Source organism: Thunnus thynnus, chromosome 13, assembly GCF_963924715.1.
Source record: "Thunnus thynnus chromosome 13, fThuThy2.1, whole genome shotgun sequence".
NCBI classification, from domain to species: domain Eukaryota; kingdom Metazoa; phylum Chordata; class Actinopteri; order Scombriformes; family Scombridae; genus Thunnus; species Thunnus thynnus.
Window position 1 is genome coordinate 3,893,423 of NC_089529.1, and position 124,530 is coordinate 4,017,952.

General features: G+C 40.4%; 7 protein-coding genes across 11 annotated transcripts; 5 read left to right on the plus strand and 2 right to left on the minus strand.

The window, feature by feature from the left end:
- Positions 1-10,000: 10,000 nt before the first annotated feature.
- mark4a (MAP/microtubule affinity-regulating kinase 4a) lies at positions 10,001-39,328 on the plus strand. Of its 4 annotated transcripts, XM_067607336.1 has the most exons (18): positions 10,001-10,656; positions 13,329-13,526; positions 14,835-14,888; positions 19,237-19,285; positions 19,641-19,706; positions 23,778-23,848; positions 23,942-23,998; positions 24,563-24,799; positions 26,934-27,053; positions 27,148-27,247; positions 27,425-27,534; positions 27,740-27,926; positions 28,388-28,599; positions 29,754-29,857; positions 32,333-32,617; positions 33,900-33,982; positions 34,690-34,734; positions 34,856-35,056. In XM_067607336.1, the coding sequence occupies exons 1-18, from the start codon at positions 10,603-10,605 to the stop codon at positions 34,918-34,920; spliced, it is 2,097 nt and encodes a 698-aa protein (XP_067463437.1). In that variant the 5' UTR covers positions 10,001-10,602; the 3' UTR covers positions 34,921-35,056. The 4 variants fall into 4 exon arrangements, with proteins under 4 accessions (XP_067463437.1, XP_067463435.1, XP_067463436.1 ...); XM_067607334.1 differs by lacking the exon at positions 33,900-33,982 and having other exon boundaries at positions 34,856-39,328; XM_067607335.1 differs by having other exon boundaries at positions 23,778-23,998.
- On the minus strand, positions 39,051-42,892 carry ckma (creatine kinase, muscle a). Its single transcript, XM_067607337.1, has 8 exons — positions 42,734-42,892; positions 41,206-41,414; positions 40,903-41,057; positions 40,565-40,697; positions 40,169-40,340; positions 39,944-40,067; positions 39,659-39,848; positions 39,051-39,539 (listed from the first exon to the last, which is right to left on the minus strand). The coding sequence occupies exons 2-8, from the start codon at positions 41,396-41,398 to the stop codon at positions 39,361-39,363; spliced, it is 1,146 nt and encodes a 381-aa protein (XP_067463438.1). The 5' UTR covers positions 41,399-41,414; positions 42,734-42,892; the 3' UTR covers positions 39,051-39,360.
- A 12,234-nt stretch (positions 42,893-55,126) lies between these two features.
- Positions 55,127-60,381, plus strand: nccrp1 (P1, F-box associated domain containing). The gene is made up of 6 exons (XM_067607340.1): positions 55,127-55,373; positions 57,518-57,598; positions 57,702-57,798; positions 58,059-58,154; positions 59,303-59,441; positions 59,528-60,381. Exons 1-6 carry the CDS (start codon positions 55,232-55,234, stop codon positions 59,672-59,674), a joined length of 702 nt encoding a protein of 233 aa, XP_067463441.1. The 5' UTR covers positions 55,127-55,231; the 3' UTR covers positions 59,675-60,381.
- A 2,921-nt stretch (positions 60,382-63,302) lies between these two features.
- Positions 63,303-86,222, plus strand: slc8a2a (solute carrier family 8 member 2a). The gene is made up of 12 exons (XM_067607342.1): positions 63,303-63,461; positions 74,439-74,852; positions 75,588-75,725; positions 76,021-76,248; positions 76,336-76,614; positions 77,732-78,169; positions 78,380-78,741; positions 79,925-80,028; positions 81,356-81,468; positions 82,322-82,421; positions 83,234-83,506; positions 83,746-86,222. Exons 2-12 carry the CDS (start codon positions 74,505-74,507, stop codon positions 84,120-84,122), a joined length of 2,760 nt encoding a protein of 919 aa, XP_067463443.1. The 5' UTR covers positions 63,303-63,461; positions 74,439-74,504; the 3' UTR covers positions 84,123-86,222.
- Positions 86,223-87,378: 1,156 nt separating this feature from the next.
- hnrnpl (heterogeneous nuclear ribonucleoprotein L) lies at positions 87,379-97,851 on the plus strand. Of its 2 annotated transcripts, XM_067607344.1 has the most exons (14): positions 87,379-87,505; positions 88,004-88,122; positions 89,104-89,341; positions 89,723-89,808; positions 89,933-90,029; positions 90,126-90,198; positions 94,866-94,901; positions 95,206-95,274; positions 95,363-95,613; positions 95,801-95,922; positions 96,018-96,219; positions 96,312-96,369; positions 96,928-97,023; positions 97,171-97,851. In XM_067607344.1, the coding sequence occupies exons 1-14, from the start codon at positions 87,383-87,385 to the stop codon at positions 97,227-97,229; spliced, it is 1,629 nt and encodes a 542-aa protein (XP_067463445.1). In that variant the 5' UTR covers positions 87,379-87,382; the 3' UTR covers positions 97,230-97,851. The 2 variants fall into 2 exon arrangements, with proteins under 2 accessions (XP_067463445.1, XP_067463446.1); XM_067607345.1 differs by lacking the exon at positions 94,866-94,901.
- Positions 97,852-99,542: 1,691 nt separating this feature from the next.
- Positions 99,543-104,133, plus strand: LOC137195176 (interferon regulatory factor 2-binding protein 1-like). The gene is made up of 2 exons (XM_067607343.1): positions 99,543-101,602; positions 103,182-104,133. Exon 1 carries the CDS (start codon positions 99,802-99,804, stop codon positions 101,578-101,580), a length of 1,779 nt encoding a protein of 592 aa, XP_067463444.1. The 5' UTR covers positions 99,543-99,801; the 3' UTR covers positions 101,581-101,602; positions 103,182-104,133.
- Positions 104,134-104,214: 81 nt separating this feature from the next.
- micu2 (mitochondrial calcium uptake 2) lies at positions 104,215-111,441 on the minus strand. The gene is made up of 12 exons (XM_067607346.1): positions 111,198-111,441; positions 110,725-110,854; positions 109,617-109,648; positions 109,428-109,503; positions 107,801-107,848; positions 107,435-107,517; positions 106,725-106,778; positions 106,515-106,612; positions 105,317-105,488; positions 105,101-105,209; positions 104,853-105,010; positions 104,215-104,734 (listed from the first exon to the last, which is right to left on the minus strand). The coding sequence occupies exons 1-12, from the start codon at positions 111,393-111,395 to the stop codon at positions 104,633-104,635; spliced, it is 1,260 nt and encodes a 419-aa protein (XP_067463447.1). The 5' UTR covers positions 111,396-111,441; the 3' UTR covers positions 104,215-104,632.
- Positions 111,442-124,530: the final 13,089 nt, after the last annotated feature.

Sequence of the window (124,530 nt, forward strand, 5' to 3'; positions counted from 1 at the left end):
CAGGAGGTTGCAATCTACTGTAGATAAATGATTTCACAGTAAACTATTTGACTTATTTGATTTATTTTACTTACTTGCTGTTCCAGATACAGACTGCTTTGACAAATCTATGTGCTGGTGTATGCAGATACACTCTGATCAGATTCAGCCGCCACACAGCATCATTTTAATGGTTGATTAAAACAGTCGTTTGCTGTTTGTCGTCTGGGTTTAACTGTCCAATCAGCATATCACAAGAATGCAAAGTTTTTCAGGAGAAGACTCTCAACACTTGGATGTCAGAGCTCCCTTGAACGCCCCACCAGGTGAATTTTCAAAATGGTTCCTGCTCTCAACCTTCTTTGACTCGTGGCAACAAAGTAGGTCTAACTTTGACTGAAAAATCTAGCCAATTCACTGCACACTGTTTATGTCTCCCAGGCCAGTTTAGGTATCTGTAAGTTCCTGGCAAATGAATAAATGAACCGACTGCGTATCTGAAGGTAGGAGATTAATCTTGCTTTAGAGATTAAATTAATGAGTTTTAGAGATGCTGGTAGGTGGATTTTTTTTACATTTGGACAGACCCAACTAACTGTCTCCCCCTGTCTCCAGTCTTTATGTTAAGCTAAGACAAACTGCTGGCTCTACCTCCAAAGTTAGCGTACATACAGTATATTACAGTCTCTCAACTCTTTAGCAAGAAAGCGAATGTGTATCTCCCAAAATGTCAAGCTATTCTTTAAAGCCTAACTTTGTTTTACCACCACAGTCTATCACACAGGTCAGTGCTAACTCTCAGTTGTTTTATTGTAGAGATACTGACCTTTTACAGCTAATAGTACAGAGAACCATAGAGTACCAATAGACTCTTGAGGAATCAATCAAAAGTAGCCAACATCTTGATTGCCCGCTTTTTAATTAAACAAGTTACCAGGAAGACTTCAATGAAATTTGTAAACCTTCAATGGTTTGATGTTTGATTGTTTCAGGTCTTCCTTGTCAGAGTAAGTGTGATTTTGTTTTGGGAGCTTTTGTAGATGATTTCTAGGGTGTTGATACCATTCAATGGTATAGTGGAAAATGTATTTGAGGTTAAAAATGGCCAGATTTATGCATTAAGTGCCTGCTAACCTATCGAACAGAATCTCATTCTGATGGTTTTAAAAGTAGATTTTAGAGTCTGATAACAGGTTTTGGAATTTTCTTGGTTCATATTTAAAGAATTTAAAGGATGTTATTGAATCAAATCATCAAATTGAGTGTCAGTCAAAAGAATGTCGGTTTCGTCAAAGATCAAATATGACGTACTCGCTGAGTCTAGGTGGTTGTGGTTGAGGTGTGGCCCTGTCAGCCAAGACATTGCATAACTGCATATAAATGACCTGTTCTGACATGACCCATCAGGGCAAGATTCAATAGAGAGAACCTCCTGTCCTCTCCCAAGCCCAGTATACACTGTCTGTCAGGATGGCTGCCCACTTGAACCAAAACAATGGTGCACTTAGTCACTCCTGATGGGATATCCTGATTTATGTTATCTGAGTGTATCCATCAAGTGGATCTTTATTTAGCGATGAGTAGGTGCATGGCCCTCCTGCCAGTGCCCACTCATCTCGAGATCAGACCGAGCAGACACGCCAACCTGTTTGTTTCGTTATCAACAGTCACATTAAATCATCGTTCTCAGGCCTTGGCCACAGGAGGAGTGGAGGAAGTTCACCTTTGTTCAAAGCAGGGACTACAATCTAAAATAAACTCTGACATTATCATAATCACAAATCTTTCTAACAAACATGTGCATGCATCAGGTGTCACTCCTCTGAATTTTGATAGTTTGATTTGTGCTAAAAGTCATACTGGGTGGATGCGTGGATATAAATATTTTGCTCTGGTCTGTGCTGGCCTGATGCCACTTACACTGTAAACATCCCAACCTGTGGAGTTATTTGTTTTCCTTTGTTTAAACTATTTTGACGTCTATATAATAGTGAGAAAAAAACAGGGGGAGGCTTTGTTGGTCCTGAATGTCTGTATTTATGCGAGCACATCCCCTGGCCTCACAGACCTGGCCTTATTACAGCAGCCCACTCACAATCAACACCAATCCAGCAATGATACAGCAGTAACTAAATAACCTGCGACCTCCAGCTGGTGCTGATCATAAAAGAAGCAACTAAAGTGAATTATAATTTTAGAAAAATATCAATTTGCTTTTTTTACAGGATAGAGCCTAAAATTATTAGACTAACAGTTACAAAGATAAAGATTCATATGAGCCCGAAAAGGGTTGTTAAATTCATTAGCATGTTCATCTTCACCTGTATTTCCTTGGTATCCTTGGGTGACCTTGGCTGTGCTCCTCAGCTCAGATCCTCAAATTTGTACATCTCAGTGGTTCCACCTTACATGAAAATGAGCAGCACATTGCCAAAATACTGTAGCTGTTATACAGGCATTGCCAATACAAACCATGCAGAACAAAGTGGATTTATAACTGTACATGTTGTTACATTTTTGTTTTTGTCTCAGTTTGCTGACATTGCGTGAAGTGAAGAGAAAAACATGCGACAGTGTTAAAAAGGATTTTCCACATCGGAAAGAGGAATGAAAGACCTTGTTGCTTCTTCTTGTTGGTGACGGAGGGCTGCATTCTCTGCAGCTCTCACAATAACTTCACAAAAACAAGAGGTTAAAAATAGACGAGAGGCAAAAAGAGGGGAGAGTGGGGATGACAGTGAGTGACTGTGCTGTCAGATCTTTTCATGGAAAACAGGGTGGACAAGCGGACATCCTTAAAGGCTGTGTATTTGTGAGGGAAGTCCATGGCCTGTCCTAGAGGCCTCCAGCCTCACCTTTACTCTCTGGGAGGAATTTTTGTTGTTGTAACCTACGCAAGCATGGGCATTGCACATTCTCAAAAAAAAAAAAAGATGCAGGAGTTGATTTTTGATATGCTCAGCCCTGCTTTTATACTTGTGGTTGATGATTCTGTACAGAAGTGCAAACTAAGTTATTAAATATTATTTCAAATTTATTTTAAAACACTTTAAATCAGTATTTAGTCTGTCCTACAGCAATCACAAAAACACACCATTTGATAAGAATTAATGCATGAACCAGTCAATCAAAATATCAGTCAAGGATCTTTTATTGCTCACAAATGAAGATGTCCTGGAATATTTCCCCAATTATAACATATTTGTGTCTGCCAGTGTTTCTGCCAGTGAACAAAGGTGTTTGTCCCACTAATAGCAGCTCCGGTGTTCGTGAAGAAGCCTCCCCCACTTTGCTTTGTCACAAACTCCTCTACCTGCCAGTAAGTTGTCTGTTCCAGCTGTTAACAACAAATTTATTGGCGAGGCCATTTGCAAGAACGGAAACTACTTTGCATGGCAAGGATTAAGTCTGCAGCTAAACAATGGTTCCTCTCGTGAAATATGGCAACAGGGGCTCACCTTTGGCTCCTTGTGCCTTCTCCCCCGGCTTATTTACGTAAGCAGGTTGTGTTCTGTACCCCATCAGGAAGAGGTGTTGCAGGAAACCGAAATCTGAGGTAGGATTTAGAGTAAACTCACAGCATTAGACCCCAAAAGAGAGCTTATCTGATCTCTCAGGGAGGTGAATAAAAGGGTAAACACAAGCATGACCCGTACTCTAAAACCCACAGGGGGCCAAAGATTCACTCCAGGATTTGATTGCAGGCCGTGTTGTTCCCACATTACAGCGAGGTTGTGTTGACCTGTAGCGTAGTCTGTCTATTGTGTCCCATTCCAGCAATTCTAATTACCAAACAACACATAATTAAATAAATGCACAAGAAGAAATCACAGACACACTGTTGAACATTGTGCATATAGATAAGAGATTATTATAAGGCAACATATTACAGGTATCAGCCATGCTACAGAGGAATATAACATTGTTCTTCTAGATGTATAAACCCTTTACTTTTACTTCACTTTTACTATATATTTATCATATGTCGTTTGACTTAAAGTTGATCCTTGAGGGCTGCAGTACAAAAACAGAGGGAAGCACTCACCTTCTGAGACATATTTTGGAAAATATGTACAATATATTATTAGTCATGATGAATAATGCTTTATCTGGAGCAATATGAAATATAGAATGGGGTAGTTACTGTTTACAGCTGCTGCTTTCTTGGACGCTGATATCTCCAGATACACATTTGCTTGAGGATGATTTCTTTTTTTTTTTTTCAAATACCGTATATTAAGGGTTCAAACAAGTAGAAAGCTGGCACTGATTTTGTCGGTTACTTTTTCCATATATCTACATTGTCTGACACTAAATTCCTCTCATTTTATGTTTTTCATGTTTGTTGTCTATCAGCAGCAACTTTTCTCCTGCGCTCCAGTTTGGTTTCCTTTGGGTTTCTTTCTTTTTGACTACATTTTTGACATCAGTCAGTTTCCCAATATTTCATCCCTATAATCTATATTAATATATTACAAATATATATATATATATATATATATATATATATATATATATATATATATATATATATATATAATTTTTGTTAATTTCACATGATACTTGCTACTGGAGATATTAGAGATTAATAAATAATAAAACATTTAAAAATAATTTAGTCACATATGTTCTTGCAAAATAACACGTCACTGAGTAAAATGTAAAAAAGAATGAAGAATATGGCAGATGTAGGGTAAACCCTTGTTTCTGACTGGCTGTTCTTCTCTGAGCATACATGTGATTGATCATGTGATCAGTAGAAAGTTGATCTTAAAGGTTACTCCTACGTTTAAGTCACTTGATAAATGTGTTTAATCTTCACTTTCGGAGCTTTGCACTAAGTATATTTGCAAAGGAAACATGAGACCTGAATACTGACATTTGATGCAACCCTTTTTAAACAATTATTTTAGTGTAATAAATAATATTCATGACGATTTTCATGTTTCTTTGTAGTTAATCTTCATCTGGCTGCAAAGAGACAAAAGAGAATTATCACCAACCTATACAAACATCAACATTCTTCATGCAGTTCAGATTGGTTCAAATGATTTGAACCAACCAACCAAAAGAATTATGAATGCAGCATGAAACCTTTGCAGTCTCTGTCACCCCACCCTGAACCCCTGTCCATCTTTCATCAGCAGAGATTTAAAGTTTGAGCCTAATGACTCTACATCCTCTCTGCCCTCCTGCTGACGCTGCGCCACTGACTTGCCCCCTTAACAATTGGTCTGTTTGACCTTTCACACATGAACCTACTCATCTTTTTCACACTCATCAGTGCAATGTGTACAAACACCCCATGTTTTCTCCTGTCTGTGTTACACAACAAGTCATAGGTATTGACTGATGTGAATGACGACACCACCTGAAGGACACCTGCCTGGATGAGCCAAACTCAGGGGCTATTTAGTGTTACAAGGTTGCTCAGAGGTGTAACCTAGAGGGCAGCAGAGGTATAACACAACACTATACTGTCAGTATGTACAGTATGTATACAGTGCCCAAGCAGCGGTAGGAATCATTCCTTATAAGAATGCATATTTACCTTACTTTTACCTAGATGAAACCAGATAACCCCCACAAAGCAATCTATCCAGCTTGATGAATGCAAAAGTATGTATATGATGACATACTGTATTAAATATATGATATAATATATATATAGTATAGTATGTATTTATAAGTATATTGCTATTTTCTTAATACCGACACCAGTCAAGACAACAATGACAACAGCTACACCATGCCACCCTCTGGTGGCTTTTGTGAAGCATTACATGACTAAACTGCTGAGACCATCACCAAACTGAAATAAAAAGGGCAAAGCAAGGCAACTCTATTTGTTTAGAACCTTTCAAACACAGAGGTAATTCAAAGTGCTTTACGTAAGGCCAAGAAATGTATTAGAACAACATTTGAGAACACAATGAAAAACAAAATAAAATCAATTACAATAGACTACAATAGACAATAGACTGTTTACCTGTTCTGAATCACCTGTTCTAAGTGCAACACATGTCTGAAATACTTACTGTGGAGGTTGTTTGAATGAAATCAAAGTTTTTGACATTTCCTCTGTTTTTTAATGGCTTCAGTCTCTATTTTTGTTAGGCCTTGTTTTTGCAGCACACCGCTGTCTAGTTTGTCTCTTAGAATTTCGATGTATCACATTCTGATGCAAATGATAACCAAACAGGCCACAGTGTAAACAAGAAGGCCACAAAGTGCTCTCACAATCAGAGTTTCTTGTGTTTTAGTGGAAGTGGGGTTGAAAGATGCACCAGTAAACATTTCCTCCATTACTCTCTTAGTGGACAATTAATAAAATATTATTATCCTTGAGATAGATCTTGACAGCTCCTGACATGTTTGAATTTCTACTTCAGAGAGTGGACAACCATTTTCATGTGGGTGTCTGGCATGGAATGGGTAAGTGGAGAAACACTGTTGTTAGTAGAAATGAGTCCATCATTGTTTTTGTATCAATGTAGTGAAGAACCTTGATTTTGAGGGATGGCAGTATTGGTCTGTCAGTTGGTCAGTTCACCACTTTTTTCCAGACAAAAATACCTGAATAATTATTGGATGGATTGCCATGGACTTTAGTACAGACAGTCATGCTCAGGGGATGAAGCCTCATTACTCTGGTGATCCCCTGACTTTTCAGCACCACATTAAAGTTGATTTTTGTGATTTTAAGTTAAGGACGAATTGTAATAACTTTTCATCTAGTGCCATCACCATCATTTTATTTTGTCCAGTAAACCTGATGACATTCCCATCAGCCTCAGCTGTACTTTGTGTTTAGTTCTATTTAGCAATGGTTAGCATGCTAACATGCTAAACTAAGATGGTGAACATGCTATGCATTATACCTGTCAAACATCAACATGTTCGTGTTGTCATTGCAAATATTGTGGCATGATGGTGTAAGCATTTGGCTAAAGCACTGCTGTCCTGCAGCCTCACAGAGCTGCTAGCATGGCTGCAGACTCTTAGACCTGTTTTTCAGGTATTTATTTCATTGGAGTGGCCAAAAACAAACATTCCCATATCATCTTATTTTATGAAAGGTTTCAAAATTGTATTTCCAGAAAATGTACTATATCTTGATATATATTGATATTGTGATATAAAATAGCTTATACCATGATAGAAGATTATATCTATATCACCCACCCCTAATACAAAAGGCGAACAAGTGCTAAGACAACCCAATAAATAAAACCCAATAAATAGAATGAGACTGTGCATGACACAACTTTCTTAAGTAGTAACAAACAACAGTCAAGCTCAAAGGCACATTATCTAAATTCAGGTCCAAACACCTAGCCTGATGGCACCAATCAACAAATTTTGCTTTTCTCACTATGGGCCTTCAAGGTTTACTGATTGGATAAACACACCATCTCCTTGGTTGGAATTGGTCTTTGCTTCCAGTTTTCAAACTGGATAAACATGGCAGCTGTTGTGGAAACACTGCCAGATTTCCATCACTGAACAAACAATTCTTTGTGCCAATGCTCTGTGTACTTTGGATGAAGTTTTGGGACTCTGGTTCTATATGAACAACTGTGATGTGCCAAAACTGTTGGTGGTGAAGGATGAAACTCACGGCAGATGACACCTCCCCTTTCACCTCTTTTCTTACTTTTGTCAGGGTCGAGCAGTGACTGGAACCATTGACACAGAGACAAACTGACGGGGGAGCTTCAGAGGTTATCGTGGGCATACTCTTCTCAAGCAAGGCGCTTCATATTTGGGATTGGAGTTAGATCTTCAGGCCCAGGTTTAGGGGCTCAGTCTGACTGTTGAAGTGGTGGTGTTGGCTGGAGAACAGGCTAGCAGAGGGAGGTAGAAGAGAGCAAGAGGAAAAGTGAGATCCCCTGTTGGACCTGGAGTACACCATGAAACCAGAAAACATTCTGGATTACTGGCTCTGCTGCCTCCTAAACTAGAGGAGGTCCAGAGAAGGGGATGATGGGGGCTGATTTAACTAACCTACCATTATGAAGATCATAGTATAGCCATTAGAGAGTCCGTGGAAATGAGAGACCAGGGTTACTTGGGAGTGGGTGGGGAATGTAGGTGTTTGACTTATGAGACAACTGTATGAGATGACCTACTAAATGCTGGCCAGGCAGCAATTAACGTCTGAGTGTCACCTTCAACAGAAGGCCTCCGTACTCTGAAAACAAGGATGACCGGTCAAGTATGTGGAACCCAGTGGACTATTTAGCAGCAGACAGAAAGGTAGACAGAGAGGCAGTCGTGGGAGAATCACATCAGTCATTTAAACTTCGACAGTGAAGGGTAAAAAAAGGATCAGGGTCAGAGGAAGCAGAGGTCTAATGTTCTTGTGGTCCAGGAGAGCACTCTCTGCCCTCTCACAGGTCCAGGTGAAGCTGGAAACTGGGCTCTTGGTGAGGATGATGAATGTGGCCGTCACAAAGCAGAGCCTCTCATAAAGACATTAGAAGGCCTTGGAATGAGCTGTTGCCAACCCAGAACCACATGAATGTTCTTAAGATTGTAAAACTCAAGACGCAGACCACAGAAATGAAGAACATGGTTTAACACTGGGATGGTTGAGGAGTGTGTTAGTGTATAAAAACCATTTCAGAGAATGAAGGCTCGATGAAACCGAGCTCTGCTCTGAATTGCTAGTTTGATGAAGTTCTGATAATTTGTTATACACCTAATTTGATTTAGTTTCCAGAAGATCATGTTTTGTAAAGTGATACCTCTGTCTTTTTAAGTGATTTGCTTTATCTGACAGTTGAACCATTGGCACACAAGTGGAGATTCCTCCTCTCCCTGCGCAGGCCACTGACACACCAGCCTTCACGGACAGCAGATCATATAAAATTAGAAAAAAATGAGACTTGGATGATGTTGCTCAGTATTTCGGCCATCTTTGGAGAGTTTATGCTAATTTACGCACAAATCTACGCTGGTAAAACCGGCAGTGGGTTGTGTTGTGTTGGACCTGTCAGCATCTCTGATGTGGCGCATCTCAGCTCCGTCAAGCAAAACATGGTTAGACAGATCAGACAGGAAGTTAGGAGATTTGGTTTCCATATTAGAGGTATAATATTTGAAGAACTGGGGCACTGATCCACCCATCATCCCTCTGTACCCGCTTATCTCTGAGTGAATAACAGGCTGGCACATGGCTGCATGACTGTCTGCACCAGAGCTGTCATGGGACATTTTGTGTCGCTTTGGATGACATGTTTCATAATGCATTTTTAATGCAAGCAATGAAAGAACATCAGACTTTTCTTTCAAGAGTATACAGATATACAAACAAGTACACAAACACACTCTGGTAAATACAATAGTTACTAAAAAGTAGCCATTATTATTTTACCAAACTTTAAAAAGATATTTTAGTGTTGAATAATATTTAACATAGTGCTTGGGTGAATCCTACAGTATCATTCAACTAATGTGCTTTTCTCATGGTCAGTGCAGTATTTCTTTGTTTGTTAAAATGCAAAAGAAAAATTATATGTTTTATTTTCTTCTGAAGTAAGTGGGTCTTTACTTATCCTACAGCCATGTATAAACTTGCCTGCCTAAATTAGCTGTTTATCATTTTAAGTCACTAAATTCATTTTCATATAGCTTACTCACTATACTTGCTGGTGGTTTACTTCACCTTCGGTCATTTTAACTACTGTGGGCTTATGTTATTGCTGTTTGATTTTTACCCTGTTTTAAAGGAGCTTGTGTCTATGGGCCTATTTGAAAATATTTTCTATCAGGAGTAGCTTGTCAGTATAATATAAAGGTATAGTAGCATATAATATAGATATTCGTAATCTTGATTTAAATGTTTTTAATCATTTAGATTTCTCATGGTAAATGACGCTGTTCTGTACTGTAAGGAGTGTTATATAAATTATAACGAATTATTGTCGTTTCACATTAGGTCTCCATGCGGTCACCACTGAGGCTTTAACATTGGAACCAGCGACCGGACGTCGTGTCTCGGTGTATTCCTCCTAGCTTGACGGTGGTGCGCATCTCTCCGACCGGGAATACCGATTTCTGAACATTTCGGCCTTTTCCCCCGCTGCACCCTGAGCTGTGTTTTCCTGCGAGCGGCTGCACAGGGGAGCGGGTTGCACTGGCGTCGCGGGGTTAAAGTGAAAGCTTCTATCGGTCAGTATTATGACAAACGGAGATGACACACATCCAGAAGGAGCCGTGTTTGTTTTGTATGGCGAAATGAGGCAGGGGGTGGAGAGTCGCCACAGAGACGCTGGGCTCCGGCCAAACATCACCGCATTTTAGCACTTATTCGATGCTCGGGATTTGCATTTCATTGCATTTGCTGCATCGTTGATAGGCCGTATTAATTTATTTTTTTTGCAAAGTGCATGGTGGAAAATGCAGCTTGTTTGAGGACACCCCCCCTCCAGATATCCATTGCTGCCATGATAGGCAGAGGTCTCCTCTCGACCGCGGCTCGGCCGGTTGGAGAAGAGGCAGATTGATTTGGGACGCTGGGTCGCATCTGCGGATGTTATTCCGTCTGTGGAGCCTGTAAATATCATCCGCGCAAACACACAGTGATTCTTACTCAGGGAAAAGGAGAAAGAAAACAACATGTCCTCTCGATCTGCATTACCGTCTGGAAACGACAGGAGTACTGGAGACCATGTAAGTGCAATTACAGCCTATAGCCTGCATCTGTGTGCATGCAAAAGATGAATCGTGCATCCTTAAACAAAGATCTCCTCATATATGTGTGGCCCTTATTGCCATTCACAAGGTATGTTCACTGTGCAGATGGGAGGCGTAGATTGTGCTATTTTTCCTCATTAGGTTAAAGGACTCTGGGGGTGATATTGCATGGATATTTCAGCAGGACAGCCTCTTTCAAAATGGGCTAACCTTGAGTGTCTGCGCAGGGAAAGAGCTGATGGCAGGCAAACAGCCCGGAATGAGACCATCCGCATACGATAACACTCAGCGGATATGCGCAGAAAGCCTGAAAACCAGCCGTCACCTCTTATTATAAGGCTGTGGAGAGATAGTGATGTCACATTATACTCCTTGCTGCTACTGCTGCTGCTGCTTCTGTGTGTGTGTGTGTGTGTGTGTGTGTGTGTGTGTGTGTGTGTGTGTGTGTGTGTGTGTGTGTTTGTGTTCGCGCGCGTGCATGCGCGTGCATATTCTCCAGAAATTGGATGGGTGGGACAGGTGCACAGAGGGCCAAAATAAATGTATAGAGAATATCTGGGTTGTTCGTATGAAGCGAGGGGATTACTGCGTAAAATGATGTGCAGTCCATTGCTGCGCAGCCTACAAAGCGCCCAACCCCAGAGCCAGTGGGTGTCAGACAGCGCCATACATTCAGTACAGTGGAAAACAGTAGCGGCCTGCAGAAAGAAACAGGGAATTTATTCATGTGAGACAGACAGAATCACAGGGTCTGCATATCTGTCTATATATCTATATATCTATCTATCTATATATCTATATATCTATGTATCTATCTATTCACAGTCCTTATTAATGTATATCAAAATGGTGACATGACTGACTGACGTTGCATTATGTCATTTCTCTGCCCTAAACACTTCTGGCAAGACTCCCTCCCATCTGTTTGTTAGCAGAGCTTTCAGCACAGAGGGATGGTTAAGCCAGTAGATGTGTGTGTGTGTGTGTGTGTGTGTGTGTGTAAGTGTAACTGGATGTGCATAAGCGTGCGAGTTTACGAGGTGCATGATTGATTATAAATGCAGATCCGCTCCTTCCATTAGAATGGATCTCGATCTGCTGTCATCACTCCACAATTAAACGATGATGACAGATGAGTGAATTGACCGGGAGAAATGTTGTGCTGCCACAGTGGCACAGGTGAAGCTTGGCTTGATGTGCGCCGTACAGTCGGTGGATTAATGTACTCTGCTGCACGCTGTGAAAAAGCCCCTGGTGCTGTTGGTTGGGACTCTTACAGTAGGCGTCTATGATTGTAGGAAGAGGGTCCAAATTGGCTCGAGAACAGGGGCGTGAGAACAGGAATGGAAGCATGGAAGGGAGGGAGTGTCTGAAGGTGGGGCTTAAGGCTGCGTGGTTGTGTTTGTATGTGTGTGTGTGTGTGAAGCTGAGAGCAGGATGACATGCTGGGGGGATGGAAGTGTGATGCCTCAGGGCCTGAGACTGGCCAGGGACCACTGTGCCGGCATCTGCTCCCTTTTTTACTCTTTCCTTCTATATTCCTCTCTCCATTGGTTACCATTTCTCTGGTTGTCTCCCTCTTTACTGCCCTCTGCCTCACCTCCTTTTCCATCAGATATCCTGGTTTCTTTATCTCCTGGAATTGGCTTTTGCTCCCCAACCCCCACCATCTCGTCTCTCTCTATCCTCCCTTGTATCTTTTCAGTGTTGAGGCCTTAGTTTGTCACATGACAAGAAGCTGTTTCATACTGTAATACATCAAGCTTTGTTTGTGTAAATGCACATTGTTGTCCTCCCTTTCTCTTCTGCTCTGCTTCCTGGCTGAAAATTATCTGTGACTCAAGCTTCGGACTCTATCATCACTGCACAGTGCTCCCAAGCGTTTGGGTCCAGAATCGAGCAGCATCAGGTGGTAGCATGCAGCAGCAGCAGCAGCACAGCTAACTGTTTACAGGCCTGTGGAAGCTTCAGGGCTGCCTCGGATTTGCAGTAAAAGCATAACCTTCATACACTGTCATCTTGCATGAAGACATCTTCCAGCAGTCAGGTGGTAGACTTCTAAAGAAGATGATGATGCTGAACCCAAAATGGAAACAATATGCTCTAGTGTTCATGTGCTGGACAACAGCTGTTAAGCCAGAAATGAGGGGCATGTTTTCACATGAAGCCCAACATCACTCTTTTTTTTGTGTTTATGAAACAAACATCTGGTGGAATGATTCTGGTGATGTGGCACAAACATTTCACTTCCTCAGTATACTGATTATATATAAAGCTGGGCTGTTTATTGTAAGCATGTTTACCTGTGTAGTTTATGTCTGTGCTATGCACTCATCTGTGCAGATACTCAGTGTGAGTGATGACACAGCATGACAGCAAGTACCCTGAACATCTGCCTGAACATCAGTTTAGTTTCTGCCTAAACTCAGCATATTGTCACTATATTCTTTGGTGAACAAAGTTCATAACCAGCTTGCAGAGGCAGATCATTTTGCTTCTGGAGACCATCAATGCTCCCTGGGTACAGGCAGTCCCGGAGGTCCTTGGCCAGCCTGCTGCTGCTGCTGTGTGTGATATTGGTGTTGGCACAGTGATTGACCCCCCCCTTCACTCCTCTCTTTAACCCCCTCCCCATCATTTTCTTCCAGCATGTGTCGCTGGGGGCCAGCCGTTCAGACAAGGCCACCAGCCAGTCCAGCCGCTCACTGGGCGCTCGATGCAGGAACTCCATCGCCTCCTGCTCCGACGAGCAGCCGCACATCGGCAACTACCGTCTGCTCAAGACCATCGGCAAAGGAAACTTTGCCAAGGTCAAGCTGGCCCGCCACATCCTGACGGGCAAGGAGGTGAGACATGGGGCACCGGAGGTCCAGGGTGGGAAGAGGGAATAAGGAGATGGACGGGTTTCAGCTGATGGTTGCTGGTGTGCTTAAAAGAGTTCTCCACTGATTTAGCATTACATGACTACATTACCCACGATGCAACTTGATTCTCTTGATTTTTTTTATAACTCTACATCCCCAGATTTTTTTTTACTCTCAAACTTGTAGTCTTCAGCCCCAACTGACGCTGACTTAAGTGACATCACTTGAGGCAATTTATCAGATTTCACACAGCTGCCTCTGGAGACACAAAAGGCTTTATACGATTTTTTCACATATGCAGTAGCACTCCCCAACTAGGGCTGCAACTAACGATTATTTTCATTATCAATTAATCTGTCAACTTTTGTCTCGATGAATCAATTAGTTGTTTGGTCCATAAAATGTCAGAAAATGGTGAAAATTCTTGATCATGGTTTCCCAAAGACCAAGCTGACGTCCCCAAATGTTAGGCTTTATTCCTTTTCTTCTTAAAAAATTACTCAAAACATTTGATCGATTATCACAATTGTCAAATCATCAACTTATCAAAATCGATTAACTTGATAGCTGTTAACTGATCGATTAATCGACTTAATCGTTGCAGCTCTATCCCCAACACCTGGAAACACATGCTGATGTGAAAAATCGGTGGCGTTCCCCTTTAAGAATGGCAGCGTCATACTTCTCAACATATTTTTAAAGAAGTAAATCTTATCTCACCTCCTCATTTAATCTTCTCTAAGGGAATTAAAATGATTTCAGTGCATTGTCTTTATTTGTTCAGTTACTTTCTAGGATTTAAACACTGATACTAAATGACTGCAGAAATGTATATGTGTATCATACTGAACTGGGACTAGTGTAGTATAAAATTAGTTCTCGGATTTTAGGCCATGTCCTTATGACACCTAAATACTTTGAAACCAATGTCGTTTTTGTTGTTTCAGAAATTGGCAGTAAACCATCATTATAGCCTCTGTTAGCCCTGCCAGTGCAAGTCAGCGGGGATTAAAACCACTCGAATTGACTTTACCACAGCCTAAATGTTCACAGTGGCCTCAGTCCACATTCGCCTACTTTGGTAGACAGATATAGCCAATCCAATACTCTCCTTGGAATACTATTTTTTCTAAATTTTTGGATGTTGAAAGGAATCTTGGATATGGATCAATGACATCAGTAGAAAAGACTTCTGAGCATCATGTAAGGAGGCTGTTATAAGCAAGGGCATATTATAAGGATGATGTGTTAACTTTTCCTCATTAAAAAATTGCTTGATGTCTTTTCCAGGTTGCAATAAAAATCATTGACAAAACTCAGTTGAACCCAACCAGCCTACAAAAGGTAAGTTTTTCCTCTTTATACTGATGGATTGTTTATTGAGGAATATGTGCATCATGTTTTCAGTTACAAAAATGAAACAAACGTTACACTTGTCTAATACTATCTGCCTTAATAAACAGCAGCAAGGCTCAAAAATGGGGACGATTTGATCACATTGATGTAATTCAACAAAATACTGATATGCCGTTGGGGACTGAGAGGTTCAGGTTTATCCTCAGCTGTGTCCCCCTCAGAAGGGGCAGGAATGAGAGAGCAGCTGATAGAGAGAGGGCTCGTGGGATGTGATGCTGTTTGGCAGGTGCTAGGGACTGGATGGGAGCGAGAGGAGACCTCTGTTCCAGAGATCATCTCTCGTCTCTCTCTGGGCTAATCGCTGCCCTGAGAGAGAGGGGTGACTCATCTCAGAAACCGTGGTCACCCAACCCACCCCTTTTTTTTTTTCCTTTTTTTGTATTTGTGTTCTTAATCTGTCTTCCCTGAACACACGTCGCTGTGGATAACAAAGAAAACCGCAACGCATTTGTAGCTGATTTGTGGGCAATGATGTTAGGTTCGGTGGCCATTTCGTTGTGAAGGGTGTCTTTAGAAAAGCTTAGAGCCGGCTTCTGTTTTCCTGCTGGTCAGCATGTTGAATGTTGAGCCTGAATGGTGGACACTCGAGGTTTGTTGTGCATGAAGGTCAGAGGCAGAACAGTGGACACTTTGGATTTTGCCAGCTATCAAGGGCAACCTCAGCATGGCGCAGACACACACTTGACTCAGATTCAGGACCCGAAATTACAGTAAAGACATCTGGAGCACGAGACCAGGACTGGTATATATCCAGACACAATATGGCTGACATGAAGGCCGTTTGATCATGGGTTGATCACATGCTCTAACTTATCATCCAACCACATCAATCAAAAGCTTCTCTGCCTGGTCATGTGTGCCTAATGCAGCTGCATCACACACAGTCAGATAACCTTAAAGAACTATCATGTGGTAATGGAATACATGTGAATAAAAGCTTAGAGAGACAAAGAATGCAGCCAGACAACCATTCAGTCAAGTCATATTTACCCATAATGCCGCTTATATGCACATATGGGCCAAAGTGTCTCCCTCATTGAGCCATAAGTCTGTCCCCTCCCTCTCTCTTATCTCTTTCTACCTCCCCTCGGCCTGCATGAGCTGCTCTGCCTGTGGGCAAGAAGTGAACAGACCACAAGGATCAAATCAGGGATGAAATGATTGTTCTTTTATATGTGTGTAGTGTGCGTGTGATGTAGTTTGACTGGAAGATGTCTGTATGTCTTGCTACATACAGTAAAAAGACCAGTTCTTCTTCACATGAGGTGAAATGTAGGATTAAACTAGCAGGGGTATAGGTAGGATTTCTTGGCCCCCTGAAACAGTATTATGGTATTAAAGCCCCCCCCCCCCCCAAATTATGTCATACTGGAAATAGGAGGTATGGATGAATTGAAAATCTTCCCATAGAATTGTTACTATTTTTCACTTTACCAGTAACAACATCACAAAAATGTCAGAATAAATAGCGATGAAAGAAAATAACCCTTTTGGTTTATTGACATTTTTTTGTAAATAATCTTTTTTCTCAATCTCTGTATTTAGAGAGCAATGATAGCGATGACCTTGGGTTGTTATTATCCAGGCTTTAGTAAATAAATGCAATTTACTTTCCCCATAGTGAGCCGTTGCCGTTTTGATCGCTGGCTTCCTATAATCCGGATGCTTTGACTCATCATAATTCTAGTTGTTATATCATGACAGAAAATGTTTTTCTTTACCTTACCTGCTAGAATATTAGATGCTTTGCGGGAACTGTAATCCCACTTTGCATGTTATCCTGCCTTCTTGCCTGGTGCTTGTCTTGGACTGGACCGGCTGCTGTGAGAGACAATGGGTGCAACATTTAGGACAGGATTGACGAGAGAGGTGAAGGATCGGCCACTGATTGGAGAGAATACTCTACAATTGGCTGGCGATGATAGTGGGCTTCTTTACATACCCGTGGGCTAGAGAAAATCCTTAGTGCTGAAGACATGAAAGAGCCCATATTAGCATAATCTGGATGGTAATGTATGTAGAGGGGAGAAGGAAAGAGGGAGATGTATTGTACAGGGGTTGGTAAAAGGGGGGAGGAAGGAAAAGAGGGAAGTGAAATCACAGATGTGAAAATCAAATCCCAACATCCATGAAGAAGGATTTATCATAAGAGGAAATAACAGATTACAGGAGGAGGTTACAGATTTTTATATTGGCCTCTGTGATGTTGGAGGACACCTTAATACAAAATATGTGCCAGATGAAATTGGACTGAAGCTGAAACTTGCATTTAATTCAATTTGTTTCCATCTGCTAGATTTTAATTGCAGCCAGGAATTGCAATAGGAGCCACAGTGCATGTGTGTCCATCCCTGTCAGTGTCATCGTAGGTTTGCTATTTATTTGCGGTTGTTAGCGATGAGCGGGGTCGAACATGTTGCCGGGGGATTGTTTTTACTGTTTTGACGGATCTGACCGCTCAGCCTCGCCGTGACGAGCAGGGAATTAATGGGACGCCGGATGATGAGATGCTTCAGCACTACGTATCCCAAGATTCCCTCTAGCACAGCTGGAGAAGCTGGGAAAGAGCCCGGTCTTAATACCTGGGTCGCTATGGCAACAGTGACGTTGTGGCACTGCTAGAGGAGAAGACGGCTAGAGGAATTGAATGAAGGAGGAGGGAACGGAGGGAGACACATCGGGAAACAGGAGAGGGGGAGGATTGAGAAAAGAGGGAGAAAAGATTATCACACCATCGTTTTTTTTTTTTTGTTTGTTTGTTTTTTTGTTTTGTTTTGCAGAGTCTACGACGTGGAGAATATTGCTGGTTTCATAATGGTCTTTTGTTGAGGGACTGTACTGTTATATACGTGAAACCAGGGGAGCTGGCTCACATTTAATCCCTTGCTGTGCTCTGACAAAGTGTACAAATATATCCCAGAGTAGACATATCACATGCAGTGTGAAGTACGCAGACAGAGTAGAAGTTGGTCTGTTTTTGGCTGGAGATTCATCACATTTGTGTGTGGGCCATTTGTTTTTGTTGGGTTTTTTTTATGGTGCGTAGGATTTTTTGGTTGTTGTCACCCTCGCAAATTCTCATTTGGATGAATATCAGACACCGAAAGGCGTATTGTTATTTTTAGAACAAAAGTATAAATCTGTCTGCTTGTACCGGTCCACCCCCGATCTCTGAGGGGTTCTTATTCTGGTATCAGCAGCAGAATCGATTCCACATAACTGTGCTATAAAGACTATATGACATATAAACAACCAATCCATGTAATGTTGCCTCTATACTCCCTTCACCAATCTATGAAGTTGTATATTAATATGCTAATGAATATGATTATAGTAGGCAAATTTTCCGTGTTAATCTTACTATTGAGCTGCCAAAATTACTCGGGACAAGCATTACTGGTGAAGTCACCCAGTATAAGTTGAAGCCTGGTAATATGAGAGAGATTTAGGGGTATACAGGAGATAATCATTGAGTCCAATTTGTGTTTGACACCACAGTGAAAAGATGCAGGGATGTCAAATTCTGCACTGCAACCGAAATTCTTCTGCAATGGCTTAAATTGCTATATTTTACAACTTTAATGGGATTCACAAGGTATTAACAGACAAATATCAAGCAAATATAAAAGCTGGGTCATTGACAGTAAAGCAAATGACAAAGAGATTTAACAGGTTCTGTATCTCTGATTAGGAGGTTGTGTGTGTGTCTCAGCAGGACAAATCTCATAATTTTATTTCAGTTAAATTTAGTGGTTAGACTGGACTTTAGCCTCAAACATTTGATAAGTTTTGGTGATGATTCATATTTGGGATTTATATCATCAGAAGACTGAGTTAAAGCCATTTGTTTGCAAGAAGTCATTTTAACTTGACAAATAATTGAATTTGATAAATAGGAATTATTTTGAATGTTGTAACGGTTCATATTCCAGCTGTTGAAATTAACGCTCATCAGGTTAAAATGAGAAGCCGGAAAAGCGAAATAAAAGTATGTCACACAGATATTCACATGACAACCTGACAGCTCAACAAATGCTGGGGTTCATGTGAATTCTGGGACCTACAGACAGGGTCACAGTCCAGAAAATGTTGAGAAACCCCACTTCAACTCCATATTACATACATAAATATAATAATATAATACATAAATATATTTCTTGCCATGAACACAATGAATAAAAAATCTGTAAAAATGCCCTTGTCAATACATTTTAAAGCACAGATTTACTGCAGTGTGGAGAGAGTGTTAAAACAAAATTTTGTTTCTTCTTCCCAGCTCTTTCGGGAGGTACGAATAATGAAAGGCTTAAATCACCCTAACATAGGTAAGGCACATGCATACATCTCAACAGGCTTTATGTTTGTGTGTCTGAGTGTGTGTCCATGTGTGTGTGTGTTTTGCCTCCATATGTGTGACCAGACGGAGGTATAATGCTTTGAATGAGCTTTAGAGCATTCATTGACCGAACTGTAGCAAGCAGCGACTCAGACCTCATATAGAGGTCACGAGGTTGGATTTTCTAAAGCTGAAATGTCATATGGATCAAAAACCCCCACAGCATTAGCGGCGGGTGTCTCAGTATTAAGACAGATAGGCAGACGGCTGTGCTATTATTTATAACGTGAGCATGATCTGTTTTTATATATTTGATTTTAATCTGATTCTGTTTTGGGCTACAGTACAGCTGTTCGAGGTGATTGAGACGGATAAGACCCTTTACCTAATCATGGAGTACGCCAGTGGAGGTGGGTACCTTGACTGTCATGTCCAGGAAATGCTATGATATGTATTTTAGTATTTTATGCAGTTTAGTGGTTCTAATTGGATGTGTTGTGAAAAGATGGGTAATGCTGAAAGTGCAGGAACACTGGTTTGTTTCAAAGGTATTTTTTCCTCATCTTAAGAACAGCTTAAAGGAATAATTTGACAATTTGGGAAATAAGCATATTTGCTTTATTGCTGAAAGTTAGATGAGAATATTGATACCTTTCTCATGTTTGTACACTAATATGAAGCTACAGCCAGGAGACAGTTAGCTTAGCTTAGCATAAAGACTAGAAACGGGGAAAGCGTTTTTTATGTTTAACTTTATTGTCAGAACAATATGTACATACAACATATGCACAAACAAAACTGATTATACCATTGATAGAGCCAGCGTATATATACATTTCTTCATATAATTAATAAAGAAATACAAATATACCTTGTGATTGACAAGATGCTACCACAGTGAGGTGTGGAGCTCCTCCTCAGCTCCACACTCTCATCCAAATATGGTCACTTCTCATCACTTCTGGCTATAAAAAAAAAAATATGGCCATGGTCAAAACTCAAGGCTTCAGAATAGAGTCCACAAACCAATGGGTGACCAGTGGCTGCGTCCATTATTTTTATACAGTCTATGGTTTCTAGTCTTTGTGGTAAGCTAAGCTAACTGCCTGCTAGCTGTAGCTTCATGTTACAGCTTCATATGAGATTGGTATTAATAATCTCATGTAACTCTCGGCAAGAAAGCAAATAAGAGTACTTGCCAAAATGTCAAACTGTTCCTTTAGATCTACACCTGTTATTCCCTCCATAGTTCAGGAAAATAATGAAAATGACTGCTTGTACTGTCAATTAATGTTGCAAAATATAATTGACACCACAATGTGGGAACAATGTATCAATTTCATTTTGCATCTGAGCCCACTTTGACAATTGATTGAATCTATTATACTGTCTTTTAATAGTAACTAACTAATTAAATAATTGATCTAATATGAGGAAGTCACTTCTTTACAGTGTACGTCAATTAGTTTCAATAATGTTCTTGAGATTAAAAAAAAACATCTGGATATTGGGGAATACTTTTAATTGACTGCAGTTAATAGCAGCTGTTTTTTTTTTTTTGATCTGATATGAAAGACAGTACCTTATAAATGATGAGTGTGGACTCTCCTCTAATAGGTGTTGTACAGTTCTACATTCAAAGTTTATAGAGTATGGAGCCGCAACATAAATAACTGAGCAGCCTCTCTGCAGTAATGGTGCTGCAGTTTAAATTGACTGTAAACACAACACTGCTCTCCTTTTCTTTTGGCTTCCATTAGCCTTTTGCTATGTTTCTGTTTGTGTCAGTTTCTTGTCACCTATTCTGTTTTTTTTTGTGTTCTGACCCAAAACATATCGTTTGCTCAGTGTGACCTTGGAGAATGTCACAGACACAGTTTCAAATGTTGCTTTCTGTCAGGCTCATATTACTTTGAATCTAAGATTTTTAAAAAAGACCATAAGGAGTTGTAGGGATGCCTGAAGTCTTGTGAAAACCAAAATGAAACGAAACTTTCCACTTGTATCAAAATTTATATTTCATGAACATAATGATATTAAAACAAGATCTAAGGGACTGTACGGAAATGATCATGAGGTGGAATGAGAGTTTAGTCAAAAACATTTTGTGAGAGCAGAGGAAGTTCTTTTATCTTTTACTCATCCCAGATTTATATTTTATTATTATTTCCCTAGTGAGATTCTTTCAAGGGAAAAAAATCATATTTATTTCTATTATTTGGAATCCGGGGTGGGACAAAAATATCACAGAGCTCAAGACCAAAAGCAGCCACATAACTGGCACCTGTGACCAGTTTTGCTGACCAGTGTGTGGGTTTAACAAAAGTGGTGCACACAAATGCTCAGATATTTGTTTCCCCTGGGGTGTACTATGGTCTGGAGTTTTGATTTCAAATTAAGTGTCACTATTGTTAATAGTAAATTGGAATTACTGTAGTGCTATGTGAATTAGTACATGACATGTGACAGCATAAGATAAAACATGGAGTACATCCAGCCATCATGACTGTCTTGGATGATAATGGCTGCATTTTCTCCAAGTTTGATCTTATGCTGTCAATTGGTGCCTATTGATTTATGTATCTTTTGTTCTTTTGTTTGTTCGCTTAATTGCCAAGAATTTGCTGAGGAGATCTATACCAATTTTGCGGTTAGCTTAGTTTAAAGACATGGAAACACTTCTGCTTTTGTATAGATTAAAGTGGAACTATGTCATTTTTGGTGGGACCGGCAACAGACCAGCCATATAACCGCAGTTGTCCGCGAGTGCCTGAGTGAGTGATGAAGTTACACTATTGGTTGGCTGGCTGGGTGTTGGAGTTTCCTCATTGGCCATTACTCTTTCAAAATGAATCAGTGTGAGATGATGAAAGTGGAGGACAGCAGCATGACGCAGAGTGACTGTGTTTCCTGCCCTAAGCTCTGACACTCTCAGTTCCGGTGTTAAATGCAGTGAAGTCGGCTAAACTCCTGTTTGAACAGACATGTACCAGCGTCTGTGCGTCTCCCCCTCTAGCGCCCAGTGTGATCGATTCTCCGGCTGGCAGCGCTGTCAGCAGCCAACAGGAGAGACACTCTGTGGTGCGTTTGGATTTTATAACTGAACTAATACCAAGACGCACACTTTTTATTTCTCTGACGTTTTCACATCACAAACGATGACCAACATCATTAAAACACAAGTCTTGCAGGTAAAATGTGAGACTCATGTAGTTGTTATATCAGTTTAGTATGGGGCGGCTGCTCTGCAAAATGCTGTCAAAACTTTCATTTCCATCGCAGCCGCCATGATCATCGACTGGAAAAGAGTCAGAAAAAAGGCACATAGAGGCATGAGGGAGAGCACACAGTTAAAGCCCAAATAACAATCAGTCTTGACAAAATACTCAATGCAGAGTGAAAAACAAGATACATCCACAGAGTGAAACAGATGAAAGAGAAGGGGGAGTTAACAAATAGCTAATTAGAATAGTTATAATTAGAAATAAAAATAAGTTATCTTTCAAATCAAACATCCCAAGATATAAGTGGAAAGTATTGTTCTTGCAACTGCATTCATATTATGACTAAAATGTAGCTTAACTACGTCATGTGATGCTACTTCGGTACACTTTACCAGAAAATATTACTGGGACCACTACAGAAAATTGCAGATCCAGGAATTCACATTATAGACGCTACAGCTGACTATCCTGGTAACACGTTGGTCACAATTTCACTCACTGACCATACACAGTCTAGTCATATACTAGGTCTTGACCTAGTCTTGTTGACTTACTGTCACAGCAGCCACTTTGAGTGTGGCAGCTGTGGGATTATGGAAATGATTTAAACAGAGCAGCAGTGGCACAAGTAGAAAAGACTTATAATGTCAGCAAACAGAGTCAGTAATGTTACTAACGCAGCAATATCTACCTAAACTTTGCTAACGTAAGCTATTAAGACACTGAACGTACCAGCCCAGGTAACATGCTAGCAGCAAAACTGAACTGTATACTGAACTGAATAAAGGTGTGTTTCATTGCTTGTTAATCCAACTTTTCATTTTTAAGAAGAATTTGTTATTTCTTCCTTCAAAAGTTAAATAGTCTGACTTTAAACAAACTATAATGTGTTAATTAGTGCTGGTAGCCGGATTTTGTTCCTATGGACCAAGCCAGGCTAGCTTTTTTTTCCTGTTCCAGTGTTTATGCTAAGCTAAGCTAACTGGCTACTGGCTCTAGCTTCATATTGAATGGGCACATATGAGAGTGATATCAATCTTCTCCTCTAAATTAGTCCGTGTGTTTTATGTTTCACCTGGCTGCAAGAAAAATTTCTTTTGGGGACAATAAACTTGAAATTGACAACTTGACAGCACTTGTAATTTATAAATATAAAAAACTGAATTAATGTGATTAAAATGTATTGTGTATATCATCAGTATATCAAATAATTGTATGGCTATAATGCCTCTGGGTTTATTTATCACTCACTCACAGGTGAAGTGTTTGACTACCTCGTGTCTCATGGAAGAATGAAGGAGGTTGAAGCCAGAGCCAAATTTCGACAGGTAAGAACTCACTGCCTCTTGTTACCTACATTGCACCAATCCTCACATTTAATTGTCAGCGCTTCAGGTTTGTCTGTCTCCTCATGTCCACAGATTGTTTCTGCTGTCCACTACTGCCACACGAAGAACATTGTCCACAGAGATTTGAAGGTGAGGAAGCCCAGAAGATGTTTTGGGCTGCTTTCAGAAATGGGGGGATTAAGGCTAGTCCAAGACTAGGACATTTCTTTCACTGACAGATTACACTGAACTGAAAATTATAATCTGGGACTAGTCTTAATCTGTGTCTGTGAAAAGGGCCCTTTAGCATCTTAATCGCACAGTAAAGTACTGACGAGTGGAGAGGCTCTTTTTTACCAAGCTGGGAAGGGTAGAGGCAGTCAGAGCCTGGCTGCTGTTCTAATAGATTATTACATTCCTGAACACACACAGTGACATATATACAGTATGAGTCATGTCCAGTATCTATGTTGTTGTTGGACAACACTCAAGTACCACCCCCCTCCCCATCTGTCTCATTCGCTCTCGCTTTTTTTCTCCATCACAACTCCTGTTCCTCTGTTTTTCCACTTTACCTCATTCCTCTTTCTCCTCCCCCATCCAATTATTTTTTCTCCTGCTCCCCCAACGTGTTGTTCTCTTCTACCCTTCCTTCCTCCTGCTGTCAATCCCTGCCTCCTCCTCCTCCTCTGCATCAATGTATGTATGACTCAGGCGGAGAACCTTCTGCTGGATGCTGATGCCAACATCAAAATCGCCGACTTCGGCTTCAGCAACGAGTTCACGCTGGGCAACAAGCTGGACACGTTCTGTGGCTCGCCGCCCTACGCTGCCCCTGAGCTTTTCCAGGGTAAGAAGTATGATGGGCCCGAGGTGGACGTCTGGAGTCTCGGAGTCATCCTCTACACGCTGGTCAGCGGCTCGCTGCCATTTGATGGGCAGAACCTGAAGGCAAGTGGATGGGAGGAGGGACTGCCTGTCTGTCTGGGTGCACTCAGACAGGATGGTTCCTCAGGGAGTGATGGTAACAGTAATGGGTTCACATTTATTGAAATGAGTAGTTTCAAACAACCCTCTACATTTGGTAGAGTTAAAAATTGAGACTGCTGTATGATTTTTAAAAGCATGAAAAATCTATCCTCAGACTCTTAAAGGGTTTTGTGTTTTTACTGTCTTGAATGTCAGTACAGCCCAGAAGTAATTGGTGATGGTTGTAATTTGCCTTTTCAGTTTTTCCACTTTTCTTTAACTTGTCTACACCTGATTTAGTTTTCCTACATTTTCTATCTAAACTTCATATCAACTATAAAATCATAGGTGGAGAAACCAACAAGATAGGCCATGAAGTGTGTGTAACATTGTCTGTGCTCTTTTGAACAGTGTTGACATGTTTCTGTATATGTTGTATTTTCCAATCTGTTTTGCTGCTGTGCAATATTTTACATTGGCACAGGCACTGTAAGATCTCTGTTTACGATTAAACCCTTGAGTATAATGAATATATGTTATTTTATAGCTGATGAACCATTCTCTGGTGCCGTATGAAACCCATATGCTGTGTTAAGCATCATGTTGGCACTGAGTGGTTTTCTTTGCTTAAAGTGTTATCTTAGATTTAGGTGATGAGTTTACAGTGGATGATAGAATTTCTGCCTGGCCCAGCCAGTGCAAAGGGCAAATACGTGGGCCTTCGAATAAAGTCTGAATCTAATCCAGGGATGTAGTGGCATCCTGGTGACTCAGTCATGGCTCAGTGTGTGACGTGTGGATATGATGGCCTGGTTCTGAATGTGGTCCAGGACCTGTATCTCTCCTAGTTTCTCTTCTTGTTCCTCATTTCCAGTGGTTTCCTGGAAAAAATGTTTTTGTTTATATGAATTGTTTTATAATGTTCACTGACTAAAAGTTTATAGTTCAAATTTTTAGTTTTGCATGAAATTACTGCTGAATTGCGACCTTTTTTTTCTATAAAAAATATTGTAAAAAGTGGCGTACAGACACAGAGCACAGAGCAACATCAGCATTCAGTTGGAGTCGTGTTTCTGGCCACTGACGAATGTAAGTCCAATATTCTCTCTGTTTTGGTCTCCACCAACTCCTGCAGGAAATCTCCTTAGTTGCTAAATGCGCCATTATGTTCACCAGCTAGTCACTAATCTTGTCTGTCTGCTGTTTGGTGCTGTGAAGTCAGTGTACAATGGGATTATTAAAGCTTTTTTTCTGTGTGTATACTTGTAGAACAGTGTGCAGTTACAGTTAATATGTGCATGTACAGTTTGTTCTGTATGTGTCTTGATGAAACACACTTACATCAATGCGTATTGACTTAAAAGAAGAGACTGTTAATGTGGCTTCCCTTTTTATGCAGTTTAGCCTCAGTGTCAGTTAACAGACCAAGTTACATTTAGTGTTTTATAATCAGTTTTGCCAAAACAGGTTTTTATGCATTATATCTGCTCATTTGTACATGTATAGATATATAACAGATGAACATAATACCTAATATTGGCCTTTTAAAAAATAATTTACATTCTAAATGTTACCCCCACTGATGAATAGTAGTGAGAAAGGATTATCCTCTGTCTTCTCTTCGGTTGCATTCTGTACCTTGTAGTAGGACTTTCTATCCAAAATCCAGCAGATGGCAATGAGTGACCCCCTAGAGCTCTACCAGAGGGTGGAGACAAATGTGCATTTAACCCCTCTCATATCTGACCGCACCCCAGCATACTGCCTGCAGTGAGCGACCTGGGGATTTACATTTTTATGCAACAGACACTATTACATCAGTCTAACTAGTCTTATCAGAGAACTTCAGACTAGTGTGGAATTCTTGTATGTACTGTTGAATAAGTTGTATGTAAGAGTTCAACATAAATGAACAGAGTGACCTTTATGAGTGGGAAAAGTCGGAATTTCTACTACTGGCTTAGATGATTTGGAGATGTGTCGTGACTGTTGAGTTCCTCTTGTGGCATCTTTAAAAGGTGTGTTGGTACCTGGTTTGTCTTAAGCTACATCTTGTTCTTGCTCGTTGAATTCTAAATGTGCTGTCTATGTAACATGTGGTGGGTGTGGCCAACAGGAGCTGAGGGAGCGTGTGCTGAGGGGAAAGTACCGCGTGCCCTTCTATATGTCCACAGACTGTGAGGGGATCCTTCGCCGATTCCTGGTGCTCAATCCCTCCAAACGGTGCACTCTGGAGGTGAGGAGTTCCAAACATGCAGCACAGACGGCGTAATTGACCTCATGTGAAATTCAAACCCAGCTGAGGTTTGTCTGTGTTTCTGTTTCTACAGCAAGTCATGAAGGACAAGTGGATAAATTCAGGGTATGATGGGGACGATCTGAAGCCCCATATAGAACCTGTTGAAGACTACAGTGATCCAACTCGCATAGGTGAGTCAGCTGGGCCACTACTACTGCAGCTTACATCCTGGCGGTCAGCCTGCCCGCCATTCTGGTTCAAAGAGTGTCCTAAGAGGTCTTTTCCATGATAAATTTATCAAGTTACAACATGTTTTATATCACTGTCTCTGTCCTTACCTTTCATATTTGGTTGTTTTTGTGCCTCAGAGGTGATGGTCGGGATGGGCTTCACTCCAGAGGAAATCAAAGACTCTCTGCTCAATCAGAAATACAATGAGGTCACCGCCACCTACTTACTGCTGGGCCGTAAAGGCGATGTGAGTTGTATAGATCTACCTAATATTTATTTATGCTTATTGAGTATTTAGCTGACATACTAGCCAGAGTAACTTGTAATGAGTGAAATACCAGGCCGACCTGTTTCTTGTAAATGTACATTATTGTATTGTTTTTTGGGGAGAAATCTTCAGATACCATTTATCGGGTCACACCTTTCAATCCAGTATCACTATGACTTTATAGGACGGCAGTGAGACTCGCACAGCTAGTAGCCTGTCCCTGGCGAGGGTACGACCCAGCCCCATCACCAATGGGACCAACAAGCACTCCTCAGCCACTGGCTCCTCTTCCTCCTCCACCTCCTCCTCACATAGCAAGACCCAGCGCGGTGCCTCCACCTACCACAGGCAGCGACGACACAGCGACTTCTGTGAGTCTCTCCTCTTACCTCTTAATGCTTTAGGTGGTATGGCAGCTAGTGAGGCACGAAATAAAGCTCTACCTGAGACACTTTTCCATGAATCAACTGAAAAGGTAAAATTTCATATAAAAATGCATTTTGTAATCACACCTGAAGAGTTGATACAGTATAGGAAGACTTGCTTTCACAGTCTGTTAGGATAATGTTCAAACCAACAAGAAAACATAGTTACGTAAACTGTTAATCAATATAATAAACTATTCCAAGTGTCTTACCTGGATGCTCCTGAATGGAACAAGAGCTTATTTGGGTTATTGTTAATAAGATCAGGCTGCTTCATGTGCCAGATCATGCATAGGCTGTTTACTAGCTGTATGGATCATTTTTCACTTGCATATCCCACTGTATATGCAGAATATTCCTTATATGAGTCTCTGTATGTCTGCGCTCTGCTGTCCTCCACAACAAAGGCGGGCCCTCCATGCCCGTCATGCACCCCAAACGGAGCCCGACCAGCACAGGCGACCGGGAACTGCGGGAGGGACGAATGCCTTCACGTAAGGCCAGTTGCAGCGTGATGGGAAGCCATAGCCTCCCTCCCTCCAGCCCAATGGTCAGCAGTGCCAACAACCCCAACAAGTCTGAGATCCCAGATCGCCGCAAAGACATGACTGCCACCACGGTTAGCACTATATTTCCTTTTCAAGGAAGGAGACTTTGATGTTCCTGAAGCATCAGAAAAAGGGGTCCAGGCCAATCCTGCATTACTACAATAAGTGGAACTCACTCTTTACAATTGGCACCAATGTCTTGAGGGAAACCTCTATGAATGTTATAACTATCGGATTCAGAGTTTTTCTTCAGTATCAAAGCAATTCAGGTGATTTTTGACTGTACAGTGTGAACAGGAACTACAGCTTGACTCAGATTTGCCAAAATGTAAACAAAAAAACACAAATATATAGATGATATTGAGTTTGACATTCAGACATTCAGCGAGGATCAATTCTCCAATAACAATAAGTTTTCATCAGATTTGTTGTGCAGTTCAGGATGAAGCTTGACTGATGTTGCACATGTGGTATTTTTACCTCATGAAACCTGGCCCTTTTTCTTGACTTGACAGAAGACAAGAACTGAGAAACTGAAGTTAGGGACAATCTCAAAAGTTCTTGCAAAATTTTCAAATTTTTGTTATTCACATTTTCATTTTTTCTCAGTTACTTTATTTTCATCAGGACCTCCTCCCACTGCATGCACAACCACAAAAAATGCAACTACACCTAGTGAGCTGTTATGGCCTGTTTATTGTCAGTAGCTTTCTCACTGTTTGCACTCAAGACCAACTTAACATTAACCTGGGCCTGCAATTCTGACTTTTATTTTGCTACTGTTAAAACATCCCGTTGTATTTCCACCTTCACCCAGCCCATTAAATATTTCACAGCTTGTATTTCAAATCAGTTTAGGGTGGAGTTGAAATAAAAATCATGTCTTATCATTTGATTAATTTAGAGAAGATAAAAATATTTTGTATATTTTGTGAGGAGCTAAACATTTAAAGCACTTATAAATGATAAACTATAAATGACAGTAGAACAATTTAACATAAAAAACAGCTTTAACAGCATTTTTAACAGCTTTCAGTGTAAACCTGGTTACTCCTGATATCAGTCCAATTACAGATATTTTTGTGAAATAAACAGATGTGTCATGCTGCTAGTATAATGTTTTAAACATATATTGAGACATAGTCATGTAGTGGATTTCATTCCACTAAACAACAAAATGACTCTTAGCTAGTACCTGCCTCTTACCTTATATCTCTCTCTGTAGAATAACATCCCTGGAAGTGCCATGACACGCCGGAATACATATGTGTGCACAGACCGCTCGGGCGCTGACAGGCACTCTCTTCTGCAGAACGGCAAAGACAACAGGTACCACTTTGTGTTGGGGGTTTAAATATTCATATTTGTTTGTACAGATATTTCACAGATACAGTGGCATCTGATATTTCGATTCAGCAGGTACTAACTGCTTGATGGAGCAACATCTGCACAAATGGTCAAAACCTAGTATGTGGCTGGACTGTGTATGGTGGACATAACGTGTGTAATTGTGGCCAATTTGTTACAGGGATACTCAGTGGTAGTGTCTATGATGTAACAACCTGGATATTAGATGTTCCTCTGCAATTTTCTGTAGTGGTCCCAGTAATATTTAAAGTGAAGTTGCATATCAGATGACATGGCAACATTTGAGTCAAAAAAAAAGGGTATAAATGCAAGAACAATACTTTCCACTCATATCTTCAGATGTTTGATTTGAAATAGAACTTATTTTAATTTTAGTTATAACTATTGTAATTATCTGTTAACTACCCCTACTTTCATCTGTTTCTATCTGCAGGTGTCTATAAACATATGATCTCATCCATTCGTTTACATAGGATTAGCATGCTAGGCTAACAGTCCATCTGCTGTGATGTGCTGAGACTTTATATCTGCACCATGAAGTCTTTCAAAGCACACAAACACTATAAAGACACCTGTCACCTGCCAAGCACAGTGTTGTTAAACTGGAAACACTGCAGCAACACATTATTTTTATACAGTCTGGCTACACACAGCACGGCATGGCTATGCTAACGATGTTTGCTATGCTAACTAGCTGCTAGCCGTCATGCAGGCTGGTAAAGTGGATGCGTCGTGTCTCTTTGTATCTGCGGATTGGTACTTCTGTCAGTGTTGGAGCCTCTGAGAGACGCTTCAGTCGGTAAATGTGTGATTTTAAAACTTATTTTGGGACCACGTTCACTCTCAGTCCCACTGAGAGTGAGCTATGCTCCGGACTCCACTGTAAACACCCCCTGAGGATGTAATAGAAACTGTTCACACCAATTCATTTTGAAAGAGCAACGGCCAATGGGGAATCTCCAACACTGGGCCAGTCGCACCAATGGTGTAACTTCATCACTCAGTGGTCAGTCAATCAGTCAGTCAGTAATGAACATTCAGGGTTATAGGGCTGGTCCATCGCTGGTCCAGCTAACAATATAAACTCTCAAGGCTTAAACTGTACATAAAATTTGAAAAGGTGGTGCAAGATGGATGCTTCAATTATTTTGCCTGATAATATCCACTTTAAGAGGTAGCAGTTGTCACCTTCAGTTGTGCTGTTAGAAGTACGTGTGAAAATCTGAAATAGAATTTCCCTGTGCACTTTGTGTCTTGGAAGCTTGCCGTCTCTGTTTCTACAGCTCTACTAACATTATGCCTGCATCCTCAAAGTCAGACAACGGTGGAAACATTTCTTCCATCTTTATAGCTGTTAAGTATTAGAAGCTGGCATAGCTTAAAGATCCCCTGCAGACATTTTTATGATGTATAAAAATACTCTGTCTTGAATAATAACTTCTGTCTGAAAAGGATGTTTCTACAAAAAAGTTGAAAAATGTATCCACTTGAAAACTTACATTTACTCCTCTCTCTCATTGAAAAATCCAGAATCTATCAACATGCAAATATTTTATGTCTTAAAAGTTTTAACTGTTGGACACAAGATGTCTCCTACTTCACTGTAAAGTACATTCCCAGTGTATGCGCACTGGAGGCTTCAAGTTTCCACATCACACTTGTGTAAGTTGTAGTTGTGATATCACAAATCATGCTCATAGGTACACACCTTAAACTCAGATTTAATGTGAGCACAGAGAAACTTTCCTCCTTCAGCAGATGAATGTGAAAACAGCCTTCTGGTGTCAAACTCTGCACATACATCATTCTGCACAGTGAAGCTCAAACATCCAAGTGAAGAACAATAAAAAAAAACACATTTTTGAGTGGAGGGGGACTTTAAAGACAATGGTCTCTAGAGACGTACCAGATTCTGTTGCTGATGCCAGTTCCTGGAGAAAGTCAATGTGTGTGAAAACTTGAAACTAAAATAAACATATAGCCAGGGGGCCAGTTATTGTGCTGTATAGGGAGTGTAGCTGTTCAGTATGTTGGTGTGCAGGGATCAGATGTCAGATGAATTGTAAAAACAGGTATAAACAGCCAGCAGAAAAATTGCATTTTCTCTTCCAGTATGCAGTGCATTTGAAATGCTTTACTTCAGTTTAGGTAATATTGCAGATTGACGTCCACACCTGATGATGACATGCTCCTTTAAATAATTCTAATTTCTTTTCTAATTGAAGAAATTTGAGTGGGACTATTGTCAAAGAACACAATTTGATATGTTGAAAAATCCATGGATACTTATAGCAGTCTTGCTTTTTATTTCAAGGGTTTTTATCTATTGAAATGATAAATAGATCTCTTTAAGCATTTTAAGAAACTCAAAAAGGGTAAAAAGGACCTGATGACTGGGCTAAATTAATTTCTCCTTTTTCTGTTTCCTCTCTGCAGCTCTCTTGGCCACCGCTTGCCTGCAGCGTCTCCCTCCACGCTCAGCATTTCTGGGGCCGGAGCTGCCTCCTCCTCTTCCTCTTCAGACCGATGCCGCCTGACCCGAGGCTCCACAATCCGCAGCACCTTTCATGGGGGACAGCTGAGGGACCGTGGCCCCCCGGTTTACTCTGCTCCACCCACTTCACCCACCCTGTCTCATCATGACGCCAGCCCGCTGCCCCACGCCCGCACCAGGGCAACCTCCAACCTCTTCACCAAGCTGACCTCCAAACTCACTCGCAGGTAGATGCACGCTGCATGTCACACATGTTAAAGGAATACTTTGACATTTGGAAAATAAGCTTATTTGCTTTCTGGCCAAAAGTCTCATGTCTGTCCATTGAATATAAGGCTATGTCTAGCAGTTTGTTAGGTTAGCTTAGCATAAAGACTGCAAGAAGAAAGGAACAGCCAGCCAGGCTCTGTTCAAAGGTAAAAGAATCACCCTACCAGCACCTGTAAAGCTCACTAACCTTTTTACACTTTGGTTTTTGTGCGGATTGAAAAAATGAGAAACACAAAGATACAACTTATCGTTGGTAGGTGTATTTTTGAACTTTGACAGGGCCATGCTAGCTGTTTCTGCTGGTTTCCAGTCTGTCTGCTAAGCTAAGCTAACCGTCTCCTGACTTTAGCTTCACATTTAGTGTACTGACATGAGTGGTATCGTTCTTCTCATCTAACTCTCTGCCAGAAGGCAAATAAGCGTATTTCACAAAATGTCAAACTATTCCTTCTAGCTGTTGCTGTCATAACTTAGAGTAGTAGGCTAGTTAATATAATGACTTGTATGACTTGCATGACTTGTCAGATAATATTAACAAGTTGACTAATATGTTTATTTTTTTTACACTTCCAACTTATTTAAAGGGGACTTTTTCATTTTGATAAATTTATGCAGCTCTTATTACCTTATCAGTTGCTACAGTCCTTCATAACTCTTTACACTACTTTGTAGCTTTTATTCTATTTCTTGTCCCTATATGTTCTTGCATGGGCAACAAAGGCCTGATGTTTGCATTCCTTACTTTTTGGCACCTTCAGATTTTTGGATTTTTAGGATTTGAGGCTTGTTCTGCTGTTGCAGTGAGTGTAAGTTGCTCAACAGAATGTCAGCTCATATGTAAAATATGTCCACGGAAGACAAACCAAGGAAGTCAAATCTGATACAAAATCATGCTGCGATGTTGTGAAGTTTCTGCTTTTCAGCTTGAGCACAACCTGGGTATGGATCCATGCTTATCAGAACATTTTACTCATGTAGGCCTTTTGGCGAGCTCTTCTGTGGCCCTGGATTATCCTCTGCTCCCCTCTCCCTCCCAGTCGTCATAATCACACATGTCTAATCTTATCAAACCTCAGCTTTATCCTTGCCAATCAGCTCCTGCGCTGCGCTCTTTTCCACCACTTGCTCTCCTGTTATTCAATTATATTCTCTCTTACCCCCCACCCCCCACTCTTACCCTGTATTCCCTCTTTTTCTCCACCTTCATCTCGTTCTGCTTCCCCCCTGTCACGGTATCAGGGTCAACCTTGACCCATCCAAGCGCCAGGGCTCAAACAAATCAGTCTCGGGTTGTACTCTTCCACAAGGATCAAAAACAGTTAGTAAGTTCCCATGTCTCTCGCTTCTTTCTTGTCTGCCTGTGCTGCCCCATTTGTCTGCCTGGTCACACTGAAATTACTTAAGTCTATGAATGCCTGCCTGGCTTTTTCATTCCTCTATTTATGAATTATTGCTTGTCTGCATGACTTGTTAATCATCTTCACACTGTCAAGATCACACACTTGGTTTCGAGCATGGTTGCAATCAAGGAAAATTCATTTGATTTTAGTTTTTAACTTTGAGTTATTGTTTTTTGCAGGATGATTGTAATCATCAATAGAGAAATACCTCATTGAGTCTTTTACTTCTTTACCATGCAGTGCATAAATATACCCTTTGAAATGGCGTTTTCATTTTGTATTTGTAGTTCATGGGTTGGAAGTCATTAAATGTTTATTCCGTGTGTTTTTGTGAATAATGGATGGGGATGTGCACTGTAGTACCATGCACAGGAGCGATTATAAAGTCAAAGGACTGCATTTATACCTGCATGCTTTAAAATTAGTGAATGAGAAAACTTTTCCATCCTGTAAGGTGAGATCAGTCAGGACACACTGTTCCGCACATCGCGTGCTTGTTGTTGATGCTTGCTTGGTCTCACTGTGTAATATCCATTGCTGAATGCCATCTCATCTGAGATTCATGGGTTGGTCGTAAGGCTCATTGTATTCTAGTGGATTACCTCTTACGCTGTCTGTTTGTCCTACAGGGTCACAAATGAATCTGAGGGAATCAGGAGATTTGCGGTCACAAGGTCAGTAAGTGTGTTCCAGCTGCATAGACAGCACTTAGAAAATAGGTGATAGATCATTTCTGATTTCTAATGTTATTGCAAGGTCTGAGCATGTATCTGATTTTTTTTCACATCTCCCTAGTTGCCATCTACCTGGGTATCAAAAAGCGTCCGAGCCCCGGGCCGTCGGACGTGGCTGGGATCTGAGAGGCGGTGGGCGGCGGGACCCTGCGGAGGTGGTACTGGCTCTGCGGGAGGCGGCGCTTGGATGTGGCTGCCAGGTCCACCATGCCGGCCCCTTTCTGCTCTCCTGCACCCATGGCGTGGCAGGGGGCCGCGTGGCTTTTGAGGCCGAGGTGTGCCATCTATCCACGGGCGCCTCCGAGACTTCTAACGGGGTGCGCTACACGCGACTCTGGGGGGCACCACTAGCTTTTCGGGACATTGCCACCCAAATCTCCAAGGACCTCGAACTTTGAACGGAGGGTGTGCTTGTGTATGAGTGTGTGTTTTTGTGTGAGTGAGTGTGTATGTGTATGTGAGAAGAGGCGAGGGGCTGGACCCGAGAGAAAAGACTTCTCCTTCTGTCTCTTTCATGACTACCCTCCCCCCATACACACACACAGATACACACACACCTGACCCGTAAAGACACACAGACTGAGGCACCCCACCCCCCCTCCACCCAATCACCCCACCCAGCTCAGCCAACTTCTTCACTGTGCGACTGCACCCACTGGACCTGGATCAGACGGAATCTAGTTGAATATTTTTTATTGCTACTCTAGCCATAATGACTCTTTATTTTGTTATTTATTGCTCTGATCATTGTTTTTACCCACTGTCACTTTCACCACTACAGAGAAAATTCATCTCTTGTGTATTGGTCATCATTGACCAGCCAGTCCTTTTTTAAAAAAAATGTTCTTTGATATGTCACCTTTATGTACACCATTCATGTTTTTTCTTCCTTACCAATGACATGATTATCTGCTGACTTTTCATCACCTTGGGACAATAACATGCACAAACGTGGAGATGGTCCAACAAGCAGCCGCTGAGGGCTGCATTGCTTTGATTTGTGTACATACAGCAGTGACGACAGCACTGGATTAAGGTCAGTGGGAGCTGGGTTGACAGACATTTGAAACAGCCAATCAGAGGCTGACTCTGACACTAATGAGTTTCAGCTTCATGAACTGGTGACTCTCAATCACATTTTTTTCACATTTCTCTGCATGGGATGAGCAGAAATAAAAAAATGTAGATGTTTTTTTGAGAAACAAGCCCCTTAGTTAGCTCAATTTTCATGCACACAAAAAAGATGATATGGTGCAGTAAGTCATGCTCCATTTTATATTTTTGCAGCACCGATATCAAAATTAAATTAATACAGTTGATTTAGTGAAATATTATAAGGTGGTATAACTTTCATATGATTGTTGTCATTATGTAAGTTATGCTGGCTCTGCAACAGGATGAAATGGACTTAAGAAGGCCTTCACATGCACACAGCAGATAACCTTTCAGAGAAAATCTCTCTGCTCTTTGGTTGGCTGGATTTATTGTCTGTCAGCACAGGTCATCGTCAGTAAAACTTGTTCAAACTGTTTGGATTTTCCAACCTCCCACCTCGTTTCATCCCTTTACCTTTTCTTCAAAAGCATTGTACTGAAGACATGGCAGCAGTGACACATACATAGAAGAAATGTTCCAACTCAAAGCCCTCAATCATTCAAATCTTTCAAACCTTGCCCTTGAAAGCGGTCAGTTGTCCCACCACAAAATAACACAAGTCTGGTTGATTTTCAGTGCAATGCAGTTCTTCGGTTCTGTTCTGCACCATGTGATCTCACCTCAGTCATCATCTCAGTATGTCGATGGGAAACACCAAAAGTGGATCAGCCAAGCAGCAAAACCTCTCAGATTACACACTCACCTTTACACACACATACACACACACACACACACACACACACACAAACACACACAGAGAAAGAGAAACATACACTCACAAATGTCCACCCTCTTCTTCTTCTTGTGGCACAGTATATTAACTTGTCTGTCCATTATTGATGACTATGGGCTGTTGGGGATCAGGGGGGAGTGTTCTGGAAAGGCACGATGAAGGCAGTGTGGACAGTGTTTTCTTCTTGTTAGTCCAGTTGCCTTTAAAGTGAACTACCCCCAGCGCCTTCATACAGTACATATTTAATGTAAAAAAAAAAAGATAAAAAAGAGAGAGACAGAAAAAACTGAGAAAGCTTTCTATTCTCCTTCCCTGTTTTTAGTGAATAACGTACTGTGATATTTACGTAGGCTACAGAGATCATGTTGTTTGGCTGCTGATTTACTGTTAATACTATCTCTCAGTTGTGGCTTTGCTCATGGTGACCCAAAACCAACACCCACTCCCCTGATACCCCACACCCCCATTTCCTTTCCCACCCATCAGAAACTCCCCAACTCCCTACATTTAAAAGGGACGCCAACCTTCGCTGTCCACCACCTTCGTATGTACCACTAACTTTTTCTATCGTCACGAAGAGCTTTTGGCTTTCCTTGACCCTTCGTTTGAGACCCTGTTTTCTCGTTGCGCAGGGAAACACTCAGCCATCATCCACACTCTCACGTTGTAGACCCATGTATGACATCTTCTCAGTCCTGTTTGGTGTGTGCTGCTTCATAGAGCCCAACAGAGGAGACTGGGTTTGACTTGTCCTCCTCCTTTGGGGTGAGAAGCAGACACCAATATGGACACCAGGAATCTGTCATTGTCCTGTCCCTTGGACCTTTCTCATTGTGGTGTATATTAGCATTAGGTAATATAGACCTCAATGCACTTTGCTTTGACTTGAATCAGCTCCTTCCAGTGTACCTGTATAGGTAATACCCAGAACTAGCCACTGGAGGGCGCCAATGTCTTAAATGTGAAACACTTCAATTTGTGGATATTTGCACAGGTACTTTATTTATTTTTTAGAATAATATCATTAAAAAAACAGGATTTATATCAGTCAGTTGGTGGCTGTATATAAAATATATGAATATAGTATATATCTTAGAGCTCAAGGTTTATTTATAGCTAGAGCAAGGGAAGTAATTCTAGTTTAAAGCAGTTTCTGTCAGTGACAATGGGGAACAAAACCAACCTGCAATCCTGCATGACTTCAGAGTTTGGGTTTTAGGGGAAAAAATGAAATATGATGCACACCTAGGACTGGAAGCTTTGTGAATAGCAGACACGGTCAGTTTTTAGACATGAATTGATACAGACAAATGGTGCTAGATGTGGCGCCAGGTTCTTCCCCCTTTCACAAAAACAAACAGGAAGGCTTGGTGAAATACAGTGACTTCACTCCACCTTGTTTGCCAGAAGATAGGTTCAGTACATTCAGGGCAGCTTCTGGGTTCTTCAAAGTATTTAGATATGCCATGAAATGTATCACAAACGTACAGTATGTAAGAAAAATGGTCAGTTTTAGATCAGAACTTACATTGGGAGTAAATTGTGCAGTTTATTAACTGCATTGCCATTTAAACTTAAATTGACACAAGATCCTTAGAGGTCCCTGACATGTTGAAAGCCCTGGGTTGCATTCAAGCCATAGAAACGTTACTGTCACTGTCTCCTGATCGCAAATATGAAATCAGGTTGTTTGCAGAGCATTTCAGTGGAAATAATTGAAGTGAAATGGGCTAAAAAGCAAATAACTTCGTGTAAAACAACTCACTCTTAGTATAAGATGGATGAACTTTGCTTTTAGGTGGAATCTACTGTGAAAAATTCTTGAAAAGAGTTTTGTTGACCTGAGTGTTGAGTAAATGCTTGTTATACCTGCTCAGAGACAATGTGTCGCTGGTGTGGTTTAGATGGTGGATGGTACAGTATTACAATTCCAGGGGCTCAGTATTTAACATGCACTGTCGTTTCAAAGTGGACTTTGGAAACAGTTGATGTTTTATGCAAAAGCAACTTAATGAGACTGAAGAACATACACAGTTTGACCTGTATGAGTAATTTTACACTACTCTACTGTTTAATTCCTCCCCTCAGAAACAAACTGTAAACTGAGCTTGAGTGGTTGTGGTATATAAGGAGAACATGGAGCTGAAGATTAATAAAATTCACTGATGTTGGCATTTTTTCCTTCACTTTGGTGTCTTGTTTTCATAGTTATGGTACACAAGGTATCTAAATTTGAATATTTCGAAATAACTTTTGATCATATGACAAGCTAGTATTAATATGTGAAGATATACTCATAAGTTCTGAAACTAATTGTACATTTGTAATGTATCCCATGCTGCAGCACAAAAGACCAAAATGATTCATGTTCTTGTTTCATGGGCCACTTTTTTATTGAGCAGTATGAACAACTTCAATAATCATTACTTTTTATAACAAAAAGTAGGTGATGCCACTTTTGCTAGGCAAGCCCAGCTCAGTGCAGGCTGATCCCAGGATGTTACCAACCAACACGGGAGAACATGAAAAAAAAGGACAGAGGGAAAAAAAGCTGGAAGGAAGAAAAAGAGGTGAGCAGAGTCAAGAGTCTCTAGGTGAGCAGCTGTTTACTCTGCATGCCCGTCAGCTGGCTCGATTGCACATGAATGGTCTTGAGAAAAAGGTAAGATTGTCCCTTTTTACTTCTGGGCGGGGATCATGCTGTCGATGGCCTCTCCCTTCTCCAGCTTCTTCTCCATCTCCACCATGAGCTTGACACCATCAACCACCAGCTGGACCTGGTACACCTCAGAGGAGCCCAAACGGTCAGCGTTGGAGATGTCAAACACACCACCGACGGAGGCAGTGTCCACACCACCTTTAAAGAGGAGGAAGAACAAGGGATCAGGTACAGATAACACTTCACAATGCAGAATGCTGTGAGTCTGCTGAATCTGACCGGCAGGAGTACAATCTAAAGGGTGTATATGTGCATACCTGTGCCACGCTTCTGCAGACGCAGCCTGGTGAGGATCTCCTCGAACTTGGGGTGTGTGCTCAGCTTGGGCAGCTTGACGTGGACGCCACCACGCAGGCCGGTACCCAGGTTGGAGGGGCAGGTCAGGACGTAGCCGAGATGCTCGTTCCACATGAATCCGTGGTTGTGCTTCTTGAAGATAGCCTCAATCTGGTGGGTAAAGAAGGAGGAGAGTCAGAGAAAACATCCACACTGTTTTCACTGAGCTCAGTCAGGGCTTGTTTTGACCAGCTATCATTGTGTACCTTCTGCAGGCCGACGCAGAAACGCCTGAAGACCTCCCTCATGTTGCCACCCTTCTGCATTGAGATGACACGCAGGTGATCCTCCTCGTTCACCCAGACCAAGAAGGTCTTGTTGTCGTTGTGCCTGGTAAGAGATAAATGCAGAGGATAAAACAGAGGCTTAGTGAGAAAATGGTGAGGTGTTTTCACAGCTGGCTTCTGCTGACAGTGATAGGTCATACTCACCAGATGCCTCTGGCGTCGGGCCAGTCACGGGCCATACCGGCGCAGGTCAGCAGGGGGGAGACGGGCTTGTCAAACAGGAAGTGATCAGCGATCAGCTGCTCCTGCTCAGCATCAGTCATGGACTTCAGGGGGTAGTACTTTCCCTTGAACTCGCCATCCAGGCTGGTCAGAGCTGGAGAAATGCATGTACAGTTAGGAGATTGCATGTTCTTTCACAAAAGTAGATATCAGCTTTCCTTGTTGGGCATCAAAGTATATTTTACCTCTAATCCGTCAATGACACTTTCTAATCACTTACACTTTCTTACTAATGCTTGTGAGCGGCCTATTGTTTAGGCCCAGGCTCACTGCCCCACTGTCTTGCATACTGATTTACTCAAACTATTGATATCTTACCCTCAACGGACAGCTTCTCAATAAGTCTGCGCTCGCCACGGCTGTTGTGGGGGGGCAGGGTGAATCCCTTGATGCTGCGGCCAGTACGGACACGGCTGGACAGAACATAGTTGGGGTCCAGGTCGTCACCACCCTAATAACAAAGACATAACAAGAGATCACAAACATAGCATCATCATCTGATTATTTAGTTTTCTCTAGTTGAAGGTGTGCAGGTGTATTTGGTTAAACATCTGCAAGTCTATGTAAGTCTTTAAAGTCAAAGGCACATGATCGACTTGTTAATTTCAGAGTTTTCTAAGTAGGTTAGGGTCTTTGCTTCAATGGGGTTACTGCACCTTCAGGTTCTCGAAGTTCAGGTCGGTCTTGTGCTTGTCAGTGGGCTTGTATCCACCATGACGGTCTGAGATGACGGGGTCCAGCAGATCCTTGAAGACCTCATAGGACTCCTCATCACCAGCGACACAGCCAACAGTCATGATGAAGGGGTGACCTGAAGATTAAAGGAGATTAGAAGAGTGTAAGTTAGAAGACAGGAGGGATGATAGCTTCTGTCCGGAGTGAGGCAAGCTTATAATGCATATTTAATTTGGTGATTATATGATTGATGGAAAGGAAGTTTTGTCTAAATTGTGTCTTACCGGGGTTGTCAACACCAGTCTGGATGACATCATCCAGGGTGTAGCCACTGGGTGTCTGCTTGTCCCTCAACTTGCCATAGATCTCCTTGGTCAGGACCTTGGCCATATGGTTGTTGTGCTTGGACAGGTCGGGGAACTCCTCCTCAACTTTGTAGTTGAGTTTGAAGTTGTTGTGGGTGTTTCCGAAAGGCATGATTGCTTTTCTAACACTGCAAAGAGAAGTAAACACATGATGAGAAACTTCAACGGAGGCTCAAAATGATCTAAAAACATGGTGATCTGAAGATCCAGGAAAAATGCTCGGCATTCAGAGATATGGGATATTCTGCAAGACAGCTGCAGAGAGTTTAAGTGTTGGCAGAGGAATTCTGGTGACAAGTGTCACTCAGTTTCCAACGGATCAAATGTCCAGTTGAAATAGAAGAGGGGGAGGAGTGAGTGTTGGATGGGTATTTTTAGCATCAGTAGATCTGCCTGTATACCCTTTCTTTAAAATGTTCTTAGCATATACGAGTAGCATTGAGATTTTATGTTGACACAATCACAGCTGCAGCTCCCCATCTTGCATGTTAACACATAAATACACATGAACAAGTCTTTGCTAATCATGTTATACATACATATTCCCTCTGAAAATACTCAGCGCCTTCTTTGTATCACACTTGTATCATGGCTCACCACACAGGATCAAACACTTAGTACATCACTTTAAGTTGTCACTATGCTGAACTCCTGAGAAGATGCAGCCACGCCTCCCTCCAGTCCATTCCACCACAGTCCAAAAAGATCCATTTACTCCAAATTATCTATAAACATATTCATGTTGCCTTTTTGTAATTTGTTTCCTATTGCTTTGATCGTCTGATCACACGCATAATAGAAAACTGATGCGTGCAATGACGCACTTACTACGTCACATGAAATGTGATCTGTAGTGACTGCAGTTTAACATTTTGCCAGTGGCCATACTTGTTTATGAAATTAACATCTTTGATGTTGTAATCACATTGCAAAGAACAACTGTCTTTTTAACTTAAAGCTAAAAAAGCCATGTTAAAAGTGTAACTCTTAAACAGATAAAATCAATTACAGGACCTTCAGGCAGTCTCTCTTACATGGCTCAAACCGTGAAGCACCTGTTCACATAAATCAGCGTCCAAATGGGAGAACCAAACAAGTTAACAATGCCACAGCAGTGCAGCTACTGCTGTGCATAAACATCACGCTCATGCATATTTTTCATTTAACTGAGAATAATCTGACAAAATGCAATGACCTCTGATACCCAGTAAGTCTCTTTTTTTCCTGAAAGGCATCATATGGATTCAAACATCCCAGCAACTGTTGTGCATTTATCCTTTGATTTCATAATGGATATTGACTCCAAAATTCTTCCTCCAGAAGATAAAAAGCAGGCAATATAATTATTTTGCCATTTGCCATTTTCTCTGAATCCACGCGTCTCCAATTATCTGCTCCTCCTCCTTTAAACTCTGCAATCCTAATAATCTGTGTGATATTTCTTTACCTGCACACCAGACAAGTACAGAGATAACAGTCCTTGGGATCAGATCTGTTCACCACAGCCGAAATAGGGGTCACCCAAGTCTGGAGGTCTTTGCTCCCTGCTTATATACTGTGCAGACACTCAGCCATTGGCTTGGCCATTTTAGTGCCTGCTGCGCCCTAATTGGCCAGAGCCTATGTACTGATACTCTGAACGGTTTTTGAAAGGGAGGCATTTACATCTCAGTCATCCAAGTCGCTGCAGCTGTACCCTCAGCCCCCCTCACACACGCCCCTCACCATCCCTTACCCACACTTGGCCCATACATAGCACCAGTGGATGGTGGGAGTATCTTAGAGGGGAGGGGGTGGGGCATCACAAGGGTTGAGGTGTAGTAGTGTTCGGGGGAGTTGAAGCAACTGAAAAAGGCTGAGGCTCGACTTTTGCCAAGCATGCCATGGAGTCAGTGGTCCTTGTGTCAAGCGTGAAGGTTGTAAAGGGTTAGTATTTTTTTCAGTCATCAAACAGCTGTCATGTATAAATGCTGCCCAAAGAAACATTTTATCCACCTGATCAGAGTCTTATCTGACTGCTTTCTGGATAGAGGGAGTACTGAGTGTGCTAATCTCAACTGGTTCACATTTGATGGATACCTCCTTGATGATGAGTAATGGCCCCAAAGCAGTTCTGTTTTGCCCTATGGAAAGCATGGATATTCAACAACAGCAGCTTATCAGGGTAAATTGTCAGTTGCTTTTCAGGAGATCACTCTGATTAATTTTTAGGTTCTTATAAAACTAAAATAAAATGGGTGCTGTTTGTATAATGAATTTAAATGTTTATTTTGAAATATAATATTGGTACTGTAAATTAGAAAAAAATACAGCCTATTTCCAAAACATACATCATTCCCATTTTTAGGTTCCGATAAAAGCAGAATGGAATGAGAAATATAATGTGAGTAATATAACATGTAGAATGTAATATACTGTATATATGTAATATATATAATATATCTTATTCACCACAGCAACTACAAGTACAAGATTTGTTTTGGTGCTTGTGTTGGGGTGGGAGAGAGGCTACTCTGCATTACGTAGGAACGCTGGCACATACTGGCTGCCACTCCTCTTTGCTAAATAGACAACTGACTGTGAACTTCACTGCTTGGGTGATTAACGTGGCCTTCCTTTATTTAGCTTGAGCTTTTTATGTTTTTCCATTTTCTGTCTGCTTGTTTTGACCGCTCCCTGAATTGGAAAACACTCTATCGAACTGGTGGACTTTGGATTAACTAAAGTAAAGTAGTGCCTATCTTCTGTACTGGGATTTATGGATTTTTGGATTATTCAACGTAAAGTGCTTCCTACCTTCTCTACTGGGATTTGTAGATTGTTGAATTATTCAACATAAAGTGTTTCCTACATGCTCTACTGGGATCCCTTTCTCCATCCCCCATACCTCATCTCACCTTTGATGGCCAGGACATCCCCCTTCCCTCCTCAGTCACTAATCTGGGAGTTAGGTTTGACCCTCAACTGACTTTTGTTGACCATATAAGACATCTATGCAAAACCTCTTTCTACCATCTCAAAAACATCTCCGCCCCTCTCCAACCCTGTCAGATGCAGAGAAACTTGTCCATGCCTTTATCTCCTCAGGACTGCAATGCACTCTTCACAGGGATCCCTGGCAGGAGCATCCAGAAGCTCCAGTACATTCAGAACAGCGCTGCCAGGATCCTGATGAGACTGCAAAAACACGAACATATAACACCAACTCTGTTTTCATTGCACTGGCTTCCTGTCTCCTTCCGGTTTGACTACAAAGTCCTGCTACTCTGCACCATGGGGCCCCCAGTACTAAGCTCCCACCATGGGCGATCAAGCCTTCACCTCTGCTGCACCACGCTTGTGGAACAGCCTTCCTAACCAACTGAGGGCAGCACAGACTCTAGACTCTTTTTTAAAAAAAGGCATAAAAATCTTTCCATTCAGGAAGGCTTTTTCATCTTAACTCTTATTACTATTTTATTTATGTTGTGTGTTCTATGTTATTAATACTGTAGCACTTTGAGTTTTACTATGAATGAAATGTGTGGTAGAAATAAATGTTTTATTATAGTATTATTTATTATAAATAAGGGAATAAATACAGCCTATTTCCAAACATGGAACTTCCCCAATTTCCCATTCCTACACCAAAGAGGGGCAACCCTCTCTTATGCCATCAAACAAACACCACAGAGATGATTCCACACCTTTCTGACACAGGCTCATAAATGAGCAAAAGCTTCATAAATATAACATGTTTTGTAGGGCTTTTGCATTGAATTGCATTAGACTGTGCAGATATTGTTACTGTGTTCATCCCCACTGAGTCTTAAAGGAAACTACGTCAAAACAACCATCACTCAGTCTGACTCTAATTGATGTGCTAATTATCGGACATCGAATCTTCGATGAGAATACCGACTGGTGCGTTTAATGTTGAGAGTGAAAAATGATACTATGTCGACATCAGCTTCATTAGCTCCCATCGCTTCTTTGATACTGTATTCTCCCAAATGTCTTGCACCATTTAATCAATTCTAATATTCCGCAGCTGTTTAATTGTTTTGGTACAGTTTTGCCTAAAATAATTGAAAAAATATTTCACTCCGTGCAATGAAGTGTCACCCCACTACCAAAATTCAAAACCCAGATTTGGAACTTATCACTGTCAGGTTTTATGATAATGGGAACACAACGAAAATCTTGGATATGAATGTTTTCTGATCATAATAATGCTTTGTTTACATAAGTAATGTTTGTAAACAGTGCAAGAAAATACATTAACACATCTATGTTTGTTTGTTTGTTTTTTAAAAAAATGCATATTTCAAGCATTAAGAATAACTTTCTAATAATAAATCTGAATACAGTATAATAGATTTTTATGGTAAAAAAACCCTACAGATTGGCCCTTTAATAATCTAATCAGAACTGCCTGCTTTCTCTGTCAGAGAAGGTAATGGGGCTGCTCTTTGACTCAGGTTTAATTCACAGTGAGGCCACCTGTGTCAGGACACACACTATTTGTCTTGCACCCAAATTAGAGTTTAAATGTAATTAACACATTAAAGCAAAATGTATCTACACTGATAGAGAGATAGTTGGGCATGTTTGTACATTACTAGTGCTGCCGTAATGCAAGAAGAAAGCTGTGTTGAGCTGAAATACTAAAGGTTGCTTCAACAATTCAAGTGGGGATCCATAGGAAAGTTACCCCAGGCACCCAAAATGGGGGCATCCCAGCAAGCTGCCCTGTCTGTGGGATGCCCCAACCCACCTCGACTGGCAGCTGACTAACTCACACCTGCTCCCTCCAGTCCCTCATATCATAACCCCCCCTCTGAACAACTAGCACGTATAACACTGCCAGTGTCCAGAGATGTAGGCGAATAGAGTGTCAGCTGGTCACAGTGCCCTTGCGTTGAATTGAAACCCCATCTCTTGTTACACAGCTGTCTGCTGCCTGTCCTCCCTCAAGTAGGAGGCTACCAAATTAGTCTCTGTGCATGTTTCTGCTATCACTTTGTGCACCACTCTTTCTCTTTTCCTCATGCAGCATACAACACTTGTTTTGTCTTAATGCGTATATTGCTAAAGCATATTGTAGATGTCTGGTGTTTGCATGGTAAGAGACTCAAAACATTTTAGTTTTCTGGTATATATTGTGCATAAGTAAGACTAACAGTAGGTTTGGCTAACTTTTAATCTTCAGTGAGATTAGCTGAGGCTGAGAGAGAAAGAAGTAGTATCACCTGAAAATGAGACACTAGATGCAGCGGCTGGCTGCTGACATTTTACCCATAGCAACTGAATAATACCAGTCTAGAACAGTTATGCAACAGGGCGGTGAAATGATGCATGTGCTTTCTGCTAATGTTGGTCACAGAGTTCCACAAGCTTCACAGGATGCTGAAACTCCCACCAGACCACAGAAATATTCATCTATTACAGCTTGGACATGTGTCAGCTGAGGGCAGCTTTCTAATATTCTTATGAGAAAACTGAAGGTGCGAGAGTTTTAAGATAGCTTTGGGCGATCAGATGTTTGGGGATAGTGGAGTGATGTGATTACAGTGTGCACAGTGTCATTACATAGATGGTATTTTTCTAAAACCTTAGAGTGTTTAACTTGAGCAATTTCTGTCGTCTTATCCCACAGAATGTGTCAGAGGAAGTGAGCATTAGTTCGTAGCCTTGCAGGACACTTTCTTGAAACATATACAGCTCGACCCCTGGAAAGGAATCCATGGCAACTGCACTGACCCGTGTTAGAATAGCACAGTGTCAAGCTGCAGCTGTGTCCAATGTTACACTCTGAGTATTAGGTGAGAAAAAAGTTATTTTGCATTAGTCATGACTGAAATGGACAATTTCAATATGTGTGCCAAGAGTAGCGATGCGTGTAAGCACTTTCTTTATTATGAAACCATTTCAATGAAACATGATTGCAAAAGTAACATTATATGCCTGGCAACCAAATACATTGACGTAGTAAGCCTCTATAAATAACACCTCTATGGGAGACTATTTTTAAAGCTTCTCTCCCACATAAAATTTAACACCTGTCTGTAGTGAACTACCTGGGAGATGCCGATCATATACAATACATACAATTTAAGGAAATACATTTGTTTTTAAAAAAGTGTTTATGTGCTTGAGTACAAATGAAAGAATACGTTTTAGCTGCTGACTGATGAAACCTTAAAAACACTGACTGACAGCCCTAAAGAACCACCATTTGGGCTTCAAAGAGAAAGAATTTTGAATGATGATCATGCAAATGGTTAATGGGGGTCTGGATATTATGCAAGCTGAACTTTCTTTTGCAGGCGTGGGGTGGCGTACTTGTCGCAGTACTTGTTGGATTGTTGGTGGTTGGTCTTACTCCATTGAAACTAATGCCACCATGGTCATGTGTACATAGTATGGTAAGGGGGAAGCTATAATTATACCAGGCTTGCTGTTCCATCTGCACCCTGTCAAACAGGAGCTCCCGCCCACCCAGGACCCCAGGATTCAATTTCATCGAGTCAGTCCCCTATCTATCTCTACCTTGTCAGACTTGACCAGACATCTCCTAGCTTTGGCTAAATCCTCATAAAAAGGGGGATCCCATTTACTAGACCTTGACAAAAATACTATCAGCTGCACATGTAACTAATAAGGTCATGTGCAGAGATGTTGTGCTACAAGGTAAGGAGGACAAAGTATGAACTTATTTTTCAGCAACTCAGCCAAAACCAGTACTATTTTTACTCATAAAAAGCTGAAAAAATACATTATTTTCTCACAATTTATCATAATGTGTACTATGAATATATATTTTCATGCTTTGCATCACACTGAAATCACTAGTAAACTTAATTCTGTGAAGAAAATGGTGGGTAAGGTGAGATCAGAGATCTGGTGTTTTTCCTCCTCCTCGTCCAGTATTAAAAAGTGAATCAAACAAGTGCTGTTGCTAAGCAAATCAGTATGGCCCTCTCAATAGAATTAACTGGGCCAAAACACATGAACACAATGTGCTCCAGTTGAAAACGGTGTATTTAAGCATACCAAATATGTATCAGTGCAACTGAATGAATAAAGGGGCGGCATTCCAGAGGCTGTGAGTACAGTATGTAACCATGGATCATCACACATGTGATGTGACCGCAAATGACATGCTGTACTGTGCAATGTAACGTGTCTGCACCTGGCTCAGTGCCACGATCCCGGCGGAAAAATATGTACATGTATATATATATATTGTCACCTTTATGTGTTTGTCCCCAGTTTGAGTTACACAAGGTTGTTTTCACACTGATTTATTTATTGTCTAATTCAGTGATTCTGCAGTGAACGGATGGTTTGGTTAAAGTGATAATCAGGGTTTCTAAAAGGTGTATTCCCTTAAAGGTGTATTCCAGCAATTTAGTATTGCACTACCATAAATTTGAGGGACTTGTGAGACAGATTACCCATAATGCAACCTCAATACCATCTTTCATTAGACCTTCACTGCCCTCATCTTTCATACTACCCAGTGTGTAATGCAAGTTGCTGTCAAATATTTCAAGTATCAAGCTCAACTCAATACAACCCTGATGACATCATTATTTATTTTCTCAGACTTGACAAAACTCCTCCCATGAGACATTATACAACTGTTTTCACAGGCTGAATGATTCTCTCCATAACAAGTAAACTGACCTCTATGTGTAAAATCTATGGCATGCCCCTTTAACTGGGGTTAAAGGAGTTATATTATTAGTGGGGATTCCTCTTCATCCACCATGAGTAAAGCTAATATTTGTATCATCTTTCCTGTGAGAGCAAAACTGTTTGTGCAACTTCTCCCCCACTTAAGTGGATTAACTCATGAATTATCAGGCAGCCAGGGTTCACCCCTAACACACAGTGGTGAGTATGAAAAACCCACAATGCACAGGGGCTGAAGGGTAGATGACAGTTGTCAATGGTCCTATATGGACATGACCAGGTGTGGAAGTTATCACAACCAGCATGTCTCCTTCACTGTACTGAAGACTTCTGTGAGTGAAATGTTTCTTCCAACAGTCCATTTTTTTCCCCCAAGCAAGTCACAAAATTAAAAACTCATTTTTTTCAAATGAACAACAACAAATTATGATTATTTTTGTATGCTTGTTTCGAGCTGTACTTTAATGACTCTGAGCCATAAAGAAATGTTCTCACAGGACACGTATAAATTGATTCTGCTACCACTTGCTGAGCCCAAGTCCAACTGTAGACAGTTTAAGATTTCAGCACATGATGTTTAAAAAAACACCTGTCTATGCAGTAACACATGTCGAACAATTGGCAGTTGAGCTCATATGACTGTATGTCTGTTACATAATCTTATGCTGCTCTTCTTTTCAAGTACAGCCTATGGAACAAACACTGAAAGCTTTGCTGTTGAATTTAAATATATTACATTCTCCACTGCTTTGTATTCTAATATGAATGCATATTGGAATCAGATTACTATAGTACAGCTCACTCTTCAGACACAGTGTCTGCTGCTCCCTGTTGCTTCTCTGGCTCTCTGCCAATCATAAACCTTCCTGGCTCTGGGTCCTTCTTATGTCATCAGCAGCTGAACTAACTATAAATTAGCCTCCATGACATAAGAAAACACAAGTTCACGCTATATCTGCTGCTTTCAACTGGCCTCCAACATCCATCTGCCTTTATAGTGTTTAGAGTATTTTCTATTAGATTTTATGTCTTTCATATTAATTATAATGACAGGCTCAATAGCCGGCTGATCAGACTAACTAATCCACAATACAGCATCCCAGAAAATGGACACAGGTTATATTCATTCTGAGTCTTCAAAGGTGCTTCCAGATTAGTTTAGCAACAAACCTTACTTAACAACACTGAAAATATTGTGTCACATTCTGAGTAGTCTTGTGTAGTAAAACTGCAAATGTACAGTATGTATAATGTTTTAGAGCTTTTCTTTGGAGTATTTTGTCTGGTATTTCTGCCTTTGTTCAGCAGTGATAGTAGAAACCTGACAGGAAATGAAAGGGCAAGAGAGGATATGCAACAAATGTCCCATGTCCTGTCCTGTGGTCAATGTCTCCATGACTGATAGACATCAGCAGACATTTAGTATCTTCCCTGCTGAGTCTGATTGTGCAGCCTGCAGCCATCTTTACTGGTTTCTGTGTAAAAGCATTCCATGTTTTGCTTAGAGTGAGAACAAGCTCAATGTAATATGACTCCACGCACACACACACACACACAAACACACACACACACACACACTAAGAGCCATAAATATACACGGTAATATAAACATACACTAATAGAAGGTGTCATCACAATCTATATTAAGTGCACTGCTTTGGTAATTATACGTCTAAAATTTCATGCCAATAACACTTAATGAATTGAAAATAAAACTAAAATGGTAGCTTAGTTATTTTATAAAACGTATTTCAGTATTCCGTGGATGTTTACCTGCCACTGGCTGCTGCAGATACATTTTTATATCTACAGAAAAATATTCTTTCCAGTGCTTTTGTGTTGCTGGGTATTGTATTTATTTAGTTTGGCAATTTTCAAAAGGTAGAACTAACTTACCAACATTTCTTTGATGAGGCAGCTGTTGACACGTTACAGTTAATGTTGAATTATAAGTTTTAAACATTGTGTCCTCTACGGTTTTATAGTTAAATGTCTCTGTGCAGTGTTTTAATGAATCAGCTAGCAGTATAATTGCATGGCCTCAGTATGTTGTTGCTGTTTGAGTGAATGCAATATCTACAAGATTGTTTATGTCCAAAAGTACATTTTTGCATTTGTCTCTACAAAACTGCTGCAACAAAAGCTCTGAAAATACAGCAGTTATTAGTTGTACTTCTGTAAAATGCACTAAATCTGTTCTGTCCTTCAAACCAATGTATGCCTGAGCGTGTACACTATGAATGCCATATGAAATTGAGTTTACTGTTGAACATCCATAAAGAATCCACAAGGTGGAGACATTTATAAAGTATTTACTGTGTGTGGTGCCCCTGCCCTTCACTGTCATCTTTAGTGCACTAGAAGTTGCTCTGAATGCGGTCACATATGAGGACATCCCATTTCCAACACAAGCTAATGTGGATCACAGGCATGCTTTACTCACTAACAACATATTCATTAATTTTATTTATTTAAAACCTCTGAAAATGCATTGAGGGAGAACCCTAATTTTCAATGGTGCTGGGGTACAGACAAACTATAAATGCAGACACAACTAAAATCAAATAGCAATAAAAGAAGAATAAATGGCTATATCAATTAAAAACAAGTTAAAATTAACAATGCTAAAAAGTAAAATTGATTTACAATCAATAAATTTAGCAATTAAACCTTGGAATTGACTCAACAGTATCAGGTCAACTTGAAGTTTTTTTGAAGCATATTCCGAGTATGTGGAGCACAGTAACAAAAAGCAGATCTTCCTAACTATGAATTTGTGGTACTTGCAGGGTGAGTCATGTTTGTGAGCGGGTACAATGGCTGTCAACAGTCCAAGAAAGCAGGGCTGAGAGATTTTTTGTAAAATAAATAAAAACAAATGCTGATCCCTCCTCACTGATGGAACAGGCAGGCCAGTTTTTTTGGTATAGTAGGCAACAGTGTGTCCCATAACTATCTCCAGTAATGAATCTTAATGCGGAGTGATACTGCATCTAAAAGTATGAGAGAAACATATGTGTCATGAAAAGCACTGGCTAACAAGAATGGGTCAGTAATAATAGGTTTTTGTTTTTGTTTTGTTTTTTACAGTCAGTCAGACCAGCCTGATAGAGGCTGTCCATAATCTTTTCAATCCAGAAAGAAAAATATTATTCACTGAATACCAGCCAGGATTTTCCATATCTACAGTACATAATAAACAGACAGGTGATGTATTAACCATGCATCATATGTAGCAAAAGAAAAACAACATATCCTGTGTAGACCCAGGTCATTGCTCAAATCTGGTGGTACTATATCTCGACATCATTTTATAAAACTACAGTAACAAAGTTGCAATCTAGCAGGTGATAACAAAGCTCATAAAGTATTAACTTTCAATGGCCCCCAATCTTCTTAAGTTACTGCAATGTGTTTTTGCACAATATAGTGAAAACCGTTTAGCTCAAGGTTACAAAATCTATGTCCAGTTGCTCTGAGCAAGCTGTATATGTGCACTAACAAAATACAAAACAACATAATCTAAATAAAATCTGATAGTGCTGTGAAACAAGTGGAATCTTCAGAAAATACTGTTCTTGAGACTTTCAAAAGTACATTTAAGTTTTTTGGGATAGCTCAGATATTAGCATATATATAAGGATATATTATGCCCATCAGTAAAGTACAGTAGATGGAATATCCCTTCCCTCCAGGATTTGATTCCCTTGACCATAGTGTTGCTGTCTTGTGGTCAGATCTTGGGGTGGACCAATCACTGATGATGGCAGTTACCTTCACTTGCCTGTCAAGGCCTGCCTTGAATTCTTCTGTGTCCTTGTAAAACAAATTAAAAGATAGGTTAGTGTGTTCGTGATAATGAATTGGATTGTTTAGTTTAACAATATTTTGCACATCTTGACATCTTAAGAAAAAATGTAATGCTGCCTTTAAGACCAGGAAAAATACAAACTTTAAGTTGTATCACAATATCACTGTAACCAAAATCCCAAATTATTTACAATACAAATATCATTATACCTAACATCTCTTACTGCAGGTTTTACAGACAAAAAAGCAACACTGGAGGAATGAGCAAGAGACTGAGAAAAAAAAACAAATACCATCCGCATGTGTCTGTGGCTGAATTTAGATTACACAATGTAGTTAAAAAGCAAGAATTGAAACATGTTTTTCCTCCCCATTGCACGAATAAAAAGCCCTCTTTAATTGAGCAGATTTCACAAATAAAACTTTATCATTCTAATCCACTGCTATGCTAAACTAAAGGGTAGGATGGCCAGATTACAATGCTAAATTTAACTAGCCTGTGTAGTAGTAACAGATTCCATCAAGTTGTGCGTTAGCAGCCTAAGCAAAATACTGAATCTCTCTCAGGTCTAGCACTGGTGTTCTGTATCTGGCTTGTGGAGGAGAAGAGAAGAGTATACAGAGTCTTTCCCACCAGGAATAGTGGTGAGCAGAATAATGTCACATGAATCATTTCAACAGGGGCAGCCAGAGATACCCTGCTGAATTCATTTCATTGTTAGTGCTCTACATCATGGAGGGGGTTAGACCTTCTTAAGGCCTGTGCATTGTTCACAGCTAGCCTGCTGATGTTCTAAATATAAATATTAGCAAAGCATTTTGGGTTTGTAAGTGTCAAATGTTTCATGTGGAAGCATTCACGTTCATATTTAAGAAATAAAGCTTGCATTTTCATACAATTTCCATATCAGTGCACCGTAAGTTTAAATTGTACTCTGCCTAGTAAACATACAGGCATGTAAGGAGTGCAAAGGTCAGTCCAGCAGTGTCTCAACAATAGTCCTGTAACCATGGAGTGATCATATAGGGGCAAAGTGCCGAAGAAACAAACTAAGAGCTTATACAGACAGTCTGACTGCCACTGATAAAACTATGGAATGCAAGTGATTTATTTCCCAAAGGCGTGTTATGAGGAGGTGAGTCTGCAACTGGAATAACCTGAGACAGGTTGATTATTTGCTGAAATTAAAAGCAATGTTTAAAGTGATTAATTAGATTGAAATTTAAATTATGCTATTAAAAGAGTAATATTCTGTCTTAAAATAACATTTTTTTAAAAATTGATTTTGTTGTTCCATTTACCATTTTATCCTGCTATCATTATCCTTCTCACAGATCATTGTCTTCTGACAATTCAAAGATTATCTAACAAAAATATCAAGCTTTATACCCTCCTGTAACCATCAGGTAGAAAAAGAGAAAAACCTTATCATTTACTTTCTTTCTATGAAAAAATAAATTGAACAAGCAAAAGATAAATAAAATAAAATTTTAAACCAACTACCTGGAGGTTAAGAGAAAATTATAAATCTTCATATTTATTTTTACACTCCATTTTGTTTATTTGTCTGCCAGTATTATTTTCTGATGTATTCAGTTGTATTGTTGAGTTGTCTAACAAACCTTTACTGCCTTTTATCAGTTTCAGGCCTCCATAATCACTTTTATTCTTACACCCTCTTCAATTTGAAGACAAGAAATAATATCTTATAATAACATAAAATTGTATAAAATAAATTATTATTATTATTATTATTATTATTATTACATTAATATTATTGTTAATAATTATAATAATTATAATAATTATAATAATTATTATTATAATAATATATATCTATATATATATATTCAAGAAGGAACACGAGAAGATTGGAAAATAGAGAGGAGCTGGAAAAGAGGTGGGGAGTTAGGGCAACAGTGGTGCCAGTAGTAATTGGAGCACTGAGGGCTGTGACCCACAAACTGGGAGAGTGGTTCCAGCAGATTCCAGGTACATCTGAGGTCTCTGTCCAGAAGAGCGCAGTTCTAGGAACAGCTAAGATACTGCGCAGAACCCTCAGACTCCCAGGCCTCTGTTAGAGGACCCAAGCTTGAGGAACACACACCACCACCCACCAGGGAGATTTATTATAACATTTTTGCACATTCAAACATGATATGATGCCATCTGTAGGCTACGATACAGTTTCGTATCCGTTAAAACTAACATGTATTACAAACAGTTTTATCGCCTTTAATTCATACTCCAGACCACAAACATCTGGCCACAGTGACATCACTTCTGTCCTGTATAGTCCTCATTTGAAACAAACTGCTGTGGCTTTAAGAGGCCAGGGAATAGCGTGCATCGCCTCTCTTACGTTGCAACACATGAGGTGTGGCGTAGACTACAGACTACAATAAAAGTGCCTCGAAACTTCCTGGTTGAATATGTGTAATAATACACAGCACCATGTCTGCCGCTGAATGGAAGAAGAAATGTGAGGCTGAGTGGAGTCTACAGGGCGCACCGATGCCCGACAGCCTGGACTGGAAGTCCGTGTATGAAGCCAAGCCGCTGGGGAGAAACCTCCTGAAGAACCCTTCTCCTCACGGTACCATAACATCATTAGACAAGACTCGAGCTATTTCACTGCTTAGTACGGCTATAGAGAGAGTTTTCATCCACAGGACTGATCCATAGCAGACTTTGTACTGGGTGCAGTAGATTCAGAGGGAGGGGATCTTAATGATGAAGAGTTGGGTGTGGAGTTCAGTGCTGAGACAGATGTTTGAGTATTGCAGCCTACTTATTACAGTAAATTAATTATTGAAACGTTATTAGAACTGTTTCCAAAGTTTCAAAGATCTTACTTGGTTTGATTCAGTGGTAATCACAAACTGATCCAAACCTGTTCTGTACTGATTTAGTTTAAATGACTCACTCATCCTGAGGGCTGCACTGCTGTTCGTCTTGAGTAATATTTATTTTTACAAAATGAGCCAATACACACATGCTTCCTCATAACACTGATGAGCACCTTTGGGCAATATATGACTAATGGTTTGGAGAGATTTACTGCATATTGTCCCTCTGAGTTTCTTACAAGGAGGAGCACCTATCAGAATTCAGTACTGTTTGTTTAGCTTAGTTTGGTTGTGATGTTCCTCATTTATCCTGAGGTATCTTTAGTGGTGTGCACCCATATTATCACTGTAGCCTCTAAACACTAATAATTGGCTTAATGTAGCCTTATCTGATTAAGTAAATCATAGTGTTCAGATACCTACATTAAAGGGGAACATCAGCCAACCATCTATTTGTGACATCAGCATATTCAGAAGTACGACACACCCTTTTACAAAGGGATCGGCTCAGTGGCAACCATAGAAACAAGTAGTGTCATAAACATACAAAGTATTAATAAAGCCTTATATATAATGAATTTGAATCATTTGTTGTAAATGTACCAAATATCAGTTTGTTATGATAGTTCTATTACTCAATTAAAAAAGCGACTTGAGTTTAAAGGGTCAGTTCACCCAAATCAGCAAGTAAATCATTTTTTCCTCTTGCCCCGTGTTGCGTGGAGCCATGCAGATAGTTTTGGTTTTATTTGCTGAGGTTCTGAGATCTCCATCAATGAGGCCTCAGCAGAAAAGAATGGAGGTGTTTGTGGTGTTAGAGGCATCTACAAATTGCATTTGGAAAGTTAAAGAGCCATGTGTTTTTTTAGTAGCAAATATTTCTTTGGTATCACATTGTCTACCATGAGAACTGACATTGGAAGACAGTGACCTAAGATGTGATGATATAAAGCTTCGAAGGATAGGTTCACAATTCTGTCTTAAATAGTCAGGTGTCCGTATGAACAGTGAAAGAGGTTTTCCTCGCTGTAATCATTCCTCCTGTTCATACTGGCTGTTAAAAGATCCTCCTCAAATGTGCTTTCAATGTAAGTGATGGAGGCCAAAATCCACAGTGTGTCCACACAGTCTTTGTGCAAAAATGCATTTAAAAGTCTCTGTGAAGCTTATATGAAGCTTCAGCAGTCTGAGTTAGTCATATCAAGTGGATATCTGCCACAGTCTTTTTAGCATCAAATTCCCTCTTTGTGTTTCCTCTGACAGTGTTTCCCTGTTGAGCTGTGGTGGAAGTATAGTAACAAAAAGAGAGACTTTGTCATTAAAAAGACTGTAACATTGAAAGATATCTACTTGATTTGACTCATTTGGACGACTGAAGCTTCATATTAGCTTCACATAAACTTATAAATACATCTTTGCACAGAAGGAGGACTCCATCACTTACATTTTAGGTGCATTATGAAGGGATCTTCTAATGGTCAGTATGAACAGGAGGGATGATTACAGCAAGAAAAACCTGTTTCAGTGTTCATTCAGGCATCTGACTGTTGGTTTAAGAGACTTGAGAATGAGTGTCATATATAAATCATTTATAAACTGAAGAGACCTCTGTGTTTGACTTTGTGAAAAGACAAAGAACTGGAATGTTGAAATGCTGGCGTCTTAAATGACGCTAAACACAAGTACACTGGGGATTGATGTGCTTTTCAACATGCAGATGGAAGATGTGAGAGGTGCTAAGTAATACTTGAAATGTGTCGGTTTTTTTTACAAAGAGACACACCCAGCAACCCTGTCAGAAAGACATATTCTTTGGCTTTGTGATATTTACAGTGGCTTCAGTTGGTGAGGTACATTTTACAGCTGTCCCTTTGTCTTATTCCCTACACAGGGTTGAATAAAGACACTCCTCCACCTGAACCTGACCTGCCCGAAGTGCCCACACGTGGACCTCCACGTTTTGAACCTGATGGTGAGAGACAGGAGTGCATCAGCATGTTTGGAAGCAAATGAAGACAAAGAGAATGAATGAAGCTGTTTTAAGTGATCAGCTGAACTTTTCTCTTAATTCATAGGTGACTTCACCGGCTGGATCACGAGCACGGAAGTCCTTCCCTATGACACCAGTGGCATCCCAGAAGGTGTTGTGGTCTGTCATTTGCCTCAGTACAGGTAGGTGTTACTGGGGATCAGATGTTAACCACACAACTGGTTATAACAGAGATTGCCACTGAGCATCTACCTCCACTTACAATAGGTGAGGTAAAAACTGTCACGTGTATGGTGATTTGAATTCACGTGTGGGTTTTCACAGTTGACTACAGCTGCTTGTGTAATTCCTGTGGGCTCAGGTTGGCGTCATAGTGGTCGCAGTTTATTTCAAATAATGTGCACGTGGTAAATTTGACTCGTATCCTCTCTCTCATCCTCAGCTGGTTTTCCATGGAGCAGTTTGTGGACCTAAAGAAAGAGGGACTGTGGGAAGAGCTGCTGGATGATTTTCAGCCTGAAATAGTCATCCAAGACTGGTGGGTTAATGAGCACCCCCACCCACCTCCCACCTCCAGCCCTTATAACAGACTGTTTGATTACTCATTATCACTGTGGCCTTATCAGTTTGGTTGGTACACAGGTAGATGACATCATGTACAGTACATGTTTCACAGTCTGTGCATTTGTACAGGTGTCATGTAGATTTGCATCGTAAATTGCTGGGTGGGTGTCTGGCTTTCACCTTGTGTGTTAGAAGATAATATTCAGAAAATAGATTTGCTTGTGAAAAATGGAACTCCCTTGCCTTTCACAAATCATGTGATGGTAAATCACTTGATGATAAATGTATCATCAGTGAATCTATATATAATCTAATAGGACTAGAAACGTTGAGTTTGCGGGTGTTAGATAAACCCAACAAGCTAGAGGGAATAGATATAATTACAACTTTATGTAACTTTCTTCTGTGGCACAAATCAGTATAAATATTGGTTTGTACTTGTGTGTTTGAAAATTCAAACCCGGGCGTTGGACTTTTATGAGCCTTCATGCACCGCTTTATTTGGCCATTGTTCAAGGTTACCAAAAACAAATTGTTTGTACTTGGGTTGGAGAATTTAGGGTTGGCTTCATTTCGTGAATGATCTGCATCCATCAGCTTTTTGGTAAGGATTTATTTTACAAGCCAAAAAAATCTTACTACTTTACTAAGTAGTTACCTTGAAAGATCTCTGTAAATTGGTACCCACATATATTTTCAGTCATCGTTAAGATATTACAGGAAATTGGAATTGAAGGCTTGTCTGTAGACAAAATTTCACACTTCTGCTTGTTCAGCTACCTGCTAAACTCAGACTAAAATACTGTTTACAATAACTAGAATTTAATCAATTATAAGTCTAACAGTTGAACACTGTCTATATTTCCCCTAAAATTAATACAAAAGTACATAGTCATATCCAGGAAAATTCTTAGAAGTTATTAGAAAATAAATAGTAAATTACAAATCAACAAATAAAAGGTTACCCACTTTTTTCTAGTTCTGCTTTTAGATTAAAACAGCATTGAATGTGATGCCATCATTCTGTCAACTCATCTTATAGATTATAGAGAGAATCTCAAAACTATATTGATATTTGATCCCTCTATCTCTCTTGTATAAACTTTTATGTTATTTCATCAGGTATGAGGAGAGTCAGCTGCACAACTCCATCTACCAGCTGCATGTAAAGTTACTGGGTGCAGACAAAACCACGGTGATCTCAGAGCACACTGTCAACCCCACTGAGGAACTCAGCACTTACTCACACACATGGAAGGAAGTGAGTTATGAAATCCCCTGACAAGTAATCTGCCTGTAAAGTGCCCATATCCAAATTTCATTGTATGTCTCTCTTTTGGCCTGCAGGTGTCACATGTGTTCTCTGGCTATGGACCTGGGGTGCGGTATGTTCACTTCCTGCACAGACTGAAGAATCAGTTCATGATGGAGTTCTACCCCACGCTGTTCACTGGCAGCTCAGTGATTGTCAGACCAACCAAAACCAGCTCCTAGGCTGAATCCTGCTGCAAAGTTGTTGCTAACACACTCAGTCTAACCAACCTGATCAACACATATTTGCTTTGTGACGGCCTTCTGGCTCGCCATGGCCCTTAGGTTTGTGTCTTGCCTTGGGCTGCTGTGCTTGTTTCTCCCTTTACGTGCAGGTAGGCGGAGATTCAATTAATGCAACTGGGTGCACTTGGCCAGTCCATCCAGAAGGCACTTAGGATCAGCCATTCCATTCCTTGCTCTCTGACTTGATTGCTGGCTCTCCCCCTGGCACCACATGTTTCTTTTGTTTGGTTTTTGTTGCATTTCTCTTTGGTTTACACCCTACAACATTACACATTCACACATCCACACACCAACACTACTGATCTACCTATTGACCACTTTACACATTAGATAACTACTTTGTTGTAATTTCTTTAAAAATAAATATAATTGATTGATTTTTTGCATACAACCGTTTGTATTCTCCTGTTTTTGTCACAGCCTAAGAGCCGGCTCGTAACAGCTTTTAGACTGGTTATTAGACTGGTTATGAAGTGTGCAATAATTATTTTTGTATCTAATTTTTAATGCTGATTGATGAGGTTATTTTTTTTTAGGATGCTTTTGAGTTATCTTTAAAATGAAGGGGAAATTGTATTTTGGTTTGTTGTGCTTTGGGAGCTGTGCATTAATTTGGTGAAATAATAAAACATTACATTTTCTGATTTCCTTTTCATTATTTCTTTCAAGCAGTGAAACCTGAGCTTGAAAATCTCTGACCACTAACATGCATGAATTAAGCCTACAGTATGCAAACACTATCTATGCACTCGCTGAGTATTTTTCAGTATCTTTTGTTGAATATAAATGGAGGTTCCTGGACTGTGTGGATAGTACATGTTGCTGTGGGGGATGAACCTGTCTTAACTGACACAAAACTCATCAATCATCACAAATAAGGACAGGCCTATGTAAAGGAATCTCCTGTGCTCTCATTCAGTACATCTTCATGTCTTAAGTAACACTTTTTTATAAGATACCCTTTATAAACAGTTTGCGTGTTGTTACTAATGGCTTCATTAATGTTGAATACATAATTTACTAATCCTTATAGATCAGTTACCAGCCATTAATAAGCAAAACGTTGGAGTTTCCAGGTTGTGAAAACTTATTTCTAGAAAAGGCCTGCAGATGATCTGGACCAAAATCCATTTGTTAACATTTATAAACTGCAGACTTTATGGTTTATTAGAAAGTGAGATGCTCCTGATTATTAATTAATTGATTACCAACATTTATAACTGCATTACTACCAAAGGGAATATTTTAACAACCTGGCAATCCAAAATATGTTCCTACTTAAGGCTTAAAATACTCTGATATGTCTTATTACAAAGTGGTACAACATTTACTAAGACCTCAGGCAGAAAAACCGTTGCTGTGGCAGCAGGTGCAAAGTGATGGGAAAAAGATAATTATAATGCATTTTTGACTATATCTAACATGGACTAAACTGAAATAGGTGGATAAATAGAGGGGATGATAGGGGAAGATGCCCCACCTAGGAGGAGGTAATGGGTAATGTGTTGGAAGAGTATTAAATGTAGTTCTTATAACAAATACAAAGAAAAAAAAAGAAAGAGGTTCTCACTATCAGGGGTAAGATACCCACAGCAGTAATTTTGAATTTAGGTATTTTATAATTTACATATATTATCTAGAACATTTATTTTTATTTAATATTTATATTTATTTTATTTTTATTTCTATTTTACACTGAGTAAAATAGCATCTTTCTTAAAGGCCATGTTAATTTAAATAGGCTACTTTACTGAGGGGTTAGGCCTTAAAAGGAAAGAAATAACCCATGATTTTTCAATTCTGTCAACATTTCTTTTTCTTTTTTTTATTTTGGTGTTTGTATCTTTTATTCATTTTCAGACTATATAGAAAAATAGAACTGTAGTTGAAGAGCCACTAGGGGGCATCTTTCCCTAGATGTGACATTTCCACATTTTTACAATCATAAAAATCAGTTTTATATATTGCTTCAAACTAATGAATGGTTCCTCATATGAACATCATATCTCAATTACCAAAATGTTTTTTCTGTCTGCCTTAATCAAAACACACAGATTCATAAAAACAAACAAGGAAAACTGGATCACAAAGTAACTTCAAAATCTGTTGTTGTGCAGAATTCCATAACACAAAAAAGCAAGATGGATATTTACAAATGACAGCTTTTACTGCATGTAGGCAACACATAGACATGAACTTTACCAGCATCTGTCGGACATAGACTGATTTACATGTGGGTGGGCGTCTATATCCTGTTATCCTCAGTGGTTGAAGAAGTATTCAGACCCTTTACTTAGGTAAAAGTACCAATACAGCAATGTAAACATACTTTATTATGAGTAAAAGTCTGTTACTGTCACTGTTGTAGCTGCTGGAGGTGGAGCTAGTTTTAACTACTTTAAGTACAGTTAGCTTGTTTAGTCCAGTGGTTCCCAACATAGGGTTCAGGGCCCTCTAAAGGGTCACCAGCTAAATCTGAGGGGTCGTGAGATGATTAATGGGAGAGGAAAGAAGAAGAAACAAAGTTCTGATACACAAATCTGTTTTCAGTTCTGGGGTTTTTTCTCTAATCTTTGATTTTTGCTGAAATATTGGATCATTTGAACATTTATTGAAATGAAAGCATGTGAGAAGTTTAGAGGGAAAAAAATCACTATTTGGTGGAGCTGTTAACAACTTATAGACATCTGAAACATGACCCTGACTACACACTGCTTTTTGTAAGACGTCAAAAGCCAAAAAGGTTGGAAACCACTGGTTTCATCTTTAACAATGTGTTGTATTTTAAAAGCTTGTTATATTATCCATTGTGTCAAATTTCATCTGAAAAGTAACTAAAGCTGTTAAATAAATGTAGTGGAGTAGAAAGTACAATATTTCCCTCTGAAATGTAGTGGAGTGGAAGTATAAAGTAGCATCACATGGAAATACTCAAGTAAAGTACAAATATCTCAGAATTATACTTAATAGGCTAGTACTTGAGTAAGTGTACTTAGTTATTTTCCACCACTGATTATCCTAATATACAGTAGCTAATCAAATAGTAGGCTATAACCTACTTGTAAAATTCAGACTAACTGTATCAGTCCTCTCCATACTGTAGCGTCAGTCTGCTCCTTCATACATTGTAAATATTCCAGCACTGGTTCAGTAACGACAGTGGCAGCTTCACACACGATTTACAAAGAGCAGGTGAAGCATTTCACCCAAAGAACTTACATTGATGCTTTGATGCATTGTGCTTCTGTACTCTTTGCTTCACCTACCACAATGATCTGTTTGCAGTTGCGCAGTTTCCCTTTCATATGCTGCCTTCAGGTGCTATCGAAAACAACTCGGAATAGAAGTTTTTAAATGAAGTATCAAATCTCATCTTGCTGCAGGAAGAAAAAAATAGCTCTTGACGTTTGATTTCGTATGATATTCAAGGAGCACCACACACATATTTTTGTTATTATTTCCGACCACAACGAATCGTGTTTCCAACTTCCCTCAATATCCAAAGCAGGGAGAATTGGGAGGAGGAGACCATGAAGGCAGCACGTCACAAGCAGCGTGGGCTCGCAGCATCACCACCGCGAGTTAACGGCAATGTGAGTTAATGGGAAAGTTCACTCTCTGAGTTCAGCTGTGTGTTGAGACCGGGATAGTTTTAACAGGCGTGTGTTTCCAGACTTTCAGAAGCAATGCCAGGCTTTGGTGGAGCTGTGCCATAAAGCAGAAGGTAAGAGACGAAGGGAAGGATCATGAACAGGTGCGGCGGGTATAAACTCACATTTTAGGAGACAGCGAAAGGCTACGCCCTCGTGACCCATCTGTAGTTTTGATTGATAACAAACTATTAATTACGATATTGAGCTAAACAGGTAGTAAGAAGGTAACCACGCCTTCATACCTTAACTTAATGACTTAAATGTCTGACGTTAGGCAGTGCAGCGGGTTATTTGAAGTTTTCCATAAAGAAAGAGTTAAATGTGGATATAGGAACCTCTACATGAGAAGACATTGAGAGAATCCTGTAGGAGGAAGTGTGAAGTTATTATTGGCTCAGAAAGGAAGTGTCTATTGTAAGTATGTGGACAGTACAAGTGACCAAAACACAAAATAAGTGTCTGATAATTAATAACTAAAATATTAGTAATTTATAAAAAAATATTGCTATTGACCTGTGAAACCCCTCATAGCATGTATTTTTTGGCCACAAATAATACTCTACATTATAAAAGTAAACGTATACTGTTCACTGGCACAGCCGGCTGAAATGTGACATGGCAGGACATTTCTGCCAAATCTTCACTATGTAGTCTATGTTTCAGTTTACCTGCACAGTTGGAATATTTCTCATGTGGCTCACCACTGGCAGCAGAGAGCTACAGTATAGAGGCTAGATGATGGCACACCATGTAACGTTTGGTTGATGCTGGACAAAACTGCTGCACAGCACATGTGTGTATGCCTCAATTCAAACTGGTTATTTTGTTTGACGACAGCTTTTTCCGATTGTTTCCTTTGGCTTCCACTTTTAAGTCAAGGATGTTTTAAGAAGTGTGTACTGGTGTGTGTGTGTGTGTGTGTGTGTGTGTGTGTGTTTGTGTGTGCGTGCTACTGCTGGACACTTAGAAGGCTCCATCAATTTTCTTCTGAAACATCACTCTGCTTTCTCTCTGACATTTTCTGATAAGGGCTGAACTTCAGAGCTGACATTTAACTGACATAAAAGCATCATTCATTTAGCAGATTGGCAGCACCACATACAGAGTCCCGCTGGCCCATCTCTTGTGTCCACGTCAGTACTGGCTGCCCACAAGCATGATAAGGGTTGGTTGACAGGAGGCGTTGACTGCAGATACACCCCCCAGTGCCAATCCATTATATTTGATTACACACATGATATTGCTTATATATCACTTTTTAGATACGCATCCAAAAAAAGCACAATGATCACTACTCTAGTTTTTAAATTTATGCATGCTTCTCTAGCATACTGTGTTCCTCATATGTCATAAAAATGTCTTTATCCATCATGTCTGGAGAGTTTAAGAATGGATTATAATGAAGTCTGGCTCATTTCAGCACCACAGAACAAGTAGCAGATAGTATTAGAGATAATTAAACACAATAATAACAAAAGTGTTTGTTGTATTAAGACAAAACTTGTTTTTCGGCTTTTAGCTGATTTAGCTGAAATGATTGGCCGATTCATTGATTAGTTGGTCAACAGAAAATAAATGAGAAACATTCATTTACACACATTACATACGCTAACCTAATGTCACCATGAATATGTTTTAGATTACCTATACATAAAACAAACAGAGGGAAGTTTGGATTTAGGCTGGAGCCATAGTATGTGAACAGCCACAGTATGTGTGTGTGTGTGTGTGTGTGTGTGTGTGTGTGTGTGTGTGTGTGTGTGAATGAAACGTATATGTGTTTGCAAACTTGCTTGCCTCACATTGCCCCTTGAGGGATGAATAAAACATTTTGAATTGAAATGATAGAAAATAAATCGGCAACTATTTTGATAACTGATAAATCTTTCAAATCACTTTTTAAACAAAAATGCCAAACTTTTGCTTCTCAGCTTCTTCAGCTTCTCAGATGTGATCTCCCTTCTTCTTCTTCTTTTTTTTTTCATTGTAAATTCAGCATCTTTGGGTTTTGGATTGTTGAAAATGTAAATGTCACCTTGGCCTTTGGGAATTTTTTCACAAATTGACATTTTATGGATAATAAAATAAACAAAACAGGGAATCAATCAATTGTGAAAATAATATAATAAGCCTCTTTACAGGTTTTTTTGCAGTGTACAGTTTTTGTCTTATAGGACTGTCTTATCTTAGGTGACGTCTAAGTACCCAAGAAGACAAAATGCGTTAGCGTTCCCGAAGCTAAATCCAAGCACTCCACCACTAAAGCTCACTGACACTCATCCTGAAATGCAACCTCCCCCCCACGTATGTGACGGCTCAAGTAAACCAATGCTGCAGCATTGTATACAGGCACCGATATGCGCGCCATCGCAGGTGCCACAGGACAAAGGGCTATACTACACCTCACGTTTCTCTCACGTTTCCCCTTCGATCAATCGCTAAAACTGAATAGTTGATCAGACTCCCCTATTGAAACCTTTTCATCCCCTCGATTGGGGGAAGTCAAGACCTATATATGGCTCTTCTTTACCCTGAGTGAATTAGATTACGCTATCTCATTTTGGTATTGATGGATAATGCCAGTATTTTTGATTTATGAATGCCAAAAGCTTCTGCAACAGGATCAGAGAAATAATGTAGATCTACGTCACAGCTGTCAGTCACAGTTGAGTTTCATTTCTGCTTATTTTACCTTGTCTAACAATCATAACACCGCTTTAGGTTACAGCAGTGTACGTGCTGTAACGGATAGTATTTACCAGTCTCTCTGTGAATGTATGTGTGTGTATGTGTGTGTGTGTATGCATGTGAGCGATTGGGAAAGGAGAGTCAGTGCCTGTGGGAGTCTGTTTTGTTTTCATTGACTCCCCAGTCTATTGTGTGTTCAGGCCCACTGGCTGCCTCTGCACATTTTGTTAACATTTTGTTGTTCTAAACTAGATTGTTGCCCTGAATTCAGGCGCTCATGGTGAGGAATAAAAGGCACCACTACATGTGCATCTGAAATGCTAAAAAAAAAAAAAAAAAAAAATGTAAATGTTGTGTTGTGGTGTGTTAACTTTCCATTGGCGTCATTTGTGTTATTCTTGAGGTAGGCAATATGTTACCTTAGACTGGCTAATAAGTAGCCTAGATATATTCTCCTCAATGAGTCACATCGGAAAAAAGCTTCTTATAGATGAGTGATTGCTCGTTGGGGTCAAGTCGTGACAGTCATATTGCTCCTCACAGCCAGCAGTACACGCACTTATATTCTGCCTGTTATTGCTGTTTCTGACAGTATTCTGAATATTGCATAGCTGGTGTCCTTGTCTGGGTTCATTCTGAAGTTGAGAATGCTGTTCCTTCTAAGGTGACAGGGCCGCCAGTGACTGGGCAGAGTGTCTCAGGTAATGGAAACCTCAGGAGCTGCTGTCTGCTGGCTGTCAGTCGTTTGTCTACCAACCCCTTTCTGTCCTACTCACCTCCGGCCCCATGCGGCCTCTCTCTCTCTGTCCACCTGCCTCTTCCTTTACAGTAAGCCCACCTGAGGCACACACACACACACACACACACATAGAGATCTTATAGGAAACGGAAGTGTGTGTAATGTTTTTAGCAGAGGCAGAGTGACTCAAGGGACAGAAACGAGAGACGAAATTGGCGACAGATGGATTGTTTACCTTAGAGTCAAGCTGATAAGGGAAGAAGAAAGATTTTGAACTCCCTAATCACCCCTGAGGTCTCCAGTCTCTTCTGAAATTTCACAGTACACAATTGATGGTTAACCCTGGATGTATGGAGTAAGGTATATATTATATATAACATGAGATTAGGAAAATTTGTCAGCATTGCTAAATGGAAATGTGGATTTTTATATGATTTTTGCGACAAGCAACACTGATTTGCCAGGTATTTAATTTGCTAGATCAGCCAAAAATAGATATTCCTTTATTATTATTATACTCATTAATAGTTTCTTCACTGAGTTTCCAGGATATTTACTTCTGTAGATCACAATTATATTGATATTGCAGTATGAAATTCCATATACCATGATAGGAGATTGTGAGGGTATGGGCCCTTATTGGGCTATATCGTGTGTTTAAAAACATAGCAGTTGGTTATCAACTTCACCTCTAACTGAGTTACTTTGTTAAAAAAAAAAACAGTTTGAAATGGGATGATTTTTAATTTGATGGCATCATGTCCCTTTTCTGCTCTTCTTGGTCCACATGAGCTTTGTATTATGGCAGCACAAGCAGCTAACAAGAAGGTGTTCTTTTTTTATCCACAGAATCCTTAGTACTGTCAGTACAGTCACATTTTTCACTTTTTGACATCACAGGACAGTGTGAACTCTTCTTTGGAGAGTTTAGTAAGTGTTATATACAAAGGGCAAAGTTTTCCACAAAAAAAGTAAAATTCACACGGACAAATGCTTGAAGACAGTTACAGTAGATAGACATCCTAAATTCATCATTGGGCTGGGCATAACGAGGACAGAGGAACTGAGCTGTGCATGAACTATGGTAGCTGAAAGTAGATCACCATACGCAAGGAACTGAACAGCGTGGCAGCGTGCCCGCCGTGCTGTAAACTAAGCCTTGTGCTCAGCCGAGCTTGCACTGCTGCTGTCCAGATTGATGGTAATTTTGACCCAGTGAACACAGAGGAAACAGAGTCTGTGCACGACTTGGGTTATCTTTCCCCTGCTGCGTTTACACAGACCTCTCAAAAACCAATTAATTCCTCTTGGGTACTGATTGAGCCAGTGTAGTTAATTTATACACTGAGTGACTTCACTCAGCACAGAGATACGTTAAAGCGCTTTGAGAGACAACTGCAAATGCTGAAGTTTGAGAAAGAGAGAAAGAGAACTTTTTATTCTAATTATAACTATTCTAATTATCTTTTAACTCCCCCTGCTCTTTCATCTGTTTCACTGTGCGGATGTCTCTTGTTTTTCACTCTGTATTGAGTGTTTTGTCAGAGTGATTGTTATTTGGGGTGCTTTAACCGTGTGCTCCCCCTCATGCCTCTATGTGCCTTTTTTCTGCGTCTTTCCTGGTCAATGATCGTGGAGGCTGCGGTGGAAATTGCAAATAAAAGTTGTGACAGCATTTGGTTGTGAATTCAGGAGGCTTATCTCCGCCTGGTTACTGCAGTTACAGTCAAATCAAGCGCACCTTCAGAGCAGCCGCCTCACACTAAACTAAACAGCTATATGAGTCTCATGTTTTACCTGCAAGACTCATATTTTAGTACTGCTGTGTCTTAAATTCTGCAGCTCCTTTTGTGTATTTTGATTCATAGTTGAAGTCTATTAACTTGTGTGCATGCATCTCTTTCTTCACTCTGTCAAAATTTAAGTGCATTCTTGCATTAAGTCCTGTATCCAGTGACTAACATGACTAAACTTGAGTTTGTGAAATGTTTTAAACTCGTTTAAACATTTGCAGAGACTTTACTCTGTGGAAAATGTCATCACATAATGAAAACAACTAGATAACTCTTTAACAAACCCTAGTTAGCATCTGCTCTCCCTTTACGACTAAGAATCAGGGCCCATAACTATGTAAACAGGATGCATTCAAATGACATATGTTGTTATTTTAATGAGCAAAACATAATAAAACAGAATTTCAACAACAAAATATGAACATGGAGAATTTGGGAATGGCGGTTGTGTTTGAGTTCAGCTGTGTTCCATGAGGTAATGATCTAGTGTTATTCAAAGTGAGAAATGTAAACAAAACCTTTAATGCCACATTAGTGGTTTGACCCATTCTTTATCAGTCTGTGTGTCTGTGTCTGTGTGGCCAGGTGGATTATCTTACACTCTGATTCATCTGGTTCATTTACAGGCCCATAGCAACAAGCCAAAGCCCTGTGTTACTTATTAAAGGGACGGATCTCTTTCCTTTCTTTACTTTAAGTGTAAACAGAGAGAGATAGTCTAACTGCCACGATTTGTGTGTAACTTGAACGGATGCCGTTGTGTATTAATGTGTGTGTTTTATACTGTAATGCTCAAATCTAAGACTGAATCATCTGGAGTGAAAACTGCTTGGAGCTGGAATTCATAAGATCATCAAGGGTAAAGAAATCTGATTATTTCCAACAGATGCTCCACAACCTGAGCCTGAAGTCTTTCTGTCCAGCCATCTAAATGCTTTCAGAACATCCAATAGCATCTTAGCATCATACAACATTGGACACTTTAGATACATAGAGACAAAGGGAGAACAAACAGTTTCAGAACAAACAGTGACAGAAACAGAACTAGTTAACATGAACAACAGTAACAGAAGTATTTCTTTATTTGATAGAAAGAATATTTTATTTAAAAGTCTTTAGGGCATTTGCAGTATATATAGTAGGCCTATTTATATTTAAAGGAATCTACTTGAATTTGAAATGAAGGCCGAGGCTGTCTGTCTCTGGAATGAAAATCAATGGCAGAATGCTTTCAAGCTCATTGTTTCGGTTTTACAACATCACTGTTTTGATTGACTCTCAGCGCTCTCATCAGTGTTGTTTCCAGCAGCAGCTGTTTTCATCAAAAAAGATCTGGTCAACCCACTGTACATTACCTGACCAGCACCAAATGACAGGCTAAGTTAGCAACCGACACAGTGGAGCATTTAGTAAATAAAAAGCCAGATATTACCCTCAGAATGGGTCTTTTGTATTTGTTGGTAAGTTTTTACATGTTTTTTACATATATGTATGTCCTACAAATAAATGAAGTGACGTAGCTGTTTCAGGTTGCCTACAAAGTCAGTCTGATTCTTAATTGATCAGGGGTGTTGGCTCTGGTGATTGCTGACTTTGGGTTTTAGCTTCACCTCTAAATGACACATGTTGACAGATGTTGATTTTTTAGCATACATTGGGTTATATTTTCTTAGATGACATCTTTGGTAGAAGCCATTTGAAACAAGGCTGTGAATGCCGCTGGAGTCCCTGGTGTGATGCATAAATGAACATTTTAGTTGGTAGAAAGCTGCAGTAATGCTATACTAGTGAGTGTGACCTCGTGCTCTCTGAATTTTAGCGGGGCTTTACTGAATAACTAAAGTGTTTTAGTACAAACACAAGGCTTTAATTGGCTGGCTGTTAAACTGATACACAGTATGTTATTGGTTTATCTGTGCGTAGGGTTTACATCCTGGAGAGGTGATCTTGTCAAGTTGCATACAGGTTGACGTTCAAGCTGCGTGGTCAATGCAGTGATGTATTGGTGATTGAGGAAGACTGTGTGTTAACACAGACACACTTTAAGTCCAGACTTCTGAATGCACTGCTAAGGCATAATGAGGTTAAGTTTTCATACAAAAAATGTTAGTGTATTGGACTGAGTTCATGAACTGTCTATGGAGTTTTTTGGACAGAACAATACTTATTACTTTAAGTATTTTTACAAATTTGACCAAGTAGATTCAATCACAAAAAGACTGAGCTGCATGCCCAGATTACACTAGTTTTCTAGGTGATAATTACTTTTCATGCAAATATTCATTGTACAGTACTTGTTACCTGATTGACAGTGATGGATGATCTATTGGTAAACAGGTAAACTGAACTGCTTGAGCAGATGTGATCCACTGGTTCATTGGAGTTGAAGTGGTAAACCAGTAGTAAAAAAAGATGCTGGAGACCCCAAAAGCAACTCACAAACTCTTCTTGTTTTGTGCTTCAGAGGTCAATTCTAAATAACAGTACATTTATGTCATATTATTGATCCCTGAAATATTAATCTCTGCTTGTTAAAAGTTGCTTGCTCATCAAAACAGTACCCCACTGTCAGACTACAGGCGGGAAATATTAAACTGTTAAAGGTGCTAACTCGCTTTTTTGCTGGCACTGCTATCAGTGTAAGATAATCCCAGGCAATCACTTATCGGCGGTGCTGATGGATAGTGGCCGTGTCAGAGCCAGTAAGGGGAGATGAGCTGTCAGCCAGTTCACTGTTCCTGTGCACTAAGAGGCAATGGAGACCACGGACTTGTCAACGCCCCCACGACCCCCGTCCAACATGCACAAGAAAGACTTGTAAGAAGAGAGTGTGAGATATTTTTGTGCTTCATCAGTTAGCGACCCTCAACTTTTTACATGAATGTATACTGTATAGTTTCATAAGATCATTCTTTAAAGCAGCAGTGACACATTGAAGTTCTTGGTTATTTCTGAAGCACAATCAGTAGACTTGAATCAGTGACACTGCAGAGAAAGTCCTGATCTGTCTGGGCATGGAGTGGCAGTAATCTGACAATTTATCTCCCTCAACTATGTCTGGCTGATAAATCCATCAGGCTCCTCTCCTGAATGATGTTTACAGAGCTGCTTATAGGTGACATGAAAGGAAGCGATATCCTTCTATATTTAGGTGAATGCATCGATCAATTATGCATCCAGCTCTTCCAGCACTGGCTTCTTGATTAGCTAGTTCTCATGTATTGCCCTTTGTGGCTCTGCTCCATTCTACAGATCATCTGCAAGAAAAATACACCACATAGATGAAATCTGCATTCGGATCTTAAGCGTGTTCCACAGGTGTGAGACTCTTTCTAAGATAATACATGCAGTTAGAGAATGCTTTTTTGTTTAAGTGGTGTGTTGAGTATTTGTCTGTGTGTATTAAATGCATATTGCTGGTTTCATGTGACGATGTTGACCATCATGGTAAAAACAAGGCTGCTCTGTCAGTAGGACCCACCAATACTGGAATTATGGCCATCAAATAAGAATTGATTTTAAAATGAGATGTTTTGTTACTTTTATCAGTGCCCATAATTTTGTTACTTGTGGACTATTGTTTTCCAAATATGAACATTGAGGAAGTTATTTTTGGTGTTCCTCCCCCCCTCAGCACCCGTTGGTATAAGGTGGCCCTCTGTCTGAGGTCGTGGTAACCATAGCAGGCCTTGGAAAGTGAAATGCGATGCGGTGGCCCTCTGGGCTGTGTTTCTGAATCACAACTCCATAATGAGCTGGCAGAGCTCCGGCTGCATCAAAGATGCAGCACCCCAGTATCTGTTTCAACTCACAATGCACAATAGTGCAGTGTCACCTGTGGAGGGGGAGTGGAGGCGGCAGGCCCAGGAGGTTAGAGCCCGAAAGCTTTTTACCTCTCTGCTGTACTCACACCCATACATCCCCAGATGAGCTCACACTGTAAACGGCCTTACTGCCTAATTTATTAAGCTCTCTTTAATCCAAAACACACACTATTAAGTGCTCTAATATAACTCTTACTTTTCAAAAATATCATGATAATACTTTATAAATTTAAGTATCTACACTGTTCAGTTACTATGAGCTCTCTTGGCTGTGGTTAGTAATTAGGTGATTTTTAAAGTCATTGTATCACAGTATGGAATTATGTCAAAAAATGATTGTCTTGATAGGGAGCAATGTTAGACTAGTATTTGAAAGCAGTAGTGATTAGTCATAAGACCTGTAATAGCCAATGAATAAGTCATGGTAGCACACGCAAGGGTTACCTATGCAGCTTAATAGTGATGGGTGTCAAGGAAGACAGTGACAGGTTAATGTTAGTCTAAGTGACAATGATGAGGATAATAAAAAAGTATCTCATTAATTGCAGTGATTAATGATTCTTCATATTAGGTGAATTAGAATATTTACCAAATGCTTTTATCATTTTTTTAGGTATCATGTCAACATTTTCTGACAACTGTCCATCGGGTCCAATAATAACTGATTCTCAGGAGACTTTTCAGTCTCTAAGTTTGACACAGAGCTGCAGGCAGAAGAAGACTGTCTGAGTGCTTAGTTATTCTTACCACAAAAGAATGATAACCAATGGAGCTGTATGACTTAACAACCTGGCTTTAGCTTATCAGAGGTCATTTGGATATGCTGTAAGAAGCCTTTGTATTGGTGGCTATTGTAAAAAAACAACAAAGCAACCTGCATTTACCATCTATCATTTACCATCCTGGCTGACTGTGCAGGACAGTCCTAAGAGAGAACCCTGAAACAGTATGAGCGGGTGTGTGCATTAGTCAGTGCAGACTCATCATCACTTGCTGGGTTGGAGGACGTAGGAAGGGAACACGACTTTTGGCAAGTGATAGAAATGCACATGTAATACTCAAATTATTCATGGAACTGGTGTAGTAGGTTTAGATTTTAGGTTTTATAGGATGACGAGATGGTGCCTCAAGTGAGAACTTCACTTTATATTTCACTCTTCATCACTCACTTTATCGCTGTGTGCAGAACTGTTTTACCACCAGTGTCCTAATGTTTTTTGGTGAATTTTTACACAAAAGGTGAGCTCATGAAAATGTAAGAATTGATCCCTTTTTGGGCATTGTTACATTTCATGTTGGTTCTTGGAAAATCTGCAATTAAATGGGTCTCTTAGCTAAATGATTACAGTAGCCTCTGTTAAAGATGAGTGTCTGAAACCCTTACACATATTAATGTTATGTAATTTCCATTTGCATGTACAGTATGTGATAGGAATAGTTACTAGTAAGCTGGAGCCAGCAACTGGTTAGCTTAGTATAAAGATTTAAAATGGGGACACAGATGAACAAGGTGACCGATTCCGCCAAAAACTGTTTCCCCCTGTTTCCAGTCTTTATGTTAAGCTAAGCTAACCAGTTGCTGGCATATCAGTGACATACTGAACAGACAAATATGAGAGTGGTTACAATCTTCTCATTTAACTCTCGGCAAGAAAGTGATATTTCTGTTTTTATCATAGGGGCATTTTTGATCACATGAAACTGTTCTTACAATAAATTATGAAGTGTAATGTAAAAAAACTTAATAAAATCTTGGAATGTGAGGCACATCTGATCAAACACATGGTTACATCATTATCGACTTCTAGCACTGATAGTGGACTTCACTGCTTCTCTCATGTGTTTCTTTTTAAACCAGTATCACTACTGATAAAACATCTAATTGTACTTAGTTTTCATTTAGAACGCTTATCAGTTTATAAGCTAAACTAACACGTATGTGCTGTAAATCTGTTGCACCCTATTGTATGTTTTTCTTAAATGCATCTTCCTCTGTTTCTCCAGGAGAGTCTTCTGACCCAGCAGCTCCCCCCAGTGACCCCCCCACACCCCTCCTGACTCAGGGATATCATGGGACCCTTCCCCTTTCACACTTCCACACTCCCTTTCCTCTTCCTCTCCCTCCTCCTCCTGTCTCACCCCTGCACCTCCTTCAGGCCCCAGGTCGTGGAGCGAGCGTCTAGCCCCGATCAGCCCCCGCCCTCTGGTAACACTACAGCGTCTGGCAAGCGGACATGTACGGACAAAGTGGTGTGTAGACCTGGCATCCTACTGCCAGTGTGGTTGCCACTCAACCCTCCACTGGGGGAGCAGACAGGGAGGGCTCTGGTCTACTTCCTCTGTCTCATGTACATGTTCCTGGGTGTGTCCATCATTGCAGACCGCTTCATGGCATCTATAGAAGTCATCACCTCTCAGGTATTATTGAACTTCATAGTTACAGTTTATGAAATGAAATGCACTCAGGAATTCTTCTGCTACGTCCTTACTTTGTCAATAATGATCAGCGCTTTGGTCCCATTCTACTCTCTGTTTCTGACTGACTCAATGTGCCATTATACCAACCACTAAACTATAAAATACATATCTTATCATATTGGATTATACTTACTGTAAACTGAATATTAAAAATGTGTAAGATTAGAAATACAATAATATCTGAAAGGTTTTATAAAATAAAAATGGAAACCAACTTTAACTTTGGTTTAAGTTGTAGCATCACTTTAGCTTTAGCTTTAGCAATCCCAATATCAGCATCCTGCTCACTGTGTTTGAAGCAGCTAACAGCTTTTGTCAGTCTTTACTCAGAATTTGGTTCTCTGTATTGACGCCTTGGAAAAAATTAGATGCTGACAGAACTATCCCAACTTTATTCCCACACCCTTATTGTCCTTTTTGGAATATCATATGTAATCCACAGCTCCTGGATTCTCCACAAGTAGCGTGTATTTCTAGTCGGGCAGAATTTGTCGCTTATCCACATGAAATGTTTTGAATTACAACCAATAAAACTGTAATTATGTGATGTAGAATCAGATCGAAGCTTCTAAACATTTATGAAATGTTTTTTTTATATATTTTGAATGTTACACTGTGAGATTGATTAGGTGGTAACAGCGTCTTTGACATTTTCACAAACATCTGTCCATGTAGGAGAAAGAGGTAACAATCACCAAACCCAACGGTGAAACGACGGTAACAACGGTGCGAATCTGGAACGAGACTGTGTCCAACCTCACACTCATGGCCCTGGGCTCCTCGGCACCTGAGATCCTGCTTTCTGTTATTGAGGTACACAGCATTTCACATCCTTTTAACTGCACCTTGATACAAAAAAAATCACTGTGAATACATACCTTTACAAAGTCTGAAATTGTCTTAAATTTTACATTCTTAAAACATTCATTTGGGTTTTAGAATGTCACAAAAATCTGGGACTATTCAGGATATTTTATTTGGTTATTAAAGATTATTTTAGGTTATTTGTTTATTTTAAATTTAACTCAGTTCCAGTTAGCATTAAAAAAAGGTTTGTGATGTTTGTTCCTTCTGTCTTTTTTGTCTCTTAAATGTTTCACTTTGACAGGTGTGTGGACACAACTTTAATGCGGGGGAGCTCGGCCCAGGCACCATAGTGGGCAGCGCTGCCTTCAATATGTTTGTCATAATTGGTATTTGTGTGTGGGTGATCCCTGATGGAGAGTCTCGCAAGATTAAACACCTGCGTGTGTTTTTTATTACGGCTTTCTGGAGTATTTTTGCCTACATTTGGCTCTACCTCATACTGGCTGTCATCTCACCTGGGATTGTAGAGGTGTGTTTCTGCTCACTGTATATGTTTGGCTGTATTTCTAATAAATCAAGTGTGTAAATCATTTAACTCTCACATTGTCTGTATCAGGTGTGGGAGGCTGTAGTGACGCTGCTTTACTTTCCTGTGTGTGTGATCTTGGCTTGGATCGCTGACCGTCGCCTACTCTTCTACAAATATATGCACAAGCGCTACCGTGCTGACAAGAGACACGGGATTGTGGTGGAAATGGAAGGTGACCTTGCACCCAAAGGCACTGACGTGATCATGGATGGAAAGTTCTCAGACGGCAGTTCGTGCCCTGGAAACTCCTCCAGTGTGACCGTGTCTGTGCAGACAGGCAATGAACTAGACCAGAACAAAGATGAGGTAAGGTGTTGCTCAGGGAGAAATACTGTTTTAGCCTCACATTACAAGACTGAACTCTGTACAGTATGAAATCATGTGAAGCTTTTTTTCTCTCTTTGTTATGTTTGACATCTCTTTTCACTCAAATTTGGGTAAAGAGAATCAAGTTTTCTCTTAAAGAAGAGAGCATATTTCTATAGTATTTTTAAAAGGCTGGAGAAAAAAAAGAAAGCGACAAGCAGGGGAAAGACAGGAGTTACACATCTTCTACCCTGTCAGGCCCACTGGTGGTTCTAATGGTCTCATGACTTTGAAGCTACTTAATGGGAATATAAGGGGAATCAGGTTTCCTGAGGCTAGTAGGTCTCAATCCCAGCAGGAGTCTGAATGGCAGGAGTCCAGACAGCAGGACTCCTAACTACAGGAAGTTGATCAGTAGGGGGCTGAGCAGTAGGAGTTCCCAGAGTTTTTCATGAGAAATATTGGCAAATGGCAAATTGCATTTCATAAAAGTTTTGTCTCAAGAAACACCAATATTTGTGTCATGATAAACTAAGCTATTTGTTCTCATTCTGCTGGGGACTCCCTCTGGACCAAACCCTCTGCAGGACCCTACTTCACACACAGCTTGTGTAGTAGTCGTGACTTTTGTTGTAAAGTGCAGTACTGAGTAAACTTTGGAGCAGATTGTGTTTTGCACAGCATCTTTTTACAGAACATTTGAGAGAGTCTCTACATAGGGTTTCAACTAGCGATTATTTTCATTATTGATTAATATGCCACTAATTTCTGATTAGTTGATTAATCATTTAGTCTATAAAACATCCGAAAACTGTGAAAAATGACCATCAGCATATCACAGAACACAAGGTGACTTCATTAAATGTCTTGTTTTGTCCAACCAACAGTACAAAACCCAAAATATTCAATTTAATATAATGGAAGACCAAGAAAAGCAACAAATTCTCTCATTTGAGAACCTGGAGTCATCAAATGTGACATTTTTGCTTGAAAAATGACTTATACAATGAATCAATAATCAGTATAGTTGCAAATATTTTTTTCAACTCCTTGCTTAATCAACAAGCCATTGTCGCTCTGTCTATATATTGTGCAACTGATTTTCTTCCTTGGATAGGTGGTCCGTATTCTGAAAGACCTGAAGGAGAAACACCCAGACAAAGACCTTGACCAGCTGATTGAGATGGCCAACTACTCTGCCCTGGTTCATCAGAAGAAGAGCCGTGCCTTCTACCGTGTCCAGGCAACACGCATGATAATTGGTGCTGGAAACATATTAAGGAGACATGCTGCTGAGCACACGCGTCGCTCTGGTACCAGGAGCCAGGAGGACATGGCCACATGCTCTCATATTTGTTTTGAAAGTGCACAGTACCAGTGCACTGAGAACTGTGGGACCCTTACCCTCTGGGTGATCCTTGAGGGGGGCACAGGCCAGAACACTTTCTATGTGGACTACTGTACAGAAAATGGTTCCGCTAATGCCGGAGCAGACTATGAATTCAGTGAGGGAACCTTAGTGTTTAAGCCAGGGGAGACCCGGAAAGAGATCAAGGTGAGCAAAGGGAAAAGAGGAAAGGTTGTTATCTTAGTCAACAAAAGTGAATATTGTCATTGACATTTACTGCCACTTAATATCAGTGGAACCCCAAAATCAGTCATTTTGAAAGTAGTGTTGTATTGTGTTTCAAGTGTCTGCATTAAAAATGGTTTGGCCTTATGCATTCATGAAGAAAGTGACCCTCCAATGCTCTGTACTCTCTAGGTGGGCATCTTGGACGATGACATCTTTGAGGAGGACGAGCACTTCTTTGTGCGTCTTCAGAACCTGAGGTTAGACGAGGGTGGAAATGAGGGGACAGGAACTCCACCCAAGGGTAGACTAGTGGAGCCGCTGGTTGCCACCATCACTATCTTGGATGATGACCATGCCGGCATCTTCACCTTTGGTCAGCGTGTGCTGCGGGTGAGTGAGAGCACAGGCATGCTGATGGTGACAGTGGTGAGGAACTCTGGCTCTAGGGGCACCGTTGCTGTGCCATACCATACAGAGGATGGCAGTGCCAAGGCTGGAGTGGACTACGAGGAGACCAGAGGGGAGCTGGAATTCACCAATGAACAGACCAGGTGAGGTGCAGTCAGCAACCAGAGGTAATGACTGGAAAATAAGACTGTAGGAGCAACAGAGTCTGATGAATGTGTTACCTTGACACATCAATCTGTTCTGATGGGATTTGTTGATAACAAGAAAACTATAGAATATTGCAAGACTAATCCTGTAACACAGAAGATTTTGAAGGAAGATTAAACTGTAACTGCAGTGTAGGTTGTTATCTTGCAGTTCAGAACAGGCATCTTACAACATTTCAATATTTTCTAATTTGGCCAGCTTTTGTGAGTTAAATAGTAGACAAACTGAAATATGGTCTGTAAACCACATGAGACAATGATTAAAACTACTAAGACTACTGTCTTATCAAACCAGTGTTACAGACACACAGCAGTCTCAATGTTTCATATTTATACTACTTATTAGCCCATTAGTGCTTTAAGGAAAGGGGCACCTAAACCTCACTGAAAGATTACTATGGGTCATCAGTCACCCACTCCAGATGGAGGAGGTCCCATTAGACAGAATTACCTGACGACTTGACACCCAAAGATAATCCCGTCCCTGATCAGGTGTGGGAACCTCTAGTCACCCCATGTAAGCTGACAGATCCTTTTCCCATTAAAATTTCAGGTTATATAAGCTGTGTTTGCACATGGACTAATTGTACACTTAGTGAAAGACCCAGTTACGTAATATGGCCCATCAATAGTAAAGGGTAGGACATTTTGTGAATGATAGTTAGTGGGGTGGTTAGCCATATTATTTAATATGTTCATTTTACTCTGCTGTGATCATAGTGTAGTGTTTATCTACGTTGTCAGCAAGTCATCAAAGTATCCTGCAAATTAACTATACAGACATTATTGATTAAACAGAGTGTTGGTATGTTACAAGACATTTAGTTTAGCATTACTGTATTTCTTTGGCACACTGAGGCGCAAGAAAACACTATGTTTAGGCCTGAATTATTTAAAGGTCCATTGTGATTAATTATTTAAGTCACTTCAATTGAGATGTGATTTAGACGGTGGAGCAAATGTAAATGTTTAAGTGGTGGAGGTTTTGTGTGTTGATGCACTTTGTCATTCATCATATTTTATTTACCATCAATTATTTGTTATAGAAGTAAAAAATATCTTTGTTTTGTGTGTGTGTTTGTGTGTGTGTATATGTGTGTGCATGCTTGCATATCTCCAGTCAGACCTTACAAGTGCGCATTATAAATGTGGAGGAGTACGAGAAGCAGGAAAACTTCTTCATTGTGCTTGAGGATCCCAAATGGCTGAAGCGAGGACTCTCAGGTAAATCTGATTCATTTAATAAATAGCATTTTAAAATAAGGAACCTGTGTTTTCATGATTACAGTGATGAATACAGTGTGGGATGATAGTGAAAGAAAAACAATTTCCTTTCTCATTTACGTTAGCATACACTCAAAGTACATGGCAGCAATATCCAAGATCAAGTATCAAAACATTAACAACAGCAACACAGGTGGCTGAATGCTGGGCTCCTTACGTCAGAGCCAGTAACCGAAGATTACACACTGTCATTCACTGCTGTCTCTGTTTCACTGTAGCACAGGCACTGCAGCCAATTATGAATTTAGTATCCTTGAATTGCCTGTTCCCTGCAACCTCAATGTGTCAAAAGGATGATGCGGGAATTGGATATGTGCTTTTTAATGAAGGAAAGAACAATCATCTATATCAGTTTGTAATATAATTTATTTCATTGAGTAAGAGTGGAAATTAAGGTTAACAGTGGAGGAACAGTGTGCATGCTGAACTGTGCTGAACTGATGGATCAGGCCCTGGAAATAGTGTTTAACCTGTGTTACCAGTATACCGTTGTATTGAATCATTTTCTCTTTCTTCACAGCACTGCTGCTAAATCAGGGTAAGATAGGTTTGGGTTTAAAGGTGCAATGTGCAGCATTTTAAATACCAATGTATAATTGTCAAATTGAACTTATACTTAGGCTGTAAATGAGACAAGTGGTAGCTTTAGTCTCACATCATGAACCAGTGTGAGTGTGTTTTGCAAAGTTAGTTTAACTTCCAAAAAACCCTATTGCTTCCTGTTGCAAAGAGGATTTTGCTACTTTCCTTTAACAGTGCCTGGTATTGTGCTTGTATTTGTTTAACAGAAGAGCATAAACATGGTTTCACCAGTTCTTATTGGTTTACTGGGATTATGGCTGATTTTCCCAGGTTGTGTAGCACCCCCAACAAGCTCTGCCAATCATATACTTTGAGTTATGGATGGGTACGGTCACGTTTAAGGCCTTGAGTCTGTGAAAAAAAATCTGCCTGGGACAATCAACAGGGAAAGAAATGTCCTTTTTGCCATCCCAACACCCTGTTTCAACAGGAAATACACCAAGTAATGGGAGCTAAATGCTTCACACAGCACCTTTAAAATGTCACATTTTGAAAGTGTGTGCAATGTGTGGGATGTTTTTTTTTCATCTTTACGCTTTATGTTTGGGGCCAGTACTCATGGCTTTAGGTACAGGACGTGTGTGTGTTTTGTAAATGACACAATAAATTATAAACATGATGAAATATATTTGGCTGTAATTTATTTATTACTTAATTAATAAATATTGTCTGTGTTCCCATATAGGCAACCCCACCCCTGAGGAGGAAGATGCCAGGAGGATCTCTGAGATGGGCAAACCCATTCTAGGAGAGCACAGCAGGCTGGAGGTCATCATAGAGGAGTCCTGTGAGTTTAAGGTGTGTGAGCAGCTGATAGAGGGCGTTACACTAGCAATAAACCAACCAGTCTGTGCACTACAAAGATATTGCTGAATACAAGGGATAGACCTTCTCACAATATTTTAGGTTTTGTTCATTAAAAATCTAAAGTGAAATACAAAACTGTCAGCATTAGAAGTGAGAATAGTTTGTGTAAGTTGACATTTGTGTGGCACCAGGGAATGTAATATGTAACGTCTTATTTGAGTGATATTACTTTTAAAAGCTTTGACAAATATAAGCACTACAGAAATTTGAGTTGTTGTATACAAAAACATGTATTATGTAAGTGTGGAAAAGTTGTTTGACCATTTGGCACCCTCTCACACATCAGACTCCCAATGGAGTACTGGACCAGGTACAGTTTCTGCCAGCATGCTGTGTGTGATGGGACTGATTAGACTTGTTTCATCTAATTTTCTCATTAAACTCTCATTATACTCTTCTGATTACAAGAATACTGTATATTCACAGCTGTCCTTTCTCATTCATGCATCACCTGTATTTTGATTTAAGATGCAATGAGGCAATGTGTTTGTATTATTGTGTGCTGTGTGTGTAATGTTAAGGTCAGTTTGTTCTGGTGAAGCCAGTAGTTTTGTGGGTATGAATATCTGTCATATTCATATTTGCCAGGGCTGTTGTTTAGTCACACTGAGATCAGTCTGCATCAACTAACCTATGAAACAAACTTATGATAAACCTTTTGTGATTGTGGAAAGGAAATCCTGAGAGGCTGAAGTGACAGAGATGTGAAGTCATCTGTTCTGTGTACATTCATGTGAATCATGGCCTTTATCTCATTACTGACCTATTTAATCTGTTGTAACAGAGCACTGTGGACAAACTGCTGAAGGACACAAATCTGGCTGTAGTGATTGGCTCTCACTCATGGAGAGAGCAGTTTATTGAAGCAGTCACAGTCAGTGCAGGTCAGTAGCAATTATATTTGAACCTTTTGTTTGTACTTCTTATATTGATTATTGTATTTTTTGCAGTACTTTTAGTGAAATCAAGCAAAGTAGTGATCAGAGGGATATTTGTATCTTAAAACTACATTCCTGGAATCTCCTCTTTCTCTATTTTGTTTGGGGATGATATCCACAGGATAATGAATGATGATTTTGCCAAAACTTATTACAACTATGCATCTGACCACTGCATTTTGGCATTTTCAGAGTCCCTTCGCTCACTTTTCAGCTTTGATTATCAATTCCAAAGCTTTTGCTCACTGAATGAAAGCTTATTTTATTAATGTCAACTATGTTTTGCATTTACTCAAGTTAAGATATGAAATCAACCATTCTCAGAGCAGTGGAATAACCATTTATAATTTAAGGTTACAACTGATTAAATAAACTAGTGAGGTTTGTATTACATGTTTGATTAGCTGGACAGTGACCAAGGATGCATAACATGTAGTTAATTCATGTCAGTACGTTAATGTGAGATATATATCTCAGACCAACCATGAACAAGACTAATTTCCCGATATGGACAATCTCACTAACAATGAATAGAGAAGGGATATAACCTTAAGGATTTCATCCAAATTGGTGCTAGTCAACATTAACTTGGCATTCACAGGAAGCATGTGCTTTGCCAACTCAAAAGGAGTAGTTCGCCATTTTGCTTTCTTGCCATGCCATAATTTGACAGCTCTTTCCTGATTGGCCCAAAGTGTGACTGCATCACTTGTGGATGCTGACATGCTTTCTGTTGCTTTGTGATTCTTTTTAAACAGGTGACGGAGATGAGGAGGAAGGACAGGAGCAGCGAATGCCGAACTGCTGCGACTATTTCATGCACATATTTTGCGTTTTCTGGAAGGTTCTTTTTGCTTGTGTCCCGCCCACTGGGTACTGGAATGGCTGGGCGTGCTTCATAGTGTCAATCTCTGTCATCGGTGTCTTAACAGCCATTATTGGGGACCTTGCTTCCCATTTTGGCTGCACAGTAGGCCTGAGAGACACAGTCACTGCGGTGGTGTTTGTAGCACTGGGGACTTCACTTCCTGGTGAGTGAGTGAGTGAATGAGTGAGTCTACTAATGAGTCTGGATTTTATTTGTTAAATCAAATGCAATATACAGTATATCCTCAACTGGGAGGTACACACTGTAAAGCAATATTTAAGTCAGTTCATGTATTGCAGAAGTCTTAGCTAGGCTCATAAATACTGAAAGGTTATCTGTTTGATTTAACTATTGAAAACAATGTCTACTGAATGACCTCATTTTCCAACTCTTTTTTCCCAGATACCTTTGCCAGTAAAGTGGCTGCTACTCAGGACCAGTATGCGGATGCATCTGTGGGAAATGTGACAGGAAGCAACGCGGTTAATGTCTTCCTAGGCATTGGGGTGGCCTGGTCTGTAGCTGCAATATATTGGGAAGTCAAAGGTAAGGTCTTCCGTGTGGAACCCGGCTCACTGGCCTTCTCCGTCACGCTCTTCACCATTTTTGCCTTCTTCACTATGGGAGTGTTGATGATACGCCGGAGACCGTCCATAGGCGGCGAACTGGGAGGCCCACGGATCTCTAAAATCCTCACGTCACTGCTTCTCTTTGGTCTCTGGTTTCTCTACGTCCTCTTCTCCAGCTTGGAGGCCTACTGCCATATACAAGGCTTCTGAGAAATCACAGCTGGGGAGAGTAATGACTGCGCAATCACAAACACACACATCACCAGGACATTCACCTGGACAGTACTGTTACAGTAAATACAGCTGAGCAGACCTATCATCACTTGACAACTGCTGCCATGGTTCATAAAAAATGTAATCAAAGACAGACTTTCACATGCAAATCTGTACGTCACATCCATTGCGTGACAGTTCCAGTCAGTAGAATTGATTGTGACAGTATTGATCATTTTCACATAAGTGGACTAAATAATATGCAGTGACTGTTTTTGATAAAGGAGAGCAAATGGTCAACGTGTACTCTGTGAAGTCTCTGGATTTTGCTTGATAATGGCTTGATGCCTGATGACTCATAAACTGGATTTCAAGTTTGGTCTTCTCCTCATGCGTATAGAAGCTTTTGAATCAGGTAGACTGCCTAACCTAGTGATTGAGTAAGATAATCAGTGACCGCTGTTTTTATACAGACAAGCAATGTAAGTGATAATACATGACAAGCTGCTCTGATATATGAAAACATTGATAGAGGAACGCCACTCTGCCTTGCCTTGTTGCGGTGGAGTCGTTTTGTTTATCAGGACACCTCTGACTGTATCATCACACTTATACCATGGCCACTTGTCACAGGCAAAAAGAGAAGCTGTGTTCAAATTGTCATTCATTTTTTTAAAGTTTGTTGTTGTCATTAAGCATGGACCTAAGTATGGATAACCCATAGTTAGGTCTGTTTGACCAGTTAGAGTTAATTGATAACAGCACAAAGCAAAAATACTGTTGCTATGGTTACCTTCAATTTTTGTGCGCAGATTTAGGATGATAGTTAAAATGTTGACTGGAACTGTTTGAGTTTTCCCGGTGTACAATTTCGAAAGAAACCTCTCCAGCCAATCAGAAGCAAGTATTTTCTGCGGCCATGGTATAAAAAACTGAGAGATAAGCTGCTGTTGTAATATTGCATCGCAAAATTGTTTATCTCTGTTCAGTTATGTGATACGGGGCATTGTTTAGTGCACTGGTTCTCTTTTTCACGTCAAGGACCCCTGAACTGACACAAATTAGACCATGGACCCCCATCATTGTCCCAGGGTCCCCCATCTCATAAGATTTTTGCTTTTAGATGTTTTATTACAGAAAGTGTATGCAACCGATGACCAAAATAGTCATACATTATGTCAATGTGTTACTTCTGGATGGATTTATAGTGAAAATAAATTATTCCCCTTTTTGCTGGGGACCCCCTGCAACCCTTTGAAGGACCCCTGGGGGCCCCTGGACCCCACTTTGAGAACCACTGATTTAGTATAATGTACTGCACCAACTGAATTTGATCTCACTATAAGTATTGATAAAAATGATCATAAATGCACTACATGGACCCAATATTGAAATGTATAATAGACAAAGAATTACACCGGCAATGAATTTCAATGAGCTGCAGTACCTACTATCTGCCATTTAGTGTGACTGTTTGAAAGTGATGATTCATTCACCCCTAAAGTCTTATCTGTTTATTTATCAATAGTGTAATTTAATCTATTTGTAATTCAATGTATATTAGCTGATATGGACAAAATATATTGTTATTTATTGTAAGTTGTCATAATTACATTGAAATTTTAACTGAGTGTGTCTCCATTGGATCCATCACCCAGACTGCTTGTTTAGGTACTGTATCACTTCCTCATTAGTGCAGAAGAAGACAGATTGTCTGAGGGCTTGGAGGGAATATGGCATATCATTAGTTTGGGCACACTGGCAATGTGCCCCGTATTATGCTCTTACATTCTGTGTGCCATGTTAAATAGAAAGTATATTTTAGGATTGTACATCCAAAAACATGTGGACAGCAACTTCAGAAGTGTGTTATCAAGAAAAAAGCAAGATTGAAAAACATGGCCCCAAAACGGACATCTGAGTTGGCAGTCCAACTCATTTTAGTGGATGAGGGACATGGCAACACAATAACACACAGATAAGTTATAAAACATTTAAAGTCACTACCTAGACGCCAATCCAAAGTGTTCAGGCATTTAAGCAGTATAAGACGACCAGCTGTATCTAATGATGTGCTAAGGTCTAAAAGAACTAAAACAGGATGTCCCTGCATCAGTGGCTAAAACAGATCAGTCATCACATTGAGCAGAGCAGCTTCAGTGCTGTGCAGGACTCAAAAACAGGTAGACACTTCTCAGATATCAATCCCATATATGAGCAAACTTATATTAAATTGTTTTTTGTGTAATACAAAGGTCAGCTACAGTGCTATAGAGGTGGAACAGTGGGTGCAGCATTTTATTTCCTTTGACTATTTTAAAGCATCAACATTTGGCAGCAACATTTAGCTGAAATGGTACAAAAAACACTGTGAATGAAGAGTAAATAAAAATTTAAATCTTGGGTACAAGATTGTGTACAAGATTTTGTATGTATATAATCATTTGTTCCTTGGTTTTCTGAGCTGGGAAGTTCTGAATTACAATGTAATGCAGTAGGGGGGGAAATACATTTTATTATATATTAAATACCCTACAAGGTTATGTAAATTCCTTCATGAGATTCTGGTTGAGAAGCAATGTGTCAAATGAGGATTTGTTACAGGTTTGCAGGTTTACAGTGTTCTGACTGTGTGTCAGTGCCTGGACTTTTTAAAATGTTTAACCCATAGACTGTGCATAAATTATTATTATTATATTATGATGATGATGATGATGATGATGATGATGATGATGATGGTGATGATGATGATGATGATTATTATTATTTTATTATAAAATCTTTATATACTGTCTATGGTTTAACCCCACCCCCTCTTCTGTAGGAAATAATACTATTAAAGATTGATAGGTTTAAGTGGCCAATAGTAACGTGTGTAGCATGTGACGTTATGCTGGCTGCATTCAGGCATCATGGGAAATAAAACATTTCAGCACCCTGCTCTAATTAAATCACAATCATGGTTGCCATGTCACAGTTTCAGAAACATAATTACAATAAAGGGTTGTTCATTGGAAAAGGATCATGCTGCGATCACAGCGTTTCATTACCAGAGCAGAAGACGCATTAATGCGTAGAAAATATGATTATTTGAGTCTTTGTCCCATTTGCGGGAAAAAATATTTTGAAGAACAACAGGAGTATCGGAAAGGTTCAAGCGAGGCGTCATTACAGTTTCAAACACCTAACTATTTATAATGAAAAGCCGAGTTGTTACTTTCAACTGTACAAACAGAATCTTGTTATTCCCACATACCATGAATGCACCAATAGCCCGGCACAGGGGACAGGACAACATGGCTGCTGCTGCGGGCCGATACTACGGAGAAGGCGGCAGAGCAACGAAAAGACAGAAAACCGAGGAAGGAGGAATGACAACGGTACGCGTTTCCGTCTTGCCCTGACTGTTAATATTTTCTCATGCCAACATTTGGTAGATTTTTTATTTCTAAGAGGAGAATTTGGCTTGACAAAGTAGTGCTTATCCCGCAGCTAGCTATCAAGCAAACCAATTCACGTTAACGCTAGTTTCGTTATGTTTTGTATGGTTTTGTTTAGTTTGTCAATGTTTAGCTAACGTTACTCATCGACACATATCTGCCTGTTATCTGAATAGCGCTACTGAAACAAAACATTGTTTTTAGTAAATGATAATCTGTGCAAATAACTTCAACATAAAAAACGGATCGTGCTCTCAGGCCATCCTTTAACGGTCATGCAAAAACGGTTATTTTATTATAAAGATTAATAGCAAGAAGCAACGACCGGGGCTGCTATCTGCACATCTCTGCAGGACTGCTTCTCCATCTCCCTTCCACCAGAGTTGAAAGTATGTTTTATGACCTTACAAGCAGTCTTCTTGTGTGTACCGTTTTCAGGAGAGCTACGATGACCCTCATAAACCGCTCCCCTCCCCGGTGGTGCACATCAGGGGCCTGGTTGACGGTATCATGGAGGCTGACCTAGTGGAGGCCCTGCAGGAGTTTGGGGCCATCAGGTAATAACGGGGCTCCTAAATAAAGACCCAGTGTCTCTTAACAGCGTTTACAGCTGAATTGTATTCTTCAGTGGTGTGCTGCAGGTTTCATGGGTCTGGCATGCTAACATTCATTGTAGATCATAAGGGCACTCGCACAAACTATAGTCCTGACTCACTGTCTCATCAAGCTGTTATAAAAACTGTGTCTGAAAATAATCTGTACTGTATCATATTGATGAACACAGTAGAGATGCACCTTTCCGACTTTTTCAGTCCCGATACTGATGCCGATACCTGGGCTTTGGGTATCAGCTGATACTGGGTACCGATCTGATACCAGTGTTTAATTAATAAGCTGTATGCCTCACTGTGTGGAAGAGACTGGGATCATTCTTTTGTGTGTAAAGCAACATCAGGCTTGTCTTAAACATTGCTTCCCTAACTTTGTAAATCAAAATGTAACAAATACATTGATATAAATTTACTGAATTGTTATTTATTAGAATAATGGCATCCAATAACAGATTGGTCCATTGTCACCAATACCTGATCCAGCTTTTTGAGTATCGGACCGCTATCGGTAACGTTGCATCTCTAACATGGTTTATCTGAGCTTATCTGCTGGAAACAACTGCCTATTGTTTTATATGGGGATGATGATGAGTGCAGTGAAACTTAACCATACACACAGTGTGCAGGTCAGAAAACCTAAACAATGAGCTAAAAGCTGTTTAGAGCTGCAGATTTGGTTGTTAATTCTTATTAATTCTTTCAGATTACTGGGAATCTCTTTGTGTTAGTGTTAATATGAAAAAAACGTCCTGTTATACTGGTTTGAATTGTGTTAGTTATAGGCAAAGTCAGCGTAATTACAAGTTCAACCAAGTTGCCAATGATATTTAAACATTTACATGACTCATGCCTTTTGTTCATGTAACATGGTTTAGTAATCCAGCCTATGGGTCCTGTCCTATGGTTCCCTGATATATTTATTCACAGTTATGTGGTCATGATGCCCAAGAAGCGCCAGGCCCTGGTGGAGTATGAAGACATGAATGGCTCCTGCAACGCTGTTACATATGCAGCAGAGAACCAGGTGTACATCGCAGGCCACCCTGCCTTCATCAATTACTCCACAAGCCAAAAAATCTCTCGGCCAGGAGATTCAGACGACACCCGGAGCGTCAACAACGTGCTGCTGCTCACAATCATAAACCCCATCTATCCAATCACCACGGTAACATGATCGTGAAAACAAGCCTTGTGTTCAGTGACAGTGTCAGGTCATAATTTATGTAGTGGTTAGCAAAACTGAATACATTACTGTATGATTACAAATTCAAAATATAATCATTTGTTAGATTAGTGTACATTGAACTTAACACATGAGCCATGATTGAAAAGAAGTTGTTACGTTGCTTAGAGATGTAACTGGAGATAGATTCATAAATCCAGTTGCAGGCAGACGTGTCTGAAAAATAAAGGGATTAGATCATTTCATTTACATGATTGGTCATGTCTAATATTTTTAAAGATGATGTGTTTGCTTGCACAAAGTGTGCCTACTGTATCAGGAGTACTATATAAATGGTCAAAATGTATCTGTTTGCCTCTACAGGATGTGCTCTACACCATTTGTAACAACTGTGGTCCTGTACAGAGGATTGTCATCTTCAGAAAGAATGGTGTTCAAGCCATGGTCGAATATCCTCTTCTATAATTTCCCTTTGTAGCTTCTATTTTTCTTTACCATTGTTGATGTTTAATTATACTTGGGCCCTCAGAAATCTGAATATAATCAGACCTCTCCTTAACTCAGTGCTGCCACATTTGATTCGGTCCAAAGTGCGCAGAGGGCCAAAGCCTCTCTAAACGGAGCAGACATCTATTCTGGTTGCTGCACTCTGAAAATTGAATATGCCAAGGTAAGTGTAAGGCAAACCTTTGTACTTGTTGAGTTAACATCAGTTGTCAGTGAGACAGAACTAGTTTTGATTTTTGTGATGCAATCCTTTCCTCAGCCAGCGCGCCTTAATGTCTTCAAGAACGACCAGGACACGTGGGACTACACAAACCCTAACCTGAGTGGCCAAGGTAACACGCAGTCCCCAACCCTTCCTTCCCCCTTTTTTCTTCCTCTTTTCCTCTCATGCCACTGTATGGGATGGTTAGGGTTCTCTGCCTCCAGGGGTATTGCCTTTGATCACAGATGAATGGTTTCTTCCACCATTCACCATGCTGCTCAACTCAAGTGTTCAGAGGCAGTATTCCTGTGATGCCGTCACAGTCTTCATGCATTTTCTCGCCATACAGCAGGCACAAAGTAAGGGCATGAGGAGCAACCTCAAGGGCAGCCAACCTCAATTACAGGCTCATGCATGTGAAAAGCCCAACGCACCCGTCACAGTAGCACACCATTCTTCACATAGGTTCACATTCCCTAAAGAGCATGTCACAGCCGCACAACCTCACATCACTGCCTACTTTAACCCAGTAAACACTACAGAGACTATCACACCTGTTAGCATTCTTTCAAACATAGTGGAGATTTTATCAAAGCTTAAATTAGACATCGCACCAGCCCGCTGAGTTGACTTGTGAGACCACTAGGCACACCTCTGGTTAAAGGTCCCATAAAATGACTTTGATGTATTTCTGCATGAGGGTTGGACTCAACCCTGGGAGGGTATGAGTTTGAGGATGGAGCCTCAACACCAGAATAAACACTGTCAGTAGTTGTCTCTGTGTTGTTGAGGAGACAGTGGCACATTTTGTTGGATGGAATTTTTTTTTATGTATACACTCCAAGTACACGATGAGTCATTAAAAATCTTTAGGAAAGTAAAGAAAGTGTGGGATTTGGGTATGAACAGGAGCTAAATGCATTGTTGGTGTGTTTAGCATGCAGCCATTGATAGCGGAACAACAGATCTGAGAACATTCTGCATTTCATGGGACCTTTAATGTAAAAACATAGAATACAAACACACTTGATAGTGTTCTTTACAGTAAAATTTCAAATCAATATTTTTAACGCCAACAAATTTGAACTTTGGCAGGACCAGTTAAAAATAGATAAAATAAAATAGTTATTGGATATGTGTTTTGTTGATACAATGCTAAAACAATAAGTTTCTAAAATTGAGTAAAAAAATCAAGTTTATTGCATGCTTGAAACCTCCAGGAAAGGAACTTCACCAGGCACTTAGCACATTGCCTAGTATCCTTCTCTGCCACTTCTATGACCAAAATACAAGTTGAAATACAGACGGCCAACTGTAATTGTAATCAGATTTCAGGGTAATTGGAAAAAGAACATTCTCTAAACTGTAATGTGCTAGGAGCCTGATGGAGAAGAAGATATTGCAGTTCTTAGTGTTACATACTTGCAGTAGATTCTATGTAATCAGCAATGACATTTTGCTGGGATTTTAAACCTGATTACAGACAAATACTTATTGTAGCTGTGTGATTTTATTTTTTTTATTAGACACTGTAAAAAAAGATGTAATTGTTTCTCTTGTACACAACCAAGACTACAACATGCACATCTCAAGTGTTTGACATCTTGTCCTTTTAAGGGATTTCTTGATATCCTTTAGTTTGTGCTGCCTTAAGAACCCGAGGTACTCCTTGTGTCCTCACTGTGCAAACTCACACAGGCTTACCTCAACCTCTAAGCAGACACATGCTGCCAAAGACACAGCGGCTTCTACAGCTACAGTATAACAGCACCCACAGCCATAACTAATGTAAATCTGCTCTGTGGCATACATCGGACACAGTGGGGCAACAAACACCGGAACACAACCTCAACTCAGTACTTCCTTATTCCAAGTCCATCATCACCCCTATCTCCACCACCTGACATGGGAATCCATTTTATTTTCGGTGGTGGACAGTAGCCACCATTTCAGTTTGAGGGACAGAAATACTCCCCCAAGGCCACGCGAACAGACACCTCGCATATCCACCACAGACTGATCTTGATAGATTGATAAAGCCATCTACCACCACCTCTTTACCAGTACAGCACATCTCATCCGCAGAGAGCCCTGAGGAGTCACCACTTTTGACACAACACATTGATGATGCGGGCGGGAGTCAGGTGTGTGGTCTTTGCGGCCACGCCTCCTAGCCCTTGGGATGTGCCTGCCATAACACAACCACAGGGAGTCAACAGAGGAGTTTTCAGACACAGTCAGCTCGACCAGGGAACAGATGACACCACATACTGGGGCAGTAAACAAACAAAAAAACAAAAAAAAGAGGCCATTCTCTCTCTCTCTCTCTCAGATGCTAATACTGCTCGTCTCCACCTTCCTGTGCCGAACACAACACGACAACACAACGAGCTGAATATCCACGGCAACACACAGAGCTGAACCCGCCATGACAGCACATCGTCACGCAGATATTCCAGATGACTTATTGTCAAGCACTTTTCACTTTGCAAGTGGCTGACAGCTATTAAACCCAATAAGCAAGCATCATGTGAGCGCCCATTTTTTTACATGAGAAGAAATATCCACGGGGGGGCCTATGAAGACACAAGCATCAAACACCCATCAAGCATACAAGCACAGATGCAAACAGATCAAAAATCCTTTCCCAAAGCTCTCTACATTTATGGACTCTGGTGTTCTGTTTTTTTTTTTCTCCCCCTATACCTTCCTCCCCATTTCCCTCCTTCTCTCTGTGCTGTTCTTGTGTTGTTTCTGCGTTGTTTCATTTTCCCTTTTTTTGCACTGGCCCATAGTGATGCCTTTAACGCCTCCCGTGTGATGCAGGTTTGGCTCAGTGTGTCTGTGGACAGACAGCCCACTCTCAAACGGTGCAAATGTCCTGCTTTGTGGTCAGAGCACGGTAAGCTGGAAAATGAGCCTCTAATTGCAACTTTAAAAACAAAGCGGCAGCAAGTCAAAACCAAGCACGGACGTGTGGATGTACTTTTCTCTCTGGTGGTGGGGATGCAAGGAAGGAAAGAAGACAGAAAAGAGTGAAGAGGGAGAATGAGTTGAGGCTGGAGTCAGAGGTTGGCGGGTAGCATCCTTGCTGAAGACTGCCCCCTACCTGCCCACTGTGTCCCATGCTCCATGTGTGGTGCTGTAAGTACTTGAAAAAAAATGACTGAATAATCTGACTTGATGGTTAAATTGAAAGTTATTGTGAAACCAACTTCACTGTTGTTGTCTTAAGTTGTTGAGCATCATGGTAATACTGCACTATGATACAAGCTCTTCATAACACTAGCCAGCAACAGACTTCAGTAATGGGACGGAGTTCAACAAACTGGCCCCTAATTCTCTTGGCAACTTACTATTAATAAAACATTGTTGAAATATTCTAGGAGTTTGATACATAAGAGTTATGTTTGGTTGCCAAGTACCTGGAATACAAGGGAAGGAGTGGGACCAGACAGTAATAGAAATGTCTTAACTATGATATGGACTGTAGGTTAAACCTAGTTCTGAAAAGGGAATGATTGGAAAGCTGTTTGTGGATTTTACTTTCTTATGACAACAAGCAGTAAATATGGATTTTGCCATCCGTCACAATATAAAGGGATTTTATTTTTTAGACCTGTATTTTGCTTTTATTGCTCGTTCTTTTTATTTGATTTTAGTTGTGTTCCTCAGACACATTACAGGCAGCCAGTGATTTAGTATGATGAACTTCACACCTGTCCCAGTGTGATACAATGCACTGTCAGTGGTGTTTAACAGACAATCTGCCAGTGCTCATATCACAGTGTGTACACATATCAAAAATTAATATTTTGGTTACAGTTCAGGTTGCATTTAGGACAGCACATTTATTTTAAATAACAGATATGAAATAGTTTTGATGTCCTATAGTAACTGTAACCACATGGCAAATCTGTTTCATCTAGATGTGAAATAAGTTTGGGTTATTCTAAGAAAATATGTTGGCTGACAGTCCAGTGTGACCCTGCTGGACAGCTAACCTGCTGGAGTGTAGCTGTATGGTTGTGTGGATCTGTAATCAACAGCACATTAGTTGATAATGTGGTAATCTAATATTGCAGGGCTGCATTTTCCAAAAGTAGTGTAATCTGAGATGTTTGCAAAATGCATTATAAGAAGCATTTTAAGGGTACAGCAGGTATTTTTCAAGGGGTTCATACTTGTAGACGAACCACTGTGACTTTTCACAAACATCAGTTACTGATAATCATGAGGAAGAAAAACCTCACCACACAAAACTAGCTTTATTGTAACTTTCACTGCACTAAAGTCTGTACATAGTGTTCATAACCAAGATCAAATATTTATTGAAAAACAACTCCATTATAAATGAGGACACAAATACTGTTTTCATATTTAATTTGGGATGTGGCCCCTACAAAACATGGCTGTTGATGCAGATCTTGGGTTTTGTTGAATGGAGATTGTGGGGAAAGCTTATTTACAGCAAACATTCAGGTTTAGGTTTTTAATTTTCTTTTCCTTCCACAATGTAAACTAGTTAAAAGCCTGATGTCTTTTCACTTCTGTTGTTATATCTGTATCTTATCCTGGTTTGTATAGTTCTCGTAGTTATAAATTATCAATAAAACATGCTTAGACTGTAGGTGCTTCTCATAGCACTGATGTATATTTTATTGGCTGACCCTTTACTTGAATGTTTCTATTCTATATAATTGCCTAGAGTGTAAAGAAATGTGTTTAAGTGTTGCCAAATTTATACTTTTTCAGTATTAATTTGGATTTGACGTGTGTATATGTGTACCTGCACAGATGCTGATGGTGATGGCAATTGGAACAATTCACAAGGTGTGTGTGTGTGTGTGTTTGTTCTAGGATGGCAGATATAGGAGGTTGTCTTTTAAAAAAAAAAAAAGATAATCATGTTTGAAATCGTATCTTTCAGAATTACGGTTAAAAAATCTCCATTATGTCACGTGTTAGATAACAAACTAAAGCCTGCAGATTTTTTAACACTTAAGATGTCAGGCCCCTCTGTTGCATGTCAATCACAACCTTGTCCCCCTAGCACATAGTAGCCCATGTGAGGTACCTGCTTGATACCTTTAGTGGGGAAGCTGTTTGATAGGCAACTTTGATTTTACCATTTTAGATCCCAATGCCAATCCCAACAAACGTCAGAGGCAGCCTGCTCTTCTGGGAGACCACCCACCCGATTATGGTAAATATCCAATAAAGAAATTGGTCTGACATCTAGAAGAATTGATCACATTCCAGCACAGATGGTTTACATTTTTCTTCTTATCAAGGTGGCCCTCAAGGAGGTTATCACGGCTATAATGACGATAGCTACGGTCCCCCTCCTCCTCACCGTATGGGGCCAGGTATGGGTGGGCGTGGTCGCGGTAGCCAGCGCTATGGCCCTGGATATGGACCACCACCTCCTGAGTACGGTCCTCACGCCGACTCCCCAGTTCTTATGGTATATGGCCTTGAGCCCTCAAAGGTCAATGCTGACAAGGTCTTCAACATCTTCTGCCTCTACGGCAACGTAGAGAGGGTGAGTGGAATGAAGCAAACACTCGTGGAGCATTAATCATCACTTAGCCGGTAGACACCAAAAATTGATGGCTGCATTCTCTTCTACCTTCAAAAAAGGAAACATTTAATGCATTAGTTTGATTGATAGTCATGAGTATTTCATGCTTTGTTTGTGTGTAGTCAGCTGGATGTTGTTCTTTCCTCAGGTTAAGTTCATGAAGAGTAAGCCTGGGGCAGCAATGGTGGAGATGGGTGACTGCTATTCTGTGGACAGGGCCATCACTCACCTCAACAATAACTTCCTTTTTGGACAGAAGCTCAATGTTTGGTAAGACCAGCTGTCCAAACTGTTAGAAAACATAGAAGGAAAAAAAGTGAGTCAGATATACAAGCCTAAGACCTCTGGCTGTCTTCCCTTGGCAGTGTGTCCAAGCAGCAGGCTATTGTACCAGGACAGTGCTACCAGTTAGAAGACAACTCCAGCAGTTTCAAAGATTTCCACGGCTCCCGCAACAACCGCTTCACCTCGCCGGAGCAAGCGGCCAAGAACCGAATCCAGCATCCCAGCAACGTCCTACACTTTTTTAATGCACAGCCTGACATCTCCGTAGAGATCTTCAACCAGGTAAGAAAAGCCACCAGGGTTCTATCTGTGAGGCACTGATTTTTCACAAACCACCTTCTCAAATTTTCACTGAAACTGGTCTTTCCTTCCAGGTCTGCGATGAATTGGGGATTAAGAGCCCCTCAAGTGTGAAACTTTTCACTGGAAAGAGTGAGTAATATAATAGAGCTGGAGCAATACTACAAACTGGTTTTGTTGAAGTGTGCTTTGATTTCCCAATAAATGATAATTCTGGTGTCAAGATATTTTAAATGTTAAGAGTGTGTAGACAGATGTGTGTAAGTATACAAAAAGTGCCCAAGTAAAACATTTCTTGACACTTATGTGTAAGTACAGAAAGCACAGTCTACTGCTAGTTGTTAGCATAGCATAGATAGCATAACTAGATAATTGAAAGCTGTGGAATTTGAGAGAGAGAGGAAAGAGTTAAACACTTTTAGCAACATAGATCATTTGTACAGTTTTACCAAATAAAGATTATAAAAAACCTTATGTCGCTGAATTTATTAGAAATGACTTAAGTTAAAATTCCATTAGATACATTCTAGCTGGTTTTGGGATTTTTATTTGGGCCGTGCTGCAGCTGATTCTAGCGACACTACTAGTCAGTGCTTATAAAACTATAAAGAGCTTGGTTTAGTTCAGTGTATTAGCACACAGCTTAGCATAATCATGTATTGTGATCTAATTAGTCGTCTTGTGTGGTAGGTGAGCGAAGTTCATCGGGCCTTCTGGAGTTTGAATCCATCAATGACGCCATGGAAGCCCTAGCTATGATTAACCATTACCAGATGAAAAACCCTAGTAAGTCCTCATCTGCATCACATTAACATACCAACATGGTTTTTAAATACTGTGGTTGTGTAGTTTTTACTATATACATTTTTAAAGCCTTCACATTGTATTCTACCTTTGTCTTTAAAATGTCCATTTCTTTCTTATCACTCCTAGGTGGGCCTTACCCTTACACCCTGAAGCTGTGTTTCTCAACCACACACCATGCCAACTAAATACTCCCTTCAAACTATTTGTAATGTTTCGTGTCTTTGCATAGAGTATATTGCATTTCTTTTATCACGTCCAAACATTCAATCAGTATTGACACACAAACTAGGATTAATGTGCTTTAGAACATGTAACTTTAAGTTCTATTTTGTATGATTTATTTTACTTGTACCATGTTTTTCAGTCAGTTTATTTTGTATGTTCACAACACTAGATTTTGAATAACCCCCCCACTACTCGACATAACATTTCAATGTGGACCTCAATTTTTGTTTTTTAAATAAAGTAAACAGTAACTGTTAATGGATGCTGATTTAACCGGCTTTCAAATCGTTGAAGATTTGAAAGCCGGTTTGTATGCCTCATTAATTCTTCACTCTTGAAAGGTAAACATCCAAGTCCATTCACGGGGAAATAAAAATACATTAATTGGCAAGTTCTTGACTGTAGTTTTCTGAGTGAAAAGGTCAAATTGACATTTATGTGGTTGTACTCAAGTGGTTGGGGTGTCTTCCATATGTTTGTTACCTGGACCATAGAAGAATCACTGAAGATGAAAGATCCCGTACAGACATGTTGGACAAGAAGACATAAAATACTCTGCTTGGAATAAACATTTGTGTCTGATATGGTTTTTCAACAAAAATCTTAAATTACCTTGTTTAGAAAGTCCTTAAAATGACATCTCCCCTTCTCATTGAAAAGTCTAGAATCTATGAGTATGCAGTTATATTTTTCATCTCAAAAGTTTTGGAAGTTTTAACTGCTTGAAGTCATTCACAGTGTTTGTACACTAGAGGCTTTAAGTCTCCAAATCACACTTGTATAAGTTGCATACTGGGCCATGATTACCTCCAAACTAGTGATCAGACAAATAATGCTCATATGCACACTCTTTAAACTAATAAAAATTTAAAGTGAGTACAGAGAAACTTTCCACTTTCAGCAGATGAATGTGGAAACACTTCTAGTGTCAAACTGTGATATTTGAGATCCACTGTGCAGAATGATGGATGTGCAGTCAGGTAACTTAAGAAAAACAAATTTTCTGAGTGGAGGGGGACTTAAAAGGATGTCACAATTGGAGATGGAAGTGTTCAGTCACTATCAATATTTCAGTGGCAAGTTGTTACTTTCCTTTTGTAAATAATACTGTGAGTATTACTTTGGCTTGAATTACCCAACTCAGTTCTCAGTTTCAGGTATCGCATACCGGCATTACATGATGTTAACTTGGACTGAGTGGAGGCCACATCTGTACACACATGTTGTATAAGTATAATCTATAGTAACTGAATGTAGTTAGGCCTACACTGCTGTATATTTTCAATATTGTGGTTTGTATTCACAAATGCATATTAATTAAAGCAGTGTAATTGATTGGTAATTTGTCCCAAATGGACTCTTCAGATAAAAATGAAGGATTTAGTATTCCAAGTTATTAGCTGTACATCCTGTCAACACCATAGGAAATAAACAACACATTTATATTTTCTCTATGGACCACGCTATGCTTAGTGTTGTGTCACTATTGTTTGGATTTGACGGCTACGTGCAAGCATTTGTGGTGTCAGTGCAACATCATAATTCTCAAAATACAAATGAAAATGCCATCTACAGTAGAGAAGCGGATTTCTGAAGACGTCCCGTGTTCAATGTACAGTAAGAATTTGCCTGAAGCCTGAGAGGAAAAGGCTCACACGAAATATGTCAAATAGCTTTGAGGTTCACCTTCACCGTGATAATAGTTGACGCCAAAAATTCTCTACTCAAGGCCCACTTACTCCAAATTTCTTCTAACGCTCTCGGCTTCATTAATAGGTGGAATTGCTCATTTGTCAGAGAGTCTGACACGTGAGCAAATCTACTTCATCCACTGATGAAGGCCTGAGGATGATGTGTCTGAAAGCCCTTTGAGATATGTTTTTTCTCTCAAATGTTATCACTATATTTATATAGTTTACAGTGAAGGCGGATTCAGCTTTTCTGAACGTTTTTTTGTTCTGATATTATGTTAATCAGATAGACGGACAGTAACGTGTGAAGAATCACAACCCTTTACGAAGCCACATCCGGATATTTGCATTAAAACACTTATATCTCAATAACTGTACAGTGTTTCTAACTGCTATTAACTATTCTCATAACTGATGGAAAAACCTCAAGTCTGCAGTTAATCTCTTATTACGACACATTCGCGCCGTTTTGCTTGTTCTGTGGTCTGTATTCCCTCCGGGTGGTTGTACTATAATCTTCACAATACTTTTACAGGCACACTAAAAAAAAAACTACAACTCCCACAGTGCCTTGAGCTCTAGTCGCGTAGGTGTTTCCGGTGTCTTAAAACATTTTACTTCCTTCCACACAGACCGACACGAACAAACCAAGAAAGAAGACGTCGCTAACTTTTAAATGCTGTCGTCAACAGTCGCGTTTTGAGCTTAGTTTTCGTTTAATTTCCGTCGTAAAATCCGCGGCATGTGGTGAGTGGTGTGTGAGGATTGAAGAATAGTTGTAAACGTAGACCGTAACGTGTAGGCCTCCCGAAGAAAGTTTGGTCGAGGGCCTGTAAACAACATGTCCTCCGCCTCGCAGTCTTCCTCCAGACGGCAATGGTGCTACCTCTGCGATCTGCCCAAGATGCCCTGGGCCATGCTGTGGGAGTTCAGCGAGGCTGTGTGTCGGGGATGTGTCAACTACGACGGCGCAGACAGAATAGAGCTCCTCATTGAAACTGCCAGACAACTGAAGAGCACGCACGGGGTTTTAGACGGCAGGTCCCCCGGTCCACAGCAAGGCAAACCCAGCTCCACCGGCCCTGCAGAGGCAGGGCGGCAGCATGGAGAGCGTACAGACCGGGGTAGGGGGGAGTATGGGGTGTCTGCTCGCCTCCCCAATGGCCTGCACAGAGCTGAAGATGTTGCCCTGTCAGAGGGCAGCCGACAGAGCCCAAACACTCGTCGGGCGATGGCTGGGGCAGTTCCTAGCCTTCATGGGGCTATATCCCATGCCTTGATAGCTCAGGGGTTAGTAGCAGCCCCTCATGGGCTTTTAGCCCCATTATCAGGCTCCAGGGCTGGGGCCACACCTATTGCAGTCTCAGCTGGCCCCATAATGAGTGATGCTGGTAGAAGACAGGCTGTGTTGGGCGTGGGGGCTAGCACATCTGCCCTGGTGGGCATAGATCCTGTAGTGTGGAGGAACAATGAAGTGATGGCTGAACTGAATGAGGTGGCTCGTTGCAAGGTTGAAGGCTGGCCAAACCGTCCCAAAGCAGTCCGGGATGTGCTTGTAGCTCTCAGCAGCTGCGTCCCCTTTAATGTGCGCTTCAGGAAAGACCATAATCTGATGGGACGTGTTCTGGCCTTCGATGCCAGCACAACTCCTGAGTTTGAGCTGAAGGTGTTTGTGGAGTATCCTGCTGGCTCTGGAATGATCTTCTCAGGAGTCCCAGACCTGGTCAGGCAGATGTTCCGCGACTCAGCCAAAGATGCAGGTAAAGCGGTGAACTCTGGGCTACGCTATGTGGAATACGAGAAGCGGCAAGGCACAGGGGACTGGCGTGGGTTATCTGAGCTGTTGAATGATGGTGTGCGCATGTTTAAAGAGCCCCCAATCCCTGAGGTTCTGCCACAGCCAGATGCAGGGTTGCCTATGGCAGCCGCCGGACGCCCTGTGCCAGCAAAGAGCACAACTCGGCGCCGCAAGGCTTCTCCGGGCTCTGAGAATGGAGAGAGCGAGGGAAGGCCTGATCACCCATCAAGAGAGCCCTGGCCTCGAGGTGCTTACTCAGGCATGGAACCTCTTCCTGGCATGGCTGCCCCTCAAGAGGGCCCACCCCGTTTACACAGCCAGCCCTCACCCATCTCAGCACTCATGGGAGTCGCAGACAGCCTGAACTCCAGCCAGATGGCCAGAGACAGCCCCAGCATGTCCACAGCTCACTCCTCCACCGCTGGGCGCCCCACCAGCAGCAGCCCTTCCACTGCCTCCACCTCAGTCTCCCAGGCAGCCATGGGGCAGGGTCTCAGCGCGGTGGGGCCGAGCAGCAACACTAGCGCTGGGGAGTCTACAAGCAGCGGTCAGGGCACCCTGCTCTGCTGCACCCTCTGCCGAGAGCGCTTGGAGGACACACATTTTGTCCAGTGTCCCTCTGTCCCGCATCACAAGTTCTGCTTCCCCTGCACCCGAGGATTCATCCGCAGCCAAGGTCAAGGAGGGGAGGTGTACTGCCCCAGTGGAGAGCGCTGTCCCCTGGCTGGATCCACTGTGCCTTGGGCCTTCATGCAGGGAGAGATCTCCACCATCCTGGCTGGAGACGGAGATGTGACAGTAAAGAAGGAGAACGACCCTTGACGTCTCCATCCTGTGGTGAATGGTAAGACAGAGAGAAAACGTGCACTTTTTGTACATCTTTTCTTTTATTAGTGAACACAAGCGGTGGAACTGTCCTGAGCGGGATGGAAAGAAAGAAGAGAGGCAGAAAGATGATCTAACAATCAGACATCTAAGTAACAACTATTACATCTCATCATCACGATGCTTAGTATCATACAGAATACAACGTGACCTACACAGGCTCCTGCAGGCTAAATGTGCCTTTTGGTGGCAGCACACAGTCAGGTAATGGGAGGCTGAATGTCATAATGGCTGTAGTGCAAAATTACATAGGAGAATTAGCAGTGTAAACAAATATGTCATCTTCCTCTTTATCCTTTGTGTGAAATAAACAAACATTATCTCTACTAAATTTGGCTCATCAGATGGTCGACACTAAAAATGAACGCGTGAGAAGGACTTTCTCCACCTCACTGTGTGTTCACAGTTAACTAACACGCACAGACTGAAATAGAAAACTGAAAATCTGACAAACACATGATAAACTGATTTCTATATCAGAATCAATCAAGCTATTGATCTCTCTTAATGCCAAGCCAGACTACATCCATGTTTATTTTTGCTCAAAAGGATAGTTGGCATCAGCACACTGACGCGATCATTACTCCTATTAATATTGACATGAAGAAATCCTTTCCTAATGTGCTTCTGATGGAAGTGATAGGGGACAAAACCCACAGTTCATGTTCTGTGCTACTAAAAAGACTTCAAAATCAATGCTCTCTTCATTTTTCTAACTCAAACGGCTGGAGCCTCAGATAAACTTCAGATGAAGATTGGAATATATTGTTGCACAGGACGAGGACAGTGGATTTTGTCCCCCATCACTTGCATTGGATGCATGTTATGAAGGGATCTTTCAATGGTCAGTATGAACAGGAGGAATGATCACAGCATGCAGAACCTGTTGCAATGTATATATGCACGGACTGCTGTGAACATACTTGGAAAAAATGTGAATCCTTTAAGCAGAAATAAAACAAGGATGTAGTTTGCCGTTGCCTCAAGAGGGACCGCAACAGCTTGACTGATGCTGATGTAGAGATCGGATTCAGGCAGGAAAATGTGAACTCTGTCCATCACCAGCTGCCTTGCAAATAAAAATAATAACAAATGAACTGACAGGGCAAAAAGCTCGCAGCTCACTCCCACTGTTCATCTTGTGTAACAGCGTCACATCATGACCTCAGCTTTGATTTCTCTGCAAGGACAGCGTCATCAGCTAACCTTTCTGTGCTTTACTGGATGTTGTAGACATTTCTCTTTAATATTACACCACTCTCCCTGCACTCCCACATTAAAATATCTCATCTGTAGTCAGATATGACAGCTTGTACTCCTTTTTTATCATATTTTGGAAAAAAGCATGAATTGCACAGCTACAGTGTATAACAGAAGGAATTACTCTTCAGGCAACTAAAGCTTGACAACAAAATTACCCCCAAAATATATCCCTGCTCAGTTGGGACATATCTCTGCACATTGTTAACCAGACTGTTTTTCTTCAAATGTTCCCAAATCCTCACCCATGTTTTTTTTTCTCTCTTCTTTTTCCACAGTGGATCAAACACTTTGAAAGCACTTCCCTATTATCTCAAGCAGAGGTCCACTTGGGCTGCAGTTCTTCATGTGTGCCTCTGACAATATAACTCTGAACCCCAGGAGGACGACGACGACGGCAGAAACACAGTTAACTAAAGACACAACAAGACTCACTTTAGAGAGGAGGGGGCATGTCCGTTTGTCAGGGCTCAGCTCACCTGTGAAGGGTGGGCTGCTACATTACAAGCGAATGTCGAGTCCCGACCAAATCTCTCTCTCTCTCTCTCTCTCTCTGTCTCTCTCTTTCTCTCTCTCCTCTTTGTCCAGCGCAGCAGAGGCCTCTCATCAGGCCTCTTTTTTTCAAAAGCCCAGGATCGAAAGCACACGTTTGTTTTAAGAACGACAATCTATTTTGTCTTTCATTTGTGTTTTTGTTATATATGTTGGATACTGGCTTCTACAGATGGATCACACCGATATTGGTAGATGGTTTGACAGAATCATGCAATTCTTCAAGAACAAATGAATGTTCAAAATGTGGCAAAAACCATTGGGTCCTTTTTAAAGCCAAGGATTGGAAAAAAAAAAATGTAATCCCACGTTATGTCTCTTAGGTATTCTCCTTATATTGTATGTCAAAAATGTGAATTTACTTTCAATATGGCTATGTAATTTCTATTTTTGATACAATACAAATTTCTATGTATTTGTTTATAGTGATAAGAAGACCAAAGATGGCTTCATGCTCAATGTAATTTTATTGTATTGTAGCTGTGTATGCTGTATTCACTGATAACCTTGGCATCAGTCACTAATTTGTTAATCTATCACAGACGTAAGCTTGTTTTGTCTATTTACTTTTTGAATTATATGTATGGTAAGATAATTAGCACCACAATCTTCAATGGTTAACCCACATACTCATGTGATCTTAACAGGTCAATTCTACAATAAATTACTAAATAGTTAGTAGTTACAGCCCTGGCTTATTCTTTTGCTACTGATATTAACATTTCAGCCTCAAATGTGCAGCACATTATTGAAACTTCCTCATTTTTAAAAAAAACTTTATTTGATAAAATATTTTGACATAAACATGAAAAAAACCCACACCAGAGATTGTACAAACCCTTGAAAAAATTTGTCCATGCACAGAACGACAAGCTATCTCATAAACCAGTTAGCCAGTTTTATAAAGACACTGTTCACAAGAAAAAAAGTGTATGAAGTGCAAAATTAATGTAAAAATGAGTCATTCTGAGTATAAATGCACAATTTGATTAAGCATTAAGTCAGGCACACTGCAGCAAACCTTAAAAAATATTGTAAACACCACAACCAGACAGTTCTTAGCTAATATCAAATGGATTTGTTGCTCTGTAAACATATTTGTACATAAGAGAGTGGTTTAAATCCTCCTTCTTCACACGTGCATGTGTAATCTTAACGGCGCTTCTTTGAGCATCTCTCAGATGGGGCACCCGGTGTCTCCCAGAGCCTCCTGAGCTCCTTTCAGGGTCTCCTGCTTCACACATTTCCAGAAGCCAGAGAAGCCGCTCTGAGGCTGCACCTGAGGGCAGGACGGCGTTTATCACATCATGAAATTCTAAATGCAACCTGACAGTGATCTAGAAGATATCTGCTGCTTAAAAAGTGACGGAATGCAAAAGTTTTATGGCCGGACTCACCTTCAGACCTCGCAGCACTCTGTCTTTCATCACGTTAATGAATTCCTTATGGCTCAGGCAGTTGTCTCCATCCATGTCAAAGAGTTTAAACACAGTGTCCAGCACGTTCTCAGACAGGTCATGGCCTGTGGCGATCTTCACGGCTCGTTTGAACTGGGCTGCACTCAGAGGAAGGAAAAAAAACTGTTACATAATGTTGAGAAAGCCATCAACGTTTTCATCCATTCTAACCAACAAGGAGGTCTTACCCATTCCAACAGGACGGTTGGCTCCAGTCACCATTTTCATTGAGAAGGAAAAGTCCTCCAGATTGTTGGTGAAGAGGCAGAAGACTTTAAACTCATCAAATGTGATACTCTACAAAAGGAAAAAATTTTGTTCAATTTTATGCTACATTTTCATCTGATAGCAGCAGAGGTGAAGCAGATATTAAAGCTGAGGATGTAAATTCCTGGTGTGTGTACCTGACCAGCAGGGATCCGCTTCCTCATGTTTTCCCAGTAGATTTCATTGTCTTCTTCGTTGGTGTAATGTAGCAGCCACTCTGCAAAGTCTTCTCGTCTCATAGTGTCCATACCTTTGGAGAACTGCAGGAACTCCATCTCCTGGACTTCAGCCTGCAGGTCCTCCATGAACCTGAAAGACACACATTGTTGAACTGTTGAGAGATGAGAGCCCTGCGGAGGTTTGTGAGGAAACTGGGTCACAGCAAAACCACCTCATCACTTAGAAAAGAAATCTGAGAATAACTTCTCAACTGTGAATTTTGCAAAAGTGAAAGTAAAAGAAAAAGGAGACAATCAATAAGTGACAAGTAACCATTTAAGGGAAAAAAAGAAAAGAAATAAAAGGTTCAGACAGCTAAGATGTGTCAGTTGGTAAGCCTGAGCATAGAGCATACCTAGATGGTGTTTTGGGTTTATATTGCCAACTGACGCGTGTGAACTTGAACGCAACATTTCTGAATAAGAAAAGCATCTCTAGATGCAAGGCCAAAAAAAAAAAACAGCAAAAAACATTCAAGATGCACAGAATATTTCAAAGACCCAAAGACAACACTAGAACAAAGTTTTGTTGATACTTAAAGCATGTAGCAGTGAAAAATGGTTCATCTCATTTAGAGATAAGATCGATATTTGCATTTTGTTCGTTTTGACTTAAAGGGTAAGTTCACAAATCTGTCTTAAAACAATAGACAGGTACCCAATATGAATATTGACACAACCTTTCCTTGCTGTAATCATTCCTCCTGTTCACACTGACCATCAAGAAATCCATTCTTAAAGCTTTTTCTATGCAAGTGACAAAAAACACAGCCCTCTCTGTGCAAAACTAAAACGTTTACCTGAAGCTAACATGAGGCTTCAGCAGTGGGTGTCTTCCAGAGTTACACTCTGTTTAGTTTGAAATTCCCCTCTTTGTGTTTCCTGGTATTAACACAAGGCTCAGGCTGCTCAAGTCTCATATTAACTATGTGCACTAGACTATTGTTTTAACACTTAAAACTGTGAACCTATATATTGAATTCAGCCAATGATACAGGATTCTGTAGAGCTGACCTTGCTATCTGTTTATTTCTTTTTATATCCAAAATGTAGAATAATACATGTCCTTGTATCAGGAGCTTTGATCACAATGAGCAGTAGGTGAGTGTGTGATTACCTGTGGAACTGCTGATACTGCAACTTGTTTTCTCCGTTCTTCCCAAAGAAGTAGGCCTGAAGTGTCGTGTTCACACTTTCCCCTTCCTCCACCGGTTTCTGTAAACACCCACGTAATACAGAACATCATGGTTTCAAACTGAATGTCCAGGCATCACACTGCATAGGTGATCATGCTAAACTGTCCTTTTAAGGGAACATGAATACTCACCTCTGTGCTGTCCTTAACAACTCTCTTTTTACTTTTCCCAATGATTTTCTTAAGCTTCAGCAGCAAAAAAGAAAAAAAATACAAGATAATTAGTGACATTTAACTAGAGAAATGAAAAAAAAAAAAAATCACAGTACTTCACCTTCACACACGCAACAGAAACTTAAGCAAATTAGAATCCATGCACTTCCTCTTTTTACTGAATGCTTTAGGCTTGCGCACCAAGTCACAACATGAAAATACGACACAAGGTGCATGACGTGCCAACATGCAGTCTACGAGCCTAGACTAGACTAGACTAGACTGATCTAGACTAAGCACACGGAGGTCTCCTGCTGCCATCAGAGGACACGTCTGGTTGGAACAGACACAGAGATGTCGAGCGATTTTAAATAAATAGACTGAAGTGAGAGGCTGACTCAAGCTGCAGAGATGCAAACACATGACAGATGAAAAACAGAGCAGCTAGCAGTACAGCTCTCCCTCACCTTCCACATGTTGCCATGGCTCCCATACTTACACACTGTGGCAGCGTCAGTGCTTGAGGCAGCATTAAAGGTGGCAATATTTTGAAATTTAAGTGCACACAATATCATTTGAACAAACTCTGTGTAATGTATCTTTCCATGATAACAGGTCCTGTTCAATATTACTACTGCGTTAAACAAATCTCACTGATAAACGATTCTGACACATCAGAGAGGTCTTACCTTGAGAAATTCCTTTTTGTCGACATGCTCATTGCCATCAACATCAAGCATCTTGAAAGCTATATGAAATCCTGTGCGCGGCTCTGCAACAGCAACGCATCATCAGTTATCTGAACTCTGTCTCAATATGTACATTGAATATATCAATCAATAAGAAAACATGAATCGTCTAGCTTTACTCATATGTGCAGGAGTGTCACAAAGCCTGGACAGAGCAAGCCGAGGACCATGCTGTATTCTAACTGAGGAAAATGCAACCACTTATGTCACAAAATCACTGCACATCCTTTCAGCACAATATTACTGAGAGTCGGGTAAAACCTTACAAAGCCCAGAGGCTGATCCAAGGTTTGTGACTCTACTTACTGATCAGGATGGTGAGCAGGAACAGATATTCTGTGTAGGATATCAAACCTGCAACACATGAAGAAATGTTTGCGGAATTATATTTAGGAAATAAGATGTCATAGAAATATGTTGACTGAAACTGAAAGCCAACATACATGCAAATGTGTGGTTTTTCAGTTTAAGTCACACAGATAAAAACAAACATGAATCCAAAATACAATTGGACACATTCTGATGCCATGTGTGAACTGCTGTCAGTCACGTCTGGATTGAAGTTACGATATTGTAACCCTAATTCTATAAGCACAGACGGAGACCTCTACTAGACTCTATGGGTAATACTTTCCTCCAATCACATGCATGCAATCGCCCACTGAAATTTGCATGTATGTAGTCGGCTAATCAGGACGCGCCTACGGATTACGTGTCCCTCACACAGTATAAAAGGCAGCGTCTTGCTGCTGCTCTCATCCCGAAACCACTTCAGTGGAAGGCGTAGGAGCAGCAGGGTCCATAGGTGGAGGGAGCCGCCTGTGCTTATAGAACTAGGGTTACAATACCATAACCTTCGTTCTATCTCATATAGGCTCCGCCCTCTACTGGACTCTATGGGTACAGTAGGTGGAGCCCAATGAATGTTCGCCCTGCTGTGACATGTGATCAGACTGCCTCACTGAGCCCAACCAGTTATAGGTTAGTTGCCATGGCCCACCTGCTACTTTATAATCCAAGATGCTTCAGCAGAGCAGTAGGGGGCCTGAAAAGTCCTCTTCATGTCCAAGAGATAGAACCTTATGAATGGACAAGACCAAGGCGACCAAGACTGTGCATATATCCTCGACACTCACCCCACTGAGTAAGGCCGTTCATGCTGCTACACCATGTGTGAAATGCGCTCAGACCACAGTGGGGGGGTCCATACCTGCCTGCCTGTAGGCTTGGGAGATGCACTCACAAAGCCAACTAGCTAGGCGCTTCACAGATAGGGCTTTACCGGCCACTCTCTCTCCATAGCACATTAACAACTGTTCAGTGCACAGACAGAGGGCCATGTGTTCAACATAACATGCCAACGCGCATACTGGCTACCATAAATGCAATTTTGCCTCCTCGCAGCAGAGCAAGATGTCACACAGCTGAAACTGGTCCCACCGTTGCCAGCGGCGAGTTGTAGAAAGTCCTCAGCAGTGCACGCAGGGCAGTGGCTGCATCATGCCGCACTCTATGTGGTCCTGTCAAAGGCACTGAAAGCAGAAGAGATGCCCGGCAGCAGTGGCGATGAGACAGGGGCAAGACGGGCAGGAATGAGCTTGGAGTGGCAACTCCATCCGTGGAGAGGTAAGATCAGTGAGCAGAATTTGCCGTCGCTGAAGTGAGAAGGATGAGCGCAGCAGCGAGACTGTGTGAGGCACACGTTATCAGTAGGCGTGTCCTGATTGGCCAGCTACATACATGCAAATTTCAGGAGGCGATTGTGTGTGTGTGTGTGTTTGTGTGTGTGTGTGTGTGAGACTGGAGGAGAGTATTACCCACAGAGTCCAGTAGAGGGCGGAGCCCCTGTAAAACAGAACTACACATACAGTAATCTGAGCAGATGTGGATATTAGGTGTGAGGGTCCATCCTGTTGACAGAATCATAACTTACCATTGTCTCCCAAGTTTCTGAACAGATCATTGCCAGCACAAGCTTTAGAGGCAGCTTTCAACATCTTTTCAACTTCCTACAAAGAAGCCAACAGGAAACACATAACAGCACAATTAACCCAAACTAATGACTGGGCTCCACATGTGCAGTGTGAAACTTATTTATATGATTTTTGTGATGTAAACGTACGTCTTTTGTTAACTCTCTCTTCTGCAGCTTTCCTACATGAGAGGAAACAGATAAGATACGTTAATAACAACAAAAAACTGGATAAATCACAGCATACGGCATTACATGTGAACATTTTCATAAATCTTGGAATCTGAATGTCTCATCACTGAAAACTATTAGAAACGCAGCCACATTGAGTTGAAATGGGGTTTTTTTTGCAACTACACAGGTTTCATGCAGAAGGTGTGCACCTGATATTTCCTATCATCAGCTTATTCCTTAAACACTACAGTTTGTGATATAAACCCAAGACAAAACTCACCATAATCAAGTATTTTTAGGGCTAGTCGACCAACACCATATACAAATACATTTTCACAGTGCTTTAATAATTCCTTTACATAATGTTCACTTGGCAATAGGTTTTAGCAAGTTATCTGCTGACATGATAAGAAAATCATTTGTTAAAACAAATTTAAGCACAGATCTATAAAATAATCTCTGTATGAATTGTTTCACAGTAGAGTTACAAGACATTTGTGCAAACTGCAAATCCCAGTGCAATGATGCACTACTGTAGATATAAAGCTGCAACACCTCCACTCTGTCAGCAGCAGTTTGCCTTTGTCTTTATATACTTTACACTTGAAGAGAAAGATGCAGCTCCTGTGTTGCCTTTACTATTACTCCAGGTTCTGATATGGCCTCTCATAGACTTCTGGTCCCATGTGAGTACAGATGGGTAAGAAATTAAAGGAAAAACCAACATAAACCCAAGATGACATCCTCAAATGTCTTGTTTTGTCCCTATCAACAGTCCACAACCCAAATATATTCGGTTTATTGTCATAAAGGACTAAAGAGTCACATTTGGGAAGCTGGAATCAGAGAATTTGGAAATGTTACTAAAAAAATGACTCAAAACAATGAATCAGTTATCAAAATAGTTGGTGATTGATTTAAGAGTTGGCAGCTGATTAATCAACTGATCATTGCAGCTCTGGGAGAGAAGAATACTCATCTGGTCTCAACTCATCATCTACACACTCATCAATCCATTCAATGAGCCATTTCTTATGTTCATCCACTTAGCTTTAGACTCTAACTGGACATGAGTGCGGCTTACGATCAACGTTCTCCAGCATCACAGAGTACAGGAAGTCTCTGGGGGTCATGTAGGGCTCCAGCTCGTAGACAACTGAGGCGAACTGGTTGAAACGGATCCTCCTTGCAGACAGCTGAGGAGCTGCAGCCTCCTGAAACAACACAAGAGACATAAATATCAATGTAAATTACTGAACCATCTGAACACTCATTGGGCTTGATAGAAAAATAGATAGCATCCACTCTGCATGGTGTTTGAGTGAGTGACAGCTGGGGGGCGTTAGTTAGTTGTTGATAAGAACTCTTGGCTGCTTATTCACACCCTTTTTTTAATATAAATATGGCATTTTAACATTACCGTGCCGCTGTTACTCGTATTTAGCGACATGTCACTTTCATTTAAAACAGATGGATATATATATAAGATATATGTAAGATATAGTGGACATTTTGTCTGTTTATGACGACAAAAACTTCTATTAGGCGTGTACTCACTTTTTGTTCCGCCGCATGAACGGTGAAGGGCAGAGTCCTGTTGACTGCATGATACTGGTGGAAACAGATAGCCCCAGTACCAATTACACAGCCGAATATGCCAGGTCCGACGGCTCGGTGTCGAGCTAAACCTTTCAGAGACCGAGGGCTCCTCAAAAAGTTTCTCAGGTGAGCAGCGACTCTTCCCCAGCTGGCCATTTTCAGGAAGCTACAGCTCGCTAGTTGCGTCACCTGCGAGGCTTCCGTAGCTGCGTATGCTGGCAGAACCGACAGGCTGGCCACGCCCCCAGGCACGAGGCAAATGAAATATCCATCTTTATAGAAATATATCCATCTTTATATCTACATGGCAAAGACAGAACTGAAGATTATACTGACAAATCTATGACGATGAGTCTACTGTAAAGCAAATAAGACATATTCAGGATACAGCTACCAAAACAGACAATGACAGCATATGTTGTAGGAATAATTGATGAAGAATCATTAAAGATCCCACCAGACATGTTTTAAGAGGTAAACAAAAATACTCTATTTTGAATAATAATTTGTGTCTGATATGTTTTTTCCACAAAAAAGTTCAATTATCTTGTTAAAATCCTTAAAGTCACATCAAACAACCCAGAATCTATAAATATGCAAACATATTTAATTTCACAAGTTTAACTGTTGGATACAAGATGTCTCCTACTTCACTGTAATGTACATTCTCACTGTATGTGCACTGGAGGCTTCAAGTTTCCACATCACACTTGTGTAAGTTTAATATTGGACCATGATTGGTTTCCAAACTAGGAACAAGAAAAACACATTTTTGAGTGGAGGAGGACTTTAAGGTACAACTTCTTTCAATTATTATATATTTAAAGATTCTCTCCAGACATGTTTTAAGACATATAAATAGTCTGCTTGAATATTAACTCATGTCTGATATGGTTTTTCCACAAAGAAGTTCATTTAGCTAGTTTAAGATTCTTAAAATGACATCTACTCTTTCTCTGTCATTGACAAATCCAGAACCATATGCAAATATTTTTACTTCAAAACAGCCGGACACAAGATGTCTCCTACCTCTCTGAAAAGACCATGTGCTCAAATTTCCACATCACACTTGGATATAATATCTCCTATTGGACCATTAGTGGTTTCCAAACTACCTGTGATGTCACAAATCCTGCTTGTAGGTACATGTCTTAAACTCAGATTTAAGGTGAACTCAGAGAAACGTTGCTCCTTCCGAGCAGATGAATGTGAAAACAAACTCTATTCATGCAGCACATCATTCTGCACAGAGAAGCTCAAACATCCAAGTGAAGGAACAAGAAAAAAAAACACATTTTTGAGTGGGGGGAGACTTTAAAGGGTAATTTCCTTTTTTTTTTCATGTTGTACAAACAAGATATGGAACAATATGCACACTTCATGTTACATTTTGTGCTTCTTGGAACTAAAAGCCTTTTTTCAATAGAGGAAAACCATATTGAATGTGTCTTCTTTATGAAATGCAACTTGAAAAGACCTCCCCCTGTATTAAAAATGAAAAAATACAGGAAAAGAATGTTTTATTGTTAACCATGGGGGAAGAGCAACATACTACTACTAGAAAGAACCTGTAAAGCAAACCATCATCATCAGCTAGGTCCTGAATGTTCTGGTTACAGATGCTAGATGAGACTAAAGGCCATTGAAGATGACACTGTGACGCAGTCATACCCAGTGATGTCTCAACAGTTCCCTCTAGTACAGGTCCAGTTATCTAAAGCAACAACACTCTTCATTGGAGCAAAAACTTCTAGGCTTCATCAAGCCACCCCTGAAAAAAGAGCTGCAAATTGGCATGATGATAATCAAGACCTCTTGAGACCTCGGGTTAGCGATGACAGCACAGAAGTAAAAGAATATTTAAGTACTCAATTTGTGCTCTAATGCAGGCAGTAGGATGCAAAAGGGACATATAAAGGCTCAGAAAAGCTTGGCGCTCTTCCACAGGCAGCATCCAGCATCTTTTTTCAATGTGTCATCTCGCTGTCTCACATATCACAGCAACTTCTCCTACAGTACACAGTGTCCCAGGGCGGACGACTGCCAGTTGCAGGCTGATTTCTGTGAACTCTGCTCCTCCCGCACCAGCCTGAATGTCACCCAGGACCTGCTGTTTCACGTGAGGATAGTCAAAGTCCAAAGTCATTCTCAGTCAAGAATGTCATTTACACTCAATGTCACAGCAGAGCGGATGTTCCTCTAGATTAGCTTAAAACAAAGAGAGTAGATGAGACAGTTAGGACAGTGAGACAAGGTGGATTTTCATCTTTAGAGGAGAAAATATATTTTAATTATCTGTGAATGACTTTTGAGATTAGACAGGCAAGTAGAATGTCATTTGTCCTCAGATCCTGGACATTTCTCTGCAACGTAACACACACACACACACACACGAAAGAAAGATACACAACCTTTGGAGTTTGCAGTTTTGACTACATGTATATACATTTGACTACATTCATATTAATTCTGTAACATCTAATTTCTGATTCTTAAAGTGAGCTACAATAATATTAGGTGTTTTTTCTCCATTGCAGCTTGAAGTGTAACTGTAGTCTTGTTCTGACCTGACAGATATTTACAGAATCTGGTGGAGGACAGAGTGAAAGGATCAGTTACAGAACATGAAATAACAATATTTTACTGTTAATTCTACTTCATATAAGAGTATATTTATCAAGTGTCTTAGAATAGGAAAATGTTCTTTGTTAAAAACTTTAGAATAGGAAGACTTCATATCTGCTTCAAGATTTAGGAGAGCTGCAGAGGTTTGCATGTTAGAGTACTTGGTCTTTTTCAGATTTTTTATGCCACAGCTATTGTTGTAGCACTCCTTTGGGCAATTCAGTAAACAAACTGATTGAAAATGCCAGAATACAGCAGTAAAATTAATTAATATTTATCCTGGTCAAAACTGATCATAGTAATGTCTGTGATAAAGGGGAAAAAAGACAATGGCAAAATTAAGGGATGAACAGATTTTATGAGACAATACCATATTTCATATTTCCACAGACAGATATTGGCAGATGTTATTCAATTCAATAAACAAATCATAATGAAAATGTACATTCTTAAAACATACATCAAGTTGTGCAGAATTTGTGCAATAATGTTTACATGTATGTATGTTTTTTTTTATTATTATTATCATTATAGAGTAGACCCTGCATCACCACTGCTGTTTCACACTGTGCACGGACCTGTACCTTAGTGCAAAACAAAAGTTGCATGAACCTTTATTTTTACTCACATAAATTATTCACATGTCCACTCACATTTTATTTAAAACTGCACATAGCTTAGATGAGGTTCTGCGTTTTCATCGGTTGCTATAAGAAAGCCATAAATACAGCGTAAAAATGTTGGTGTTGTACCAATCACTGTATGTACAGAAGCAAGCGGGGACAATTCAGAAGCATTTAGATAACCCCTTGACATGGACACAGTTTGGAAAATACCAGCCCTTCAGTTGATTTCCACCAATGATTCAGTCCTGCGGCAGAGTGTCAGCATGAAGGCTAGTTCAGCTCGTTCTCCAGGGGGCGCTAAACACTTTAAGATGTGAAGGACACACAGGCTTGATTTTTTTTCTAAAAAAAAAAAATATTTTCAGCATTGTAATTTGTGTTTCAGTTGAGTGTGTTTACATATCAATGCCACACCTACATACTTCATGTTACTGTTATACCCCCAAAATGTGTTCAGTAAGACTGGAAGCATCAAGGCATCAGCATAGTCACTGCTAATCAATGCTGCTGCTACTTTATGATGATTTGTGTCCCTTCAACTGAAGTCTTCACCTTCAAATTCATGGACACTGAGAGAGCCGCAGTAAACGTTGATTGTTAGTTTGGAGAATGTGCAATTGATTAGAGAACCACTCAGCTTGTAGTTTTCAAACCGTGAAATCAATGTGAGGAACAGACTGTTTCCATTATCCTGAATTAGGTGTGTGACTGTGATCAGCATGGGAGATAAGTGTGTGTCCACATCAATTCCACGTCAAGTTTGCATCAGCAAGTTTGGAGGTTTATTTAATGTCATAGCAGCAAGTTGTAATGTAAAGTAACAAAGACATACACACTTTAAGACCATCAATGAAGGAAACAAAGTTTGCACAATATTTTTTTTTCTTCAGTCACGGTTTATGCTGCCTATTTAATTTCAACTGTTGCTTATAACATAGTGGAAAAAAAAAAATCCCCAGCGTGTTTCATAAAAGTGATGGGAAGCAAACACTTAAAAAAACCGCACATGGTGATGTGGGCTAAATATCTGCCATGAGCAATGAACCTGAACAATTACAGCCACATGAAAATACTATAGCTCCTATTTCAATGATAAAAAGATGTATTGCAATGACAGGCTCACTCTCAGATGAGTGTTAAGTCAGGTGAAACATTATTTCTGTTTCAGTTACCACTTGTTTCTCTTCTAAAGCACTCTTTCATCAAACTGCATGACATGGCACTTATGTTCAAACAAAACAGCGACAGAGAAATGAAAGTAACATTCACATCATAACATTGTTCGACTAATTTGAAGGCTGCAATAACGCAGACGGATACAGCACACTGTCACTACAATCCTCATGTCAGTGAATTAAAATACGGCTGCATCTGAAATAAACTTTTGGTGCTTTAATAGAAAGGAAGACTGCTAAGAAGTCTTTTTTTTTCTTTTCTTTTTTTTTTTTTTACATATTTGAGGTGCAATATGATAGAATGGAAAGTGGAAAAACACTGTAACAGCCAAAAGTACATTTGAAGAAAGTCTCAGCTGCTGCCTGTGTTTCACTGCACACTAGATGTGTATTTCCTTCTTTTTCTGTAACGTAAGTACAATGTGTCAAAATTTGCCACATTTTTCATTGTATTTATATATGTAAAAATAATTGATATACATGGCAAACAAACAATAAGTGGACTAATGCCTGTTCATCTCTGTAATCACAGCATACTACACTCCACTTTAGTCACCAATAATTCGATTATCCGGAGCAGCAACGGTTCAGTTGTACTTGTTGGTAATACATAAATTTAGCACACCTCTCACAGACACATGGACTACTCAATCAGCTATTATAACAAGTTCTTATTGGGGCTGCGGGGCAACTCCTGGATCTGATATGAATAAATATAGGCATATAAAAATACAACAAGCATACCTACAGTATGTCCTGCTGCTCTTCCCTGGTAAAAGGTGTTTAATACAACTAGATATTGGTGTACTTATATACACTACGATATTTAATAGTGACTCCTAATTTGCATATTTTTCATTTAAATGTAATAAACATTAATATATTCGAGTGATGGTTGTTTTTATTTGACTTTACGTGGATTAATACAAATGTTTTAATTTTACCCATTTCAGTTCAGAGTATTGTTTTATTAGAGCACAGGATTTATTGGTATACATACAAAGATAGGTATATACAGTTCATGACTTGAATCATGACAGTTTTACATTTTAACTTGCCTTTGATGATTGAGATTCCGATCAGTTTGGACTTCAAATGAAAGACACAGGGTACAGAGAGGTTCACGCTCAGTGAACTGCTTCGGGGGTTTTTACAATTTTTGGGGCACCACAAACTCAGTGGTGATTGAACATTTCACAGCTGAGACCATTACATTCTGTGGAAAATAAATCGCAGTAATACAGTACAAACAGCAGAGGGGCCATTTGGCTTCTTATTTCATGTTACAGATCAATGTGTAGTCACTTCTCTGGTGTGTATCCCACCCCTCCAAAAAACAAACAAACAAATAAACAAACAAAAAACCCTACCCCTTTCTTCTCATGCTAACTGTGGATAGAAGACAACCCTACTTTGTCAAACTTACCTCTGGATTTTAAGGAGTGGACCATGATAGCAAAATACATTTTTTTTCCTCACTCACATTAAATTATTGCAACTCCAATACTGCCCAACTTATTTCAAGAACATAAAAATAAAGGCAAGTTTAACAGGTGCACTAATAGACTATTTCATGCAATGTTCTGATTTTTGTCATGTATACAAAGGCATTGTGTCACATAGGCTTAGTGTTACTTTGAGCATTGCCACTTTGAACACACCTTGGTTTAATGGATTAGAATTTGATGGAGAGCTCTTTTCTTGACATGGATCATTGTGGACAAATAAATAATAATAACAACTGAAAAGAACCTGTAGAAATGTGTATTCGCTGACACCGATGAAGTCAGGTGGGTAACACCAGCATTCCTTTATATTAACATGATTCAAAGCTAGCCATGTGATGGGATTAAATGTCGTTATGATTAGTATACAGATGTGTCAAGTGTCTAAGGTGCAAAACTGCCTGAAGTAAGCTTATGTGGATGTGACAAATCATAGAATTCACATTTGCAACTATTTCTTGTTTCCTTTTCCCTTTTTCTCTCTCTAACAAAGAGAAGAAATAAAAAAGTATATTGCTTCAAAAAACATTTTTTTTAATATTGTGAAACATTTCATTCACCACTTCTCAGGTTTGTCTAGATAGACAGAGCATTACATTATCAGTCAAAGATACTACATACAGAAAGATGCTGTGAATCCAAGAGATTAAACGATCAACGATGGGACGTGACAGTGACTAATTCCTGGGACCACTTGTTGGAGTCTGTCTGTCTGTCTCGGCCAACCTCCTTCTCTACCAGCAGGTGGCACAACGCAAGCACTGATGTATTGCCTGGGTGAAGGGGAGGGGCTGAGAGATTAGTCTGTCACAGTTACAATAGTCAGTCCAAGGACCGTGGCCTCAGTGTGTTTCAGCTCTGTGACTGAGGATCTGCAAACCTAGCTGCACATGCTCTCCATCCATCCATCCATCCCTCCCTCCCACCCACCCACCGCCTCCTACACCTTTTGTCAGTGAGTAAAACATAAAGGGGCTCCTCATTTGCTCTTTCCAGACGTGCTGGAGCCCCCCGCCCCGCCCTCAATCTTGTCAGCAATTTCTGACGTGTCTAGCTTCTCAGAGCCGTCCCCTTTCTCTGACCTCTCCTTCTCAGACCTTTCCTCCCCTTCGACGAGCTCAGATCTCTCTGACCTGGCGTCCGCATCGCCCTCCGACTTCTCCTTCCTCTCCGAACGGTCGGGGTCCATGGACGAGGTGCCTGGCTTGTCCCACTTGGCCATGGCCTCATGCTCAGATATACAGATGGTTATGTTTGAAGTCCAGGCCTTCAGATCCTCCTACACAAATAAGCATGACACAGACACCATGTAAGTATGCATGTTACATTTTGGGGTTTGCATGATTTTCATGTTGTATTTTGGGATTTACACCAACATTATAAATAAAAATTTGAGCCTGGAACAGAGAGGGGCTTTCAATCGAGACAGTGCAGCTTGAGTAAGCAGATGGAGGAATACAAAAAGAGAGGACATAAAAAATAGGCTAAATGATGCAATGTCTGACATTTATTTACTCATTTAGATGATCAACACGTTTGATAAATGACACACAATCTGAATGTGTGATAACTGAGCAAAATCTTTTCTGTGTATTTCATTATAGTGTCAGGTTCTTGTTTGATTATTACATTATATTCATTATTATTCTTCAAAGGATAAGGTTGAATATTCTATTCAATTTCAGTTACTGTCACTAAATCCCAGGAAAAGACCAAAACCAACAATGTGTCAGTAGGAACCCACTGGTTCCTACTGAAGATGTAAATCTTTAAAAATGGGTCATAAATTTAAAAAAAAATGTAATTTTCAAAAAAAGGCTCAGTAATTTCCCGCATCAGCTGGGCACTGTAGTTTTTAGCAAAAGTTACTCAAGCAGCGGTTAATATTACGTTTGTTAGGGACTACTTTCAGCTGCGGATTAATACACATTTGTTGGTCTAGTGAGTATCTACAGCAGGACAGTGCATGTAGGATTAAAAATAAAATACAGTGCCCATCATAATGAAGGAACATGTCATCCAGTGTAACAGTCAGTTATACCAGTTGGGAAACAATGCAGCTCTATGGCACACAGGAATAAGATTTTCTGTTTCTCCCCCTGAAACAACTAGTAGGACAAGAGTCACTAACGTTTTCCTGTCACATCGACTCATTTGTTAGATGATGGGAGCACTGACCCTCTTCCCCCCCAAACCCTCATGAAAACAGACAAAGAGAATGATGATAATATAAGAAAAAACTGCATTCAAGGAAGAGGGAGAGGCAACTAATAGCCTATAAGAAAAGAAAACTGCTTTCAGGTCAGATGGAGAGAGGAAGACAATGTGCAGCAAAGTATTCAGATCCTTAAAGTCACAATACTGCAATATAGAAATACTCCAGTACAAGTCAAAGTCCTGCATTTAAAGTTTTACTTGTATTATATTAGGTTACATGTTACTTGTATTATTATTACAGATGCATTAACATTAACAGCGTACGGTGAAAATAACCCACTACATTTACTTAAGTATTACGCTTACAGTTATGAGGTACATGTACTTTACTTTGATATTTCCATTTTATGCAACTGTATGCTTCTACTCCACTTCTACTAGGAGGGATTCAGTTTCCTCTATTTAAGAGAGAAACACTGTAATTGTCATTCTACTATGTTTATCTGACAGCTTGTTACTAGTGACTTTACAGATTAAGATTCTACACACAAAACATATGATCAACAAATAAAATATGATGATCCACCTTGAACAGATGTTAATTAAATGTAAGTACATTGTGTGAATAATACTTTTACCTAAGCAGATTTTTGAATGCAGAAAGGGTGAAAATAAGGCATGAAGGAGGCCCCATGACTGATTTTACTTAGGGCCCCCAAATCACTAAATCCGCCCCTGGATACACACACAATACTTGTTAGTGGCATCAATTCATCTTTGGTTATGGTCTTTTCATGGGATGTGTCGACATGAAAAAATAATATTACCAGACATTAACATTTAAACATGTACCTGAGGCAAACCTAAATTAAAGTATACGGTAGTGCAGTAGTATATTCTTTAATGTGTGTAGCCACCACTCATTTTCTCTGAGAGGTATAGTCTCTCATGAACCTCTTATGTGAGGCTTAGAAAGTCTAAAGAAAAGTGGATTATGTCCTTTGTCTGCCATCCCATAGTCTCCAAACATGACTTAAATATAAATGTTCTTACCTCATCTTTTGCATGGAACACGAAGTTGTTTCCGTCATTTATTCTGTTTCAGAAAAACAACAACAGGGATCGTCAGTTTCTTGTGCACTGCAATGACTTTTCGAACCATATGTATTATGAATAATCTAACATGCACATTTGTTTCATTCTTTATGTTTTGATGTTTCTGTTAAATGTGGAGAAATGTAAAATCAAGATTCAGAATCACAATTTCTTCCTTTAAAATTTGCCACATTAAATGGTTTCTTACTGAAGAATGAAGACATTTTTCTTCTTCTTGTATCCCATTGAAGGATCAAATGAGCAGTTACTAAGGTCAACAGGAGACTCTCCATTGTATGTTGCGGTGTGGTTCCTAGCATCCTTATAGAAGGTCAGCATTCCCTCTTTCAGCACACAATATACGTTCACCCAGGACTTGCTGAAGTTCAAAATGACACATTAAGCAGATTAAGATACATTTCTGTAAAAACCTTGGATTTCACTTTTTCTCATATTATATATTTTTTTGCTTCTATCAGTACAATTCATGTATTAACAATGGACACAAAACCTAACATAACAAAGGAATTCTCATTTCAGATTTCTTAAAATAACAATTTTATGACAGTTATTACGAAGGTATAATGAAGCACCAAAGAATATATTTTGATTTGATTTGACTGACCATTGGCTAAGCCCTGCCCAGTTTAAATACTGTTGTTAATCCTGTCAAGCCTTTCTCACATGGCACATATGCAACATTCAGTGATAATGGTGGCAAATTTACCACTTGAAATATTCATCATTTTTTTAAACAACAGGCAGAGGTAGACAAAAGCAGTCTAATCATTTCTAGCTGGTGACTAATTAAGCTATGCAACCATGAGTTGGTTGAAAATGCTATCTCCTTTTACTGTTATCTTTTTAATGTTTCCCAGCTGACTGGTTTAAAGTCTTGTAAAAGGGTTGCCAGACACACTAACTATTGCAGCTTATGTCAGAGCAGACAAAGACACTGTTTAATCCATTCCTTACACTTTTACTCTTGTGTTTTTGGTTTTGGTAAGGCTTAAAATAAAAGATACCACCCTCCAAACTACAGCTGCAGCCCCATGCTCACCACTTCAACATGAAGGGGTCAGCAAACTATCAATTGTAAGCTACAGTATGTCTGTTGTATGATCTGTCAGTGGTAGCTGTACCTGTTGGGGCTTCTCTGCTGAGCTTCAAGGTCAGAACTGGTGGCCTTTTTGCGGTAGAGAAAGCCTTCATTTTGGGCAGTGTGTGAAGGTGGCTGGGGTGTTGTTGGGGCACCAGTAGCTGGGGCAGAGCGAGAACGCCGTGTCTCCTCAGGCTCTTTTGGACGGGGCCTCCTCCTCGGTTTGGGGCGGTCTCGGGCACGAGGACGTCCATCAAAACGAGTTACAGGTGCTGAGAGACTGCTAGGAGGCCGATAAGGCTCTCCTCGTGCCTGAGAAGGCAGATAAAAAAAAGACAGACATACATTTTTTTTTAAAGAGATAATGAAAGATGATTTTATACACAACACCATTGTGATTTACTGTATGTAAGCTAACTCACATGTGCTGCCTCTCGCTCCTGGACCTGCTCTACAATCTCTGCCATGGTAGATCTCTTCTCCCTGCAGTGACAACAGAAATGAGTCACCCAAACAACAAACACATTCATTATGCGACCTTAAAAATCATTAGGATCACGCCGGACAGTGCTGACTAGGCAAAATGTACGGCCAAATTTTGCAAAGATCATTTGAATTTTCATGACGACTCATTCACATACCCTGAGCGTTTGTCAGAGCCCTCCTTAACAGAGCCCTCCAGGTCACTGGAGTCTTGTCTCTGCAGCCTCTGCTTGCCATTCCCCTCCTGTTCACTGGACGACTGCCTCTCCAGGCGTCTCCGGTAGCGCTCCTGTCGCACTATCAGCGGCAGCTCATTCAGCCTGGCTTGGATCTCCTGTTCGCTGGAGGTCTGTCTACCCAGCTTGTACTCCCTCTCCCGCCTCAGATGGTCCATCTGGGGGTCTGAGCGGCTGCCACGGGGATCCCTCTGGAGACGGCCGTGAAGGAGGTCCAGCCCCGACTCTGGCCCCACCATATCTGCCATTGGGATGTCCCCAAACTGTTCTCGTTGCACTCTGCTGGCTTCTAGGAGGGGGTTTACAGCCTTGTGGATGTGGTTGATCCTGGGCTGCATGAAGTCAGCTTTCAGGTGCTGCCATGCATATGCCATTTTTGGGTCCATGATGCCACCACTCTGCGCCAAGTAACCAGAACTGCCCAGACTTCCACTACTGTAATGATTTTGTGCCAGAAATCCTGAGCTACCCATTCCTCCACTGCCCTGATAATTCTGCGCTAGGTATCCAGAACTCCCCATATTAGGCTGTTGTGCCAAATACCCAGAACTCCCCATATTAGGCTGTTGTGCCAAATACCCAGAACTCCCCATATTAGGCTGTTGTGCCAAATATCCTGAACTCCCCAAATTAGGCGGGTGTCCCAAGTATCCAGAACTTCCCACATTTTGTGGTTGTGCCAAATATCCAGAACTTCCCATATTCTGCTGAGGCAGGAAACTTGGGCTTCCCATACCTCCACTGCTTTGCTGCTGAGCTAGGTTACCTGAACTTCCTACACTGCCACTGGCTAGATGGTTTTGCACTGAGTGGCCAGAGCCACCCACACACCCAGTAGTCAGTCCAAAGTACCCGGAGCTCTCTGCACTGCCAGCAGTTTGATGGTTTATCCCAAGGTAAGTAGAAGTGTCTCCTCCACCACTGTGGGAGGTCAGCGCTGAAAACCCGGAGTCATTTCCACCTCCGGCCACCTGATGGTTCATCCCAAAGTACGAGGAGCTCACCAACTTTCCACTGCACTGCTGCTCCAGTCCCTGGTAGCCTGATCCATTTATGACTGGGTTGTAGCTGGCGAGTGATGAGGACAATCTCTGGGTTGCAGGGGTAGCACCCAGATCCAGACTGGTCTGTAAGGGTTTGGATTCCATATGCGCGTGTACCGTCTGCCTCAAGAAAGATGAGGTAGCACTGGTTGAGGGAACGGGAGTCAGACAAGATAACGGGAACATCCTTCGGCTGGAGAGTGGGGTCTTTTTCTCCTCCTCTTTTTTCTTCTCAGCCTAAAAGATAGAATTTAAATAACTAATAGAAGCACATAAACTCAATTAAAACCAGAAACCAAAAGCAGGATGGATCCAATACAATGTAGGTATAACAAATTATCAGGAATATTTGCTCAGAGCAGACTGTTTTATTGACAGCTAAACAATGTAACATGAAAGGCAAATGGGGTGCAGTGAGTGAGGCTGCACCACATGCAGTAAATGTCATGAGACAGATTTAAGCCCATAATGATGCAAACTCATGGCATGCGCCCATGCCTGCTAAGCAAACACAACATCCCAAGGTCACATTTTTTTCCTGTAGCAGCATTAAATTGTGACTCCACCAAACTGATTAAACATTTATCTACAGTCAAGCTTACTGCGGAAAGCTGGCGGAGGGAGCTGAAGCGTTCTTTCCAGGTTACAGCAGCCTTGCGGAAGGCCTCGTGGCGAAGGATGAGCTGCTCAACCTCATCAGTTTGGGCCTGGGCCTCTCCTCCTTCTGGCTCCCTGGAGGTGATCAGCGGCTCCTTGGCCTTCAGCCAGGCTTCCGCCTTTACCGTCTCCTGGGCAAACTGGAACTTTTCCTGTTCTGGAGGTGACAAAAGACCAACAGCCGGCTTACAATCACACCACATTTTAACGTACGCTCTAGTGGGAATCTGTTGTTTAAATGCTTGCATGTAGCATATGTTTAATGTGTAAGATCATAACTTAGATGTTCATCTTATCATTACCTAGCTCACACAAGAGGAGCAATAAGATTCATACATGATTCATAATACATTAAAAGCACATTACAGGACAAAGGGGAAAAAACATTTATAGTTTGAGCCCATTTGACATTTAACACTGTGTTGTAATTAAGAGCTGTTTCTGCTCTGGTGTAGTTATCTAGTTAGTTACTCACTGCGCTGTAACTTCTCCTGGTGTTTGTCCCATTTCTCAACAAGATCCCTCTGCTTAGCCAGAAGGCTGTCCAACTTCTCTTTTATCTGTGGTGACAGACAGATTGAAGTCATGGC

What these genes read in the sequence shown, in the direction of transcription:
- LOC137195176 (XM_067607343.1), top strand. Translation starts at nt 99,802, where the DNA reads ATGTCCTCCGCCTCGCAGTCTTCCTCCAGACGGCAATGGTGCTACCTC.
- mark4a (XM_067607333.1), top strand. Translation starts at nt 10,603, where the DNA reads ATGTCCTCTCGATCTGCATTACCGTCTGGAAACGACAGGAGTACTGGA. An exon ending in CTTAAATCACCCTAACATAG is followed by an intron (nt 19,286 to 19,640) that starts GTAAGGCACATG and finishes TTTGGGCTACAG; the next exon opens with TACAGCTGTTCGAGGTGATT. An exon ending in CAGTGATCCAACTCGCATAG is followed by an intron (nt 27,248 to 27,424) that starts GTGAGTCAGCTG and finishes TTTGTGCCTCAG; the next exon opens with AGGTGATGGTCGGGATGGGC.
- slc8a2a (XM_067607342.1), top strand. Translation starts at nt 74,505, where the DNA reads ATGGGACCCTTCCCCTTTCACACTTCCACACTCCCTTTCCTCTTCCTC. An exon ending in TAGAAGTCATCACCTCTCAG is followed by an intron (nt 74,853 to 75,587) that starts GTATTATTGAAC and finishes CTGTCCATGTAG; the next exon opens with GAGAAAGAGGTAACAATCAC. An exon ending in AGGAGTCCTGTGAGTTTAAG is followed by an intron (nt 81,469 to 82,321) that starts GTGTGTGAGCAG and finishes CTGTTGTAACAG; the next exon opens with AGCACTGTGGACAAACTGCT.
- ckma (XM_067607337.1), bottom strand. Translation starts at nt 41,398, where the DNA reads ATGCCTTTCGGAAACACCCACAACAACTTCAAACTCAACTACAAAGTT. An exon ending in TGAACTTCGAGAACCTGAAG is followed by an intron (nt 40,698 to 40,902) that starts GTGCAGTAACCC and finishes CTTTGTTATTAG; the next exon opens with GGTGGTGACGACCTGGACCC. An exon ending in TCTGCGTCGGCCTGCAGAAG is followed by an intron (nt 39,849 to 39,943) that starts GTACACAATGAT and finishes TTTACCCACCAG; the next exon opens with ATTGAGGCTATCTTCAAGAA.
- nccrp1 (XM_067607340.1), top strand. Translation starts at nt 55,232, where the DNA reads ATGTCTGCCGCTGAATGGAAGAAGAAATGTGAGGCTGAGTGGAGTCTA. An exon ending in GAAGAACCCTTCTCCTCACG is followed by an intron (nt 55,374 to 57,517) that starts GTACCATAACAT and finishes TTCCCTACACAG; the next exon opens with GGTTGAATAAAGACACTCCT. An exon ending in GAAATAGTCATCCAAGACTG is followed by an intron (nt 58,155 to 59,302) that starts GTGGGTTAATGA and finishes TTATTTCATCAG; the next exon opens with GTATGAGGAGAGTCAGCTGC.
- micu2 (XM_067607346.1), bottom strand. Translation starts at nt 111,395, where the DNA reads ATGGCCAGCTGGGGAAGAGTCGCTGCTCACCTGAGAAACTTTTTGAGG. An exon ending in CAGTATCAGCAGTTCCACAG is followed by an intron (nt 105,489 to 106,514) that starts GTAATCACACAC and finishes TGTGTCTTTCAG; the next exon opens with GTTCATGGAGGACCTGCAGG. An exon ending in AGCGGATCCCTGCTGGTCAG is followed by an intron (nt 105,210 to 105,316) that starts GTACACACACCA and finishes TTCCTTTTGTAG; the next exon opens with AGTATCACATTTGATGAGTT.
- hnrnpl (XM_067607344.1), top strand. Translation starts at nt 87,383, where the DNA reads ATGAATGCACCAATAGCCCGGCACAGGGGACAGGACAACATGGCTGCT. An exon ending in GAAACTTTTCACTGGAAAGA is followed by an intron (nt 96,370 to 96,927) that starts GTGAGTAATATA and finishes CTTGTGTGGTAG; the next exon opens with GTGAGCGAAGTTCATCGGGC. An exon ending in TTACCAGATGAAAAACCCTA is followed by an intron (nt 97,024 to 97,170) that starts GTAAGTCCTCAT and finishes TATCACTCCTAG; the next exon opens with GTGGGCCTTACCCTTACACC.